The sequence below is a fragment of the Balaenoptera physalus genome (assembly GCF_965194825.1).
Source record: "Balaenoptera physalus genome assembly, chromosome: X".
NCBI classification, from domain to species: domain Eukaryota; kingdom Metazoa; phylum Chordata; class Mammalia; order Artiodactyla; family Balaenopteridae; genus Balaenoptera; species Balaenoptera physalus.
In genome coordinates, this window is record NC_138903.1 from 82,588,927 (window position 1) to 82,732,455 (window position 143,529).

At 44.5% G+C, this 143,529-nt stretch overlaps 3 protein-coding genes and 5 pseudogenes across 8 annotated transcripts; 1 reads left to right on the forward strand and 7 right to left on the reverse strand.

Moving 5' to 3' along the window:
• Positions 1-24,013: 24,013 nt before the first annotated feature.
• On the reverse strand, positions 24,014-28,128 carry LOC309652364 (uncharacterized protein CXorf49 homolog pseudogene; annotated as a pseudogene). The gene is made up of 5 exons: positions 25,836-28,128; positions 25,230-25,306; positions 24,870-24,962; positions 24,291-24,332; positions 24,014-24,186 (listed from the first exon to the last, which is right to left on the reverse strand). The product of its transcript is annotated as an uncharacterized protein CXorf49 homolog pseudogene (transcript).
• Positions 28,129-40,129: 12,001 nt separating this feature from the next.
• On the reverse strand, positions 40,130-42,244 carry LOC309652366 (uncharacterized protein CXorf49 homolog). Its single transcript, XM_082446095.1, has 5 exons — positions 41,952-42,244; positions 41,346-41,422; positions 41,033-41,078; positions 40,407-40,448; positions 40,130-40,302 (listed from the first exon to the last, which is right to left on the reverse strand). The coding sequence occupies exons 1-4, from the start codon at positions 42,106-42,108 to the stop codon at positions 40,408-40,410; spliced, it is 321 nt and encodes a 106-aa protein (XP_082302221.1). The 5' UTR covers positions 42,109-42,244; the 3' UTR covers positions 40,130-40,302; position 40,407.
• A 538-nt stretch (positions 42,245-42,782) lies between these two features.
• Positions 42,783-44,296, reverse strand: LOC309652365 (uncharacterized protein CXorf49 homolog pseudogene; annotated as a pseudogene). The gene has a single exon. The product of its transcript is annotated as an uncharacterized protein CXorf49 homolog pseudogene (transcript).
• Positions 44,297-56,298: 12,002 nt separating this feature from the next.
• On the reverse strand, positions 56,299-58,331 carry LOC309652389 (uncharacterized protein CXorf49 homolog). The gene is made up of 5 exons (XM_082446123.1): positions 58,121-58,331; positions 57,515-57,591; positions 57,202-57,247; positions 56,576-56,617; positions 56,299-56,471 (listed from the first exon to the last, which is right to left on the reverse strand). The coding sequence occupies exons 1-4, from the start codon at positions 58,275-58,277 to the stop codon at positions 56,577-56,579; spliced, it is 321 nt and encodes a 106-aa protein (XP_082302249.1). The 5' UTR covers positions 58,278-58,331; the 3' UTR covers positions 56,299-56,471; position 56,576.
• A 91-nt stretch (positions 58,332-58,422) lies between these two features.
• LOC309652388 (uncharacterized protein CXorf49 homolog pseudogene) lies at positions 58,423-60,453 on the reverse strand (annotated as a pseudogene). Its single transcript has one exon. The product of its transcript is annotated as an uncharacterized protein CXorf49 homolog pseudogene (transcript).
• An 8,083-nt stretch (positions 60,454-68,536) lies between these two features.
• On the reverse strand, positions 68,537-76,427 carry LOC309653046 (uncharacterized protein CXorf49 homolog pseudogene; annotated as a pseudogene). The gene is made up of 5 exons: positions 74,278-76,427; positions 73,672-73,748; positions 73,312-73,404; positions 72,733-72,774; positions 68,537-72,628 (listed from the first exon to the last, which is right to left on the reverse strand). The product of its transcript is annotated as an uncharacterized protein CXorf49 homolog pseudogene (transcript).
• Positions 76,428-88,511: 12,084 nt separating this feature from the next.
• LOC309652168 (uncharacterized protein CXorf49 homolog) lies at positions 88,512-102,020 on the reverse strand. The gene is made up of 5 exons (XM_082445684.1): positions 91,320-102,020; positions 90,334-90,490; positions 89,728-89,804; positions 88,789-88,830; positions 88,512-88,684 (listed from the first exon to the last, which is right to left on the reverse strand). Exons 1-5 carry the CDS (start codon positions 92,565-92,567, stop codon positions 88,589-88,591), a joined length of 1,620 nt encoding a protein of 539 aa, XP_082301810.1. The 5' UTR covers positions 92,568-102,020; the 3' UTR covers positions 88,512-88,588.
• Positions 102,021-103,507: 1,487 nt separating this feature from the next.
• On the forward strand, positions 103,508-107,614 carry LOC309652418 (uncharacterized protein CXorf49 homolog pseudogene; annotated as a pseudogene). The gene is made up of 5 exons: positions 103,508-105,792; positions 106,322-106,398; positions 106,666-106,758; positions 107,296-107,337; positions 107,442-107,614. The product of its transcript is annotated as an uncharacterized protein CXorf49 homolog pseudogene (transcript).
• Positions 107,615-143,529: the final 35,915 nt, after the last annotated feature.

Here is a 143,529-nt window from a genome sequence, read left to right on the forward strand (position 1 = left end):
GGAAATAAAGAAATCTTTGGGTAATTAAGAACTAAAGGCAGTTGTTTTTCCAGTATAGTACAACTGTTAAGATTCTGGACTCTAGATCCAGACTCTTGGAGTTTAATATACTGGCTCCTGACCTTGGGCAACTTAAACTCTGCACCTCATCTTCTTTATCTGTAAAATGTGGATAATAATGTATTGTAGTGTTTAAGAGGGCAGATACTGGAGCCAGACTGGCCAGATTTGAATACTGGTTAGGCAACTCTTGTGAATCTGGGAAAATTATTTTAACTCTGTGAGCCTTAGTTTCCTTATTTTTAAATGGAATAACAATAGTATTTACCTGATAGAATTAGTGAAAATCAAATGCATTAGTTTATATAAAGTGCAAAGATCAGTGTCTGGTACACAGTAAGTTCTGTGTTTGTGTTAGCTAATATCATGTTATTATTAAAATATTTGAAAAATCAGAGCAACTATGAGTCATTTCATAATTTCACAGTCACTGGCACCTTCTGTATGTGTACCTGGCTATGTAAAGAACTAAGAAATAAGACACAGAAAAATTATAAATTAAAAATTTTTGTCCAAAAGACTACTGAAACAATCAGACTGGTATTACTTATATCACAATACATTTTTAGGTACTTCTTTTGTACTTTATCTTATTTATTTGCAGTATATACACTTTTTATATTTGTATTGGCATGCACAGGCCATTGGTTTCGAGTCAGAATGGTGTTTAGGATGTGCTCTGTTACAAACTTGATGATCCTAGACAAGTCACTGAAAGTTGTCACACTTTCCTCATCTAGCAAAGGGTAATAGTCACTCGACACAATTGATTTCACTGAGAAATTTTGAGGAACATGATAGTGAATGCTTTGGAAAAGTAATATGGGATGGGGGCTTCCCTGGTGGCGCAGTGGTTGAGAATCTGCCTGCCAATGCAGGGGACACGGGTTCGAGCCCTGGTCTGGGAAGATCCCACATGCCGCGGAGCAGCTGGGCCCGTGAGCCACAACTACTGAGCCTGCACGTCTGGATCCTGTGCTCCACAACAAGAGAGGCCACGATGGTGAGAGGCCTGCACACCGCGATGAAGAGTGGCCCCCGCTTGCCGCAACTGGAGAAAGCCCTCGCACAGAAACAAAGACCCAACACAGCCAAAAATTTAAAAAAATAAATTAATTAATTAATTTAAAAAAAAAAAAGTAATATGGGATGATGATGATGATGATGATGCTGATGATGTAGTATCAGCACATGGTACCAAATCCTTAAACTCTAATGAACAAAACTGAATGGCATAATATTTAAAATTATTCTAATTTGATATAGTTCTGTCTATTAAAAATAAGAAAGACAATGTAAACAAATCATTAAATTAATTAGTATAAACCAGCTATTATAAAATTATATCTACTGTAACTCAGTTCATAGGGAAAGTATTTTAATATATATTCTTATATTTAGTCACATTTTACTTTTAATTATGCATTCTGAAAATAAGCATGATGCAGTATTCAGTAAAGTTTTATGCTACCAATTTCAAATGAGAAAACATATGCAAAAAGATTAAAATTGTTTTTCAAATTAGGTAATTGTCTACTTACATTAAGCACATCTCTCCCTTTTAAATATTGTAAAAGAATGTAATTTAATAGTGTTCCATTGCACTGAACTTGGAGTCAAGTCCTAGATCTTAAAAAGATTGATGAGATGATTTCTAAAGTCCTTTGTGTCAAAATATGGTACTCAACTAGTGTCAAGATAAATCAGGTCCCAAAGGATTGAGGCCCAGTGCATAGGTAGATGCACTGGACTAAGGCAGGCCACCTGGAGAAGTCCTGTAATTAGTGTTTGGGAAGAATTCAAAACAGATATAAAGGAGGGACCTTCAAGATGGTGGAGGAGTAAGACATGGAGATCACCTTCCTCCCCACAAATACATCAAAAATACATCTACATGTGGAACAACCCCTACAGAACACCTATTGAACTCTGGCAGAAGACCTCAGACATCCCAAAAGGCAAGAAACTCCCCCATGTACCTGGGTAGGGCAAAAGAAAGAAGAAGAAAACAGAGACAAAAGAATAGGGATGGGACATGCACTTCTGGGAGGGAGCTGTGAAGGAGAAAAAGTTTCTACACAATAGTAAGCCCCCTCACTGGTGGAGACAGGGGGTGGGCAGGGGGGGGAAGATTTGGAGCCGTGGAGGAGAGTGCAACAACAGTGGTGCAGAGAGATACCCGAACATATGATCAGTGCCGACCAGCACTCACCAGCCTGAGAGGATTTTCTGCTCACCCACCTGGGCAAGTGGGGGCTGGGAGCTGAGGCTCGAGCTTCGGAGATCAGATCCCAGGGAGAGGACTGGGGTTGGCTGTATGAAGACAGCCTGAAGGGGCTGGTGCACCACAGCTAATCAGGAGGGAGTCCAAGAAAAACTCTGGACCTGTCTAAGAGGCAAAAGACAATTGTTATGGGGTGCGCAAGGAGAGGGGATTCAGAGCACCACCTAAACAAGTTCCAGAGATGGGCGTGAGCCACAACTATCAGTGCAGACACGAGACACGGGCATGCGATGCTAAGGCTACTACTGCAGCCACCAAGAAGCTTGTGTGGAAACACAAGTCACTATCCACACCACCCCTCCCAGGAGCCTGTGCAACCCACCACTGCCAGGGTCCCATGATCCAGGAAAAAATTCCCAGGGAGAATACATGGTGTTCCTCAGGCTGTTGCATTGTCATGTCAGCCTCTGCCATGGCAGGCTTGCCCCGCATTCCGTACCCTTCTGTCCCCAGACCTGAGTGAGCCGGAGGCCCCTAATCAGTTGCTGCTTTAACCCCATCCTGTCTAGACAGGGAACAGACGCCTTCAGGAAACCTACATTCAGCGGGGGTGGGGCAAATCCAAAGCGGAACCCCAGGAGCCATGTGAACAAAGAAGAGAAAGGGAAATTTCTCCCAGCAGCCTCAGGAGCAGCATATTAAATCTTCACAATCAGCTTGATGTACCCTGCATCTAAGGAATACCTGAATAGATAACAAATCATCCCAAAATTGAAGTGGTGGACTTTGGGAGCAACTTTAGACTTGGGGTTTGCTTTCTGCATCTAATATATTTCTGGTTTTATGTTTATCTTAGTTTATAATTTAGAGCTTATTATCATTGGTAGATTTGATTATTCATTTGGTTGCTCTCTTCCTTTTATTTTGTTAATATTTTTTTTCCTTTTTCTCTTTTCATCAGTGTGTATGTATATGCTTCTTTGTGTGATTTTTGTCCGTATAACTTTCTTTTTACATTTTGTCCTATGGTTCTGTCCGGTTTTTTTGTTTTTTGTTTTTTTTCGTATACTTTTTAGTGCTTGTTATCATTGGAGGATTTGTTTTTTGATTTGGTTGCTGTCTTCTTTCTTTCTTTATTTCTTTTAATTACTTCTTTATTTTTAATAATTTTTTTTTATTTTAATAATATTTGTTTTATTTCACTTTTTTCTTTCTTTCTTTTTACTTCTCACTTTTCTTCTGAGCCATGTGGCTGATAGGGTCTTGGTGCTCCAGCCGGGTGTCAGGCCTGAGTCTCTGAGGTGAGAGAGCCAAGGTCAGGACATTAGTCCACCAGAGACCTCCCATCCCCACGTAATATCAAACAGAGAAAGCTCTCCCAGAGATCTCCATCTCAAGACTAAGACCCAGCTCCACTCAATGACCACCAAGCTACAGTGCTACACACCCTATGCCAAACAACTAGCAAGACAGGAACACAACACCACCCACTAGCAGAGAGGCTGCCTAAAATCATAATAAGTTCACAGACACGCCAAAAGACACCACCGGATGGGGTCCTACACACCAGAAAGAAATGATCCAACCTCATGCACCAGAACACAGGCACCAGTCCCCTCCACCAGGAAGCCTACACAACCCACTGAACCAACCTTACCCATTGGGAGCAGACACCAAAAACAATGGGAACTACTAACCTGCAGCCTGCAAAAAGGAGACCCCAAACAAAGTAAGTTAAGCAAAATGAAAAGACAGAGAAATACACAGCAGATGAAGGAGCAAGGTAAAAACACACCAGACCTAAAAAATGAAGACGAAATAGGTAGTCTACCTGAAAAGGAATTCAGCACAATGATAGCAGAGATGATCAAAAATCTCAGAAATAGAATGAAGAAAATACAAGAAACGTTTAACAAGGATCTAGAAGAACTAAAGAGCAAACAAACAATGATGAACAACATAATAAATGAAATTAAATATTCTTTAGAAGGAACCAAGGGCAGAATAACTGAGGCAGAAGAATGGATAGTGACCTGGAAGATAAAATGGTGGAAAACTACTGCAGAGCAGAATAAAGAAAAAAGAATGAAAAGAATTGAGGACATTCTCAGAGACCTTGGGAACAACATTAAATGCACCAACATTTGAATCACAGGAGTCCCAGAAGAAGAAGAGAAAAAAAAAAAAAAGGGTCTGAGAAAATATTTCAAGAGATTATACTTGAAAACTTCCCTAACAAGGGAAAGGAAATAATCAAGTCCAGGAAGCACAGAGAGTTCCATACAGGATAAATCCAAGGAGAAACATGCCAAGACACATATTAACCAAACTATAAAAATTAAATACATAGAAAAAATATTAAAAGCAGCAAGTGAAAAGCAACAAAACATACAAGGGACTCCCCAGAGGACTAACAGCTGACCTTTCAGCAGAAACTCTGCAAGCCAGAAGGGAGGGGCAGGACATATTTAAAGTGATGAAAGAGAAAAACCTAAAAGTAAGATTACACTACCTAGCAAGGATCTCACTTAGATTCAATATAAAAATTAAAATATTTAAAGACAGGCAAAAGTTAACAGAATTCAACAAAACCAAACCAGCTTTAAAACAAATGCTAAAGGAAATTCTCTAGTCAGGAAACACAGGAGAATGAAAGACCTACAATAACAAACCCCAAACAATTAAGAAAACGGTAATAGGAACCTACATATAAATAATGACCTTAAATGTAAATGGATTAAATCCTCCAAACAAAAGACATAGATTGGCTGAATGGGTACAAAAAAAAAATACCCGTATATATGCTATCTACGAGAGGCCCACTTCAGACCTAGGGACATATACAGACTGAAAGTGAGGGGATAGAAAAAGATATTCCATGCAAATGGAAATGAAGAAAAAAGAGGGAGTAGCAATTCTCATACCAGACAAAATAGACTTTAAAATAAAGACTATTACAAGACACAAAGAAGGACACTACAAAATGATCAAGGGATCAATCCAAGAAGAAGATATAACATTGTAAGTATTTATGCACCCAACATAGGAGCACCTCAATACGTAAGGCAAATGCTAACATCCATAAAATGGGAAATTGACAGTAACACAAAAATAGAGGGGGATTTTAACACCCTATTACACCAATGGACAGATCATCAAAAATGAAAATAAATAAGGAAACAGAAGCTTTAAATGACACATTAAACAAGATGAACTTAATTGATATTTATAGGACATTCCATTCAAAAACAACAGAATACACTCTCTTCTCAAGTGCTCATGGAACATTCTCCAGGATAGATCATACCTTGGGTCACAAATCAAGCCTTGGTAAGTTTAATAAAATTGAAATCGTATCAAGTATCTTTTCCAACCACAACGCTATGAGACTGGATATCAAATACAGGAAAAAAATCTGTAAAAAACACAGATACATGGAAGCTAAACAATATGCTACTAAATAACCAAGAGATCACTGAAGAAATCAAAGAGGAAATCAAAAAATACCTTGAAACCAATGACAATGAAAACAAGATGACCCAAAACCTATGGGATGCAGCAAAAGGAATTCTCAGAGGGAAGTTTATAGCAGTATAATAATACCTCATGAAACAAGAAAATTCTCAAATAAACAAACTAAACTTACACCTAAAACAATTAGAGAAAGAAGAACAAAAAAACCCCCAAAGTTAGCAGAAGGAAAGAAATCATAAAGATCAGGTCAGGAATAAATGAAAAAGAAATGAAGGAAAAAAATAGCAAAGATCAATAAAACTAAAACCTGGTTCTTTGAGAAGAAAAACAAAATTGATAAGCCATTACCCAGACTCATCAAGAAAAAAAAGGGAAAAGACTCAAATCAACAGAATTAGAAATGAAAAAGGAGAAATAACAACTGACACTGCAGAAATACAAAGGATCATGAGATATTACTACAAGGAACTATATGCCAATAAAATCGACAACCTGGAAGAAATGGACATGTTCTTAGAAAAGCACTTCCTTCCGAGACTGAACCTGGAAGAAATAAAAAATATAAACAGACCAATCACAAGCAATGAAATTGAAACTGATTAAAAGTCTTCCAACAAACAAAAGCCCAGGACGAGATGGCTTCACAGGCAAATTCTATCAAACATTTAGAGAAGAGCTAACACCTATCCTTCTCAAACTCTTCCAAAATATAGCAGAGGGAGGAACACTCCTAAACTCATTCTATGAGGCCACCATCACCCTGATAACAAAACCAGACAAAGATGTCACAAAAAAAGAAAACTACAGGCCACTATCACTGATTAACTTAGATGCAAAAATCCTCAACAAAATACTAGCAAACAGAATCCAACAGCACATTAAAAGGATCATACACCATGATCAAGAGGGGTTTATCCCAGGAATGCAAGGATTCTTCAATATATGCAAATCAATCAATGTGATACACCATATTAACAAATAGAAGAATAAAAACTATATGATCATATCAATAGATTCAGAAAAAGCTTTCAAAGAAATTCAACACCGATTTATGATAAAAACCTTCCAGAAAGTAGGTATAGAGGGAACTTACTTCAACATAACAAAGGCAATATATGACAAACCCACAGCCAACATCATTCTCAATGGTGAAAAACTGAAACCATTTCTTCTAAGATCAGGAACAAGACAAGGTTGCCCACTCTCACCACTATTATTCAACATAGTTTTGGAAGTTTTAGCCACAGCAAACAGAGAAGAAAAAGATATAAAATGAATCCAAATTGGAAAAGAGGAAGTAAAAACTGTCACTGTTTGTACATGCCATGACACTATACATAGAGAATTCTAACGATACTACCAGAAAACTACTAGAGCTAATCAATGAATTAGGGAAAGTAGCAGGATACAAAATTTATGCACAGAAATCTCCTGTATTCCTATACGCTAATGATGAAAAATCTGAAAGGGAAATTAAGGAAACACTCCCATTTACCATTGCAACAAAAAGAATAAAATACCTAGGAATAAACCTACCAAAGGAGACAAAAGACCTGTATGCAGAAAATTATAAGACACTGATGAAAGAAATTAAAGATGATACAAATAGATGGAGAGATATACCATGTTCTTGGATTGGAAGAATCAACATTGTGAAAATGACTCTACTACCCAAAGCAATCTACAGATTCAATGCAATCCCTATCAAACTACCAATGGCATTTTTCACAGAACTAGAACAAAAAAATTCACAATTTGTACAGAAACAGAAAAGACCCTGAATAGCCAAAGCAATCTTGAGAAAGAAAAACGGAGCTGGAGGAATCAGGCTCCTGGATTTCACACTATACCACAAAGCTACAGTAATCAAGAGTGTATGGTACTGGCAGAAAAACAGAAATATAGATCAATGGAACAGGATAGAGAGCCCAGAGATAAACCCATGCACATATGGTCACCTTATTTTTGATAAAAGAGGCAAGAATATACAATGGAGAAAAGACAGCCTGCTCAATAACTGGTGCTGGGAAAACTGGACAGCTACATGTAAAAGAATGAAATTAGAACACTCCCTAACATCATACATGAAAATAAACTCAAAATGGATTAAAGACCTAACAGTAAGGCCAGCACTATAAAACTCTTAGAGGAAAACATAGGAAAAACACTCTATAAGTCACAGCAGGATGCTTTTTGACCCACCTCCTAGAGAAATGGAAATAAAAACAAAAATAAACAAATGGGACCTAAGGAAACTTAAAAGCCTTTGCACAGCAAAGGAAACCATAAACAAGATGAAAAGACAACCCTCTAAATGGGAGAAAATATTTTCAAATGAATCATCTGACAAAAGATTAATCTCCCAAATTTACAAGCAGCTCATGCAGCTCAATATCAGAAAAACAAACAACCCAATCCAAAAATGGGGAGAAGACCTAAATAGAGAGTTCTCCAATCCATAAATGGGCAGAAGTCCTAAACAGAGAGTTCTCCAAAGAAGATATACAGATTGCCAACAAACACATGAAAGGATGCTCAACATCACTAATCATTAGAGAAATGCAAATCAAAACTACAATGAGGTATCACCTCACACCATTCAGAATGGCCATCATCAGAAATCCACAAACAATAAAATGCTGGAGAGGGTGTGAAGAAAAGGGAACCCTCTTGCACCATTGGTGGGAATGTAAATTGATATAGTCACTATGGAGAATAGTATAGAGGTTCCTTAAAAAACTAAAAATAGAACTACCATATGACCCAGCAATCCCACTATTGGGCATATACCCTGAGAAAACCATAATTCAAAAAGAGTCATGTGACCACAATGTTCACTGCAGCTCTATTTACAATAGCCAGGACATAGAAGCAACTTAAGTGTCCATCAACATATGAATGGATAAAGAAAATGTGGCACATATATACAATGGAATATTACTCAGCCATAAAAAGAAATGAAATTAAGTTTTTTGTAGTGAGGTGGATGGACCTAGAATCTGTCATACAGAGTGAAGTAAGTCAGAAAGATGAAAACAAATACCATATGCTAACACATATGTATGGAATCTAAAAAGAATAAATAAAATTGTTCTGAAGAACCTAGGGGCAGGACAGGAATAAAGACGCAGATGTAGAGAATGGACTTGAGGACACGGGGAGGGAGAATGGTAAGCTGGGACAAAGTGCAACAGTGGCATGGACATATATACACTACCAAATGTAAAATAGATAGCTAGTGGGAAGCAGCCACATAGCACATGGAGATCATCTCGGTGCTTTGTGACCACCTATAGTGGTGAGATAGGGAGGGTGGGAGGGAGATGCAAGAGGGAGGAGGTATGGTGATATATGTATATGTATAGCTTTTTCACTTTGTTATAAAGCAGAAAGTAAAACACCATTGTAAAGTAATTATACTCCAATAAAGATGTTAAAAAAAAAACACCTTTCGCATTACAACCCAGAAAAAAAAAAAAAAAAAGAAGGACTGTCAATAAGCTTTGAGGGCCCTGATGAAGTTGGAGGCCATGAATTTGGAGAGGTATCAGTCTTTAGGGTTACGGAATTTTATTCACCACCTATAAGCTGTATGCATGCAGAAATGAAGCTTATTATTAAAAAACGTTATATTTTCTTGTTAATCTACTGTTCTTTCAGAGTTTTAGGACAGAGCAGGGAGTAATACAAATATTATTTTTTCTTTTTGTTTATTTTTATTGAAATATATTTGATGTACAATATTTTATAAGTTACAGGTGTACAATAGTGATTCATAATTTTTAAAGGTTATACTCCATTTATAGTTATTATCAAGTATCATTTTAAATGTAGCCCACAGACTGTACTTCAATGTTTATTTTGGACGGCAGAGTGCATATTTTTATGGGAAATCCCCAAATGCCTCCTGCCATTGCCCGTTTTCCTCCTCTTGCCTTGTAAACCAATGTAGAGAAAGCTAATGGAAAAGGAAAATCTTCTGTATTGTTTCATTAGTCTTAGGACATGTTTGAACCCACATTGAACGACAATGATGTCATTGAGGCAGCTGATGTGATTTTACAATATGTCAGGATAATATCCGTGTTATTCTCACAGTTTGGAATTTATTTATACTTTTTCAGTAGAAATGTTTATTGTTAATTTCTGACTCTCAGTCTCCACTCTCTCTGTGGGTAAAATTATTTCAAATTGAAATTTGGAATATACTCGGCTCAGCAAGAGTTTTTAAAAGTGGAAATTATCACTTTTCTTTTGAAAATTGAATTTCTAATGAAAGAGTTAGAGATAGGATTTTTTTGGATGGAGACATTTTTGATAGGTAATGTAATGAAATATCCAGTCTGAGTGTTGGAGCCTAATCTTAGCTTTTAATTTGGATTTAATTTGTATTAAAATAGCCAGTAGATGAGAAAATCATATTAATAAAAATGGACTAATTTTATCCAAGATAATTTGATAATGTTCCTTACATTTCTTCAGCTTTGTGATATCACACATATAAACCTTGACAAAGGCCTTTTAAAAATAATTTTGGTGCTCTCATTTCACTAGATGAATACATTTATAATTCTCAGTTCAATGTTTATTTCAACAGTTTTAGGAGATTTTTTTTAAACCATTTAAAAATTTTTTCATAGTGTAATTTTTTAATGACAAAAGTACTAAATATTCACTGACCCAGATTGTACAGTGTGATCTTGTGCATATTAACCTCTCTGATCTCATCTCCTACTACTCTGCTCCTGATTCAGTTTGTTCCAGCCACACTGGCCTTCTGACTATTCATTAACCACGTTAGATATACATCCATCTCAAGGGCTTTGTACTTGCTTTTCTCTCTGCCTGGAATGCTCTTGCCCAAGAAATCTTCATGGCTCTTTCTCTCATTTCCTTCAGGTGATTTTCAATTATTGCCTTCTCAAGGAGATCTTTGTCCACCTCATTTAAAATAGCAAAATCACTGATCTCCTGCCAGCAATTTCTCTTCCCCTTCTTGGATATTTTTCTCCATAATATTTATCATCATATGAAGTAGCATGCATTGTAATCATATGTTTAAGTAAATATGGGCCACAAATTATCTGTTTATGTTATTGTTATATTTCCAGCATCTAAAACAGTGTCTAAAATACAAAAGCTGCTCAAGATATACTAGTTTGATAAATGAATAATTGTAGAAAATATGAAAAAATGCAGAAGAACAAAGCGAAGAAAAGAAGACATTCATAATCTCACAACCTGGAAATAATCATAGCTGTCATTTGTGTGCATGCTTATGTGCACCTCCACAAACATACATACACATATGCCTATAATACTAGATATAGTAGTAGTGGTAAATTTAATAGTAAGAGACGTAGTAAGAAAAAAGTGGCATTCAGGCAGGTAACCAGGCATTTGACTCTATAGCTACAGTTTCTGTGAGTAAGGCATTCAGGAATAGCTTAGGTGAATGAGTGATGGCTCAATGTCTCTACTGAGCCTGCAATCAAGATGCCAACCAGCCTGCAGTCATCTGAAGTCTTGACCAAGACTTGAGGTCCCACTTCCAAGATGGCTCACTCACATCTTGGCAAGTTAATGCTGGCTGTTGGCAGGAGGCCTCAGTTCCTTGCCATGTTGGCCTCTCCATGAAGCTGGTTCAGTGTTCTTTAAAAAATATCAGTTATTCTTTCCCGGAGTGAGTCATTCAGGAGAGAGAGAAAGGAGGAAGTAACAGTGACTTTTGTTACCTGGTCTCAGAAGTTACACACCATCACTTCTACTTAATTCCATTTATTACAAGTGAGTAACAAAGTACAGCTCACAGTCAAGGGAAGGGAAATTAGGCTCTACCTTTTGAAGGAAAGTGTATCAAATTTGTGGACATCTTTTTAAGCCACCACACTGACCAAAATAAGTTATAAATAAAAGGAACATAGTTAACAGTGAGATTAGGGATCATTCCCAACTCAATAACAAATTGCAAGCAATACTTGCCAAATGTAATACAGATTAAACCAAATTATACTAACCTTCTGGGAATTTAAAAACAGTTGTCATTCCCAAAATAGAGGAGAACTTTTGTGGAAAGTACGTGGAAGGAATTCTGAAGGAAAAAAAAACACATTAACATCATTCTATTTAGAGGAAATTTTGGAATTCTGGATAGATCACAGGGACAATGAAGAATTCCCCCTATAGAGTCCTTGTTCCAACCAGAAGGCAATAGCACTCCAAGGCTATGGAAGTAGTGCTATAGGGAAACTGTAAACATGTCTTTCCTTTCTCTGGTGTTTTATGACAAGTATTCCTAAAAGGATTATAGACTTGCTTTGATATACGTGATAATCCCTAAAGTGAAAGGACAAAGGGGTATAAGAGAAATAAAATAGTTTCATCAGAGATCTTTTCATGGTGAAGGTAAATGGCAGCAAAACAAAGGCAAGTTTTTATGAGGAAAATATGTAGCCATATCAAAAAAATGCTCACAAATCAAGGTAAATATATGTAATCCAACTTTTTAAAATGTTGGCCAGCTCATCTAAAAGGGAGGATTCAAAATTAATAACAAAGGATAACTCCAGTGGGGAAAATATCTATTCCTCAAAGTGATAATGCTGGCCCCAGATGCCAGAGTTTCCATAAGCTTGGAAAGAATGCATAAGAGAGTTCCCTGATTACAGACATCCAAAAGACTCAGATCTTGTCAGCTACTACTCCCTTCTACTCCAGACAATTGAATGGCTAAACAGATTATGTAAGCCATCAACTCAGCTCTGCAGTTTAAATATTTAAATGGTCTGTAGACAAACAGGAAGGAGATCAAATAGAAATCAGCAAAACTCATTGGGGGCAAAGGCAGGTAGAAATGTTCCACTCAAAGATGAGTGAAAAAATAGGATCAATAAAAATTTCTGCAACAAAAAAGAAGGAAAGGTATACAACATGCAAACTTGGATGAAGAGCAAACTTTGGAAGAAAATTTGCATGAGGAACTAGAGGCAAATTTAGATAATAATTGAACTGTCAAAGTAAAGAAACATGGATTTCAAATACATAAACAATGAAAGAAGAAAATAAAAATGGATTAAAATAATGGAGTGGTGGGGCTTCGCTGGTGGTGCAGTGGTTAAGAATCCACCTGCTAAGGCAGGGGACATGAGTTCGATCCCTGATCCGGGAAGATCCCACATGCCACAGAGCAACTAAGCCCATGCGCCACAACTACTGAGCCTGCATTCTAGAGCCCACAAGCCACAACTACTGAAGCCCGTGTGCCTAGAGCCCGTGCTCCACGACAAAGAGAAGCCACCACAATGAGAAGCCCGCACACCACAGCAAAGAGTAGCCCCCGCTTGCTGCAACTAGAGAAAGCCCGTGCACAGCAATGAAGACCCAATGCAGCCAAAAATTAATTAATTAATTAATTAAAAAAATAAAATAAAATAATGGAGTGGTCCTAGCTGAGGGACCAAAAAAAAAAAAAAATTAATGAGAAAAAAAATGGCACAGTAAAATTTGAATTTACTTTGAGGAAGCAAGCAAAGAAACATAACTATAGAAAACAGAAGCAAGGACACAGCACATAAACATAAATTGATCATCTAGGATTCAGGAGGGCATAAAAAAGAAAAAAATTCAGTTTTTATTGAATAAACCATCTAAAATTCTCATTTCTTCATCCTGGTGCTGTTTTTTTGCCGTTTTTAATTATTTGGTAATATCCCCAGATTGTATAAAATAAAAAAGAATTAGAAATGAAAAAAAAGAAAAATTAAGGTGGTAAGAAGGAAGGCAACAGAGATGAAAGATAGAAATGACCACTTTAACATATGGTTGATCAGTGTTCTTGTGTGTAAAAGAATAGGATAATGACAGAGAAAAGTTCTAAAAATAAGATATGCTATTGGTTTGAATAACCATCTGATTCTTCAAATAAAGGGTATCATTATATATTTATCATGTATCAGATAAAAATAATAAAAAATAGTTTTACATGTTTGCATGAAATTATTTAAATACAGGATTCAGTTTTAAATGTAAAATTTCACAAAGAAAAATTTGAATATAAAAGGCCAAATCAAAATTAGGAGTTTTGGGATTAACAGATACATACCACTATACATAAAATAGATAAAAAACAAGGATTTACTCTATAGCACAAGGAACTTTATTCAATATCTTGTAATTACCTCTGATGAAAAAGAATCTGAAATTTTATATATATATATATATTTAAAACCGAATCACAAAAAATGAAAAGTGGTAGAATAAGGATGTGTGGAGAATAAATAAATAAATAAATAAATAGCCAAAAGAAAATTGAATAAATTCCACAAGAGTAAAATACAATAAAAGTAAAAATCAACAACAAATACACAGACCCATCTCCAATTACCTACTTAGAAATTGAAAAAAATTAATATTCTTTCATTTATTCCATAAATATTTACTGAACACCTAACATATACCAAGCAGTCTTCTAGGCATTAGGAAAACAGCAGTAAACAAAACAGGCAAAAAGGTGAACCTTCAATGAGCTTATATTCAGTTGAAGCAAGGGAGACAATACAAATTTAAATAAGTAAAATATATACTATGTTAAATAATTATGTTTTATAGAGAAAGGTAAAGCAGGGAAGAGCAGGAGGTAACAGCAGTGGGTGTGTGTGGGGAGAAATGAGTATACAATTATAAATAGAGTGGGGAGAGAAGGCCTCCCAGAGATAACTTGAAGGTAAGGGAGAGGGCCATGTGGCTATCTGGGAAAAAAGAACATTTCAAGAAGAAGGAAAAGCTAGAGCAAATGCCCTGAAGTAGGAATGTGCCGGCTTTGCTCAAAAAAAATGGAGGAGGCCAGAAAGGCTGGAACAGAGTGATTCTGACAGAGAGTAGTGGATGAGGTCAGAGAGGTAGTAGGGAGACGGCATCAGATTCATGTAGGGAAGAAATTTTTAGATTTTAAGGACTTTGAATTTTATTCTACATGAGATAAGTCATTGGAAGGATTTGAATAGATGAGTAACATGATTTGACTTACCTTTTTGAAGGATTATTTTGACTGTTGTATTGAGACTGTGATATTCTGCGAGTGAGAAGTAGGGAGAGCTGTTATAAGGGTATTAGAATGATCCAGGCAAGAGGTGATGATGACTTAGACCAGGGTGTGCAATGGAAGTGATGAGAACTGATGAGATTGTGGATATATTTTTAAAGCAGAACCATTTCTCGATTGATTGGTGGAGCAGTGTGAGAAAAAAAGAGAGGAATCAAGATTGATTCCGTTTTTAGCAGGAAGAATTTACAGGGATGAACTTGAGATTCACTGAAATGATGAAGATTTTAGCGGGAGCCTTGACTCAGTGAATTTGAAGAATACCAGAAGTTGTTTTGGGTCATGTTAAAGTTTGAGATTTCATTAGACATCCAAGTGAAAATGTCAAGAAGAGATTCTTAGAGCTGGACATAGAGCCTTGAATTCAGGAGTAAGGGCCAGATTGGAGGTACCTATTTGAGACCTGTCAATGCATAGATGGCATTTTAAGCCATGCAACTGAATAAGAGTATAGATAGAAAATAGATATTTACAGGTCTTGGAGATGAGGAGGAACCAATAAAAGAGTCAAGGAAGGAATGGCCAGTGAGGTAGAACAACTGGGAGATGGGATTTTAGACACTAATCTAAGTAATGCTTGGATCAAAAATTTATAATTGAGATTATACACTATCTGGAAATGATAAGCATTAAGAACACTCCATATTAAAATTTGAAGAAATGGGTTATAGTAAGAGCTAGAGTAAAATTCAGGCTCTAAATTTCCCTAATTAGAAAACAGTAAAGAATAAAAATGAATAAACTATATAACTCAGGAATCTATAAAAAAAATCCCTTAATAATATAAAATACAAGATTAAGAGCTAATGAAATGAAGCAGGACCCAGTGGGGTCCTCCTGGGTATAAAGTCTTTCCGTGTCCCCAGTTTCTTGTTTGTAGGAAAGAGACTTCATTCAGCTTCCTTGACCTTCCCTGAGTTCCAAAGAGCAGATTAAGTCAAAGAACAGTAGCTATAAAGTTCAGATCAGAAATAAATGAAAAAGAAATGAAGGAAATGATAGCAAATATCAATAAAACTAAAAGCTGGTTCTTTGAGAAGATAAACAAAATTGATAAACCATTAGCCAGACTCATCAAGAAAAAAAGGGAGAAGACTCAAATCAATAGAATTAGAAATGAAAAAGGAGAAGTAACCACTGACACTGCAGAAATACAAACGATCATGAGAGATTACTACAAGCAACTCTATGCCAATAAAATGGACAACCTGGAAGAAATGGACAAATTCTTAGAAATGCAAAACATGCCGAGACTAAACAAGGAAGAAATAGAAAATATGAACAGACTAATCACAAGCACTGAAATTGAAACTGTGATTAAAAATCTCCCAACAAACAAAAGCCCAGGACCAGATGGCTTCACAGGCGAATTCTATCAAACATTTAGAGAAGAGCTAACACATATCCTTCTGAAACTATTCCCAAATATAGCAGAGGGAGGAACACTCCCCAACTCATTCTACGAGGCCACCATCACCCTGGACCAAAACCAGACAAAGATGTAACAAAGAAAGAAAACTACAAGCCAATATCACTGATGAACATAGATGCAAAAATCCTCAACAAAATACTAGCAAACAGAATCCAACAACACATTAAAAGGATCATACACCATGATCAAGTGGGGTTTATTCCAGGAATGCAAGGATTCTTCAATATACGCAAATCAATCAACGTGATACACCATATTAACAAATTGAAGGAGAAAAACCATATGATCATCTCAATAGATGCAGAGAAAGCTTTTGACAAAATTCAACACCCATTTATGATAAAAGCCCTGCAGAAAGTAGGCATAGAGGGAACTTTCCTCAACATAATAAAGGCCATATATGACAAACCCACAGCCAACATTGTCCTCAATGGTGAAAAACTGAAACCATTTCCACTAAGATCAGGAAGAAGAGAAGGTTGCCCACTCTCACCACTATTATTCAACATAGTTTTGGAAGTCCTAGCCATGGCAATCAGAGAAGAAAAAGAAATAAAAGGAATCCAAATTGGAAAAGAAGAAGTAAAGCTGTCACTGTTTGCAGATGACATGATACTATACATAGAGAATCCTAAAGATGCTACCAGAAAACTACTAGAGCTAATCAACGAATTTGGTAAAGTAGCAGGATACAAAATTAATGCACAGAAATCTCTTGCATTCCGAGACACTAATGATGAAAAATCTGAAAGTGAAATTAAGAAAACACTCCCATTTACCATCGCAACAAAAAGAATAAAATATCTAGGAATAAACCTACCTAAGGAGACAAAAGACCTGTATGCAGAAAATTATAAGACACTGATGAAAGAAATTAAAGATAATACAAATAGATGGAGAGATATACCATGTTCTTGGATTGGAAGAATCAACATTGTAAAAAATGACTCTACTACCCAAAGCAATCTACAGATTCAATGCAATCCCTTTCAAACTACCAATGGCATTTTTCACAGAACTAGAACAAAAAATTTCACAATTTGTATGGAAACACAAAAGACCCCGAATAGCCAAAGCAATCTTGAGAACGAAAAATGGAGCTGGAGGAATCAGGCTCCCTGACTTCAAACTATGTTACAAAGCTACAGTAATCAAGACAGTATGGTACTGGCACAAAAACAGAAATATAGATCAAGGGAACAGGATAGAAAGCCCAGAGATAAATCCACACACATATGGTCACCTTATCTTTGATAAAGGAGGCAAGAATATACAGCGGAGAAAAGACAGCCTCTTCAATAAGTGGTCCTGGGAAAACTGGACAGGTACAAGTAAAAGTATAAAATTAGAACACTCCTTAACACCATACACAAAAATAAACTCAAAATGGATTAAAGACCTAAATGTAAGGCCAGACACTATCAAACTCTTAGAGAAAAACATAGGCGGAACACTCTATGACATAAATCACAGCAAGATCCTTTTTGACTCAGCTCCTAGAGAAATGGAAATAAAAACAAAAATAAACAAATGGGACCTAATGAAACTTAAAAGCTTTTGCACAGCAAAGGAAACCGTAAACAAGACCAAAAGACAACCCTCAGAATGGGAGAAAATATTTGCAAATAAAGCAACTGACATAGGATTAATCTCCAAAATTAACAAGCAGGTCATGCAGCTCAATAAGAAAAAAACAAACAACCCAATCCAAAAATGGGCAGAAGACCTAAATAGACATTTCTCCAAAGAAGATATACAGATTGCCAAGAAACACATGAAAGAATGCTCAACGTCATTAATCATTAGAGAAATGCAAATCAAAACTACAATGAGATATGATCTCACACCGGTCAGAATGGCCATCATCAAAAAATCTAGAAACAATAAATGCTGGAGAGGCTGTGGAGAAAAGGGAACACTCTTGCACTGTTGGTGGGTATGTAAATTGATACAGCCAGTATGGAGAACAGTATGGAGGTTCCTTAAAAAACTTAAAATAGAACTACCATACGACCCAGCAATCCCACTACTGGGCATATACCCTGATAAAACCATAATTCAAAAAGAGTCATGTACCAAAATGTTCATTGCAGCTCTATTTACAATAGCCAGGACATGGAAGCAACCTAAGTGTCCATCATCAGATGAATGGATAAAGAAGATGTGGCACATATGTATAATGGAATATTACTCAGCCATAAAAAGAAACGAAATTGAGTTATTTGTAGTGAGGTGGATGGAGTTAGAGTCTGTCATACAGAGTGAAGTAAGTCAGAAAGAGAAAAACAAATACAGTATGCTAACACATATATATGGATTCTAAGGAAAAAAAAAAAGGTCATGAAGAACCTAGTGGCAAGATGGGAATAAAGACACAGACCTACTAGAGAATGGACTTGAGGACATGGGGAGGGGGAAGGGTAAGATGTGACAAAGTGAGAGAGTGTCATGGACATATATACACTACCAAACATAAAATAGATAGCTAGTGGGAAGCAGCCACATAGCACAGGGAGATCAGCTCGGTGCTTTGTGACCACCTAGAGGGGTGAGATGGGGAGGGTGGGAGGGAGGGAGATGCAAGAGGGAAGAGATATGGGAACATATGTATATGTATAACTGATTCACTTTGTTATAAAGCAGAAACTAACACACCATTGTAAAGCAATTATACTCCAATAAAGATGTTAGAAAAAAAAAGAGAAGCTGCTAATCAGGGAAGGGAGGGGATGCAGAAATAAGGGAGGAGCAGTCAAGAAACAATAGTGCAGCTATTGGTCATGTTCCTTCATCTGGGACATAGACCTCTGCCTTTTCATTTTGTCTGTCTTTCTGTGACTGTGGTTTTCGTTCCATGGGCTGCAGGATTGTAGTTCTCGCTTCCGCTGTCTGCCCTCTGGTGGATGAGGCTATCTAAGAGGCTTGTGCAAGCTTCCTGATGTGAGGGAGTGGTGGTGGGTAGAGCTCAGTAAAACTTTAATCCAGTTGTCTGCTGATGGGTGGGGCTGTGTTCCCTCCTTGTTGGTTGTTTGGCCTGAGGCGACCCAGCACTGGAGCCTACAGGCTCTTTGGTGGGGCTAATGGTGGACTCTGGGAGGGCTTATGCCAATGAGTACTTCCCATAACTTCTGCTGCTAGTGTCCTTATCCCCGCGGTGTGCCACAGCCACCCCCAGCTCTGCAGGAGACCCTCGGACACTAGCAGGTAGGACTGGTTCAGTTTCCTATGGGGACACTACTCCTTCCCCCTGAGTCCTGTTGCACACACTACTTTGTGTGTGCCCTCCAAGCGTGGAGTCTCTGTTTCCCCCAGTCCTGGTGAAGTCCTGCAATCAATTCCCGCTGGCCTTCAAAGTCCGGTTCTCTGGGGATTTCTCCTCCCGTTGCTGGACCCCCAGGTTGGGAAGCCTGATGTGGGGCTCAGAATCTTCACTGCAGTGGGCAGGCTTCTTTTTTAAAAAATAATTTTATTTATTTATTTATTTTTGGCTGTGTTGGGTCTTTGTTGCTGCACGCGGGCTTTCTCTAATTGCGGCAAGCAGGGACTACTCTTCGTTGCGGTGCACGGGTTTCTCATCGTGGTAGTTTCTCTTGTTGCGGAGCACAGGCTCTAGGTGCACGGGCTTCAGTAGTTGTGGCTTGCAGGCCCTAGAGTGCAGGCTCAGTAGTTGTGGCGCACAGGCTCAGCTGCTCCACAGCATGTGGGATCTTCACGGACCAGGGCTCGAACCCGTGTCCCCTGCATTGGCAGGCAGATTCTTAACCACTGTGCCACCAGGGAAGCCCTGCAGTGGGCAGACTTCTGTGGTATAATTGTTCTCCAGTTTGTGAGTCACCCACCCAGCAGTTATGTGATTTGATTTTATCATGATTGCACCCCTCCTACTGTCTCATTGTGGCTCCTCCTTTGTCTTTGGATGTGGGATATCTTTTTTGGTGAGTTCCAGTGTCTTTTTGTCGATGATTGTTCAGCAGTTAGTTGTGATTCCGGTGTTCTCACAGGAGGGAGGAGCGCACATCCTTCTACTCCGCTGTCTTGAACCAATCTCCTCCATTGACATTTAAAGTGGTTTTTTTTAGGTATGTACTTATTGCTATTTTGTTATTTGTTTTCTGGTTGTTTTTGTAGTTCTTCTCCATTGCTTTCTTCTTTTAGTGTCTCTCTTGTGGTTTGATGATTTTCTTCAGTGTTATGTTTGTGTTCCTTTCTCTATAGTTTTGGTATATCTATAGTAGGTCTTTGATTTGTGGTTCCCATGGAGTTCATTTATGTTGACCTATATCTATTTGATTTAAACCGATAGTCATTTAAGTTCAAACACATTCTGAAAGCTCTACATTTTTTACTCACCTCCCAACATTTTGTGTTTTTGATGTCATATTTCACATCTTCATGTCTATCATTTAACTGTTTATTGTAGTTAGAGTTGATTTTACAATTTTTGTCTTTTAACCTTTGTACTAGCTTATTTAACTGGTAAATACCCAGCCTTTATGATATAATTGCTTCACCAGTATATTTTCCCCATCTTTTAATTTCTTATTTCCTGTTGTAGCCATTGTTTTTTTTTTTTTTACTTCAAGAAGACCTTTTAACACTTCTTGTAAGGTTGGTTTAGTATTGATGAACTCTTTTAATTTTTGCTTGTCTGAGAAGCCTTTATCTCTCCTTCAATTCTGAATGATAACCTTGCTGGGTAAAGTATCCTAGGTTGTGGGGTTTTCCCCCTCAGCACTTTAAATCTTATCATGCCACTGCCTTCTGACCTGCAAAGTTTATGCAGAAAAATTAGCTGATAGGCTTATGGGAGTTCCTTTGTATCTGACTCTTGTTTTTCTCTTGCTACCTTTAGAATTCTCTCTTTAACTTTTGCCCTTTTAACTATATGTCTTGATGTGGGTGTGTATGGGTTCATTTTGTTTGGGACTCTCTGTGCTTCCTCTGTGTTTCTTTCTTCAGATTAGGGAAGTTTACAGCCATAATTTCATCAAATACATTTTCAACCCCTTACTCTCTCTCTTCTCCTCTGGGACCCCTATAATGCAAATGTGAGTATGCTTGATGTTGTCCCACAGGTCCCTTAAACTATTCTCATTTAAAAAAAATTTTTTTTGCTCTTATGATAGAGTGATTTCCATTATTCTACTTTCCAGACTGCTTATGTTTCCTTCTCTGTCACCTAATCTGCTGTTAATTCCCTCTAGTGTATTTGTAATTTCAGTTATTATATTCGGCTCTGACTGGTCCTTTTTATATTTTCTAGTTCTTTGTTAAAAATTCTCACTGTGTTCATCTATTCTTTTCCCCAGTTCAGTTAGCATTCATATTACTACTGCTTTGAAGTCTTCATCAGTTAAATTATTTATCAGTTTCCTTAGGGTTTTTTCCAGCATTTTTTCTTGTCTTTAATTTGTAACATGTTCCCCTGTCTACTCATTTTCTAAAAACTTTCTCTGTCTCTATGAAATAAGGTGAGACAGTTATCTATCCCAGTCTTGAGGGTGTGTTCTTGTGTGGGACATTCCCTGTTCAGTCTGCATGTGCCCAGTGGCTCTGGAGGGAGAGCTAGATATGAAGTGAGCATGGGCTGCATCTTCCCCTAGGGTCTGGTGGCAGTCACTGCCCGGGTGGGAAACAGGTCTGGAGTTGAAGGGGCTAGAGCCAGAACTAGGTGTGAGCTGGGGCTTCTTCTATGCTCAATGGCCATCACTGCCCTTTCAGGTGTGGGGTTGGGTCCTGAGGGGCTAGAGTAAGAGCCCTGAGGAAGTTGGGTTTCTCCCCGGTGTGATGGCAGTCTCCACATTGGTCTGGGATACAGCCAGGTCCTGAGGGCTTGGGGCAGTATTTCTGTGCTGGTTTCACTTTTTCCCCAGTGTGCACACAGTGGTTACAGGCTGGAGGGAATGGGCTCTGAGCCAGAAGGGTTCAGGCTGGAGGGGTTGGTGCCATACCACTGAGCTGGTCCCACACCCTCCATAGTGTGCACTGGGAAGCGAGTTCCTGTGATGGTGGTCTCTTCACTCTCCCCAGAGTGTCTGCAGGGACACATGACCTGGAATGACTTTCTCTACTGGTCAGAGGCAGGTCCAAGGTCTGAACTAGCTCTGTTTCCTCGAAGTGCACACACACTCATTGGTAAAGGCCTCAGCTCAGTGGAGAGCAGTGCTGGAACACAAGGGGCTAGAAAATAAGCCTGGTACAGGCTGCGGGGGGCACTGGGTACATCCTAGGAATCCAGCCAGAGGCCTGGGCAGCAATCAAGCCCACCTTCTCCAGGGAGGGGTTTGAGTGGAAGGATTAAGTCCCACGAACGTTCTTTTCTGACCCTGAGGTCTGTGACTGTCCCATCCCACATGTGGTCTGTCCACCTGAGCTCATGCCATGAACTCTGGAAGCGAGTCAGGGTGAGAATATGGGGGAAGGGTGGACCCAAGTGCTTCCCATTGTCCAGGTGCAGTCACTCCTTACTTCCCATCCTCACTGCGCCCATCCTGCCCCTGTCCCGGGTAGCTCATGTTGGGTGGTCTCATATATGGGTCCCCTGATTCTAAGATGAGCTACTCTGAGGAGCCACCCTTCCCAATCTCATTCCATCCACACCCACAGTAGCTGTCAGACATCATAGGATCACAGAGTAGGATCGAGAGCCTCCTCCAGCGAATCCAACATTTTGAGCATCCCGACACCCTGTCGTGGGGTTTGGTGACTTCTGCATCATCCCCCTCCTATGTTTTGGGAATTTAACAACAACCCTTGAACAAAACAGATGCGACCCTTGCTTTTGCTCATTCAGTGCCTTACAGAACCCGGACCAGCCTCTACTCCCTTTACTCCCTGAATCACATCTTTCTCCCTCAAGGGAGATTATCCCTGATTACTTTTATTCACACACAGGGACACACAGTCACCAACCTGGAATGTCCTATCTACCATCATACCCCCTTGTGTGTAGTAAAACACCGGTCTTTCGGGAAGGGTGTCAGGCAGAACCACCCTCGCCTCACTCAAACACAGATCTGTCCCTCTGAGTCTCAGGCTGGTACAGCCCTGGGTCCCGGCTGAGGGAAGGAAGTGCTCCCCAACCTCCAGTGAGGGGGAAATCGAACATGGAGTTCAGACTCAATCTCGTGTGTCCTAAAGAGGCAGTCTGGGAGATTGAGCTGGGACACGGAAATATCATTTCCAGGAAAATCTGTGTCATGGGGCGGGTGGAAGAGTATTTGACGGGGACCATGCAAGAACACAGACCTACTAACCACACTTGCCATAGAACCTGACGGGCCAATTTCCACTCAAGGGTATAGAGACGACCAGGCTGGAGGAGGGTGGTCAGCTGGCTAGGGCAGGGAGGATGTGAAAGCTTCCAGATTGGAGCTCTGGAAGGGGGTCATGAGTTCCTGCTGATGGGGAGGGGGAATGGCAGAGATGAATGGGAACCGCCAGACCCCAAAGGAGGAGGGGGGTTTGGAGAGAACCAGAAGAGGGCCTTCGGGGGTAAAGGGAGGACGTGCCAATGTGGCCTGGCAGAGCCCACACAGGACCCAGACCTGGGACACTCCGCTGGCTTGACTGCAGGGATGGTAGCAGAGGCTGGCCCAGAGTCCCCACCACAGGATGCCAGAGATACTGTTCTGGAAAAGGCTCTGACGTGGAGCAGCACCCCGCCCCGGCCCCCTACCCCTACCCCTACCCCTCCAGAGAGAAGGCAGAACACAGAACACAGAATATGAGAGGTGCTTTAATTGGAAACTGCTGTGAAACTGGGGCGGGGCGGGGGCAAAACAAGGGGGAGAGGAAGCCCTAGCTGAGGCAGAACAGGAGGGAACGAGCTTGGCCACAGCTCCCGGGCCCCAAAGGTACCAGCTGCTCCTCTTGCAGGAAGACGCTGGGCTCAACCTGTGAAACAGCGGAGTCAGGGAAGAGCCTCAAGCCAGGGCCAGCCCCCAGCCCTGCTCAACAGCCAGGACTGTGGGAAGGGGTACGGTGTGTGTAACGCTCACTTCAAAGGGTCTGGAACTTGTCAGCCAGGTACTGCATGGCGGCTGCAACAGGGACAGGCATTAGCAGGCGCTCCAGACAGAGGGATATAGAAGCCCGTCCCCCTATCCCCGTGAGGAACCGCCTAGCCCTGCAACCTGAAACCCCCTCCAGACCCGATGCAAAGAGCTCTGGGCCTGATCACTCCCCACCACCCAAATTGAATGTGGAACCGGTTCCTAAAGGGAAACAAAATGTGCCAGCAGCTCTCGTGCTGTGGGCCGTGCCACAACCAGTCAGAACTCGTCACACAAACAAACAAACAATCCAACAAGAACCTTAGAAGCCACACCAAGCAGCAGTTCAAGGAAAAAATCAACGAGGCATCTCTAAAAGTCCTATCAGAAGGAGATTCCCTAGGACTGGTCTGGTTGGCAAAGTGTGCATGCAGTCCAGACAGTACTTTGCTACTTGTACACACGCCCAGCTGTACATGCACAGCCGGCTCCAGGGCCAGGCCTGCTAGGTTCTCCTCCCCACCGGGATGTTGGTCCCTGCGAGGCCGACTGCACCTGCAGCCCATCCCCACCCCAGGTGCCCACCTGGGTTCTGCACTAAGACACCGCTCTCCGTCCCTGGTTCCTCATACCAAGTTGCTCCTTAAGGTCGTCTATTTCTCTCTGTAGCACGAGACACTAGGCCAGCAGACACAGGAGGAAGAGAAATGATTAGTATACTCTGGCCTCCTCTCTCCTCCACCTTCTCCTCTCTCCAGGGCCCTCCATCCCAAAGCCGGGTGGCTAGACTGGCAAGGGCTCCTCAGTGGAAAGGAGGTGGGCTCCCTCCGTGGGGTACGCGATGGGGGCAGGGGAGGGGGGGCCCCACACATGTCAGTTGAACTTGGACCCAGATCCCGCCCTCGAGTTTGGGCCTGCATTTCCAGGAGCCAGAGGAAGCATTACCCAAGGACAGCCCGGCGTTCCCAGTGGCTGCTGCTGCCTTTCCGGTCTTGGGGGATGGTCAAGTGGCTCCCGGTCACCTGAGAGGGAAAGCACACACAATCCAGCTTCCCAGGCTCCCAGTGAGGTGGAAAGGGCCAAGCGGGGTCTAACGTGAGGTGAGGCAGCACCACCCTCCGCTGGCAACAAGCCGCCCCTGCTCTGCCCAGCAGCCCGAACCTTTTCTCTGGGCCTGCCTCCCCTGTTCCCCGGGGGCAGCCATTTCGCCACCGCGGTCCCCAAAGACTGTGGCTCTGGATGCGACCCTCCCAGAGCTGCAGCCACAGCCAGCACGTGGGAGAGCAATGTGGGCGAACGGGACTTAACAGAAAAGGCTGTTCCCCTGCAAGTCTACACCCGGAGGAGCTGTTTGGGGCACTGCCACCGATCACCCCGGCCGCACAAACCCCACACAGAGGATGATGTGGCTCAAGGCCAGCCCTGCCAGCACCCCGTCTCCTGTGGGAGAAGCTGCCTGGGAGCAAGGCTGTGCCCCCAGCAGAGACAGAGCCAGAGGTTTCTGTCCTCAACCCCTCTCCCCTCCCCTCATATCAAACCCACGACACTCACCTGAGGGGACAGGCCCCCTGGGCATGACTTCTCCTGGGTTCAGGGCCAAGGGCTCTGAGTTTCCTGGATCTTGGGGGCCTCTGGTGTTGAGGTCGCCACTGCTGGCTTTTCCACGATGCATGCGTGGAAAAGATGTGCCTGGCCTGTAAGCTGGCATCTGAAACAAGAATTTCTCACCGATTTGGACTAAGGGTGTGTGTGTGTGTGTGTGTGTGTGTGTGTGTGTGTGTGTGTGTGTGTGTGTGTGTGTGTGTGTGTGTGTGTGTGTGAGAGAGAGAGAGAGAGAGAGAGAGAGAGAGAGAGAGAGAGGGAGAGAGGGAGAGGGAGAGAGAGATAGAGAGAGAGAGAGAGAGAGAGAGAGAGAGGGAGGGAGGGAGAGAGAGAGAGAGAGAGAGAGAGTGAGAGTGAGAGAGTGAGTGAGTTGTGTGATTCGGGGCCGGGGTGAGGCAGGGAATTGGGAAGGGAATTGAAAGGCTGATCTCATTAGCACTTTCTCCCTCAGTCAGCCCCAGGCCAGCAGGCAGAGCTGATCTAGGGACAACAGTGGGGCACTGAGAAAGCCCAGGTCCCCTGCAAGGAAGGTCTGGGGAACAGCTAGGAAGTAGGATTCAGGAAGCTGGTGAGTCTAAATACTGAGGCTTTTCGGGGAAGCTTTTAAGGGATCCCCCGACCCAATTCAGTTACCAGCCCTCCCTTCCATCCCAGCCCCAGTCTCGCAGAGGAGGCTGGAAACAGGCCAAGGGTGGAGAACCGGGCCCAGCACACCCGAAGTGCTACCTTAATGTTTGTCCCTAGCAAAAGGAGCCCGATCTGGCATCCTAATGACCCAGTGACCGAGGGGCACCCAATGACGACCCCTGAGGGATGGACAGAGGCAGCATGGGTGAAGACGTGTGTCCTGGGGGCGGTTGGAGCGGGGGTGGGGGAAGAGTGGGGAGAGAGGAGGAGCATGGCCTACTCACCTGGCCCTTTGCGGCTGGGTCTCTATTTGGGTCCTTATCTTCTCCCGCCACCGCCTCAGACTCCCCTGCCCGCCTGGCCACGGATTTCTTCCCAGCGCCGGTGTGCTTGGACTGTTCGGTTCCCCAAGGGACCAAGGTATACCTCTTGGATCTCCCAAGCAGCGGAATAGCAGAGATTGGGGGCAAGGTGGCCGGTTCCAGGGCAGTTGCCGAGATTCGCTCTCCCCCGGAAGGGAAGGTTGTCCCCAGGGCAAGTTTGGAGGCTCCCCTGAGGGATTTCTTCTCCTGGGCCCCCTTCTTCCTAGGAGTGACCCGCGGCAGGCCACCTGCAGCAGCAGCAGCAGCAGCTCCCGGGTAGCTGGACCTGCTGCCCCCCTTCCCCCAGAGCACGCTCCGCATTTTCTTAGGGGAAGAGATGCCCTGCTCTCCCACGTCCTGCGTTTCCACAACCGAAGTGAGTCCTCGCGGAGCCGAGGACAGGGAAGAGCCTGGCACGTGAAGGAAATTCTCCCTGACTTGGAAATTCGAGTGTCTGGGAGTGTCCCCGGGATCCTCGGGTGTGCTGGGCTCGGCCTGGCCTCCTCCTCTGGGGTAAGTGCTCACCGTCATCAGCTCTGTCTCACTGAACTCATCTGAGAACTCGGGGTCGGACAGCAGCCAGGCCAGGCCTTCCTCGGGGAGCCGCTGGCGATCCGCAGCCACGTTCAACCTACGCTTAGGGCCTCTCTCAGGGTTCCCCCAGGCCCGGCCCGCTTCGGGCCCACCGAGGTGGAGAGGGCGGGCCGGAGCCGGCGGCGCTTCCCCACAGCTCTGGTCGGGCGCTCCTCGACCGCCGGGACCCGCCTCGAGGCCGGCCCACACGGCGGACACTTCGAAGGCGGCGCAGCTCTCCAGGGACGGGTGTCTGCGGACGCCCAGCACGTCCCACTCGGCCAGATGCAGCAAGATGGCCGCCGCAGACTCCTCGTCCAGGTCCACGAGGTCCCTCGTGTCGTCAGCTGGGGAGCCAGGTCGGCCTTCGGGGCCCCACGGCACCGGCCCTCCCGCTTCCAGCATCTCCCGCTCCGACTGGAAGCCCTCGGGGTCCGGGAAGCCGCCCCCGCCCTCGCCGCTCCGCGGCTCCCCGGGCTCGGGGCCTGGGTCGGGTCCCCACGGGACTGCGGGGCCGGCCGGGCCGACGCCGGCCCGCTCCCCGCCCTCTGGGCCGAAACCCGTTCCCCACACAGACACCTCATCGGGGGAGCTCATGTCGCGACCCTGGCGGCGCCGGAACCGGGGCGACGGTCGATGGCCCGAGTCGCGGTCGCGGTCGCGGTCGCGGTCGCGGTCACGGCGGGTGAGGCGGGCGGCGCTCAGAGAGCAGCGGCAGCCACCTCACGCGCCGCACGAACTCGCCTCAAACGAGACGACGCGCGGCTTCCCGCGCGCCTCCCACGCCCGCGCCGCGGCCTCCTCATTGGTCCGGGCCCCGCCAACCAGCGGGCGCCTTGTTCGCCTGCCGTCTCGAGGCCTAACCAATGGGGTCGAGGGCCTCTGGTTTGCCCCCAGGCCTGTGGGCGGTCCGGGCAGTGGGCTGGCGAAGGGGATGGTGGGAGTGCCTCCCTCTGTCAAGCCTCTCGGCCCGCCTCCTCCTGTCCCGCCCCCCCTTTCCGGTTAGAGTCACAGCTCTGAGCCTCCGTCTCCCATCCACACAGGGGGTCGGGGAGTGAGGGCGCTGGGCTCCACGGGTGGTGAGGATGAAACGTCAGGATGGAGGCGCTGGACGCCTAGCACGCGCCGAAAGCATTTGCCAGCCTCCCTTCCACCGCAAGCCTTACGACCCAACAGGAGAATGGGCACAGGAGTCCCGCAGTCGGTGATCAGGGGTCGGCCAGAGAGCAAAGGGATCGTATTTTCGTTCTGTAAGGTCTCTGTCTCAACTGCTCCATCAAATGTGGCTCAGCAAACGTTATTGGCAGGCGGGTTTGGCGGACAGACTGGGGTTGGCGGACAGACTGGGGTTGGCCTCGCTCCATCAGCCCTTCCCCCGCTCTGAGGCAAATTCAAAGAAGAGGAAATCGCAGTGGCCAGTTACACCCCAAGAGATGCTCCCCACCGCTGATCCTGGAGATGTGAGCTAAAACCACGAATCGGGTTTCACACACTAGGTTGACAACCTTCAAAGAGCTTAACCATTCCGAGGGTGGGAGAGGTTAGGAGCACACCCCTGTGGCGGTGGTGCAAGAGATCCATTTGGGAGGTAATCTGGCAGAATCCATTGAAAGCAACTTAGTGCCAGCACGGACTCTGTGCCTGGCACTCTTCTAAGCGCTGGGCATAAATAGTAATGCATCCGCGTGACACGCCTAGAACTATAGTACCAACTATTACTGGCCTCTTACCGGTGAGGAAACAGGCACTGAGAGGTTCAGCCACTGACCCAAGGTCATTCGGCTGGTGGGGATCAGCGGCAGGATTGAAACCAATCAGTCTGACTCCAGAGTCCTTGCTTTGAGCCCAAGATCTTAAAACTGGAAGGAAAAATAAAAGCTATTTCCTCTATGTTCCAGCAAGTCCGCTGCCTGGTACTTCTTCCGGAGACACGCTGGTACCTGTAGTGTACAAGAACACAGGCACAAGGGGTGTTGGTGATGGGAAAAACTGGGAACACTCCAAATTCCCATCAGTAAGGAAATGGATGAATGCAACGTGGCTTAGCATCCAGTAGCATAAAGCGTGGCAGTCCAAAGGAATGCATCAGGCCATTCTCACAGCTTTCGAAAGCATCCGCCTGACTTCAAACTGTAAGTTGCAGAACGATGGCTTTGGATTCACACTTGTAAATTAAAGCACTTGCGTGCGTGGGCACACACACACACCAGTCAATCCTATGTAATATATGAGAATTCATTCAAGTATATGTACAAGTATGTTTTAAAGTTTTGAAGGACGCACAACCAAGGCCTACCAGTTGTGATGGCGGTGGGTGTGGATAGCCAGGTGTCTCTCAATTTTTCTTGGAACTGTCAGTTCTCAGCTTCCCTGAGCTGAGCAGTACTGATGTCTGGGGAGTGGTCCCTCTCTTGGTTTCTATATGGCCCATGGATGTTAGAATTTCCCTTGTCTGCCACCCAACTCCTACTCTGACACCCCTCCATTCCTCCCATACCTTCCTTCTGCTCTTTCCCTTTCATACTCCTCTGCCTTCAGTCACCTCTCTCTCCTGCATCCTGCTCTGGCTGACCTCCTGGAGAGTCCTGGGATGTCTGAACCCCTCTTGTCTGTGGAACTCAGAGGCCCAGTTTTCTGGGTCTGCACCTGAGAAGCTGGCCATGCTGGAGAAGTTACAGAGCAGGGGAGATTGGGTGCACTGTAAATCTGCAATCCTCCTCCTCGAGCCTGCCCCCGATGGTGCCTGCCTGTTTGTGGATACCGCCCTCTTCCACTTCTCCCAGTGACTTTTTAAGTCATGGTGTGCTATTTCAAATACGTTAAAATGAATAAGGAAGGATATAGCAAAATCTCCTGCATCCACCAGCATCCTATGAAACATTACCAGTGGATCCAGTGGAAGCCTCCGTCTTCCCTCTCACCATTTCCACTCCCTTCCTCCCCCCCCCCCATAGAGAGACTCCCAGAACTTCTTCTCACCTTCTCCACTCTCTTCGTCCCTGTGGCTCTCCTACCTGCTCTTCCCCTGCATCCCATACATCTCCAATGATGTCACTAATCTCTGCTGTACCCCCCTACACTCACCAGGATCCAATACTGGTTTTGACTTACTCTCTTGGCCTGGGGTGGGAGCCAGTGTCAGAGGTTCCTCTTGGCCTTCCCAAGGTGATAGCTCTTACTCCACAGACCAATGACCCAATGTGCAGGTCATTGCTCCAACTGCCAAGTGTATCACTTAGAATTATCAGCCTGGGGACTGGAGAAATGACCACTATGTTGGTCCAGGGACCCAGTCAGCTCACCGTGAACTGATATCTATCCCCAACTCCTTTTACTGCCAGAACCTCATAAGCCCCACTCTAACAGGGCCCCATCATGACACTTTGGGCTTCCGGGATCAATGTCAGCTCAGAACCTGTGGCCAGTAGTCCTAGACATGTCTGTGTCCAGTGCCAGTGTGCAGTCACCCAAGCATCTAAGAAAACTGCTATAAACATTTGCATACAGATTTTTTGCGAATGTAAGTTTTCATTTCTCTTGGGTAAATATCTAGGAGTTAACTTGCTGGATTGAATCGTTAGTGTATTTTTAACTGTTTCCAGAGCGTCTGTACCATTTTTTGCATTCTCACCAACAATGCAGGGGAGTTCTAGCTGTTCCTCAGTCTCTCTAGCACTTGGTATTGTCTGTATTTTGTTTTTATTTCAGCCATGCTTATAGCTATGTTGTGGTATTTCATTGTGGCTTTAGTTATTTCCCTAATGACTAATGAGGTCAAACATCTTCTCAATAGCTTACTGGCCATCCAGTAAGCACAATGTCAGTTCGATTTTTTTTTTTGCTCATTATTTATTGGGTTGTTTGATTTCTTATTACTGAATATCGAATGTTCTTTATCTCTTTCGGATACAAGTTCTTTACCATGTGTGCTTTGCAAATATTGTTTCCCAGTCTGTGGCTTATGCTTTCAAAAACAAAGAAACAGACAACACAATTTAAAAATGGGCAAAGGAATTGATTAGATATTTCTCCAAAGAAGACACATAAATGGCCTACAGGTATATGAAAAATGCTCAACATCACTAGTCATCAGAGAAATGCAATTCAAAACCACAATGAGTTATCACCTCAAAACTGTTAAGATGGCCAGTATTAAAAAGAAAAAAAAAAAACAAAACTTAAAATAGCAAGTGTTGGCAAGGAAGTGAAGAAAATGAATCCCTTGTGCATTGCTGGGGGGAGTGTAAAATGGTGCACCCACCATGGAAAACAGTATGGAAGTTCCTAAAAAAATAAAAATAGAACTCCCATATGATCCAGCATTCCCACTTCCGTATATTTACATTTACATTACAAACTAATTGAAATCAGGATCTTGCATAGATTATTGCACTCCCATGTTCATTGCACCGTTGTTCACAATAGCCAAGAGATGAAAACAACCTAAATATCTATCAACAGGTGAATGGATAAAAGGTAGTATATATAATGTATACATATAACAGAATATTATTCAGCCTTTAAAAAGAAGGAAATCTTGCTATACGCTGTAGTATGGATGAACTTTGAGGATATTATACTAAGTGAGGTAAGCCACTCACAAAGGACAAATACTGCATGTTTCCACTTACATGGGGTATCTAAAGTAGTCAAACTCTTAGAAGCAGGAAGTAGAATCCTGGTTGCCAAGGGCTTGGGGGAGGGGGAAATGGGGAGTTGTTGTTCAATGAGTATAGATTTGCAGTCGTGCAAGATGAAGAATTCTGGAGATCTGATTACAACAATGTTCACATAGTTAACAACATTGTACACTAAAAAATTTGTTAATAAGGTCGGTTTCATATTATGTGTTTTTGCAATAAAAATAAATTAAAAAATAAAATGCCTTATTCAGTGGCTTTTCATATATTCCCAGTTGTGCATCTATCACAATCAATTTTAGGATACTTTTGTTAGCCCAAGAAGATGCCCTGTATCCCTTAGCCATCACCCCCTACCCCCCAACCCACCCCAGCCCTATAGGCAAGTAATAAACTACTTTCTGTCTCTATGATTTGCCTAGTTAGGAAATTTTGTATAAATGGAACCACACAATATATAGTACGTTGTGTCTGGCTTCTTTCACTTAATATAATGTTTTTGAGGTTCACTCATGTTGTAGCATGTATCAGTACTTCAGTTATTTTTATTGCCAAATAATATTCCATGGTATGGCTATACCACATTTTATTTATACATTCTTCAGTTTATGGGCATTTGGGTTATGTTTAGTTTGGGAATATTATGGATAATATTCCCAAACTAAACGCTGTTACGAATATTCATATACATTTTGAGTTCATGAGTTTTTTTGTGAACATATGTTTTCAGTTCTCTTAGGTAGATCCCTAGGAATGGACATTCTGGATCATATGGTAACTCTATGTTTAACTTTTTAAGAAAATACCAGAATATTTTCCAAAGAGATTCAACTATTTTACATTATCACCAGAAGTGTATGAGGATTCAAATTTCTCCAAATCCAAATATTTGTTAATATCTGTATTTTGGATTATAGCCATCCTATTGTTTTTGCAACATGGTATCTCATTATGGTTTTGATTTGTATTTCCCTACTGACTAGTGGTTCTGAGCATCCTTTCATATGCTTATTAACCACTTCTATACCTTCTTTGGTGAAATGTCTATACAAATCTTTTACCCAATTTTTTAATGGGGTCATTTTCTTATTTATTTATTATTCTTATTCTTTATTCTGGATACAAGTTCTTTGTTAGATCTGTGACTTTCAAATATTTTCTCCCAGTCTGCACCTTGTCTTTTCATTTTCTGAATAGTGCCTTCTGAAGCATAAATGTTTTAAATTTTGATGAAGTCCAATTTATCAAGTTTTTCTTTTATGGATCATGCTTTTGGTGTTATATCTAAGAGATCATTGCCTAACTCATGTTTACAAAGATTTTTCTCCTAGGGTTTCTTTTAACAGATTTATAGTTGTAGGTTTTACTTTTAAGTCTCTGATCCATTTTGCATTAAGTTTTGTGTGTGCTGTGAAGTCAGGTTCTAAGTTTGTATTTTTGCATGATATCCAGTTGTACCAGCACCACGTGTTGAAAAGGCTATCCTTTCCCCATTGAATTGAAAATCATTGACCATAAATATAAGGAGAGTTCGTTATTTCTGAACTCTCAATTCTGTTCCATTGATCTATCTCTATGTCAGTACTACACTAACTTGATTATCTGTATTTTTATAGTAAATAGTTTACTATTATAGTAAACTATTACTATAATACTACTAATACTATAGTAGTATAGTATACTATAGTAGTATTATAGTAATAGTTTATAGTTTTGAAATCAGAAAGTGGACGTCTTCCAGGTTTGTTCTTTTTCAAAGTAGTTTTGGATATTCTGTTTTGTTTTGTTTTGTTTTGTTTTTCATTTCCATATGAATTTTTGGATCAGCCTGTGAATTTTTACAAAGAAAGCCTGCTGAAATGTCGATAGAGATTGAATTGAATCTATATATCAATTTGGGGAGAATTACCATATAAATATTGAGTCTTACAACCATGAACATGCAATGCCTTTCCATTTATTTAGATCATCTTTAATTTCTCTCAACAAACATCAATTTGTGTTTCTCAGTGCATAAGTATTACATTTGGTTTGTTAAATATATGCCTAAGCATTTTATTCTTTTTGATGCTATTGTAACTAGAATTAAGTGTTCCTTAATTTCATTTTTGGATTATTTGCTACATGTATATAGCAATAAAATTTGTTTTATGTATTAATCTTGTATTCTGTGATCTGTTGAACTTCCTTATTAGTTCTACCATTAGAACCATTTTTGTGGATTCCTTAGGATTTTCTGCATATGAAATCATGTCATCTGAGAATAAAAAAATTTCCTTTTTTATTTCCTATCTGGATGACTTTTAGTTCTTCTTCTTCCCTGTTTGAACTGGCTCAAACTTCCAGTGCAATAATGAATAAAAGTAGTGAGCATGTCTTTGTTGCTGACTTTAGGGGAAAAGTATGCAGTCTTTCACTACTAAATATGATGTTAGCTGTAGGTTTTTCATAGATATTCTTTATCATGCTGAAGAAATTTCTTTCTGTTCCTATAGTTTTTTATTGTTTTTATCATGAAAGGTGGTCGAATTTTGTCACATGCTGTTTCTGTGTCAGTTAATATGATAATGTTTCAGTGCTTTCTTCTTTTAGAATAGTGTATTACATAAATTGATTTTTAGATGTTAAACCAACCTTGTATTTCTAGAATAAATCCCACTTGGTTATGGTATATAATCCTTTTTATATGTTTCTGAATTCAGTTTGTTAATATTTTCTTGAGGGTTATTTCATCTATATTCATGAGAAAGATTGGTATGCAATTTTCTTTATTTTGGATGTCTTTGTGTGTTTTGGGCATCAGGGTAATTGTGCTGGTCTCAGCCAATCGATAGTGATACTGTCAGCTAGAAATACCTGGAGGCACTCACCTGGACTCCAAGGCGAGCCCCCACAGATATTTCCCCTTTCAGAACCAATGTTGTGGTTGAACTAGCCCTTGTGGTTCTTATTATAATTGCAAGATGCACCTCAGCAATAACCTTTAGGAAACTTTGAAAGGAGGAAGTTTATTACTCACAAGTCCTGGAGGGTACATGGCATGCCTTGGACCACACAGAAAGGTTGTGGGTGGAGAAAGAGAGCTGGGACCTGGGGTTATGTTTTTATCGGGGTCAAGAGTGAGGGGCCTAGGGTTTCTCAGATTCACTCTTTATTGATGAATTTAAAACAGAATGGGAATTAGAGTACAAGAAGGGAAAAACAAGCAGCCAAAGGGTCAGTTATCTAAGTCAATCAGAGATCTCTAAAACAAAGGAAACTTCAGGGGTGTGGTGGCCTGGCTCTTTACCTAGTCGTGTAGCTGGCAATTTGTTCTTTTTGATATAGCTGTCTTTGAAGTGGTGCCTCAGCAATCAGAAGCTTAATGTCAGGCACTTGCATTACAATTAAAAAAAAAAAAAAACTGTCAGAGGCTCACACTACAGTAATATTGGCCTACTAGAGCTATTTTGAAAGTGTTCATTCCTCTTCTATTTTCTGGAAGAATTTCTGGAGTGTTGCTATTATTTCCGTCTGAAATGTTTGATAGCATTCAGCAGTGATGCCATCTGGACAGGCGCATCATTGTGGGAAGATTTTTAATTATTAATTTAATTGACTGTCTATTATTGAGTCTGTTTTGAAGTTTGTGTCTCTCTACAAATTTTTTCATTGCATATATGTGTCTAATTTGTTGGTATAAATTTTTTCATACTATTTTCTTATAACTTTTAAAATTCAATAGGCTCAATGGTGATGTCTCCTTTTTCAGTCCTGATTTTAGTGATTCCTTAGGAATCTCTTTTTTTTTCCTTGGTCAGTCTGCCTAAGGTTTGTGATTTGTTATCTTTTGGTTTCATTGTGTTGTCCAAAAAAATTAATCAATAGTCAATCTAAGAAAAATGGAAATTTTTCTTTGAGCCAACCTGAGGACTATAACATAGGAGACAATCTTCAGAAAACTCTGAGGACTGTTCCACCCATTGGAGGTAAAACAGTTATATAAGTTTTTGAGACAAAGTAGCATATTAATAGTTTACATAGTCCAACAAGGCGAGTAGTGGGTATTAATGACCCATTACAGGATTGAGAAAGGAAAGTTACTCTTCAGGAGTTACCTTGCTGGTTCCAGGAGGAAATTTCTTTTCTTTCTTTCTTTGTTTTTTGTTTTTTTTTTTTTTCTTTTTTTTCTGGCGTGTGGGCATTCCTGTATCTTTTAAGGGGATCTAGTTAATGTATAATGTGATGCACAAATCACACTAAAGGGGAGGGGGTAGTGGCTCAAATGGGCAGAGAGAATTTTACGTTTAAAATTTTTCTTGTCCTGCCTGAAAATAATTTTATTTCATTAATTCCACTTTTGATCATTAATCTTTCAATAGAAAGCATTAGGTGATCAAGTATTTGGGTCCCTAAATGTTAGGGTTGTTCTTTACCTGCCTTGGGTCCATCATGTCCCTCGATGCTGGGTCCTAATAGCCCGGTTCTTTCTTTCCTTTTAGGGGGTGGTACTAGTAAGATGTCTGGCAAGGAATAACGGTCAATTCCAAGTTGTCCAATAGGACTTGCACCAATTTTACCTTGCATGTGCATTGTGCATGTCCATTATTTTATAGAGAACTATAGATGTGATCAGTAGTTCCCAGTTGTTTAGATATCGTTATCTTAGTAGGAACAGGTGATACACAGCGCAAAAAACAAGAAACTAAAACTTTATAAGTTACACAAACTGTAATCAAAGTTGGCAATAGGAGGAACAATATCATTAGTAAAGATGTAAGCCAATATCCTCTTGAACCAAACCATTTTCCTAGCATTTCCCTTAAACTGGGAAGAGGATAATTCAGAGTGGAAATCTGATTTTTCAGACGCACCATAAGGGGGGGTTGCATTACAAGACTCATCAGGTATAAAAACACAACATTCACTGTGTATTATAGCATAAGCTCCCCCTTGAGAGGTGTTAGAATATTGAGGGCCATGCAATTCTGTAGGACTGCTTTTCTCATCATGGAAATTTCTGAACTGAGCAAACAAATGGCTTGGTTACTATCATTTAAGGATTGCTGGGTGAATTTTGTTAAAGCCTCTATATGAGTAATGATATCTTCTATTCCAAGTGAAGGAATAAATATTGCCGCCAAATAATCATACCATTGGAAAACTGATTGAACCCAACATGCCAACATTGAAAGCAGAATGACAGCAGCTGTTTTCAAGGCTACCTGTAGGTGACATTGAGCCTAAAGGAAACCAATTGTACACCATCCTAACCAATCTGGGGAGATCCAAGGCCATAAATTTGTTCCATAAACCTATTGGGTCCTGTTAGGAGCTATCCCACCATTTTAACATCTAGTGAAAACCGTCTTTCAGACCTTGAAACATACACCCAAAGGTTATCAAACATTAGATAGGATTAATTTGGGATTTAAAAACATTGACTAATGTGGATCTGATGCCATCGTTCTGCAACTTGCAGCTTGAAGTCAGGCGGATGCTTTCGAAAGCTGTGAGAATGGCCTGATGCATTCCTTTGGACTGCCACGCTTTATGCTACTGGATGCTAAGCCACGTTGCATTCATCCATTTCCTTACTGATGGGAATTTGGAGTGTTCCCAGTTTTTCCCATCACCAACACCCTTGTGCCTGTGTTCTTGTACACTACAGGTACCAGCGTGTCTCCGGAAGAAGTACCAGGCAGCGGACTTGCCGGAACGTAGAGGAAATAGCTTTTATTTTTCCTTCCAGTTTTAAGATCTTGGGCTCAAAGCAAGGACTCTGGAGTCCCAGAGCAGGGATTAGGATTTGGACATCTTTGGGCATGATTACTCTGCCCACCACACCCAGCTCCCTCTCCAGAGCTCACCTACACCTACCTTCTTTGTTTGTATCAGTTCCCCCCAAGAGTCAGAGAGAGCAGTTGGCCTGTGGTTGGGCTGGTGCTGGTGCGGAGCGGGTCAGGTGGGGAGGGGGCATCTTCCCAGTAATTGGGCAGGGAGCAGAAGCAGGCAGGATGGGGTCTAGGGCTCTCCAGGCCAGCCGCCACTGTCTCCCAGGCTGGAGAAGGGGCTTGAGGGGAAAGGCAAATGGGGTGAACTGAATGAGGGTGGGGTTCTGACCTCCTCCTACACACGGGGGCCAGATGTATGACCTGCCACTATTTCCCTCTGGAACTGGAAAGCTCAGGGCCAAGCCACAGCCTGTGATATACATGTTTCCAGCAACATTTTTCTGTGGTAGTTGGTCAGAACACGGAACAGAGAGATTGTGTGCTCAGTGGAGGGAAGGGAGGCAGGGAAAATGCATCACCAAGGGTTGAGGTCACGCCCTCCCATGTCACCTCCCTTTCAACAAGCTTCTCTATTTCCTCACACTGGTGACCACAGCCCCGAGACCCCCTCTGCCGACAGGCGGTGCTGGTGCTGGTGCTGGACTTCTCCCCGGGCACAAGTTGCCTGCACGTCTCGGTGAGCAGAAACCTCAGCTGGAAGGTCTCTGCCAAACTTAGTTACGCAGACAGCAGCGAGATGTGCTACACCGCCAAGCAATAACCAGTGGATCAGGTTCAGGGTCAAAGCTGTAAACTAAGCAGTCAAGCCCACCTTCTCCAGGGAGGGGTTTGAGTGGAAGGATTAAGTCCCACGAACGTTCTTTTCTGACCCTGAGGTCTGTGACTGTCCCATCCCACATGTGGTCTGTCCACCTGAGCTCATGCCATGAACTCTGGAAGCGAGTCAGGGTGAGAATATGGGGGAAGGGTGGACCCAAGTGCTTCCCATTGTCCAGGTGCAGTCACTCCTTACTTCCCATCCTCACTGCGCCCATCCTGCCCCTGTCCCGGGTAGCTCATGTTGGGTGGTCTCATATATGGGTCCCCTGATTCTAAGATGAGCTACTCTGAGGAGCCACCCTTCCCAATCTCATTCCATCCACACCCACAGTAGCTGTCAGACATCATAGGATCACAGAGTAGGATCGAGAGCCTCCTCCAGCGAATCCAACATTTTGAGCATCCCGACACCCTGTCGTGGGGTTTGGTGACTTCTGCATCATCCCCCTCCTATGTTTTGGGAATTTAACAACAACCCTTGAACAAAACAGATGCGACCCTTGCTTTTGCTCATTCAGTGCCTTACAGAACCCGGACCAGCCTCTACTCCCTTTACTCCCTGAATCACATCTTTCTCCCTCAAGGGAGATTATCCCTGATTACTTTTATTCACACACAGGGACACACAGTCACCAACCTGGAATGTCCTATCTACCATCATACCCCCTTGTGTGTAGTAAAACACCGGTCTTTCGGGAAGGGTGTCAGGCAGAACCACCCTCGCCTCACTCAAACACAGATCTGTCCCTCTGAGTCTCAGGCTGGTACAGCCCTGGGTCCCGGCTGAGGGAAGGAAGTGCTCCCCAACCTCCAGTGAGGGGGAAATCGAACATGGAGTTCAGACTCAATCTCGTGTGTCCTAAAGAGGCAGTCTGGGAGATTGAGCTGGGACACGGAAATATCATTTCCAGGAAAATCTGTGTCATGGGGCGGGTGGAAGAGTATTTGACGGGGACCATGCAAGAACACAGACCTACTAACCACACTTGCCATAGAACCTGACGGGCCAATTTCCACTCAAGGGTATAGAGACGACCAGGCTGGAGGAGGGTGGTCAGCTGGCTAGGGCAGGGAGGATGTGAAAGCTTCCAGATTGGAGCTCTGGAAGGGGGTCATGAGTTCCTGCTGATGGGGAGGGGGAATGGCAGAGATGAATGGGAACCGCCAGACCCCAAAGGAGGAGGGGGGTTTGGAGAGAACCAGAAGAGGGCCTTCGGGGGTAAAGGGAGGACGTGCCAATGTGGCCTGGCAGAGCCCACACAGGACCCAGACCTGGGACACTCCGCTGGCTTGACTGCAGGGATGGTAGCAGAGGCTGGCCCAGAGTCCCCACCACAGGATGCCAGAGATACTGTTCTGGAAAAGGCTCTGACGTGGAGCAGCACCCCGCCCCGGCCCCCTACCCCTACCCCTACCCCTCCAGAGAGAAGGCAGAACACAGAACACAGAATATGAGAGGTGCTTTAATTGGAAACTGCTGTGAAACTGGGGCGGGGCGGGGGCAAAACAAGGGGGAGAGGAAGCCCTAGCTGAGGCAGAACAGGAGGGAACGAGCTTGGCCACAGCTCCCGGGCCCCAAAGGTACCAGCTGCTCCTCTTGCAGGAAGACGCTGGGCTCAACCTGTGAAACAGCGGAGTCAGGGAAGAGCCTCAAGCCAGGGCCAGCCCCCAGCCCTGCTCAACAGCCAGGACTGTGGGAAGGGGTACGGTGTGTGTAACGCTCACTTCAAAGGGTCTGGAACTTGTCAGCCAGGTACTGCATGGCGGCTGCAACAGGGACAGGCATTAGCAGGCGCTCCAGACAGAGGGATATAGAAGCCCGTCCCCCTATCCCCGTGAGGAACCGCCTAGCCCTGCAACCTGAAACCCCCTCCAGACCCGATGCAAAGAGCTCTGGGCCTGATCACTCCCCACCACCCAAATTGAATGTGGAACCGGTTCCTAAAGGGAAACAAAATGTGCCAGCAGCTCTCGTGCTGTGGGCCGTGCCACAACCAGTCAGAACTCGTCACACAAACAAACAAACAATCCAACAAGAACCTTAGAAGCCACACCAAGCAGCAGTTCAAGGAAAAAATCAACGAGGCATCTCTAAAAGTCCTATCAGAAGGAGATTCCCTAGGACTGGTCTGGTTGGCAAAGTGTGCATGCAGTCCAGACAGTACTTTGCTACTTGTACACACGCCCAGCTGTACATGCACAGCCGGCTCCAGGGCCAGGCCTGCTAGGTTCTCCTCCCCACCGGGATGTTGGTCCCTGCGAGGCCGACTGCACCTGCAGCCCATCCCCACCCCAGGTGCCCACCTGGGTTCTGCACTAAGACACCGCTCTCCGTCCCTGGTTCCTCATACCAAGTTGCTCCTTAAGGTCGTCTATTTCTCTCTGTAGCACGAGACACTAGGCCAGCAGACACAGGAGGAAGAGAAATGATTAGTATACTCTGGCCTCCTCTCTCCTCCACCTTCTCCTCTCTCCAGGGCCCTCCATCCCAAAGCCGGGTGGCTAGACTGGCAAGGGCTCCTCAGTGGAAAGGAGGTGGGCTCCCTCCGTGGGGTACGCGATGGGGGCAGGGGAGGGGGGGCCCCACACATGTCAGTTGAACTTGGACCCAGATCCCGCCCTCGAGTTTGGGCCTGCATTTCCAGGAGCCAGAGGAAGCATTACCCAAGGACAGCCCGGCGTTCCCAGTGGCTGCTGCTGCCTTTCCGGTCTTGGGGGATGGTCAAGTGGCTCCCGGTCACCTGAGAGGGAAAGCACACACAATCCAGCTTCCCAGGCTCCCAGTGAGGTGGAAAGGGCCAAGCGGGGTCTAACGTGAGGTGAGGCAGCACCACCCTCCGCTGGCAACAAGCCGCCCCTGCTCTGCCCAGCAGCCCGAACCTTCTCTCTGGGCCTGCCTCCCCTGTTCCCCGGGGGCAGCCATTTCGCCACCGCGGTCCCCAAAGACTGTGGCTCTGGATGCGACCCTCCCAGAGCTGCAGCCACAGCCAGCACGTGGGAGAGCAATGTGGGCGAACGGGACTTAACAGAAAAGGCTGTTCCCCTGCAAGTCTACACCCGGAGGAGCTGTTTGGGGCACTGCCACCGATCACCCCGGCCGCACAAACCCCACACAGAGGATGATGTGGCTCAAGGCCAGCCCTGCCAGCACCCCGTCTCCTGTGGGAGAAGCTGCCTGGGAGCAAGGCTGTGCCCCCAGCAGAGACAGAGCCAGAGGTTTCTGTCCTCAACCCCTCTCCCCTCCCCTCATATCAAACCCACGACACTCACCTGAGGGGACAGGCCCCCTGGGCATGACTTCTTCTGGGTTCAGGGCCAAGGGCTCTGAGTTTCCTGGATCTTGGGGGCCTCTGGTGTTGAGGTCGCCACTGCTGGCTTTTCCACGATGCATGCGTGGAAAAGATGTGCCTGGCCTGTAAGCTGGCATCTGAAACAAGAATTTCTCACCGATTTGGACTAAGGCGGTGTGTGTGTGTGTGTGTGTGTGTGTGTGTGTGTGTGTGTGTGTGTGTGTGTGTGTCTGTGTGTGTGTGTGTGTGTGTGTGTGTGTGTGTGTGTGTGTCTGTGTGAGAGAGAGAGAGAGAGAGAGAGAGAGGGAGAGAGGGAGAGAGAGAGAGAGAGAGAGAGAGAGAGGGAGAGGGAGGGAGGCAGAGAGAGAGAGAGAGAGAGAGAGAGAGAGAGAGAGAGAGGGAGAGGGAGAGAGAGAGAGAGAGAGAGAGAGTGAGAGTGAGAGAGTGAGTGAGTTGTGTGATTCGGGGCCGGGGTGAGGCAGGGAATTGGGAAGGGAATTGAAAGGCTGATCTCATTAGCACTTTCTCCCTCAGTCAGCCCCAGGCCAGCAGGCAGAGCTGATCTAGGGACAACAGTGGGGCACTGAGAAAGCCCAGGTCCCCTGCAAGGAAGGTCTGGGGAACAGCTAGGAAGTAGGATTCAGGAAGCTGGTGAGTCTAAATACTGAGGCTTTTCGGGGAAGCTTTTAAGGGATCCCCCGACCCAATTCAGTTACCAGCCCTCCCTTCCATCCCAGCCCCAGTCTCGCAGAGGAGGCTGGAAACAGGCCAAGGGTGGAGAACCGGGCCCAGCACACCTGAAGTGCTACCTTAATGTTTGTCCCTAGCAAAAGGAGCCCGATCTGGCATCCTAATGACCCAGTGACCGAGGGGCACCCAATGACGACCCCTGAGGGATGGACAGAGGCAGCATGGGTGAAGACGTGTGTCCTGGGGGCGGTTGGAGCGGGGGTGGGGGAAGAGTGGGGAGAGAGGAGGAGCATGGCCTACTCACCTGGCCCTTTGCGGCTGGGTCTCTATTTGGGTCCTTATCTTCTCCCGCCACCGCCTCAGACTCCCCTGCCCGCCTGGCCACGGATTTCTTCCCAGCGCCGGTGTGCTTGGACTGTTCGGTTCCCCAAGGGACCAAGGTATACCTCTTGGATCTCCCAAGCAGCGGAATAGCAGAGATTGGGGGCAAGGTGGCCGGTTCCAGGGCAGTTGCCGAGATTCGCTCTCCCCCGGAAGGGAAGGTTGTCCCCAGGGCAAGTTTGGAGGCTCCCCTGAGGGATTTCTTCTCCTGGGCCCCCTTCTTCCTAGGAGTGACCCGCGGCAGGCCACCTGCAGCAGCAGCAGCAGCAGCTCCCGGGTAGCTGGACCTGCTGCCCCCCTTCCCCCAGAGCACGCTCCGCATTTTCTTAGGGGAAGAGATGCCCTGCTCTCCCACGTCCTGCGTTTCCACAACCGAAGTGAGTCCTCGCGGAGCCGAGGACAGGGAAGAGCCTGGCACGTGAAGGAAATTCTCCCTGACTTGGAAATTCGAGTGTCTGGGAGTGTCCCCGGGATCCTCGGGTGTGCTGGGCTCGGCCTGGCCTCCTCCTCTGGGGTAAGTGCTCACCGTCATCAGCTCTGTCTCACTGAACTCATCTGAGAACTCGGGGTCGGACAGCAGCCAGGCCAGGCCTTCCTCGGGGAGCCGCTGGCGATCCGCAGCCACGTTCAACCTACGCTTAGGGCCTCTCTCAGGGTTCCCCCAGGCCCGGCCCGCTTCGGGCCCACCGAGGTGGAGAGGGCGGGCCGGAGCCGGCGGCGCTTCCCCACAGCTCTGGTCGGGCGCTCCTCGACCGCCGGGACCCGCCTCGAGGCCGGCCCACACGGCGGACACTTCGAAGGCGGCGCAGCTCTCCAGGGACGGGTGTCTGCGGACGCCCAGCACGTCCCACTCGGCCAGATGCAGCAAGATGGCCGCCGCAGACTCCTCGTCCAGGTCCACGAGGTCCCTCGTGTCGTCAGCTGGGGAGCCAGGTCGGCCTTCGGGGCCCCACGGCACCGGCCCTCCCGCTTCCAGCATCTCCCGCTCCGACTGGAAGCCCTCGGGGTCCGGGAAGCCGCCCCCGCCCTCGCCGCTCCGCGGCTCCCCGGGCTCGGGGCCTGGGTCGGGTCCCCACGGGACTGCGGGGCCGGCCGGGCCGACGCCGGCCCGCTCCCCGCCCTCTGGGCCGAAACCCGTTCCCCACACAGACACCTCATCGGGGGAGCTCATGTCGCGACCCTGGCGGCGCCGGAACCGGGGCGACGGTCGATGGCCCGAGTCGCGGTCGCGGTCGCGGTCGCGGTCGCGGTCACGGCGGGTGAGGCGGGCGGCGCTCAGAGAGCAGCGGCAGCCACCTCACGCGCCGCACGAACTCGCCTCAAACGAGACGACGCGCGGCTTCCCGCGCGCCTCCCACGCCCGCGCCGCGGCCTCCTCATTGGTCCGGGCCCCGCCAACCAGCGGGCGCCTTGTTCGCCTGCCGTCTCGAGGCCTAACCAATGGGGTCGAGGGCCTCTGGTTTGCCCCCAGGCCTGTGGGCGGTCCGGGCAGTGGGCTGGCGAAGGGGATGGTGGGAGTGCCTCCCTCTGTCAAGCCTCTCGGCCCGCCTCCTCCTGTCCCGCCCCCCCTTTCCGGTTAGAGTCACAGCTCTGAGCCTCCGTCTCCCATCCACACAGGGGGTCGGGGAGTGAGGGCGCTGGGCTCCACGGGTGGTGAGGATGAAACGTCAGGATGGAGGCGCTGGACGCCTAGCACGCGCCGAAAGCATTTGCCAGCCTCCCTTCCACCGCAAGCCTTACGACCCAACAGGAGAATGGGCACAGGAGTCCCGCAGTCGGTGATCAGGGGTCGGCCAGAGAGCAAAGGGATCGTATTTTCGTTCTGTAAGGTCTCTGTCTCAACTGCTCCATCAAATGTGGCTCAGCAAACGTTATTGGCAGGCGGGTTTGGCGGACAGACTGGGGTTGGCGGACAGACTGGGGTTGGCCTCGCTCCATCAGCCCTTCCCCCGCTCTGAGGCAAATTCAAAGAAGAGGAAATCGCAGTGGCCAGTTACACCCCAAGAGATGCTCCCCACCGCTGATCCTGGAGATGTGAGCTAAAACCACGAATCGGGTTTCACACACTAGGTTGACAACCTTCAAAGAGCTTAACCATTCCGAGGGTGGGAGAGGTTAGGAGCACACCCCTGTGGCGGTGGTGCAAGAGATCCATTTGGGAGGTAATCTGGCAGAATCCATTGAAAGCAACTTAGTGCCAGCACGGACTCTGTGCCTGGCACTCTTCTAAGCGCTGGGCATAAATAGTAATGCATCCGCGTGACACGCCTAGAACTATAGTACCAACTATTACTGGCCTCTTACCGGTGAGGAAACAGGCACTGAGAGGTTCAGCCACTGACCCAAGGTCATTCGGCTGGTGGGGATCAGCGGCAGGATTGAAACCAATCAGTCTGACTCCAGAGTCCTTGCTTTGAGCCCAAGATCTTAAAACTGGAAGGAAAAATAAAAGCTATTTCCTCTATGTTCCAGCAAGTCCGCTGCCTGGTACTTCTTCCGGAGACACGCTGGTACCTGTAGTGTACAAGAACACAGGCACAAGGGGTGTTGGTGATGGGAAAAACTGGGAACACTCCAAATTCCCATCAGTAAGGAAATGGATGAATGCAACGTGGCTTAGCATCCAGTAGCATAAAGCGTGGCAGTCCAAAGGAATGCATCAGGCCATTCTCACAGCTTTCGAAAGCATCCGCCTGACTTCAAACTGTAAGTTGCAGAACGATGGCTTTGGATTCACACTTGTAAATTAAAGCACTTGCGTGCGTGGGCACACACACACACCAGTCAATCCTATGTAATATATGAGAATTCATTCAAGTATATGTACAAGTATGTTTTAAAGTTTTGAAGGACGCACAACCAAGGCCTACCAGTTGTGATGGCGGTGGGTGTGGATAGCCAGGTGTCTCTCAATTTTTCTTGGAACTGTCAGTTCTCAGCTTCCCTGAGCTGAGCAGTACTGATGTCTGGGGAGTGGTCCCTCTCTTGGTTTCTATATGGCCCATGGATGTTAGAATTTCCCTTGTCTGCCACCCAACTCCTACTCTGACACCCCTCCATTCCTCCCATACCTTCCTTCTGCTCTTTCCCTTTCATACTCCTCTGCCTTCAGTCACCTCTCTCTCCTGCATCCTGCTCTGGCTGACCTCCTGGAGAGTCCTGGGATGTCTGAACCCCTCTTGTCTGTGGAACTCAGAGGCCCAGTTTTCTGGGTCTGCACCTGAGAAGCTGGCCATGCTGGAGAAGTTACAGAGCAGGGGAGATTGGGTGCACTGTAAATCTGCAATCCTCCTCCTCGAGCCTGCCCCCGATGGTGCCTGCCTGTTTGTGGATACCGCCCTCTTCCACTTCTCCCAGTGACTTTTTAAGTCATGGTGTGCTATTTCAAATACGTTAAAATGAATAAGGAAGGATATAGCAAAATCTCCTGCATCCACCAGCATCCTATGAAACATTACCAGTGGATCCAGTGGAAGCCTCCGTCTTCCCTCTCACCATTTCCACTCCCTTCCTCCCCCCCCCCCCATAGAGAGACTCCCAGAACTTCTTCTCACCTTCTCCACTCTCTTCGTCCCTGTGGCTCTCCTACCTGCTCTTCCCCTGCATCCCATACATCTCCAATGATGTCACTAATCTCTGCTGTACCCCCCTACACTCACCAGGATCCAATACTGGTTTTGACTTACTCTCTTGGCCTGGGGTGGGAGCCAGTGTCAGAGGTTCCTCTTGGCCTTCCCAAGGTGATAGCTCTTACTCCACAGACCAATGACCCAATGTGCAGGTCATTGCTCCAACTGCCAAGTGTATCACTTAGAATTATCAGCCTGGGGACTGGAGAAATGACCACTATGTTGGTCCAGGGACCCAGTCAGCTCACCGTGAACTGATATCTATCCCCAACTCCTTTTACTGCCAGAACCTCATAAGCCCCACTCTAACAGGGCCCCATCATGACACTTTGGGCTTCCGGGATCAATGTCAGCTCAGAACCTGTGGCCAGTAGTCCTAGACATGTCTGTGTCCAGTGCCAGTGTGCAGTCACCCAAGCATCTAAGAAAACTGCTATAAACATTTGCATACAGATTTTTTGCGAATGTAAGTTTTCATTTCTCTTGGGTAAATATCTAGGAGTTAACTTGCTGGATTGAATCGTTAGTGTATTTTTAACTGTTTCCAGAGCGTCTGTACCATTTTTTGCATTCTCACCAACAATGCAGGGGAGTTCTAGCTGTTCCTCAGTCTCTCTAGCACTTGGTATTGTCTGTATTTTGTTTTTATTTCAGCCATGCTTATAGCTATGTTGTGGTATTTCATTGTGGCTTTAGTTATTTCCCTAATGACTAATGAGGTCAAACATCTTCTCAATAGCTTACTGGCCATCCAGTAAGCACAATGTCAGTTCGATTTTTTTTTTTGCTCATTATTTATTGGGTTGTTTGATTTCTTATTACTGAATATCGAATGTTCTTTATCTCTTTCGGATACAAGTTCTTTACCATGTGTGCTTTGCAAATATTGTTTCCCAGTCTGTGGCTTATGCTTTCAAAAACAAAGAAACAGACAACACAATTTAAAAATGGGCAAAGGAATTGATTAGATATTTCTCCAAAGAAGACACATAAATGGCCTACAGGTATATGAAAAATGCTCAACATCACTAGTCATCAGAGAAATGCAATTCAAAACCACAATGAGTTATCACCTCAAAACTGTTAAGATGGCCAGTATTAAAAAGAAAAAAAAAAAACAAAACTTAAAATAGCAAGTGTTGGCAAGGAAGTGAAGAAAATGAATCCCTTGTGCATTGCTGGGGGGAGTGTAAAATGGTGCACCCACCATGGAAAACAGTATGGAAGTTCCTAAAAAAATAAAAATAGAACTCCCATATGATCCAGCATTCCCACTTCCGTATATTTACATTTACATTACAAACTAATTGAAATCAGGATCTTGCATAGATTATTGCACTCCCATGTTCATTGCACCGTTGTTCACAATAGCCAAGAGATGAAAACAACCTAAATATCTATCAACAGGTGAATGGATAAAAGGTAGTATATATAATGTATACATATAACAGAATATTATTCAGCCTTTAAAAAGAAGGAAATCTTGCTATACGCTGTAGTATGGATGAACTTTGAGGATATTATACTAAGTGAGGTAAGCCACTCACAAAGGACAAATACTGCATGTTTCCACTTACATGGGGTATCTAAAGTAGTCAAACTCTTAGAAGCAGGAAGTAGAATCCTGGTTGCCAAGGGCTTGGGGGAGGGGGAAATGGGGAGTTGTTGTTCAATGAGTATAGATTTGCAGTCGTGCAAGATGAAGAATTCTGGAGATCTGATTACAACAATGTTCACATAGTTAACAACATTGTACACTAAAAAATTTGTTAATAAGGTCGGTTTCATATTATGTGTTTTTGCAATAAAAATAAATTAAAAAATAAAATGCCTTATTCAGTGGCTTTTCATATATTCCCAGTTGTGCATCTATCACAATCAATTTTAGGATACTTTTGTTAGCCCAAGAAGATGCCCTGTATCCCTTAGCCATCACCCCCTACCCCCCAACCCACCCCAGCCCTATAGGCAAGTAATAAACTACTTTCTGTCTCTATGATTTGCCTAGTTAGGAAATTTTGTATAAATGGAACCACACAATATATAGTACGTTGTGTCTGGCTTCTTTCACTTAATATAATGTTTTTGAGGTTCACTCATGTTGTAGCATGTATCAGTACTTCAGTTATTTTTATTGCCAAATAATATTCCATGGTATGGCTATACCACATTTTATTTATACATTCTTCAGTTTATGGGCATTTGGGTTATGTTTAGTTTGGGAATATTATGGATAATATTCCCAAACTAAACGCTGTTACGAATATTCATATACATTTTGAGTTCATGAGTTTTTTTGTGAACATATGTTTTCAGTTCTCTTAGGTAGATCCCTAGGAATGGACATTCTGGATCATATGGTAACTCTATGTTTAACTTTTTAAGAAAATACCAGAATATTTTCCAAAGAGATTCAACTATTTTACATTATCACCAGAAGTGTATGAGGATTCAAATTTCTCCAAATCCAAATATTTGTTAATATCTGTATTTTGGATTATAGCCATCCTATTGTTTTTGCAACATGGTATCTCATTATGGTTTTGATTTGTATTTCCCTACTGACTAGTGGTTCTGAGCATCCTTTCATATGCTTATTAACCACTTCTATACCTTCTTTGGTGAAATGTCTATACAAATCTTTTACCCAATTTTTTAATGGGGTCATTTTCTTATTTATTTATTATTCTTATTCTTTATTCTGGATACAAGTTCTTTGTTAGATCTGTGACTTTCAAATATTTTCTCCCAGTCTGCACCTTGTCTTTTCATTTTCTGAATAGTGCCTTCTGAAGCATAAATGTTTTAAATTTTGATGAAGTCCAATTTATCAAGTTTTTCTTTTATGGATCATGCTTTTGGTGTTATATCTAAGAGATCATTGCCTAACTCATGTTTACAAAGATTTTTCTCCTAGGGTTTCTTTTAACAGATTTATAGTTGTAGGTTTTACTTTTAAGTCTCTGATCCATTTTGCATTAAGTTTTGTGTGTGCTGTGAAGTCAGGTTCTAAGTTTGTATTTTTGCATGATATCCAGTTGTACCAGCACCACGTGTTGAAAAGGCTATCCTTTCCCCATTGAATTGAAAATCATTGACCATAAATATAAGGAGAGTTCGTTATTTCTGAACTCTCAATTCTGTTCCATTGATCTATCTCTATGTCAGTACTACACTAACTTGATTATCTGTATTTTTATAGTAAATAGTTTACTATTATAGTAAACTATTACTATAATACTACTAATACTATAGTAGTATAGTATACTATAGTAGTATTATAGTAATAGTTTATAGTTTTGAAATCAGAAAGTGGACGTCTTCCAGGTTTGTTCTTTTTCAAAGTAGTTTTGGATATTCTGTTTTGTTTTGTTTTGTTTTGTTTTTCATTTCCATATGAATTTTTGGATCAGCCTGTGAATTTTTACAAAGAAAGCCTGCTGAAATGTCGATAGAGATTGAATTGAATCTATATATCAATTTGGGGAGAATTACCATATAAATATTGAGTCTTACAACCATGAACATGCAATGCCTTTCCATTTATTTAGATCATCTTTAATTTCTCTCAACAAACATCAATTTGTGTTTCTCAGTGCATAAGTATTACATTTGGTTTGTTAAATATATGCCTAAGCATTTTATTCTTTTTGATGCTATTGTAACTAGAATTAAGTGTTCCTTAATTTCATTTTTGGATTATTTGCTACATGTATATAGCAATAAAATTTGTTTTATGTATTAATCTTGTATTCTGTGATCTGTTGAACTTCCTTATTAGTTCTACCATTAGAACCATTTTTGTGGATTCCTTAGGATTTTCTGCATATGAAATCATGTCATCTGAGAATAAAAAAATTTCCTTTTTTATTTCCTATCTGGATGACTTTTAGTTCTTCTTCTTCCCTGTTTGAACTGGCTCAAACTTCCAGTGCAATAATGAATAAAAGTAGTGAGCATGTCTTTGTTGCTGACTTTAGGGGAAAAGTATGCAGTCTTTCACTACTAAATATGATGTTAGCTGTAGGTTTTTCATAGATATTCTTTATCATGCTGAAGAAATTTCTTTCTGTTCCTATAGTTTTTTATTGTTTTTATCATGAAAGGTGGTCGAATTTTGTCACATGCTGTTTCTGTGTCAGTTAATATGATAATGTTTCAGTGCTTTCTTCTTTTAGAATAGTGTATTACATAAATTGATTTTTAGATGTTAAACCAACCTTGTATTTCTAGAATAAATCCCACTTGGTTATGGTATATAATCCTTTTTATATGTTTCTGAATTCAGTTTGTTAATATTTTCTTGAGGGTTATTTCATCTATATTCATGAGAAAGATTGGTATGCAATTTTCTTTATTTTGGATGTCTTTGTGTGTTTTGGGCATCAGGGTAATTGTGCTGGTCTCAGCCAATCGATAGTGATACTGTCAGCTAGAAATACCTGGAGGCACTCACCTGGACTCCAAGGCGAGCCCCCACAGATATTTCCCCTTTCAGAACCAATGTTGTGGTTGAACTAGCCCTTGTGGTTCTTATTATAATTGCAAGATGCACCTCAGCAATAACCTTTAGGAAACTTTGAAAGGAGGAAGTTTATTACTCACAAGTCCTGGAGGGTACATGGCATGCCTTGGACCACACAGAAAGGTTGTGGGTGGAGAAAGAGAGCTGGGACCTGGGGTTATGTTTTTATCGGGGTCAAGAGTGAGGGGCCTAGGGTTTCTCAGATTCACTCTTTATTGATGAATTTAAAACAGAATGGGAATTAGAGTACAAGAAGGGAAAAACAAGCAGCCAAAGGGTCAGTTATCTAAGTCAATCAGAGATCTCTAAAACAAAGGAAACTTCAGGGGTGTGGTGGCCTGGCTCTTTACCTAGTCGTGTAGCTGGCAATTTGTTCTTTTTGATATAGCTGTCTTTGAAGTGGTGCCTCAGCAATCAGAAGCTTAATGTCAGGCACTTGCATTACAATTAAAAAAAAAAAAAAACTGTCAGAGGCTCACACTACAGTAATATTGGCCTACTAGAGCTATTTTGAAAGTGTTCATTCCTCTTCTATTTTCTGGAAGAATTTCTGGAGTGTTGCTATTATTTCCGTCTGAAATGTTTGATAGCATTCAGCAGTGATGCCATCTGGACAGGCGCATCATTGTGGGAAGATTTTTAATTATTAATTTAATTGACTGTCTATTATTGAGTCTGTTTTGAAGTTTGTGTCTCTCTACAAATTTTTTCATTGCATATATGTGTCTAATTTGTTGGTATAAATTTTTTCATACTATTTTCTTATAACTTTTAAAATTCAATAGGCTCAATGGTGATGTCTCCTTTTTCAGTCCTGATTTTAGTGATTCCTTAGGAATCTCTTTTTTTTTCCTTGGTCAGTCTGCCTAAGGTTTGTGATTTGTTATCTTTTGGTTTCATTGTGTTGTCCAAAAAAATTAATCAATAGTCAATCTAAGAAAAATGGAAATTTTTCTTTGAGCCAACCTGAGGACTATAACATAGGAGACAATCTTCAGAAAACTCTGAGGACTGTTCCACCCATTGGAGGTAAAACAGTTATATAAGTTTTTGAGACAAAGTAGCATATTAATAGTTTACATAGTCCAACAAGGCGAGTAGTGGGTATTAATGACCCATTACAGGATTGAGAAAGGAAAGTTACTCTTCAGGAGTTACCTTGCTGGTTCCAGGAGGAAATTTCTTTTCTTTCTTTCTTTGTTTTTTGTTTTTTTTTTTTTTCTTTTTTTTCTGGCGTGTGGGCATTCCTGTATCTTTTAAGGGGATCTAGTTAATGTATAATGTGATGCACAAATCACACTAAAGGGGAGGGGGTAGTGGCTCAAATGGGCAGAGAGAATTTTACGTTTAAAATTTTTCTTGTCCTGCCTGAAAATAATTTTATTTCATTAATTCCACTTTTGATCATTAATCTTTCAATAGAAAGCATTAGGTGATCAAGTATTTGGGTCCCTAAATGTTAGGGTTGTTCTTTACCTGCCTTGGGTCCATCATGTCCCTCGATGCTGGGTCCTAATAGCCCGGTTCTTTCTTTCCTTTTAGGGGGTGGTACTAGTAAGATGTCTGGCAAGGAATAACGGTCAATTCCAAGTTGTCCAATAGGACTTGCACCAATTTTACCTTGCATGTGCATTGTGCATGTCCATTATTTTATAGAGAACTATAGATGTGATCAGTAGTTCCCAGTTGTTTAGATATCGTTATCTTAGTAGGAACAGGTGATACACAGCGCAAAAAACAAGAAACTAAAACTTTATAAGTTACACAAACTGTAATCAAAGTTGGCAATAGGAGGAACAATATCATTAGTAAAGATGTAAGCCAATATCCTCTTGAACCAAACCATTTTCCTAGCATTTCCCTTAAACTGGGAAGAGGATCATTCAGAGTGGAAATCTGATTTTTCAGACGCACCATAAGGGGGGGTTGCATTACAAGACTCATCAGGTATAAAAACACAACATTCACTGTGTATTATAGCATAAGCTCCCCCTTGAGAGGTGTTAGAATATTGAGGGCCATGCAATTCTGTAGGACTGCTTTTCTCATCATGGAAATTTCTGAACTGAGCAAACAAATGGCTTGGTTACTATCATTTAAGGATTGCTGGGTGAATTTTGTTAAAGCCTCTATATGAGTAATGATATCTTCTATTCCAAGTGAAGGAATAAATATTGCCGCCAAATAATCATACCATTGGAAAACTGATTGAACCCAACATGCCAACATTGAAAGCAGAATGACAGCAGCTGTTTTCAAGGCTACCTGTAGGTGACATTGAGCCTAAAGGAAACCAATTGTACACCATCCTAACCAATCTGGGGAGATCCAAGGCCATAAATTTGTTCCATAAACCTATTGGGTCCTGTTAGGAGCTATCCCACCATTTTAACATCTAGTGAAAACCGTCTTTCAGACCTTGAAACATACACCCAAAGGTTATCAAACATTAGATAGGATTAATTTGGGATTTAAAAACATTGACTAATGTGGATCTGATGCCATCGTTCTGCAACTTGCAGCTTGAAGTCAGGCGGATGCTTTCGAAAGCTGTGAGAATGGCCTGATGCATTCCTTTGGACTGCCACGCTTTATGCTACTGGATGCTAAGCCACGTTGCATTCATCCATTTCCTTACTGATGGGAATTTGGAGTGTTCCCAGTTTTTCCCATCACCAACACCCTTGTGCCTGTGTTCTTGTACACTACAGGTACCAGCGTGTCTCCGGAAGAAGTACCAGGCAGCGGACTTGCCGGAACGTAGAGGAAATAGCTTTTATTTTTCCTTCCAGTTTTAAGATCTTGGGCTCAAAGCAAGGACTCTGGAGTCCCAGAGCAGGGATTAGGATTTGGACATCTTTGGGCATGATTACTCTGCCCACCACACCCAGCTCCCTCTCCAGAGCTCACCTACACCTACCTTCTTTGTTTGTATCAGTTCCCCCCAAGAGTCAGAGAGAGCAGTTGGCCTGTGGTTGGGCTGGTGCTGGTGCGGAGCGGGTCAGGTGGGGAGGGGGCATCTTCCCAGTAATTGGGCAGGGAGCAGAAGCAGGCAGGATGGGGTCTAGGGCTCTCCAGGCCAGCCGCCACTGTCTCCCAGGCTGGAGAAGGGGCTTGAGGGGAAAGGCAAATGGGGTGAACTGAATGAGGGTGGGGTTCTGACCTCCTCCTACACACGGGGGCCAGATGTATGACCTGCCACTATTTCCCTCTGGAACTGGAAAGCTCAGGGCCAAGCCACAGCCTGTGATATACATGTTTCCAGCAACATTTTTCTGTGGTAGTTGGTCAGAACACGGAACAGAGAGATTGTGTGCTCAGTGGAGGGAAGGGAGGCAGGGAAAATGCATCACCAAGGGTTGAGGTCACGCCCTCCCATGTCACCTCCCTTTCAACAAGCTTCTCTATTTCCTCACACTGGTGACCACAGCCCCGAGACCCCCTCTGCCGACAGGCGGTGCTGGTGCTGGTGCTGGACTTCTCCCCGGGCACAAGTTGCCTGCACGTCTCGGTGAGCAGAAACCTCAGCTGGAAGGTCTCTGCCAAACTTAGTTACGCAGACAGCAGCGAGATGTGCTACACCGCCAAGCAATAACCAGTGGATCAGGTTCAGGGTCAAAGCTGTAAACTAAGCAGTCAAGCCCACCTTCTCCAGGGAGGGGTTTGAGTGGAAGGATTAAGTCCCACGAACGTTCTTTTCTGACCCTGAGGTCTGTGACTGTCCCATCCCACATGTGGTCTGTCCACCTGAGCTCATGCCATGAACTCTGGAAGCGAGTCAGGGTGAGAATATGGGGGAAGGGTGGACCCAAGTGCTTCCCATTGTCCAGGTGCAGTCACTCCTTACTTCCCATCCTCACTGCGCCCATCCTGCCCCTGTCCCGGGTAGCTCATGTTGGGTGGTCTCATATATGGGTCCCCTGATTCTAAGATGAGCTACTCTGAGGAGCCACCCTTCCCAATCTCATTCCATCCACACCCACAGTAGCTGTCAGACATCATAGGATCACAGAGTAGGATCGAGAGCCTCCTCCAGCGAATCCAACATTTTGAGCATCCCGACACCCTGTCGTGGGGTTTGGTGACTTCTGCATCATCCCCCTCCTATGTTTTGGGAATTTAACAACAACCCTTGAACAAAACAGATGCGACCCTTGCTTTTGCTCATTCAGTGCCTTACAGAACCCGGACCAGCCTCTACTCCCTTTACTCCCTGAATCACATCTTTCTCCCTCAAGGGAGATTATCCCTGATTACTTTTATTCACACACAGGGACACACAGTCACCAACCTGGAATGTCCTATCTACCATCATACCCCCTTGTGTGTAGTAAAACACCGGTCTTTCGGGAAGGGTGTCAGGCAGAACAACCCTCGCCTCACTCAAACACAGATCTGTCCCTCTGAGTCTCAGGCTGGTACAGCCCTGGGTCCCGGCTGAGGGAAGGAAGTGCTCCCCAACCTCCAGTGAGGGGGAAATCGAACATGGAGTTCAGACTCAATCTCGTGTGTCCTAAAGAGGCAGTCTGGGAGATTGAGCTGGGACACGGAAATATCATTTCCAGGAAAATCTGTGTCATGGGGCGGGTGGAAGAGTATTTGACGGGGACCATGCAAGAACACAGACCTACTAACCACACTTGCCATAGAACCTGACGGGCCAATTTCCACTCAAGGGTATAGAGACGACCAGGCTGGAGGAGGGTGGTCAGCTGGCTAGGGCAGGGAGGATGTGAAAGCTTCCAGATTGGAGCTCTGGAAGGGGGTCATGAGTTCCTGCTGATGGGGAGGGGGAATGGCAGAGATGAATGGGAACCGCCAGACCCCAAAGGAGGAGGGGGGTTTGGAGAGAACCAGAAGAGGGCCTTCGGGGGTAAAGGGAGGACGTGCCAATGTGGCCTGGCAGAGCCCACACAGGACCCAGACCTGGGACACTCCGCTGGCTTGACTGCAGGGATGGTAGCAGAGGCTGGCCCAGAGTCCCCACCACAGGATGCCAGAGATACTGTTCTGGAAAAGGCTCTGACGTGGAGCAGCACCCCGCCCCGGCCCCCTACCCCTACCCCTACCCCTCCAGAGAGAAGGCAGAACACAGAACACAGAATATGAGAGGTGCTTTAATTGGAAACTGCTGTGAAACTGGGGCGGGGCGGGGGCAAAACAAGGGGGAGAGGAAGCCCTAGCTGAGGCAGAACAGGAGGGAACGAGCTTGGCCACAGCTCCCGGGCCCCAAAGGTACCAGCTGCTCCTCTTGCAGGAAGACGCTGGGCTCAACCTGTGAAACAGCGGAGTCAGGGAAGAGCCTCAAGCCAGGGCCAGCCCCCAGCCCTGCTCAACAGCCAGGACTGTGGGAAGGGGTACGGTGTGTGTAACGCTCACTTCAAAGGGTCTGGAACTTGTCAGCCAGGTACTGCATGGCGGCTGCAACAGGGACAGGCATTAGCAGGCGCTCCAGACAGAGGGATATAGAAGCCCGTCCCCCTATCCCCGTGAGGAACCGCCTAGCCCTGCAACCTGAAACCCCCTCCAGACCCGATGCAAAGAGCTCTGGGCCTGATCACTCCCCACCACCCAAATTGAATGTGGAACCGGTTCCTAAAGGGAAACAAAATGTGCCAGCAGCTCTCGTGCTGTGGGCCGTGCTACAACCAGTCAGAACTCGTCACACAAACAAACAAACAATCCAACAAGAACCTTAGAAGCCACACCAAGCAGCAGTTCAAGGAAAAAATCAACGAGGCATCTCTAAAAGTCCTATCAGAAGGAGATTCCCTAGGACTGGTCTGGTTGGCAAAGTGTGCATGCAGTCCAGACAGTACTTTGCTACTTGTACACACGCCCAGCTGTACATGCACAGCCGGCTCCAGGGCCAGGCCTGCTAGGTTCTCCTCCCCACCGGGATGTTGGTCCCTGCGAGGCCGACTGCACCTGCAGCCCATCCCCACCCCAGGTGCCCACCTGGGTTCTGCACTAAGACACCGCTCTCCGTCCCTGGTTCCTCATACCAAGTTGCTCCTTAAGGTCGTCTATTTCTCTCTGTAGCACGAGACACTAGGCCAGCAGACACAGGAGGAAGAGAAATGATTAGTATACTCTGGCCTCCTCTCTCCTCCACCTTCTCCTCTCTCCAGGGCCCTCCATCCCAAAGCCGGGTGGCTAGACTGGCAAGGGCTCCTCAGTGGAAAGGAGGTGGGCTCCCTCCGTGGGGTACGCGATGGGGGCAGGGGAGGGGGGGCCCCACACATGTCAGTTGAACTTGGACCCAGATCCCGCCCTCGAGTTTGGGCCTGCATTTCCAGGAGCCAGAGGAAGCATTACCCAAGGACAGCCCGGCGTTCCCAGTGGCTGCTGCTGCCTTTCCGGTCTTGGGGGATGGTCAAGTGGCTCCCGGTCACCTGAGAGGGAAAGCACACACAATCCAGCTTCCCAGGCTCCCAGTGAGGTGGAAAGGGCCAAGCGGGGTCTAACGTGAGGTGAGGCAGCACCACCCTCCGCTGGCAACAAGCCGCCCCTGCTCTGCCCAGCAGCCCGAACCTTCTCTCTGGGCCTGCCTCCCCTGTTCCCCGGGGGCAGCCATTTCGCCACCGCGGTCCCCAAAGACTGTGGCTCTGGATGCGACCCTCCCAGAGCTGCAGCCACAGCCAGCACGTGGGAGAGCAATGTGGGCGAACGGGACTTAACAGAAAAGGCTGTTCCCCTGCAAGTCTACACCCGGAGGAGCTGTTTGGGGCACTGCCACCGATCACCCCGGCCGCACAAACCCCACACAGAGGATGATGTGGCTCAAGGCCAGCCCTGCCAGCACCCCGTCTCCTGTGGGAGAAGCTGCCTGGGAGCAAGGCTGTGCCCCCAGCAGAGACAGAGCCAGAGGTTTCTGTCCTCAACCCCTCTCCCCTCCCCTCATATCAAACCCACGACACTCACCTGAGGGGACAGGCCCCCTGGGCATGACTTCTCCTGGGTTCAGGGCCAAGGGCTCTGAGTTTCCTGGATCTTGGGGGCCTCTGGTGTTGAGGTCGCCACTGCTGGCTTTTCCACGATGCATGCGTGGAAAAGATGTGCCTGGCCTGTAAGCTGGCATCTGAAACAAGAATTTCTCACCGATTTGGACTAAGGCGGTGTGTGTGTGTGTGTGTGTGTGTGTGTGTGTGTGTGTGTGTGTGTGTGTGTGTGTGTGTGTGTGTGTGTGTGTGTGTGTGTGTCTGTGTGAGAGAGAGAGAGAGAGAGAGAGAGAGGGAGAGAGGGAGAGAGAGAGAGAGAGAGAGAGAGAGAGAGAGGGAGAGGGAGGGAGGCAGAGAGAGAGAGAGAGAGAGAGAGAGAGAGAGAGAGAGGGAGAGGGAGAGAGAGAGAGAGAGAGAGAGAGTGAGAGTGAGAGAGTGAGTGAGTTGTGTGATTCGGGGCCGGGGTGAGGCAGGGAATTGGGAAGGGAATTGAAAGGCTGATCTCATTAGCACTTTCTCCCTCAGTCAGCCCCAGGCCAGCAGGCAGAGCTGATCTAGGGACAACAGTGGGGCACTGAGAAAGCCCAGGTCCCCTGCAAGGAAGGTCTGGGGAACAGCTAGGAAGTAGGATTCAGGAAGCTGGTGAGTCTAAATACTGAGGCTTTTCGGGGAAGCTTTTAAGGGATCCCCCGACCCAATTCAGTTACCAGCCCTCCCTTCCATCCCAGCCCCAGTCTCGCAGAGGAGGCTGGAAACAGGCCAAGGGTGGAGAACCGGGCCCAGCACACCCGAAGTGCTACCTTAATGTTTGTCCCTAGCAAAAGGAGCCCGATCTGGCATCCTAATGACCCAGTGACCGAGGGGCACCCAATGACGACCCCTGAGGGATGGACAGAGGCAGCATGGGTGAAGACGTGTGTCCTGGGGGCGGTTGGAGCGGGGGTGGGGGAAGAGTGGGGAGAGAGGAGGAGCATGGCCTACTCACCTGGCCCTTTGCGGCTGGGTCTCTATTTGGGTCCTTATCTTCTCCCGCCACCGCCTCAGACTCCCCTGCCCGCCTGGCCACGGATTTCTTCCCAGCGCCGGTGTGCTTGGACTGTTCGGTTCCCCAAGGGACCAAGGTATACCTCTTGGATCTCCCAAGCAGCGGAATAGCAGAGATTGGGGGCAAGGTGGCCGGTTCCAGGGCAGTTGCCGAGATTCGCTCTCCCCCGGAAGGGAAGGTTGTCCCCAGGGCAAGTTTGGAGGCTCCCCTGAGGGATTTCTTCTCCTGGGCCCCCTTCTTCCTAGGAGTGACCCGCGGCAGGCCACCTGCAGCAGCAGCAGCAGCAGCTCCCGGGTAGCTGGACCTGCTGCCCCCCTTCCCCCAGAGCACGCTCCGCATTTTCTTAGGGGAAGAGATGCCCTGCTCTCCCACGTCCTGCGTTTCCACAACCGAAGTGAGTCCTCGCGGAGCCGAGGACAGGGAAGAGCCTGGCACGTGAAGGAAATTCTCCCTGACTTGGAAATTCGAGTGTCTGGGAGTGTCCCCGGGATCCTCGGGTGTGCTGGGCTCGGCCTGGCCTCCTCCTCTGGGGTAAGTGCTCACCGTCATCAGCTCTGTCTCACTGAACTCATCTGAGAACTCGGGGTCGGACAGCAGCCAGGCCAGGCCTTCCTCGGGGAGCCGCTGGCGATCCGCAGCCACGTTCAACCTACGCTTAGGGCCTCTCTCAGGGTTCCCCCAGGCCCGGCCCGCTTCGGGCCCACCGAGGTGGAGAGGGCGGGCCGGAGCCGGCGGCGCTTCCCCACAGCTCTGGTCGGGCGCTCCTCGACCGCCGGGACCCGCCTCGAGGCCGGCCCACACGGCGGACACTTCGAAGGCGGCGCAGCTCTCCAGGGACGGGTGTCTGCGGACGCCCAGCACGTCCCACTCGGCCAGATGCAGCAAGATGGCCGCCGCAGACTCCTCGTCCAGGTCCACGAGGTCCCTCGTGTCGTCAGCTGGGGAGCCAGGTCGGCCTTCGGGGCCCCACGGCACCGGCCCTCCCGCTTCCAGCATCTCCCGCTCCGACTGGAAGCCCTCGGGGTCCGGGAAGCCGCCCCCGCCCTCGCCGCTCCGCGGCTCCCCGGGCTCGGGGCCTGGGTCGGGTCCCCACGGGACTGCGGGGCCGGCCGGGCCGACGCCGGCCCGCTCCCCGCCCTCTGGGCCGAAACCCGTTCCCCACACAGACACCTCATCGGGGGAGCTCATGTCGCGACCCTGGCGGCGCCGGAACCGGGGCGACGGTCGATGGCCCGAGTCGCGGTCGCGGTCGCGGTCGCGGTCGCGGTCACGGCGGGTGAGGCGGGCGGCGCTCAGAGAGCAGCGGCAGCCACCTCACGCGCCGCACGAACTCGCCTCAAACGAGACGACGCGCGGCTTCCCGCGCGCCTCCCACGCCCGCGCCGCGGCCTCCTCATTGGTCCGGGCCCCGCCAACCAGCGGGCGCCTTGTTCGCCTGCCGTCTCGAGGCCTAACCAATGGGGTCGAGGGCCTCTGGTTTGCCCCCAGGCCTGTGGGCGGTCCGGGCAGTGGGCTGGCGAAGGGGATGGTGGGAGTGCCTCCCTCTGTCAAGCCTCTCGGCCCGCCTCCTCCTGTCCCGCCCCCCCTTTCCGGTTAGAGTCACAGCTCTGAGCCTCCGTCTCCCATCCACACAGGGGGTCGGGGAGTGAGGGCGCTGGGCTCCACGGGTGGTGAGGATGAAACGTCAGGATGGAGGCGCTGGACGCCTAGCACGCGCCGAAAGCATTTGCCAGCCTCCCTTCCACCGCAAGCCTTACGACCCAACAGGAGAATGGGCACAGGAGTCCCGCAGTCGGTGATCAGGGGTCGGCCAGAGAGCAAAGGGATCGTATTTTCGTTCTGTAAGGTCTCTGTCTCAACTGCTCCATCAAATGTGGCTCAGCAAACGTTATTGGCAGGCGGGTTTGGCGGACAGACTGGGGTTGGCGGACAGACTGGGGTTGGCCTCGCTCCATCAGCCCTTCCCCCGCTCTGAGGCAAATTCAAAGAAGAGGAAATCGCAGTGGCCAGTTACACCCCAAGAGATGCTCCCCACCGCTGATCCTGGAGATGTGAGCTAAAACCACGAATCGGGTTTCACACACTAGGTTGACAACCTTCAAAGAGCTTAACCATTCCGAGGGTGGGAGAGGTTAGGAGCACACCCCTGTGGCGGTGGTGCAAGAGATCCATTTGGGAGGTAATCTGGCAGAATCCATTGAAAGCAACTTAGTGCCAGCACGGACTCTGTGCCTGGCACTCTTCTAAGCGCTGGGCATAAATAGTAATGCATCCGCGTGACACGCCTAGAACTATAGTACCAACTATTACTGGCCTCTTACCGGTGAGGAAACAGGCACTGAGAGGTTCAGCCACTGACCCAAGGTCATTCGGCTGGTGGGGATCAGCGGCAGGATTGAAACCAATCAGTCTGACTCCAGAGTCCTTGCTTTGAGCCCAAGATCTTAAAACTGGAAGGAAAAATAAAAGCTATTTCCTCTATGTTCCAGCAAGTCCGCTGCCTGGTACTTCTTCCGGAGACACGCTGGTACCTGTAGTGTACAAGAACACAGGCACAAGGGGTGTTGGTGATGGGAAAAACTGGGAACACTCCAAATTCCCATCAGTAAGGAAATGGATGAATGCAACGTGGCTTAGCATCCAGTAGCATAAAGCGTGGCAGTCCAAAGGAATGCATCAGGCCATTCTCACAGCTTTCGAAAGCATCCGCCTGACTTCAAACTGTAAGTTGCAGAACGATGGCTTTGGATTCACACTTGTAAATTAAAGCACTTGCGTGCGTGGGCACACACACACACCAGTCAATCCTATGTAATATATGAGAATTCATTCAAGTATATGTACAAGTATGTTTTAAAGTTTTGAAGGACGCACAACCAAGGCCTACCAGTTGTGATGGCGGTGGGTGTGGATAGCCAGGTGTCTCTCAATTTTTCTTGGAACTGTCAGTTCTCAGCTTCCCTGAGCTGAGCAGTACTGATGTCTGGGGAGTGGTCCCTCTCTTGGTTTCTATATGGCCCATGGATGTTAGAATTTCCCTTGTCTGCCACCCAACTCCTACTCTGACACCCCTCCATTCCTCCCATACCTTCCTTCTGCTCTTTCCCTTTCATACTCCTCTGCCTTCAGTCACCTCTCTCTCCTGCATCCTGCTCTGGCTGACCTCCTGGAGAGTCCTGGGATGTCTGAACCCCTCTTGTCTGTGGAACTCAGAGGCCCAGTTTTCTGGGTCTGCACCTGAGAAGCTGGCCATGCTGGAGAAGTTACAGAGCAGGGGAGATTGGGTGCACTGTAAATCTGCAATCCTCCTCCTCGAGCCTGCCCCCGATGGTGCCTGCCTGTTTGTGGATACCGCCCTCTTCCACTTCTCCCAGTGACTTTTTAAGTCATGGTGTGCTATTTCAAATACGTTAAAATGAATAAGGAAGGATATAGCAAAATCTCCTGCATCCACCAGCATCCTATGAAACATTACCAGTGGATCCAGTGGAAGCCTCCGTCTTCCCTCTCACCATTTCCACTCCCTTCCTCCCCCCCCCCCCATAGAGAGACTCCCAGAACTTCTTCTCACCTTCTCCACTCTCTTCGTCCCTGTGGCTCTCCTACCTGCTCTTCCCCTGCATCCCATACATCTCCAATGATGTCACTAATCTCTGCTGTACCCCCCTACACTCACCAGGATCCAATACTGGTTTTGACTTACTCTCTTGGCCTGGGGTGGGAGCCAGTGTCAGAGGTTCCTCTTGGCCTTCCCAAGGTGATAGCTCTTACTCCACAGACCAATGACCCAATGTGCAGGTCATTGCTCCAACTGCCAAGTGTATCACTTAGAATTATCAGCCTGGGGACTGGAGAAATGACCACTATGTTGGTCCAGGGACCCAGTCAGCTCACCGTGAACTGATATCTATCCCCAACTCCTTTTACTGCCAGAACCTCATAAGCCCCACTCTAACAGGGCCCCATCATGACACTTTGGGCTTCCGGGATCAATGTCAGCTCAGAACCTGTGGCCAGTAGTCCTAGACATGTCTGTGTCCAGTGCCAGTGTGCAGTCACCCAAGCATCTAAGAAAACTGCTATAAACATTTGCATACAGATTTTTTGCGAATGTAAGTTTTCATTTCTCTTGGGTAAATATCTAGGAGTTAACTTGCTGGATTGAATCGTTAGTGTATTTTTAACTGTTTCCAGAGCGTCTGTACCATTTTTTGCATTCTCACCAACAATGCAGGGGAGTTCTAGCTGTTCCTCAGTCTCTCTAGCACTTGGTATTGTCTGTATTTTGTTTTTATTTCAGCCATGCTTATAGCTATGTTGTGGTATTTCATTGTGGCTTTAGTTATTTCCCTAATGACTAATGAGGTCAAACATCTTCTCAATAGCTTACTGGCCATCCAGTAAGCACAATGTCAGTTCGATTTTTTTTTTTGCTCATTATTTATTGGGTTGTTTGATTTCTTATTACTGAATATCGAATGTTCTTTATCTCTTTCGGATACAAGTTCTTTACCATGTGTGCTTTGCAAATATTGTTTCCCAGTCTGTGGCTTATGCTTTCAAAAACAAAGAAACAGACAACACAATTTAAAAATGGGCAAAGGAATTGATTAGATATTTCTCCAAAGAAGACACATAAATGGCCTACAGGTATATGAAAAATGCTCAACATCACTAGTCATCAGAGAAATGCAATTCAAAACCACAATGAGTTATCACCTCAAAACTGTTAAGATGGCCAGTATTAAAAAGAAAAAAAAAAAACAAAACTTAAAATAGCAAGTGTTGGCAAGGAAGTGAAGAAAATGAATCCCTTGTGCATTGCTGGGGGGAGTGTAAAATGGTGCACCCACCATGGAAAACAGTATGGAAGTTCCTAAAAAAATAAAAATAGAACTCCCATATGATCCAGCATTCCCACTTCCGTATATTTACATTTACATTACAAACTAATTGAAATCAGGATCTTGCATAGATTATTGCACTCCCATGTTCATTGCACCGTTGTTCACAATAGCCAAGAGATGAAAACAACCTAAATATCTATCAACAGGTGAATGGATAAAAGGTAGTATATATAATGTATACATATAACAGAATATTATTCAGCCTTTAAAAAGAAGGAAATCTTGCTATACGCTGTAGTATGGATGAACTTTGAGGATATTATACTAAGTGAGGTAAGCCACTCACAAAGGACAAATACTGCATGTTTCCACTTACATGGGGTATCTAAAGTAGTCAAACTCTTAGAAGCAGGAAGTAGAATCCTGGTTGCCAAGGGCTTGGGGGAGGGGGAAATGGGGAGTTGTTGTTCAATGAGTATAGATTTGCAGTCGTGCAAGATGAAGAATTCTGGAGATCTGATTACAACAATGTTCACATAGTTAACAACATTGTACACTAAAAAATTTGTTAATAAGGTCGGTTTCATATTATGTGTTTTTGCAATAAAAATAAATTAAAAAATAAAATGCCTTATTCAGTGGCTTTTCATATATTCCCAGTTGTGCATCTATCACAATCAATTTTAGGATACTTTTGTTAGCCCAAGAAGATGCCCTGTATCCCTTAGCCATCACCCCCTACCCCCCAACCCACCCCAGCCCTATAGGCAAGTAATAAACTACTTTCTGTCTCTATGATTTGCCTAGTTAGGAAATTTTGTATAAATGGAACCACACAATATATAGTACGTTGTGTCTGGCTTCTTTCACTTAATATAATGTTTTTGAGGTTCACTCATGTTGTAGCATGTATCAGTACTTCAGTTATTTTTATTGCCAAATAATATTCCATGGTATGGCTATACCACATTTTATTTATACATTCTTCAGTTTATGGGCATTTGGGTTATGTTTAGTTTGGGAATATTATGGATAATATTCCCAAACTAAACGCTGTTACGAATATTCATATACATTTTGAGTTCATGAGTTTTTTTGTGAACATATGTTTTCAGTTCTCTTAGGTAGATCCCTAGGAATGGACATTCTGGATCATATGGTAACTCTATGTTTAACTTTTTAAGAAAATACCAGAATATTTTCCAAAGAGATTCAACTATTTTACATTATCACCAGAAGTGTATGAGGATTCAAATTTCTCCAAATCCAAATATTTGTTAATATCTGTATTTTGGATTATAGCCATCCTATTGTTTTTGCAACATGGTATCTCATTATGGTTTTGATTTGTATTTCCCTACTGACTAGTGGTTCTGAGCATCCTTTCATATGCTTATTAACCACTTCTATACCTTCTTTGGTGAAATGTCTATACAAATCTTTTACCCAATTTTTTAATGGGGTCATTTTCTTATTTATTTATTATTCTTATTCTTTATTCTGGATACAAGTTCTTTGTTAGATCTGTGACTTTCAAATATTTTCTCCCAGTCTGCACCTTGTCTTTTCATTTTCTGAATAGTGCCTTCTGAAGCATAAATGTTTTAAATTTTGATGAAGTCCAATTTATCAAGTTTTTCTTTTATGGATCATGCTTTTGGTGTTATATCTAAGAGATCATTGCCTAACTCATGTTTACAAAGATTTTTCTCCTAGGGTTTCTTTTAACAGATTTATAGTTGTAGGTTTTACTTTTAAGTCTCTGATCCATTTTGCATTAAGTTTTGTGTGTGCTGTGAAGTCAGGTTCTAAGTTTGTATTTTTGCATGATATCCAGTTGTACCAGCACCACGTGTTGAAAAGGCTATCCTTTCCCCATTGAATTGAAAATCATTGACCATAAATATAAGGAGAGTTCGTTATTTCTGAACTCTCAATTCTGTTCCATTGATCTATCTCTATGTCAGTACTACACTAACTTGATTATCTGTATTTTTATAGTAAATAGTTTACTATTATAGTAAACTATTACTATAATACTACTAATACTATAGTAGTATAGTATACTATAGTAGTATTATAGTAATAGTTTATAGTTTTGAAATCAGAAAGTGGACGTCTTCCAGGTTTGTTCTTTTTCAAAGTAGTTTTGGATATTCTGTTTTGTTTTGTTTTGTTTTGTTTTTCATTTCCATATGAATTTTTGGATCAGCCTGTGAATTTTTACAAAGAAAGCCTGCTGAAATGTCGATAGAGATTGAATTGAATCTATATATCAATTTGGGGAGAATTACCATATAAATATTGAGTCTTACAACCATGAACATGCAATGCCTTTCCATTTATTTAGATCATCTTTAATTTCTCTCAACAAACATCAATTTGTGTTTCTCAGTGCATAAGTATTACATTTGGTTTGTTAAATATATGCCTAAGCATTTTATTCTTTTTGATGCTATTGTAACTAGAATTAAGTGTTCCTTAATTTCATTTTTGGATTATTTGCTACATGTATATAGCAATAAAATTTGTTTTATGTATTAATCTTGTATTCTGTGATCTGTTGAACTTCCTTATTAGTTCTACCATTAGAACCATTTTTGTGGATTCCTTAGGATTTTCTGCATATGAAATCATGTCATCTGAGAATAAAAAAATTTCCTTTTTTATTTCCTATCTGGATGACTTTTAGTTCTTCTTCTTCCCTGTTTGAACTGGCTCAAACTTCCAGTGCAATAATGAATAAAAGTAGTGAGCATGTCTTTGTTGCTGACTTTAGGGGAAAAGTATGCAGTCTTTCACTACTAAATATGATGTTAGCTGTAGGTTTTTCATAGATATTCTTTATCATGCTGAAGAAATTTCTTTCTGTTCCTATAGTTTTTTATTGTTTTTATCATGAAAGGTGGTCGAATTTTGTCACATGCTGTTTCTGTGTCAGTTAATATGATAATGTTTCAGTGCTTTCTTCTTTTAGAATAGTGTATTACATAAATTGATTTTTAGATGTTAAACCAACCTTGTATTTCTAGAATAAATCCCACTTGGTTATGGTATATAATCCTTTTTATATGTTTCTGAATTCAGTTTGTTAATATTTTCTTGAGGGTTATTTCATCTATATTCATGAGAAAGATTGGTATGCAATTTTCTTTATTTTGGATGTCTTTGTGTGTTTTGGGCATCAGGGTAATTGTGCTGGTCTCAGCCAATCGATAGTGATACTGTCAGCTAGAAATACCTGGAGGCACTCACCTGGACTCCAAGGCGAGCCCCCACAGATATTTCCCCTTTCAGAACCAATGTTGTGGTTGAACTAGCCCTTGTGGTTCTTATTATAATTGCAAGATGCACCTCAGCAATAACCTTTAGGAAACTTTGAAAGGAGGAAGTTTATTACTCACAAGTCCTGGAGGGTACATGGCATGCCTTGGACCACACAGAAAGGTTGTGGGTGGAGAAAGAGAGCTGGGACCTGGGGTTATGTTTTTATCGGGGTCAAGAGTGAGGGGCCTAGGGTTTCTCAGATTCACTCTTTATTGATGAATTTAAAACAGAATGGGAATTAGAGTACAAGAAGGGAAAAACAAGCAGCCAAAGGGTCAGTTATCTAAGTCAATCAGAGATCTCTAAAACAAAGGAAACTTCAGGGGTGTGGTGGCCTGGCTCTTTACCTAGTCGTGTAGCTGGCAATTTGTTCTTTTTGATATAGCTGTCTTTGAAGTGGTGCCTCAGCAATCAGAAGCTTAATGTCAGGCACTTGCATTACAATTAAAAAAAAAAAAAAACTGTCAGAGGCTCACACTACAGTAATATTGGCCTACTAGAGCTATTTTGAAAGTGTTCATTCCTCTTCTATTTTCTGGAAGAATTTCTGGAGTGTTGCTATTATTTCCGTCTGAAATGTTTGATAGCATTCAGCAGTGATGCCATCTGGACAGGCGCATCATTGTGGGAAGATTTTTAATTATTAATTTAATTGACTGTCTATTATTGAGTCTGTTTTGAAGTTTGTGTCTCTCTACAAATTTTTTCATTGCATATATGTGTCTAATTTGTTGGTATAAATTTTTTCATACTATTTTCTTATAACTTTTAAAATTCAATAGGCTCAATGGTGATGTCTCCTTTTTCAGTCCTGATTTTAGTGATTCCTTAGGAATCTCTTTTTTTTTCCTTGGTCAGTCTGCCTAAGGTTTGTGATTTGTTATCTTTTGGTTTCATTGTGTTGTCCAAAAAAATTAATCAATAGTCAATCTAAGAAAAATGGAAATTTTTCTTTGAGCCAACCTGAGGACTATAACATAGGAGACAATCTTCAGAAAACTCTGAGGACTGTTCCACCCATTGGAGGTAAAACAGTTATATAAGTTTTTGAGACAAAGTAGCATATTAATAGTTTACATAGTCCAACAAGGCGAGTAGTGGGTATTAATGACCCATTACAGGATTGAGAAAGGAAAGTTACTCTTCAGGAGTTACCTTGCTGGTTCCAGGAGGAAATTTCTTTTCTTTCTTTCTTTGTTTTTTGTTTTTTTTTTTTTTCTTTTTTTTCTGGCGTGTGGGCATTCCTGTATCTTTTAAGGGGATCTAGTTAATGTATAATGTGATGCACAAATCACACTAAAGGGGAGGGGGTAGTGGCTCAAATGGGCAGAGAGAATTTTACGTTTAAAATTTTTCTTGTCCTGCCTGAAAATAATTTTATTTCATTAATTCCACTTTTGATCATTAATCTTTCAATAGAAAGCATTAGGTGATCAAGTATTTGGGTCCCTAAATGTTAGGGTTGTTCTTTACCTGCCTTGGGTCCATCATGTCCCTCGATGCTGGGTCCTAATAGCCCGGTTCTTTCTTTCCTTTTAGGGGGTGGTACTAGTAAGATGTCTGGCAAGGAATAACGGTCAATTCCAAGTTGTCCAATAGGACTTGCACCAATTTTACCTTGCATGTGCATTGTGCATGTCCATTATTTTATAGAGAACTATAGATGTGATCAGTAGTTCCCAGTTGTTTAGATATCGTTATCTTAGTAGGAACAGGTGATACACAGCGCAAAAAACAAGAAACTAAAACTTTATAAGTTACACAAACTGTAATCAAAGTTGGCAATAGGAGGAACAATATCATTAGTAAAGATGTAAGCCAATATCCTCTTGAACCAAACCATTTTCCTAGCATTTCCCTTAAACTGGGAAGAGGATCATTCAGAGTGGAAATCTGATTTTTCAGACGCACCATAAGGGGGGGTTGCATTACAAGACTCATCAGGTATAAAAACACAACATTCACTGTGTATTATAGCATAAGCTCCCCCTTGAGAGGTGTTAGAATATTGAGGGCCATGCAATTCTGTAGGACTGCTTTTCTCATCATGGAAATTTCTGAACTGAGCAAACAAATGGCTTGGTTACTATCATTTAAGGATTGCTGGGTGAATTTTGTTAAAGCCTCTATATGAGTAATGATATCTTCTATTCCAAGTGAAGGAATAAATATTGCCGCCAAATAATCATACCATTGGAAAACTGATTGAACCCAACATGCCAACATTGAAAGCAGAATGACAGCAGCTGTTTTCAAGGCTACCTGTAGGTGACATTGAGCCTAAAGGAAACCAATTGTACACCATCCTAACCAATCTGGGGAGATCCAAGGCCATAAATTTGTTCCATAAACCTATTGGGTCCTGTTAGGAGCTATCCCACCATTTTAACATCTAGTGAAAACCGTCTTTCAGACCTTGAAACATACACCCAAAGGTTATCAAACATTAGATAGGATTAATTTGGGATTTAAAAACATTGACTAATGTGGATCTGATGCCATCGTTCTGCAACTTGCAGCTTGAAGTCAGGCGGATGCTTTCGAAAGCTGTGAGAATGGCCTGATGCATTCCTTTGGACTGCCACGCTTTATGCTACTGGATGCTAAGCCACGTTGCATTCATCCATTTCCTTACTGATGGGAATTTGGAGTGTTCCCAGTTTTTCCCATCACCAACACCCTTGTGCCTGTGTTCTTGTACACTACAGGTACCAGCGTGTCTCCGGAAGAAGTACCAGGCAGCGGACTTGCCGGAACGTAGAGGAAATAGCTTTTATTTTTCCTTCCAGTTTTAAGATCTTGGGCTCAAAGCAAGGACTCTGGAGTCCCAGAGCAGGGATTAGGATTTGGACATCTTTGGGCATGATTACTCTGCCCACCACACCCAGCTCCCTCTCCAGAGCTCACCTACACCTACCTTCTTTGTTTGTATCAGTTCCCCCCAAGAGTCAGAGAGAGCAGTTGGCCTGTGGTTGGGCTGGTGCTGGTGCGGAGCGGGTCAGGTGGGGAGGGGGCATCTTCCCAGTAATTGGGCAGGGAGCAGAAGCAGGCAGGATGGGGTCTAGGGCTCTCCAGGCCAGCCGCCACTGTCTCCCAGGCTGGAGAAGGGGCTTGAGGGGAAAGGCAAATGGGGTGAACTGAATGAGGGTGGGGTTCTGACCTCCTCCTACACACGGGGGCCAGATGTATGACCTGCCACTATTTCCCTCTGGAACTGGAAAGCTCAGGGCCAAGCCACAGCCTGTGATATACATGTTTCCAGCAACATTTTTCTGTGGTAGTTGGTCAGAACACGGAACAGAGAGATTGTGTGCTCAGTGGAGGGAAGGGAGGCAGGGAAAATGCATCACCAAGGGTTGAGGTCACGCCCTCCCATGTCACCTCCCTTTCAACAAGCTTCTCTATTTCCTCACACTGGTGACCACAGCCCCGAGACCCCCTCTGCCGACAGGCGGTGCTGGTGCTGGTGCTGGACTTCTCCCCGGGCACAAGTTGCCTGCACGTCTCGGTGAGCAGAAACCTCAGCTGGAAGGTCTCTGCCAAACTTAGTTACGCAGACAGCAGCGAGATGTGCTACACCGCCAAGCAATAACCAGTGGATCAGGTTCAGGGTCAAAGCTGTAAACTAAGCAGTCAAGCCCACCTTCTCCAGGGAGGGGTTTGAGTGGAAGGATTAAGTCCCACGAACGTTCTTTTCTGACCCTGAGGTCTGTGACTGTCCCATCCCACATGTGGTCTGTCCACCTGAGCTCATGCCATGAACTCTGGAAGCGAGTCAGGGTGAGAATATGGGGGAAGGGTGGACCCAAGTGCTTCCCATTGTCCAGGTGCAGTCACTCCTTACTTCCCATCCTCACTGCGCCCATCCTGCCCCTGTCCCGGGTAGCTCATGTTGGGTGGTCTCATATATGGGTCCCCTGATTCTAAGATGAGCTACTCTGAGGAGCCACCCTTCCCAATCTCATTCCATCCACACCCACAGTAGCTGTCAGACATCATAGGATCACAGAGTAGGATCGAGAGCCTCCTCCAGCGAATCCAACATTTTGAGCATCCCGACACCCTGTCGTGGGGTTTGGTGACTTCTGCATCATCCCCCTCCTATGTTTTGGGAATTTAACAACAACCCTTGAACAAAACAGATGCGACCCTTGCTTTTGCTCATTCAGTGCCTTACAGAACCCGGACCAGCCTCTACTCCCTTTACTCCCTGAATCACATCTTTCTCCCTCAAGGGAGATTATCCCTGATTACTTTTATTCACACACAGGGACACACAGTCACCAACCTGGAATGTCCTATCTACCATCATACCCCCTTGTGTGTAGTAAAACACCGGTCTTTCGGGAAGGGTGTCAGGCAGAACCACCCTCGCCTCACTCAAACACAGATCTGTCCCTCTGAGTCTCAGGCTGGTACAGCCCTGGGTCCCGGCTGAGGGAAGGAAGTGCTCCCCAACCTCCAGTGAGGGGGAAATCGAACATGGAGTTCAGACTCAATCTCGTGTGTCCTAAAGAGGCAGTCTGGGAGATTGAGCTGGGACACGGAAATATCATTTCCAGGAAAATCTGTGTCATGGGGCGGGTGGAAGAGTATTTGACGGGGACCATGCAAGAACACAGACCTACTAACCACACTTGCCATAGAACCTGACGGGCCAATTTCCACTCAAGGGTATAGAGACGACCAGGCTGGAGGAGGGTGGTCAGCTGGCTAGGGCAGGGAGGATGTGAAAGCTTCCAGATTGGAGCTCTGGAAGGGGGTCATGAGTTCCTGCTGATGGGGAGGGGGAATGGCAGAGATGAATGGGAACCGCCAGACCCCAAAGGAGGAGGGGGGTTTGGAGAGAACCAGAAGAGGGCCTTCGGGGGTAAAGGGAGGACGTGCCAATGTGGCCTGGCAGAGCCCACACAGGACCCAGACCTGGGACACTCCGCTGGCTTGACTGCAGGGATGGTAGCAGAGGCTGGCCCAGAGTCCCCACCACAGGATGCCAGAGATACTGTTCTGGAAAAGGCTCTGACGTGGAGCAGCACCCCGCCCCGGCCCCCTACCCCTACCCCTACCCCTCCAGAGAGAAGGCAGAACACAGAACACAGAATATGAGAGGTGCTTTAATTGGAAACTGCTGTGAAACTGGGGCGGGGCGGGGGCAAAACAAGGGGGAGAGGAAGCCCTAGCTGAGGCAGAACAGGAGGGAACGAGCTTGGCCACAGCTCCCGGGCCCCAAAGGTACCAGCTGCTCCTCTTGCAGGAAGACGCTGGGCTCAACCTGTGAAACAGCGGAGTCAGGGAAGAGCCTCAAGCCAGGGCCAGCCCCCAGCCCTGCTCAACAGCCAGGACTGTGGGAAGGGGTACGGTGTGTGTAACGCTCACTTCAAAGGGTCTGGAACTTGTCAGCCAGGTACTGCATGGCGGCTGCAACAGGGACAGGCATTAGCAGGCGCTCCAGACAGAGGGATATAGAAGCCCGTCCCCCTATCCCCGTGAGGAACCGCCTAGCCCTGCAACCTGAAACCCCCTCCAGACCCGATGCAAAGAGCTCTGGGCCTGATCACTCCCCACCACCCAAATTGAATGTGGAACCGGTTCCTAAAGGGAAACAAAATGTGCCAGCAGCTCTCGTGCTGTGGGCCGTGCTACAACCAGTCAGAACTCGTCACACAAACAAACAAACAATCCAACAAGAACCTTAGAAGCCACACCAAGCAGCAGTTCAAGGAAAAAATCAACGAGGCATCTCTAAAAGTCCTATCAGAAGGAGATTCCCTAGGACTGGTCTGGTTGGCAAAGTGTGCATGCAGTCCAGACAGTACTTTGCTACTTGTACACACGCCCAGCTGTACATGCACAGCCGGCTCCAGGGCCAGGCCTGCTAGGTTCTCCTCCCCACCGGGATGTTGGTCCCTGCGAGGCCGACTGCACCTGCAGCCCATCCCCACCCCAGGTGCCCACCTGGGTTCTGCACTAAGACACCGCTCTCCGTCCCTGGTTCCTCATACCAAGTTGCTCCTTAAGGTCGTCTATTTCTCTCTGTAGCACGAGACACTAGGCCAGCAGACACAGGAGGAAGAGAAATGATTAGTATACTCTGGCCTCCTCTCTCCTCCACCTTCTCCTCTCTCCAGGGCCCTCCATCCCAAAGCCGGGTGGCTAGACTGGCAAGGGCTCCTCAGTGGAAAGGAGGTGGGCTCCCTCCGTGGGGTACGCGATGGGGGCAGGGGAGGGGGGGCCCCACACATGTCAGTTGAACTTGGACCCAGATCCCGCCCTCGAGTTTGGGCCTGCATTTCCAGGAGCCAGAGGAAGCATTACCCAAGGACAGCCCGGCGTTCCCAGTGGCTGCTGCTGCCTTTCCGGTCTTGGGGGATGGTCAAGTGGCTCCCGGTCACCTGAGAGGGAAAGCACACACAATCCAGCTTCCCAGGCTCCCAGTGAGGTGGAAAGGGCCAAGCGGGGTCTAACGTGAGGTGAGGCAGCACCACCCTCCGCTGGCAACAAGCCGCCCCTGCTCTGCCCAGCAGCCCGAACCTTCTCTCTGGGCCTGCCTCCCCTGTTCCCCGGGGGCAGCCATTTCGCCACCGCGGTCCCCAAAGACTGTGGCTCTGGATGCGACCCTCCCAGAGCTGCAGCCACAGCCAGCACGTGGGAGAGCAATGTGGGCGAACGGGACTTAACAGAAAAGGCTGTTCCCCTGCAAGTCTACACCCGGAGGAGCTGTTTGGGGCACTGCCACCGATCACCCCGGCCGCACAAACCCCACACAGAGGATGATGTGGCTCAAGGCCAGCCCTGCCAGCACCCCGTCTCCTGTGGGAGAAGCTGCCTGGGAGCAAGGCTGTGCCCCCAGCAGAGACAGAGCCAGAGGTTTCTGTCCTCAACCCCTCTCCCCTCCCCTCATATCAAACCCACGACACTCACCTGAGGGGACAGGCCCCCTGGGCATGACTTCTCCTGGGTTCAGGGCCAAGGGCTCTGAGTTTCCTGGATCTTGGGGGCCTCTGGTGTTGAGGTCGCCACTGCTGGCTTTTCCACGATGCATGCGTGGAAAAGATGTGCCTGGCCTGTAAGCTGGCATCTGAAACAAGAATTTCTCACCGATTTGGACTAAGGGTGTGTGTGTGTGTGTGTGTGTGTGTGAGAGAGAGAGAGAGAGAGAGAGAGAGAGAGAGAGGGAGAGAGGGAGAGGGAGAGAGAGATAGAGAGAGAGAGAGAGAGAGAGAGAGGGAGGGAGGGAGAGAGAGAGAGAGAGAGAGAGAGTGAGAGTGAGAGAGTGAGTGAGTTGTGTGATTCGGGGCCGGGGTGAGGCAGGGAATTGGGAAGGGAATTGAAAGGCTGATCTCATTAGCACTTTCTCCCTCAGTCAGCCCCAGGCCAGCAGGCAGAGCTGATCTAGGGACAACAGTGGGGCACTGAGAAAGCCCAGGTCCCCTGCAAGGAAGGTCTGGGGAACAGCTAGGAAGTAGGATTCAGGAAGCTGGTGAGTCTAAATACTGAGGCTTTTCGGGGAAGCTTTTAAGGGATCCCCCGACCCAATTCAGTTACCAGCCCTCCCTTCCATCCCAGCCCCAGTCTCGCAGAGGAGGCTGGAAACAGGCCAAGGGTGGAGAACCGGGCCCAGCACACCCGAAGTGCTACCTTAATGTTTGTCCCTAGCAAAAGGAGCCCGATCTGGCATCCTAATGACCCAGTGACCGAGGGGCACCCAATGACGACCCCTGAGGGATGGACAGAGGCAGCATGGGTGAAGACGTGTGTCCTGGGGGCGGTTGGAGCGGGGGTGGGGGAAGAGTGGGGAGAGAGGAGGAGCATGGCCTACTCACCTGGCCCTTTGCGGCTGGGTCTCTATTTGGGTCCTTATCTTCTCCCGCCACCGCCTCAGACTCCCCTGCCCGCCTGGCCACGGATTTCTTCCCAGCGCCGGTGTGCTTGGACTGTTCGGTTCCCCAAGGGACCAAGGTATACCTCTTGGATCTCCCAAGCAGCGGAATAGCAGAGATTGGGGGCAAGGTGGCCGGTTCCAGGGCAGTTGCCGAGATTCGCTCTCCCCCGGAAGGGAAGGTTGTCCCCAGGGCAAGTTTGGAGGCTCCCCTGAGGGATTTCTTCTCCTGGGCCCCCTTCTTCCTAGGAGTGACCCGCGGCAGGCCACCTGCAGCAGCAGCAGCAGCAGCTCCCGGGTAGCTGGACCTGCTGCCCCCCTTCCCCCAGAGCACGCTCCGCATTTTCTTAGGGGAAGAGATGCCCTGCTCTCCCACGTCCTGCGTTTCCACAACCGAAGTGAGTCCTCGCGGAGCCGAGGACAGGGAAGAGCCTGGCACGTGAAGGAAATTCTCCCTGACTTGGAAATTCGAGTGTCTGGGAGTGTCCCCGGGATCCTCGGGTGTGCTGGGCTCGGCCTGGCCTCCTCCTCTGGGGTAAGTGCTCACCGTCATCAGCTCTGTCTCACTGAACTCATCTGAGAACTCGGGGTCGGACAGCAGCCAGGCCAGGCCTTCCTCGGGGAGCCGCTGGCGATCCGCAGCCACGTTCAACCTACGCTTAGGGCCTCTCTCAGGGTTCCCCCAGGCCCGGCCCGCTTCGGGCCCACCGAGGTGGAGAGGGCGGGCCGGAGCCGGCGGCGCTTCCCCACAGCTCTGGTCGGGCGCTCCTCGACCGCCGGGACCCGCCTCGAGGCCGGCCCACACGGCGGACACTTCGAAGGCGGCGCAGCTCTCCAGGGACGGGTGTCTGCGGACGCCCAGCACGTCCCACTCGGCCAGATGCAGCAAGATGGCCGCCGCAGACTCCTCGTCCAGGTCCACGAGGTCCCTCGTGTCGTCAGCTGGGGAGCCAGGTCGGCCTTCGGGGCCCCACGGCACCGGCCCTCCCGCTTCCAGCATCTCCCGCTCCGACTGGAAGCCCTCGGGGTCCGGGAAGCCGCCCCCGCCCTCGCCGCTCCGCGGCTCCCCGGGCTCGGGGCCTGGGTCGGGTCCCCACGGGACTGCGGGGCCGGCCGGGCCGACGCCGGCCCGCTCCCCGCCCTCTGGGCCGAAACCCGTTCCCCACACAGACACCTCATCGGGGGAGCTCATGTCGCGACCCTGGCGGCGCCGGAACCGGGGCGACGGTCGATGGCCCGAGTCGCGGTCGCGGTCGCGGTCGCGGTCGCGGTCACGGCGGGTGAGGCGGGCGGCGCTCAGAGAGCAGCGGCAGCCACCTCACGCGCCGCACGAACTCGCCTCAAACGAGACGACGCGCGGCTTCCCGCGCGCCTCCCACGCCCGCGCCGCGGCCTCCTCATTGGTCCGGGCCCCGCCAACCAGCGGGCGCCTTGTTCGCCTGCCGTCTCGAGGCCTAACCAATGGGGTCGAGGGCCTCTGGTTTGCCCCCAGGCCTGTGGGCGGTCCGGGCAGTGGGCTGGCGAAGGGGATGGTGGGAGTGCCTCCCTCTGTCAAGCCTCTCGGCCCGCCTCCTCCTGTCCCGCCCCCCCTTTCCGGTTAGAGTCACAGCTCTGAGCCTCCGTCTCCCATCCACACAGGGGGTCGGGGAGTGAGGGCGCTGGGCTCCACGGGTGGTGAGGATGAAACGTCAGGATGGAGGCGCTGGACGCCTAGCACGCGCCGAAAGCATTTGCCAGCCTCCCTTCCACCGCAAGCCTTACGACCCAACAGGAGAATGGGCACAGGAGTCCCGCAGTCGGTGATCAGGGGTCGGCCAGAGAGCAAAGGGATCGTATTTTCGTTCTGTAAGGTCTCTGTCTCAACTGCTCCATCAAATGTGGCTCAGCAAACGTTATTGGCAGGCGGGTTTGGCGGACAGACTGGGGTTGGCGGACAGACTGGGGTTGGCCTCGCTCCATCAGCCCTTCCCCCGCTCTGAGGCAAATTCAAAGAAGAGGAAATCGCAGTGGCCAGTTACACCCCAAGAGATGCTCCCCACCGCTGATCCTGGAGATGTGAGCTAAAACCACGAATCGGGTTTCACACACTAGGTTGACAACCTTCAAAGAGCTTAACCATTCCGAGGGTGGGAGAGGTTAGGAGCACACCCCTGTGGCGGTGGTGCAAGAGATCCATTTGGGAGGTAATCTGGCAGAATCCATTGAAAGCAACTTAGTGCCAGCACGGACTCTGTGCCTGGCACTCTTCTAAGCGCTGGGCATAAATAGTAATGCATCCGCGTGACACGCCTAGAACTATAGTACCAACTATTACTGGCCTCTTACCGGTGAGGAAACAGGCACTGAGAGGTTCAGCCACTGACCCAAGGTCATTCGGCTGGTGGGGATCAGCGGCAGGATTGAAACCAATCAGTCTGACTCCAGAGTCCTTGCTTTGAGCCCAAGATCTTAAAACTGGAAGGAAAAATAAAAGCTATTTCCTCTATGTTCCAGCAAGTCCGCTGCCTGGTACTTCTTCCGGAGACACGCTGGTACCTGTAGTGTACAAGAACACAGGCACAAGGGGTGTTGGTGATGGGAAAAACTGGGAACACTCCAAATTCCCATCAGTAAGGAAATGGATGAATGCAACGTGGCTTAGCATCCAGTAGCATAAAGCGTGGCAGTCCAAAGGAATGCATCAGGCCATTCTCACAGCTTTCGAAAGCATCCGCCTGACTTCAAACTGTAAGTTGCAGAACGATGGCTTTGGATTCACACTTGTAAATTAAAGCACTTGCGTGCGTGGGCACACACACACACCAGTCAATCCTATGTAATATATGAGAATTCATTCAAGTATATGTACAAGTATGTTTTAAAGTTTTGAAGGACGCACAACCAAGGCCTACCAGTTGTGATGGCGGTGGGTGTGGATAGCCAGGTGTCTCTCAATTTTTCTTGGAACTGTCAGTTCTCAGCTTCCCTGAGCTGAGCAGTACTGATGTCTGGGGAGTGGTCCCTCTCTTGGTTTCTATATGGCCCATGGATGTTAGAATTTCCCTTGTCTGCCACCCAACTCCTACTCTGACACCCCTCCATTCCTCCCATACCTTCCTTCTGCTCTTTCCCTTTCATACTCCTCTGCCTTCAGTCACCTCTCTCTCCTGCATCCTGCTCTGGCTGACCTCCTGGAGAGTCCTGGGATGTCTGAACCCCTCTTGTCTGTGGAACTCAGAGGCCCAGTTTTCTGGGTCTGCACCTGAGAAGCTGGCCATGCTGGAGAAGTTACAGAGCAGGGGAGATTGGGTGCACTGTAAATCTGCAATCCTCCTCCTCGAGCCTGCCCCCGATGGTGCCTGCCTGTTTGTGGATACCGCCCTCTTCCACTTCTCCCAGTGACTTTTTAAGTCATGGTGTGCTATTTCAAATACGTTAAAATGAATAAGGAAGGATATAGCAAAATCTCCTGCATCCACCAGCATCCTATGAAACATTACCAGTGGATCCAGTGGAAGCCTCCGTCTTCCCTCTCACCATTTCCACTCCCTTCCTCCCCCCCGCCCCATAGAGAGACTCCCAGAACTTCTTCTCACCTTCTCCACTCTCTTCGTCCCTGTGGCTCTCCTACCTGCTCTTCCCCTGCATCCCATACATCTCCAATGATGTCACTAATCTCTGCTGTACCCCCCTACACTCACCAGGATCCAATACTGGTTTTGACTTACTCTCTTGGCCTGGGGTGGGAGCCAGTGTCAGAGGTTCCTCTTGGCCTTCCCAAGGTGATAGCTCTTACTCCACAGACCAATGACCCAATGTGCAGGTCATTGCTCCAACTGCCAAGTGTATCACTTAGAATTATCAGCCTGGGGACTGGAGAAATGACCACTATGTTGGTCCAGGGACCCAGTCAGCTCACCGTGAACTGATATCTATCCCCAACTCCTTTTACTGCCAGAACCTCATAAGCCCCACTCTAACAGGGCCCCATCATGACACTTTGGGCTTCCGGGATCAATGTCAGCTCAGAACCTGTGGCCAGTAGTCCTAGACATGTCTGTGTCCAGTGCCAGTGTGCAGTCACCCAAGCATCTAAGAAAACTGCTATAAACATTTGCATACAGATTTTTTGCGAATGTAAGTTTTCATTTCTCTTGGGTAAATATCTAGGAGTTAACTTGCTGGATTGAATCGTTAGTGTATTTTTAACTGTTTCCAGAGCGTCTGTACCATTTTTTGCATTCTCACCAACAATGCAGGGGAGTTCTAGCTGTTCCTCAGTCTCTCTAGCACTTGGTATTGTCTGTATTTTGTTTTTATTTCAGCCATGCTTATAGCTATGTTGTGGTATTTCATTGTGGCTTTAGTTATTTCCCTAATGACTAATGAGGTCAAACATCTTCTCAATAGCTTACTGGCCATCCAGTAAGCACAATGTCAGTTCGATTTTTTTTTTTGCTCATTATTTATTGGGTTGTTTGATTTCTTATTACTGAATATCGAATGTTCTTTATCTCTTTCGGATACAAGTTCTTTACCATGTGTGCTTTGCAAATATTGTTTCCCAGTCTGTGGCTTATGCTTTCAAAAACAAAGAAACAGACAACACAATTTAAAAATGGGCAAAGGAATTGATTAGATATTTCTCCAAAGAAGACACATAAATGGCCTACAGGTATATGAAAAATGCTCAACATCACTAGTCATCAGAGAAATGCAATTCAAAACCACAATGAGTTATCACCTCAAAACTGTTAAGATGGCCAGTATTAAAAAGAAAAAAAAAAACAAAACTTAAAATAGCAAGTGTTGGCAAGGAAGTGAAGAAAATGAATCCCTTGTGCATTGCTGGGGGGAGTGTAAAATGGTGCACCCACCATGGAAAACAGTATGGAAGTTCCTAAAAAAATAAAAATAGAACTCCCATATGATCCAGCATTCCCACTTCCGTATATTTACATTTACATTACAAACTAATTGAAATCAGGATCTTGCATAGATTATTGCACTCCCATGTTCATTGCACCGTTGTTCACAATAGCCAAGAGATGAAAACAACCTAAATATCTATCAACAGGTGAATGGATAAAAGGTAGTATATATAATGTATACATATAACAGAATATTATTCAGCCTTTAAAAAGAAGGAAATCTTGCTATACGCTGTAGTATGGATGAACTTTGAGGATATTATACTAAGTGAGGTAAGCCACTCACAAAGGACAAATACTGCATGTTTCCACTTACATGGGGTATCTAAAGTAGTCAAACTCTTAGAAGCAGGAAGTAGAATCCTGGTTGCCAAGGGCTTGGGGGAGGGGGAAATGGGGAGTTGTTGTTCAATGAGTATAGATTTGCAGTCGTGCAAGATGAAGAATTCTGGAGATCTGATTACAACAATGTTCACATAGTTAACAACATTGTACACTAAAAAATTTGTTAATAAGGTCGGTTTCATATTATGTGTTTTTGCAATAAAAATAAATTAAAAAATAAAATGCCTTATTCAGTGGCTTTTCATATATTCCCAGTTGTGCATCTATCACAATCAATTTTAGGATACTTTTGTTAGCCCAAGAAGATGCCCTGTATCCCTTAGCCATCACCCCCTACCCCCCAACCCACCCCAGCCCTATAGGCAAGTAATAAACTACTTTCTGTCTCTATGATTTGCCTAGTTAGGAAATTTTGTATAAATGGAACCACACAATATATAGTACGTTGTGTCTGGCTTCTTTCACTTAATATAATGTTTTTGAGGTTCACTCATGTTGTAGCATGTATCAGTACTTCAGTTATTTTTATTGCCAAATAATATTCCATGGTATGGCTATACCACATTTTATTTATACATTCTTCAGTTTATGGGCATTTGGGTTATGTTTAGTTTGGGAATATTATGGATAATATTCCCAAACTAAACGCTGTTACGAATATTCATATACATTTTGAGTTCATGAGTTTTTTTGTGAACATATGTTTTCAGTTCTCTTAGGTAGATCCCTAGGAATGGACATTCTGGATCATATGGTAACTCTATGTTTAACTTTTTAAGAAAATACCAGAATATTTTCCAAAGAGATTCAACTATTTTACATTATCACCAGAAGTGTATGAGGATTCAAATTTCTCCAAATCCAAATATTTGTTAATATCTGTATTTTGGATTATAGCCATCCTATTGTTTTTGCAACATGGTATCTCATTATGGTTTTGATTTGTATTTCCCTACTGACTAGTGGTTCTGAGCATCCTTTCATATGCTTATTAACCACTTCTATACCTTCTTTGGTGAAATGTCTATACAAATCTTTTACCCAATTTTTTAATGGGGTCATTTTCTTATTTATTTATTATTCTTATTCTTTATTCTGGATACAAGTTCTTTGTTAGATCTGTGACTTTCAAATATTTTCTCCCAGTCTGCACCTTGTCTTTTCATTTTCTGAATAGTGCCTTCTGAAGCATAAATGTTTTAAATTTTGATGAAGTCCAATTTATCAAGTTTTTCTTTTATGGATCATGCTTTTGGTGTTATATCTAAGAGATCATTGCCTAACTCATGTTTACAAAGATTTTTCTCCTAGGGTTTCTTTTAACAGATTTATAGTTGTAGGTTTTACTTTTAAGTCTCTGATCCATTTTGCATTAAGTTTTGTGTGTGCTGTGAAGTCAGGTTCTAAGTTTGTATTTTTGCATGATATCCAGTTGTACCAGCACCACGTGTTGAAAAGGCTATCCTTTCCCCATTGAATTGAAAATCATTGACCATAAATATAAGGAGAGTTCGTTATTTCTGAACTCTCAATTCTGTTCCATTGATCTATCTCTATGTCAGTACTACACTAACTTGATTATCTGTATTTTTATAGTAAATAGTTTACTATTATAGTAAACTATTACTATAATACTACTAATACTATAGTAGTATAGTATACTATAGTAGTATTATAGTAATAGTTTATAGTTTTGAAATCAGAAAGTGGACGTCTTCCAGGTTTGTTCTTTTTCAAAGTAGTTTTGGATATTCTGTTTTGTTTTGTTTTGTTTTGTTTTTCATTTCCATATGAATTTTTGGATCAGCCTGTGAATTTTTACAAAGAAAGCCTGCTGAAATGTCGATAGAGATTGAATTGAATCTATATATCAATTTGGGGAGAATTACCATATAAATATTGAGTCTTACAACCATGAACATGCAATGCCTTTCCATTTATTTAGATCATCTTTAATTTCTCTCAACAAACATCAATTTGTGTTTCTCAGTGCATAAGTATTACATTTGGTTTGTTAAATATATGCCTAAGCATTTTATTCTTTTTGATGCTATTGTAACTAGAATTAAGTGTTCCTTAATTTCATTTTTGGATTATTTGCTACATGTATATAGCAATAAAATTTGTTTTATGTATTAATCTTGTATTCTGTGATCTGTTGAACTTCCTTATTAGTTCTACCATTAGAACCATTTTTGTGGATTCCTTAGGATTTTCTGCATATGAAATCATGTCATCTGAGAATAAAAAAATTTCCTTTTTTATTTCCTATCTGGATGACTTTTAGTTCTTCTTCTTCCCTGTTTGAACTGGCTCAAACTTCCAGTGCAATAATGAATAAAAGTAGTGAGCATGTCTTTGTTGCTGACTTTAGGGGAAAAGTATGCAGTCTTTCACTACTAAATATGATGTTAGCTGTAGGTTTTTCATAGATATTCTTTATCATGCTGAAGAAATTTCTTTCTGTTCCTATAGTTTTTTATTGTTTTTATCATGAAAGGTGGTCGAATTTTGTCACATGCTGTTTCTGTGTCAGTTAATATGATAATGTTTCAGTGCTTTCTTCTTTTAGAATAGTGTATTACATAAATTGATTTTTAGATGTTAAACCAACCTTGTATTTCTAGAATAAATCCCACTTGGTTATGGTATATAATCCTTTTTATATGTTTCTGAATTCAGTTTGTTAATATTTTCTTGAGGGTTATTTCATCTATATTCATGAGAAAGATTGGTATGCAATTTTCTTTATTTTGGATGTCTTTGTGTGTTTTGGGCATCAGGGTAATTGTGCTGGTCTCAGCCAATCGATAGTGATACTGTCAGCTAGAAATACCTGGAGGCACTCACCTGGACTCCAAGGCGAGCCCCCACAGATATTTCCCCTTTCAGAACCAATGTTGTGGTTGAACTAGCCCTTGTGGTTCTTATTATAATTGCAAGATGCACCTCAGCAATAACCTTTAGGAAACTTTGAAAGGAGGAAGTTTATTACTCACAAGTCCTGGAGGGTACATGGCATGCCTTGGACCACACAGAAAGGTTGTGGGTGGAGAAAGAGAGCTGGGACCTGGGGTTATGTTTTTATCGGGGTCAAGAGTGAGGGGCCTAGGGTTTCTCAGATTCACTCTTTATTGATGAATTTAAAACAGAATGGGAATTAGAGTACAAGAAGGGAAAAACAAGCAGCCAAAGGGTCAGTTATCTAAGTCAATCAGAGATCTCTAAAACAAAGGAAACTTCAGGGGTGTGGTGGCCTGGCTCTTTACCTAGTCGTGTAGCTGGCAATTTGTTCTTTTTGATATAGCTGTCTTTGAAGTGGTGCCTCAGCAATCAGAAGCTTAATGTCAGGCACTTGCATTACAATTAAAAAAAAAAAAAAACTGTCAGAGGCTCACACTACAGTAATATTGGCCTACTAGAGCTATTTTGAAAGTGTTCATTCCTCTTCTATTTTCTGGAAGAATTTCTGGAGTGTTGCTATTATTTCCGTCTGAAATGTTTGATAGCATTCAGCAGTGATGCCATCTGGACAGGCGCATCATTGTGGGAAGATTTTTAATTATTAATTTAATTGACTGTCTATTATTGAGTCTGTTTTGAAGTTTGTGTCTCTCTACAAATTTTTTCATTGCATATATGTGTCTAATTTGTTGGTATAAATTTTTTCATACTATTTTCTTATAACTTTTAAAATTCAATAGGCTCAATGGTGATGTCTCCTTTTTCAGTCCTGATTTTAGTGATTCCTTAGGAATCTCTTTTTTTTTCCTTGGTCAGTCTGCCTAAGGTTTGTGATTTGTTATCTTTTGGTTTCATTGTGTTGTCCAAAAAAATTAATCAATAGTCAATCTAAGAAAAATGGAAATTTTTCTTTGAGCCAACCTGAGGACTATAACATAGGAGACAATCTTCAGAAAACTCTGAGGACTGTTCCACCCATTGGAGGTAAAACAGTTATATAAGTTTTTGAGACAAAGTAGCATATTAATAGTTTACATAGTCCAACAAGGCGAGTAGTGGGTATTAATGACCCATTACAGGATTGAGAAAGGAAAGTTACTCTTCAGGAGTTACCTTGCTGGTTCCAGGAGGAAATTTCTTTTCTTTCTTTCTTTGTTTTTTGTTTTTTTTTTTTTTCTTTTTTTTCTGGCGTGTGGGCATTCCTGTATCTTTTAAGGGGATCTAGTTAATGTATAATGTGATGCACAAATCACACTAAAGGGGAGGGGGTAGTGGCTCAAATGGGCAGAGAGAATTTTACGTTTAAAATTTTTCTTGTCCTGCCTGAAAATAATTTTATTTCATTAATTCCACTTTTGATCATTAATCTTTCAATAGAAAGCATTAGGTGATCAAGTATTTGGGTCCCTAAATGTTAGGGTTGTTCTTTACCTGCCTTGGGTCCATCATGTCCCTCGATGCTGGGTCCTAATAGCCCGGTTCTTTCTTTCCTTTTAGGGGGTGGTACTAGTAAGATGTCTGGCAAGGAATAACGGTCAATTCCAAGTTGTCCAATAGGACTTGCACCAATTTTACCTTGCATGTGCATTGTGCATGTCCATTATTTTATAGAGAACTATAGATGTGATCAGTAGTTCCCAGTTGTTTAGATATCGTTATCTTAGTAGGAACAGGTGATACACAGCGCAAAAAACAAGAAACTAAAACTTTATAAGTTACACAAACTGTAATCAAAGTTGGCAATAGGAGGAACAATATCATTAGTAAAGATGTAAGCCAATATCCTCTTGAACCAAACCATTTTCCTAGCATTTCCCTTAAACTGGGAAGAGGATCATTCAGAGTGGAAATCTGATTTTTCAGACGCACCATAAGGGGGGGTTGCATTACAAGACTCATCAGGTATAAAAACACAACATTCACTGTGTATTATAGCATAAGCTCCCCCTTGAGAGGTGTTAGAATATTGAGGGCCATGCAATTCTGTAGGACTGCTTTTCTCATCATGGAAATTTCTGAACTGAGCAAACAAATGGCTTGGTTACTATCATTTAAGGATTGCTGGGTGAATTTTGTTAAAGCCTCTATATGAGTAATGATATCTTCTATTCCAAGTGAAGGAATAAATATTGCCGCCAAATAATCATACCATTGGAAAACTGATTGAACCCAACATGCCAACATTGAAAGCAGAATGACAGCAGCTGTTTTCAAGGCTACCTGTAGGTGACATTGAGCCTAAAGGAAACCAATTGTACACCATCCTAGCCAATCTGGGGAGATCCAAGGCCATAAATTTGTTCCATAAACCTATTGGGTCCTGTTAGGAGCTATCCCACCATTTTAACATCTAGTGAAAACCGTCTTTCAGACCTTGAAACATACACCCAAAGGTTATCAAACATTAGATAGGATTAATTTGGGATTTAAAAACATTGACTAATGTGGATCTGATGCCATCGTTCTGCAACTTGCAGCTTGAAGTCAGGCGGATGCTTTCGAAAGCTGTGAGAATGGCCTGATGCATTCCTTTGGACTGCCACGCTTTATGCTACTGGATGCTAAGCCACGTTGCATTCATCCATTTCCTTACTGATGGGAATTTGGAGTGTTCCCAGTTTTTCCCATCACCAACACCCTTGTGCCTGTGTTCTTGTACACTACAGGTACCAGCGTGTCTCCGGAAGAAGTACCAGGCAGCGGACTTGCCGGAACGTAGAGGAAATAGCTTTTATTTTTCCTTCCAGTTTTAAGATCTTGGGCTCAAAGCAAGGACTCTGGAGTCCCAGAGCAGGGATTAGGATTTGGACATCTTTGGGCATGATTACTCTGCCCACCACACCCAGCTCCCTCTCCAGAGCTCACCTACACCTACCTTCTTTGTTTGTATCAGTTCCCCCCAAGAGTCAGAGAGAGCAGTTGGCCTGTGGTTGGGCTGGTGCTGGTGCGGAGCGGGTCAGGTGGGGAGGGGGCATCTTCCCAGTAATTGGGCAGGGAGCAGAAGCAGGCAGGATGGGGTCTAGGGCTCTCCAGGCCAGCCGCCACTGTCTCCCAGGCTGGAGAAGGGGCTTGAGGGGAAAGGCAAATGGGGTGAACTGAATGAGGGTGGGGTTCTGACCTCCTCCTACACACGGGGGCCAGATGTATGACCTGCCACTATTTCCCTCTGGAACTGGAAAGCTCAGGGCCAAGCCACAGCCTGTGATATACATGTTTCCAGCAACATTTTTCTGTGGTAGTTGGTCAGAACACGGAACAGAGAGATTGTGTGCTCAGTGGAGGGAAGGGAGGCAGGGAAAATGCATCACCAAGGGTTGAGGTCACGCCCTCCCATGTCACCTCCCTTTCAACAAGCTTCTCTATTTCCTCACACTGGTGACCACAGCCCCGAGACCCCCTCTGCCGACAGGCGGTGCTGGTGCTGGTGCTGGACTTCTCCCCGGGCACAAGTTGCCTGCACGTCTCGGTGAGCAGAAACCTCAGCTGGAAGGTCTCTGCCAAACTTAGTTACGCAGACAGCAGCGAGATGTGCTACACCGCCAAGCAATAACCAGTGGATCAGGTTCAGGGTCAAAGCTGTAAACTAAGCAGTCAAGCCCACCTTCTCCAGGGAGGGGTTTGAGTGGAAGGATTAAGTCCCACGAACGTTCTTTTCTGACCCTGAGGTCTGTGACTGTCCCATCCCACATGTGGTCTGTCCACCTGAGCTCATGCCATGAACTCTGGAAGCGAGTCAGGGTGAGAATATGGGGGAAGGGTGGACCCAAGTGCTTCCCATTGTCCAGGTGCAGTCACTCCTTACTTCCCATCCTCACTGCGCCCATCCTGCCCCTGTCCCGGGTAGCTCATGTTGGGTGGTCTCATATATGGGTCCCCTGATTCTAAGATGAGCTACTCTGAGGAGCCACCCTTCCCAATCTCATTCCATCCACACCCACAGTAGCTGTCAGACATCATAGGATCACAGAGTAGGATCGAGAGCCTCCTCCAGCGAATCCAACATTTTGAGCATCCCGACACCCTGTCGTGGGGTTTGGTGACTTCTGCATCATCCCCCTCCTATGTTTTGGGAATTTAACAACAACCCTTGAACAAAACAGATGCGACCCTTGCTTTTGCTCATTCAGTGCCTTACAGAACCCGGACCAGCCTCTACTCCCTTTACTCCCTGAATCACATCTTTCTCCCTCAAGGGAGATTATCCCTGATTACTTTTATTCACACACAGGGACACACAGTCACCAACCTGGAATGTCCTATCTACCATCATACCCCCTTGTGTGTAGTAAAACACCGGTCTTTCGGGAAGGGTGTCAGGCAGAACCACCCTCGCCTCACTCAAACACAGATCTGTCCCTCTGAGTCTCAGGCTGGTACAGCCCTGGGTCCCGGCTGAGGGAAGGAAGTGCTCCCCAACCTCCAGTGAGGGGGAAATCGAACATGGAGTTCAGACTCAATCTCGTGTGTCCTAAAGAGGCAGTCTGGGAGATTGAGCTGGGACACGGAAATATCATTTCCAGGAAAATCTGTGTCATGGGGCGGGTGGAAGAGTATTTGACGGGGACCATGCAAGAACACAGACCTACTAACCACACTTGCCATAGAACCTGACGGGCCAATTTCCACTCAAGGGTATAGAGACGACCAGGCTGGAGGAGGGTGGTCAGCTGGCTAGGGCAGGGAGGATGTGAAAGCTTCCAGATTGGAGCTCTGGAAGGGGGTCATGAGTTCCTGCTGATGGGGAGGGGGAATGGCAGAGATGAATGGGAACCGCCAGACCCCAAAGGAGGAGGGGGGTTTGGAGAGAACCAGAAGAGGGCCTTCGGGGGTAAAGGGAGGACGTGCCAATGTGGCCTGGCAGAGCCCACACAGGACCCAGACCTGGGACACTCCACTGGCTTGACTGCAGGGATGGTAGCAGAGGCTGGCCCAGAGTCCCCACCACAGGATGCCAGAGATACTGTTCTGGAAAAGGCTCTGACGTGGAGCAGCACCCCGCCCCGGCCCCCTACCCCTACCCCTACCCCTCCAGAGAGAAGGCAGAACACAGAACACAGAATATGAGAGGTGCTTTAATTGGAAACTGCTGTGAAACTGGGGCGGGGCGGGGGCAAAACAAGGGGGAGAGGAAGCCCTAGCTGAGGCAGAACAGGAGGGAACGAGCTTGGCCACAGCTCCCGGGCCCCAAAGGTACCAGCTGCTCCTCTTGCAGGAAGACGCTGGGCTCAACCTGTGAAACAGCGGAGTCAGGGAAGAGCCTCAAGCCAGGGCCAGCCCCCAGCCCTGCTCAACAGCCAGGACTGTGGGAAGGGGTACGGTGTGTGTAACGCTCACTTCAAAGGGTCTGGAACTTGTCAGCCAGGTACTGCATGGCGGCTGCAACAGGGACAGGCATTAGCAGGCGCTCCAGACAGAGGGATATAGAAGCCCGTCCCCCTATCCCCGTGAGGAACCGCCTAGCCCTGCAACCTGAAACCCCCTCCAGACCCGATGCAAAGAGCTCTGGGCCTGATCACTCCCCACCACCCAAATTGAATGTGGAACCGGTTCCTAAAGGGAAACAAAATGTGCCAGCAGCTCTCGTGCTGTGGGCCGTGCCACAACCAGTCAGAACTCGTCACACAAACAAACAAACAATCCAACAAGAACCTTAGAAGCCACACCAAGCAGCAGTTCAAGGAAAAAATCAACGAGGCATCTCTAAAAGTCCTATCAGAAGGAGATTCCCTAGGACTGGTCTGGTTGGCAAAGTGTGCATGCAGTCCAGACAGTACTTTGCTACTTGTACACACGCCCAGCTGTACATGCACAGCCGGCTCCAGGGCCAGGCCTGCTAGGTTCTCCTCCCCACCGGGATGTTGGTCCCTGCGAGGCCGACTGCACCTGCAGCCCATCCCCACCCCAGGTGCCCACCTGGGTTCTGCACTAAGACACCGCTCTCCGTCCCTGGTTCCTCATACCAAGTTGCTCCTTAAGGTCGTCTATTTCTCTCTGTAGCACGAGACACTAGGCCAGCAGACACAGGAGGAAGAGAAATGATTAGTATACTCTGGCCTCCTCTCTCCTCCACCTTCTCCTCTCTCCAGGGCCCTCCATCCCAAAGCCGGGTGGCTAGACTGGCAAGGGCTCCTCAGTGGAAAGGAGGTGGGCTCCCTCCGTGGGGTACGCGATGGGGGCAGGGGAGGGGGGGCCCCACACATGTCAGTTGAACTTGGACCCAGATCCCGCCCTCGAGTTTGGGCCTGCATTTCCAGGAGCCAGAGGAAGCATTACCCAAGGACAGCCCGGCGTTCCCAGTGGCTGCTGCTGCCTTTCCGGTCTTGGGGGATGGTCAAGTGGCTCCCGGTCACCTGAGAGGGAAAGCACACACAATCCAGCTTCCCAGGCTCCCAGTGAGGTGGAAAGGGCCAAGCGGGGTCTAACGTGAGGTGAGGCAGCACCACCCTCCGCTGGCAACAAGCCGCCCCTGCTCTGCCCAGCAGCCCGAACCTTCTCTCTGGGCCTGCCTCCCCTGTTCCCCGGGGGCAGCCATTTCGCCACCGCGGTCCCCAAAGACTGTGGCTCTGGATGCGACCCTCCCAGAGCTGCAGCCACAGCCAGCACGTGGGAGAGCAATGTGGGCGAACGGGACTTAACAGAAAAGGCTGTTCCCCTGCAAGTCTACACCCGGAGGAGCTGTTTGGGGCACTGCCACCGATCACCCCGGCCGCACAAACCCCACACAGAGGATGATGTGGCTCAAGGCCAGCCCTGCCAGCACCCCGTCTCCTGTGGGAGAAGCTGCCTGGGAGCAAGGCTGTGCCCCCAGCAGAGACAGAGCCAGAGGTTTCTGTCCTCAACCCCTCTCCCCTCCCCTCATATCAAACCCACGACACTCACCTGAGGGGACAGGCCCCCTGGGCATGACTTCTTCTGGGTTCAGGGCCAAGGGCTCTGAGTTTCCTGGATCTTGGGGGCCTCTGGTGTTGAGGTCGCCACTGCTGGCTTTTCCACGATGCATGCGTGGAAAAGATGTGCCTGGCCTGTAAGCTGGCATCTGAAACAAGAATTTCTCACCGATTTGGACTAAGGGGGTGTGTGTGTGTGTGTGTGTGTGTGTGTGTGTGTGTGTGTGTGTGTGTGTGTGTGTGTGTGTGTGTGTGTGTGTGTGTGTGTGTGAGAGAGAGAGAGAGAGAGAGAGAGAGGGAGAGAGGGAGAGAGAGAGAGAGAGAGAGAGAGAGGGAGAGGGAGGGAGGCAGAGAGAGAGAGAGAGAGAGAGAGAGAGAGAGAGGGAGAGGGAGAGAGAGAGAGAGAGAGAGAGAGTGAGAGTGAGAGAGTGAGTGAGTTGTGTGATTCGGGGCCGGGGTGAGGCAGGGAATTGGGAAGGGAATTGAAAGGCTGATCTCATTAGCACTTTCTCCCTCAGTCAGCCCCAGGCCAGCAGGCAGAGCTGATCTAGGGACAACAGTGGGGCACTGAGAAAGCCCAGGTCCCCTGCAAGGAAGGTCTGGGGAACAGCTAGGAAGTAGGATTCAGGAAGCTGGTGAGTCTAAATACTGAGGCTTTTCGGGGAAGCTTTTAAGGGATCCCCCGACCCAATTCAGTTACCAGCCCTCCCTTCCATCCCAGCCCCAGTCTCGCAGAGGAGGCTGGAAACAGGCCAAGGGTGGAGAACCGGGCCCAGCACACCCGAAGTGCTACCTTAATGTTTGTCCCTAGCAAAAGGAGCCCGATCTGGCATCCTAATGACCCAGTGACCGAGGGGCACCCAATGACGACCCCTGAGGGATGGACAGAGGCAGCATGGGTGAAGACGTGTGTCCTGGGGGCGGTTGGAGCGGGGGTGGGGGAAGAGTGGGGAGAGAGGAGGAGCATGGCCTACTCACCTGGCCCTTTGCGGCTGGGTCTCTATTTGGGTCCTTATCTTCTCCCGCCACCGCCTCAGACTCCCCTGCCCGCCTGGCCACGGATTTCTTCCCAGCGCCGGTGTGCTTGGACTGTTCGGTTCCCCAAGGGACCAAGGTATACCTCTTGGATCTCCCAAGCAGCGGAATAGCAGAGATTGGGGGCAAGGTGGCCGGTTCCAGGGCAGTTGCCGAGATTCGCTCTCCCCCGGAAGGGAAGGTTGTCCCCAGGGCAAGTTTGGAGGCTCCCCTGAGGGATTTCTTCTCCTGGGCCCCCTTCTTCCTAGGAGTGACCCGCGGCAGGCCACCTGCAGCAGCAGCAGCAGCAGCTCCCGGGTAGCTGGACCTGCTGCCCCCCTTCCCCCAGAGCACGCTCCGCATTTTCTTAGGGGAAGAGATGCCCTGCTCTCCCACGTCCTGCGTTTCCACAACCGAAGTGAGTCCTCGCGGAGCCGAGGACAGGGAAGAGCCTGGCACGTGAAGGAAATTCTCCCTGACTTGGAAATTCGAGTGTCTGGGAGTGTCCCCGGGATCCTCGGGTGTGCTGGGCTCGGCCTGGCCTCCTCCTCTGGGGTAAGTGCTCACCGTCATCAGCTCTGTCTCACTGAACTCATCTGAGAACTCGGGGTCGGACAGCAGCCAGGCCAGGCCTTCCTCGGGGAGCCGCTGGCGATCCGCAGCCACGTTCAACCTACGCTTAGGGCCTCTCTCAGGGTTCCCCCAGGCCCGGCCCGCTTCGGGCCCACCGAGGTGGAGAGGGCGGGCCGGAGCCGGCGGCGCTTCCCCACAGCTCTGGTCGGGCGCTCCTCGACCGCCGGGACCCGCCTCGAGGCCGGCCCACACGGCGGACACTTCGAAGGCGGCGCAGCTCTCCAGGGACGGGTGTCTGCGGACGCCCAGCACGTCCCACTCGGCCAGATGCAGCAAGATGGCCGCCGCAGACTCCTCGTCCAGGTCCACGAGGTCCCTCGTGTCGTCAGCTGGGGAGCCAGGTCGGCCTTCGGGGCCCCACGGCACCGGCCCTCCCGCTTCCAGCATCTCCCGCTCCGACTGGAAGCCCTCGGGGTCCGGGAAGCCGCCCCCGCCCTCGCCGCTCCGCGGCTCCCCGGGCTCGGGGCCTGGGTCGGGTCCCCACGGGACTGCGGGGCCGGCCGGGCCGACGCCGGCCCGCTCCCCGCCCTCTGGGCCGAAACCCGTTCCCCACACAGACACCTCATCGGGGGAGCTCATGTCGCGACCCTGGCGGCGCCGGAACCGGGGCGACGGTCGATGGCCCGAGTCGCGGTCGCGGTCGCGGTCGCGGTCACGGCGGGTGAGGCGGGCGGCGCTCAGAGAGCAGCGGCAGCCACCTCACGCGCCGCACGAACTCGCCTCAAACGAGACGACGCGCGGCTTCCCGCGCGCCTCCCACGCCCGCGCCGCGGCCTCCTCATTGGTCCGGGCCCCGCCAACCAGCGGGCGCCTTGTTCGCCTGCCGTCTCGAGGCCTAACCAATGGGGTCGAGGGCCTCTGGTTTGCCCCCAGGCCTGTGGGCGGTCCGGGCAGTGGGCTGGCGAAGGGGATGGTGGGAGTGCCTCCCTCTGTCAAGCCTCTCGGCCCGCCTCCTCCTGTCCCGCCCCCCCTTTCCGGTTAGAGTCACAGCTCTGAGCCTCCGTCTCCCATCCACACAGGGGGTCGGGGAGTGAGGGCGCTGGGCTCCACGGGTGGTGAGGATGAAACGTCAGGATGGAGGCGCTGGACGCCTAGCACGCGCCGAAAGCATTTGCCAGCCTCCCTTCCACCGCAAGCCTTACGACCCAACAGGAGAATGGGCACAGGAGTCCCGCAGTCGGTGATCAGGGGTCGGCCAGAGAGCAAAGGGATCGTATTTTCGTTCTGTAAGGTCTCTGTCTCAACTGCTCCATCAAATGTGGCTCAGCAAACGTTATTGGCAGGCGGGTTTGGCGGACAGACTGGGGTTGGCGGACAGACTGGGGTTGGCCTCGCTCCATCAGCCCTTCCCCCGCTCTGAGGCAAATTCAAAGAAGAGGAAATCGCAGTGGCCAGTTACACCCCAAGAGATGCTCCCCACCGCTGATCCTGGAGATGTGAGCTAAAACCACGAATCGGGTTTCACACACTAGGTTGACAACCTTCAAAGAGCTTAACCATTCCGAGGGTGGGAGAGGTTAGGAGCACACCCCTGTGGCGGTGGTGCAAGAGATCCATTTGGGAGGTAATCTGGCAGAATCCATTGAAAGCAACTTAGTGCCAGCACGGACTCTGTGCCTGGCACTCTTCTAAGCGCTGGGCATAAATAGTAATGCATCCGCGTGACACGCCTAGAACTATAGTACCAACTATTACTGGCCTCTTACCGGTGAGGAAACAGGCACTGAGAGGTTCAGCCACTGACCCAAGGTCATTCGGCTGGTGGGGATCAGCGGCAGGATTGAAACCAATCAGTCTGACTCCAGAGTCCTTGCTTTGAGCCCAAGATCTTAAAACTGGAAGGAAAAATAAAAGCTATTTCCTCTATGTTCCAGCAAGTCCGCTGCCTGGTACTTCTTCCGGAGACACGCTGGTACCTGTAGTGTACAAGAACACAGGCACAAGGGGTGTTGGTGATGGGAAAAACTGGGAACACTCCAAATTCCCATCAGTAAGGAAATGGATGAATGCAACGTGGCTTAGCATCCAGTAGCATAAAGCGTGGCAGTCCAAAGGAATGCATCAGGCCATTCTCACAGCTTTCGAAAGCATCCGCCTGACTTCAAACTGTAAGTTGCAGAACGATGGCTTTGGATTCACACTTGTAAATTAAAGCACTTGCGTGCGTGGGCACACACACACACCAGTCAATCCTATGTAATATATGAGAATTCATTCAAGTATATGTACAAGTATGTTTTAAAGTTTTGAAGGACGCACAACCAAGGCCTACCAGTTGTGATGGCGGTGGGTGTGGATAGCCAGGTGTCTCTCAATTTTTCTTGGAACTGTCAGTTCTCAGCTTCCCTGAGCTGAGCAGTACTGATGTCTGGGGAGTGGTCCCTCTCTTGGTTTCTATATGGCCCATGGATGTTAGAATTTCCCTTGTCTGCCACCCAACTCCTACTCTGACACCCCTCCATTCCTCCCATACCTTCCTTCTGCTCTTTCCCTTTCATACTCCTCTGCCTTCAGTCACCTCTCTCTCCTGCATCCTGCTCTGGCTGACCTCCTGGAGAGTCCTGGGATGTCTGAACCCCTCTTGTCTGTGGAACTCAGAGGCCCAGTTTTCTGGGTCTGCACCTGAGAAGCTGGCCATGCTGGAGAAGTTACAGAGCAGGGGAGATTGGGTGCACTGTAAATCTGCAATCCTCCTCCTCGAGCCTGCCCCCGATGGTGCCTGCCTGTTTGTGGATACCGCCCTCTTCCACTTCTCCCAGTGACTTTTTAAGTCATGGTGTGCTATTTCAAATACGTTAAAATGAATAAGGAAGGATATAGCAAAATCTCCTGCATCCACCAGCATCCTATGAAACATTACCAGTGGATCCAGTGGAAGCCTCCGTCTTCCCTCTCACCATTTCCACTCCCTTCCTCCCCCCCCCCCATAGAGAGACTCCCAGAACTTCTTCTCACCTTCTCCACTCTCTTCGTCCCTGTGGCTCTCCTACCTGCTCTTCCCCTGCATCCCATACGTCTCCAATGATGTCACTAATCTCTGCTGTACCCCCCTACACTCACCAGGATCCAATACTGGTTTTGACTTACTCTCTTGGCCTGGGGTGGGAGCCAGTGTCAGAGGTTCCTCTTGGCCTTCCCAAGGTGATAGCTCTTACTCCACAGACCAATGACCCAATGTGCAGGTCATTGCTCCAACTGCCAAGTGTATCACTTAGAATTATCAGCCTGGGGACTGGAGAAATGACCACTATGTTGGTCCAGGGACCCAGTCAGCTCACCGTGAACTGATATCTATCCCCAACTCCTTTTACTGCCAGAACCTCATAAGCCCCACTCTAACAGGGCCCCATCATGACACTTTGGGCTTCCGGGATCAATGTCAGCTCAGAACCTGTGGCCAGTAGTCCTAGACATGTCTGTGTCCAGTGCCAGTGTGCAGTCACCCAAGCATCTAAGAAAACTGCTATAAACATTTGCATACAGATTTTTTGCGAATGTAAGTTTTCATTTCTCTTGGGTAAATATCTAGGAGTTAACTTGCTGGATTGAATCGTTAGTGTATTTTTAACTGTTTCCAGAGCGTCTGTACCATTTTTTGCATTCTCACCAACAATGCAGGGGAGTTCTAGCTGTTCCTCAGTCTCTCTAGCACTTGGTATTGTCTGTATTTTGTTTTTATTTCAGCCATGCTTATAGCTATGTTGTGGTATTTCATTGTGGCTTTAGTTATTTCCCTAATGACTAATGAGGTCAAACATCTTCTCAATAGCTTACTGGCCATCCAGTAAGCACAATGTCAGTTCGATTTTTTTTTTTGCTCATTATTTATTGCGTTGTTTGATTTCTTATTACTGAATATCGAATGTTCTTTATCTCTTTCGGATACAAGTTCTTTACCATGTGTGCTTTGCAAATATTGTTTCCCAGTCTGTGGCTTATGCTTTCAAAAACAAAGAAACAGACAACACAATTTAAAAATGGGCAAAGGAATTGATTAGATATTTCTCCAAAGAAGACACATAAATGGCCTACAGGTATATGAAAAATGCTCAACATCACTAGTCATCAGAGAAATGCAATTCAAAACCACAATGAGTTATCACCTCAAAACTGTTAAGATGGCCAGTATTAAAAAGAAAAAAAAAAACAAAACTTAAAATAGCAAGTGTTGGCAAGGAAGTGAAGAAAATGAATCCCTTGTGCATTGCTGGGGGGAGTGTAAAATGGTGCACCCACCATGGAAAACAGTATGGAAGTTCCTAAAAAAATAAAAATAGAACTCCCATATGATCCAGCATTCCCACTTCCGTATATTTACATTTACATTACAAACTAATTGAAATCAGGATCTTGCATAGATTATTGCACTCCCATGTTCATTGCACCGTTGTTCACAATAGCCAAGAGATGAAAACAACCTAAATATCTATCAACAGGTGAATGGATAAAAGGTAGTATATATAATGTATACATATAACAGAATATTATTCAGCCTTTAAAAAGAAGGAAATCTTGCTATACGCTGTAGTATGGATGAACTTTGAGGATATTATACTAAGTGAGGTAAGCCACTCACAAAGGACAAATACTGCATGTTTCCACTTACATGGGGTATCTAAAGTAGTCAAACTCTTAGAAGCAGGAAGTAGAATCCTGGTTGCCAAGGGCTTGGGGGAGGGGGAAATGGGGAGTTGTTGTTCAATGAGTATAGATTTGCAGTCATGCAAGATGAAGAATTCTGGAGATCTGATTACAACAATGTTCACATAGTTAACAACATTGTACACTAAAAAATTTGTTAATAAGGTCGGTTTCATATTATGTGTTTTTGCAATAAAAATAAATTAAAAAATAAAATGCCTTATTCAGTGGCTTTTCATATATTCCCAGTTGTGCATCTATCACAATCAATTTTAGGATACTTTTGTTAGCCCAAGAAGATGCCCTGTATCCCTTAGCCATCACCCCCTACCCCCCAACCCACCCCAGCCCTATAGGCAAGTAATAAACTACTTTCTGTCTCTATGATTTGCCTAGTTAGGAAATTTTGTATAAATGGAACCACACAATATATAGTACGTTGTGTCTGGCTTCTTTCACTTAATATAATGTTTTTGAGGTTCACTCATGTTGTAGCATGTATCAGTACTTCAGTTATTTTTATTGCCAAATAATATTCCATGGTATGGCTATACCACATTTTATTTATACATTCTTCAGTTTATGGGCATTTGGGTTATGTTTAGTTTGGGAATATTATGGATAATATTCCCAAACTAAACGCTGTTACGAATATTCATATACATTTTGAGTTCATGAGTTTTTTTGTGAACATATGTTTTCAGTTCTCTTAGGTAGATCCCTAGGAATGGACATTCTGGATCATATGGTAACTCTATGTTTAACTTTTTAAGAAAATACCAGAATATTTTCCAAAGAGATTCAACTATTTTACATTATCACCAGAAGTGTATGAGGATTCAAATTTCTCCAAATCCAAATATTTGTTAATATCTGTATTTTGGATTATAGCCATCCTATTGTTTTTGCAACATGGTATCTCATTATGGTTTTGATTTGTATTTCCCTACTGACTAGTGGTTCTGAGCATCCTTTCATATGCTTATTAACCACTTCTATACCTTCTTTGGTGAAATGTCTATACAAATCTTTTACCCAATTTTTTAATGGGGTCATTTTCTTATTTATTTATTATTCTTATTCTTTATTCTGGATACAAGTTCTTTGTTAGATCTGTGACTTTCAAATATTTTCTCCCAGTCTGCACCTTGTCTTTTCATTTTCTGAATAGTGCCTTCTGAAGCATAAATGTTTTAAATTTTGATGAAGTCCAATTTATCAAGTTTTTCTTTTATGGATCATGCTTTTGGTGTTATATCTAAGAGATCATTGCCTAACTCATGTTTACAAAGATTTTTCTCCTAGGGTTTCTTTTAACAGATTTATAGTTGTAGGTTTTACTTTTAAGTCTCTGATCCATTTTGCATTAAGTTTTGTGTGTGCTGTGAAGTCAGGTTCTAAGTTTGTATTTTTGCATGATATCCAGTTGTACCAGCACCACGTGTTGAAAAGGCTATCCTTTCCCCATTGAATTGAAAATCATTGACCATAAATATAAGGAGAGTTCGTTATTTCTGAACTCTCAATTCTGTTCCATTGATCTATCTCTATGTCAGTACTACACTAACTTGATTATCTGTATTTTTATAGTAAATAGTTTACTATTATAGTAAACTATTACTATAATACTACTAATACTATAGTAGTATAGTATACTATAGTAGTATTATAGTAATAGTTTATAGTTTTGAAATCAGAAAGTGGACGTCTTCCAGGTTTGTTCTTTTTCAAAGTAGTTTTGGATATTCTGTTTTGTTTTGTTTTGTTTTGTTTTTCATTTCCATATGAATTTTTGGATCAGCCTGTGAATTTTTACAAAGAAAGCCTGCTGAAATGTCGATAGAGATTGAATTGAATCTATATATCAATTTGGGGAGAATTACCATATAAATATTGAGTCTTACAACCATGAACATGCAATGCCTTTCCATTTATTTAGATCATCTTTAATTTCTCTCAACAAACATCAATTTGTGTTTCTCAGTGCATAAGTATTACATTTGGTTTGTTAAATATATGCCTAAGCATTTTATTCTTTTTGATGCTATTGTAACTAGAATTAAGTGTTCCTTAATTTCATTTTTGGATTATTTGCTACATGTATATAGCAATAAAATTTGTTTTATGTATTAATCTTGTATTCTGTGATCTGTTGAACTTCCTTATTAGTTCTACCATTAGAACCATTTTTGTGGATTCCTTAGGATTTTCTGCATATGAAATCATGTCATCTGAGAATAAAAAAATTTCCTTTTTTATTTCCTATCTGGATGACTTTTAGTTCTTCTTCTTCCCTGTTTGAACTGGCTCAAACTTCCAGTGCAATAATGAATAAAAGTAGTGAGCATGTCTTTGTTGCTGACTTTAGGGGAAAAGTATGCAGTCTTTCACTACTAAATATGATGTTAGCTGTAGGTTTTTCATAGATATTCTTTATCATGCTGAAGAAATTTCTTTCTGTTCCTATAGTTTTTTATTGTTTTTATCATGAAAGGTGGTCGAATTTTGTCACATGCTGTTTCTGTGTCAGTTAATATGATAATGTTTCAGTGCTTTCTTCTTTTAGAATAGTGTATTACATAAATTGATTTTTAGATGTTAAACCAACCTTGTATTTCTAGAATAAATCCCACTTGGTTATGGTATATAATCCTTTTTATATGTTTCTGAATTCAGTTTGTTAATATTTTCTTGAGGGTTATTTCATCTATATTCATGAGAAAGATTGGTATGCAATTTTCTTTATTTTGGATGTCTTTGTGTGTTTTGGGCATCAGGGTAATTGTGCTGGTCTCAGCCAATCGATAGTGATACTGTCAGCTAGAAATACCTGGAGGCACTCACCTGGACTCCAAGGCGAGCCCCCACAGATATTTCCCCTTTCAGAACCAATGTTGTGGTTGAACTAGCCCTTGTGGTTCTTATTATAATTGCAAGATGCACCTCAGCAATAACCTTTAGGAAACTTTGAAAGGAGGAAGTTTATTACTCACAAGTCCTGGAGGGTACATGGCATGCCTTGGACCACACAGAAAGGTTGTGGGTGGAGAAAGAGAGCTGGGACCTGGGGTTATGTTTTTATCGGGGTCAAGAGTGAGGGGCCTAGGGTTTCTCAGATTCACTCTTTATTGATGAATTTAAAACAGAATGGGAATTAGAGTACAAGAAGGGAAAAACAAGCAGCCAAAGGGTCAGTTATCTAAGTCAATCAGAGATCTCTAAAACAAAGGAAACTTCAGGGGTGTGGTGGCCTGGCTCTTTACCTAGTCGTGTAGCTGGCAATTTGTTCTTTTTGATATAGCTGTCTTTGAAGTGGTGCCTCAGCAATCAGAAGCTTAATGTCAGGCACTTGCATTACAATTAAAAAAAAAAACTGTCAGAGGCTCACACTACAGTAATATTGGCCTACTAGAGCTATTTTGAAAGTGTTCATTCCTCTTCTATTTTCTGGAAGAATTTCTGGAGTGTTGCTATTATTTCCGTCTGAAATGTTTGATAGCATTCAGCAGTGATGCCATCTGGACAGGCGCATCATTGTGGGAAGATTTTTAATTATTAATTTAATTGACTGTCTATTATTGAGTCTGTTTTGAAGTTTGTGTCTCTCTACAAATTTTTTCATTGCATATATGTGTCTAATTTGTTGGTATAAATTTTTTCATACTATTTTCTTATAACTTTTAAAATTCAATAGGCTCAATGGTGATGTCTCCTTTTTCAGTCCTGATTTTAGTGATTCCTTAGGAATCTCTTTTTTTTTCCTTGGTCAGTCTGCCTAAGGTTTGTGATTTGTTATCTTTTGGTTTCATTGTGTTGTCCAAAAAAATTAATCAATAGTCAATCTAAGAAAAATGGAAATTTTTCTTTGAGCCAACCTGAGGACTATAACATAGGAGACAATCTTCAGAAAACTCTGAGGACTGTTCCACCCATTGGAGGTAAAACCGTTATATAAGTTTTTGAGACAAAGTAGCATATTAATAGTTTACATAGTCCAACAAGGCGAGTAGTGGGTATTAATGACCCATTACAGGATTGAGAAAGGAAAGTTACTCTTCAGGAGTTACCTTGCTGGTTCCAGGAGGAAATTTCTTTTCTTTCTTTCTTTGTTTTTTGTTTTTTTTTTTTCTTTTTTTTCTGGCGTGTGGGCATTCCTGTATCTTTTAAGGGGATCTAGTTAATGTATAATGTGATGCACAAATCACACTAAAGGGGAGGGGGTAGTGGCTCAAATGGGCAGAGAGAATTTTACGTTTAAAATTTTTCTTGTCCTGCCTGAAAATAATTTTATTTCATTAATTCCACTTTTGATCATTAATCTTTCAATAGAAAGCATTAGGTGATCAAGTATTTGGGTCCCTAAATGTTAGGGTTGTTCTTTACCTGCCTTGGGTCCATCATGTCCCTCGATGCTGGGTCCTAGTAGCCCGGTTCTTTCTTTCCTTTTAGGGGGTGGTACTAGTAAGATGTCTGGCAAGGAATAACGGTCAATTCCAAGTTGTCCAATAGGACTTGCACCAATTTTACCTTGCATGTGCATTGTGCATGTCCATTATTTTATAGAGAACTATAGATGTGATCAATAGTTCCCAGTTGTTTAGATATCATTATCTTAGTAGGAACAGGTGATACACAGCGCAAAAAACAAGAAACTAAAACTTTATAAGTCACACAAACTGTAATCAAAGTTGGCAATAGGAGGAACAATATCATTAGTAAAGATGTAAGCCAATATCCTCTTGAACCAAACCATTTTCCTAGCATTTCCCTTAAACTGGGAAGAGGATCATTCAGAGTGGAAATCTGATTTTTCAGACGCACCATAAGGGGGGGTTGCATTACAAGACTCATCAGGTATAAAAACACAACATTCACTGTGTATTATAGCATAAGCTCCCCCTTGAGAGGTGTTAGAATATTGAGGGCCATGCAATTCTGTAGGACTGCTTTTCTCATCATGGAAATTTCTGAACTGAGCAAACAAATGGCTTGGTTACTATCATTTAAGGATTGCTGGGTGAATTTTGTTAAAGCCTCTATATGAGTAATGATATCTTCTATTCCAAGTGAAGGAATAAATATTGCCGCCAAATAATCATACCATTGGAAAACTGATTGAACCCAACATGCCAACATTGAAAGCAGAATGACAGCAGCTGTTTTCAAGGCTACCTGTAGGTGACATTGAGCCTAAAGGAAACCAATTGTACACCATCCTAACCAATCTGGGGAGATCCAAGGCCATAAATTTGTTCCATAAACCTATTGGGTCCTGTTAGGAGCTATCCCACCATTTTAACATCTAGTGAAAACCGTCTTTCAGACCTTGAAACATACACCCAAAGGTTATCAAACATTAGATAGGATTAATTTGGGATTTAAAAACATTGACTAATGTGAATCTGATGCCATCGTTCTGCAACTTGCAGCTTGAAGTCAGGCGGATGCTTTCGAAAGCTGTGAGAATGGCCTGATGCATTCCTTTGGACTGCCACGCTTTATGCTACTGGATGCTAAGCCACGTTGCATTCATCCATTTCCTTACTGATGGGAATTTGGAGTGTTCCCAGTTTTTCCCATCACCAACACCCTTGTGCCTGTGTTCTTGTACACTACAGGTACCAGCGTGTCTCCGGAAGAAGTACCAGGCAGCGGAATTGCCGGAACGTAGAGGAAATAGCTTTTATTTTTCCTTCCAGTTTTAAGATCTTGGGCTCAAAGCAAGGACTCTGGAGTCAGATTGATTGGTTTCAATCCTGCCGCTGATCCCCACGAGCCGAATGACCTTGGGTCAGTGGCTGAACCTCTCAGTGCCTGTTTCCTCACCGGTAAGAGGCCAGTAATAGTTGGTACTATAGTTCTAGGCGTGTCACGCGGATGCATTACTATTTATGCCCAGCGCTTAGAAGAGTGCCAGGCACAGAGTCCGTGCTGGCACTAAGTTGCTTTCAATGGATTCTGCCAGATTACCTCCCAAATGGATCTCTTGCACCACCGCCACAGGGGTGTGCTCCTAACCTCTCCCACCCTCGGAATGGTTAAGCTCTTTGAAGGTTGTCAACCTAGTGTGTGAAACCCGATTCGTGGTTTTAGCTCACATCTCCAGGATCAGCGGTGGGGAGCATCTCTTGGGGTGTAACTGGCCACTGCGATTTCCTCTTCTTTGAATTTGCCTCAGAGCGGGGGAAGGGCTGATGGAGCGAGGCCAACCCCAGTCTGTCCGCCAACCCCAGTCTGTCCGCCAAACCCGCCTGCCAATAACGTTTGCTGAGCCACATTTGATGGAGCAGTTGAGACAGAGACCTTACAGAACGAAAATACGATCCCTTTGCTCTCTGGCCGACCCCTGATCACCGACTGCGGGACTCCTGTGCCCATTCTCCTGTTGGGTCGTAAGGCTTGCGGTGGAAGGGAGGCTGGCAAATGCTTTCGGCGCGTGCTAGGCGTCCAGCGCCTCCATCCTGACGTTTCATCCTCACCACCCGTGGAGCCCAGCGCCCTCACTCCCCGACCCCCTGTGTGGATGGGAGACGGAGGCTCAGAGCTGTGACTCTAACCGGAAAGGGGGGGCGGGACAGGAGGAGGCGGGCCGAGAGGCTTGACAGAGGGAGGCACTCCCACCATCCCCTTCGCCAGCCCACTGCCCGGACCGCCCACAGGCCTGGGGGCAAACCAGAGGCCCTCGACCCCATTGGTTAGGCCTCGAGACGGCAGGCGAACAAGGCGCCCGCTGGTTGGCGGGGCCCGGACCAATGAGGAGGCCGCGGCGCGGGCGTGGGAGGCGCGCGGGAAGCCGCGCGTCGTCTCGTTTGAGGCGAGTTCGTGCGGCGCGTGAGGTGGCTGCCGCTGCTCTCTGAGCGCCGCCCGCCTCACCCGCCGTGACCGCGACCGCGACCGCGACCGCGACCGCGACTCGGGCCATCGACCGTCGCCCCGGTTCCGGCGCCGCCAGGGTCGCGACATGAGCTCCCCCGATGAGGTGTCTGTGTGGGGAACGGGTTTCGGCCCAGAGGGCGGGGAGCGGGCCGGCGTCGGCCCGGCCGGCCCCGCAGTCCCGTGGGGACCCGACCCAGGCCCCGAGCCCGGGGAGCCGCGGAGCGGCGAGGGCGGGGGCGGCTTCCCGGACCCCGAGGGCTTCCAGTCGGAGCGGGAGATGCTGGAAGCGGGAGGGCCGGTGCCGTGGGGCCCCGAAGGCCGACCTGGCTCCCCAGCTGACGACACGAGGGACCTCGTGGACCTGGACGAGGAGTCTGCGGCGGCCATCTTGCTGCATCTGGCCGAGTGGGACGTGCTGGGCGTCCGCAGACACCCGTCCCTGGAGAGCTGCGCCGCCTTCGAAGTGTCCGCCGTGTGGGCCGGCCTCGAGGCGGGTCCCGGCGGTCGAGGAGCGCCCGACCAGAGCTGTGGGGAAGCGCCGCCGGCTCCGGCCCGCCCTCTCCACCTCGGTGGGCCCGAAGCGGGCCGGGCCTGGGGGAACCCTGAGAGAGGCCCTAAGCGTAGGTTGAACGTGGCTGCGGATCGCCAGCGGCTCCCCGAGGAAGGCCTGGCCTGGCTGCTGTCCGACCCCGAGTTCTCAGATGAGTTCAGTGAGACAGAGCTGATGACGGTGAGCACTTACCCCAGAGGAGGAGGCCAGGCCGAGCCCAGCACACCCGAGGATCCCGGGGACACTCCCAGACACTCGAATTTCCAAGTCAGGGAGAATTTCCTTCACGTGCCAGGCTCTTCCCTGTCCTCGGCTCCGCGAGGACTCACTTCGGTTGTGGAAACGCAGGACGTGGGAGAGCAGGGCATCTCTTCCCCTAAGAAAATGCGGAGCGTGCTCTGGGGGAAGGGGGGCAGCAGGTCCAGCTACCCGGGAGCTGCTGCTGCTGCTGCTGCAGGTGGCCTGCCGCGGGTCACTCCTAGGAAGAAGGGGGCCCAGGAGAAGAAATCCCTCAGGGGAGCCTCCAAACTTGCCCTGGGGACAACCTTCCCTTCCGGGGGAGAGCGAATCTCGGCAACTGCCCTGGAACCGGCCACCTTGCCCCCAATCTCTGCTATTCCGCTGCTTGGGAGATCCAAGAGGTATACCTTGGTCCCTTGGGGAACCGAACAGTCCAAGCACACCGGCGCTGGGAAGAAATCCGTGGCCAGGCGGGCAGGGGAGTCTGAGGCGGTGGCGGGAGAAGATAAGGACCCAAATAGAGACCCAGCCGCAAAGGGCCAGGTGAGTAGGCCATGCTCCTCCTCTCTCCCCACTCTTCCCCCACCCCCGCTCCAACCGCCCCCAGGACACACGTCTTCACCCATGCTGCCTCTGTCCATCCCTCAGGGGTCGTCATTGGGTGCCCCTCGGTCACTGGGTCATTAGGATGCCAGATCGGGCTCCTTTTGCTAGGGACAAACATTAAGGTAGCACTTCGGGTGTGCTGGGCCCGGTTCTCCACCCTTGGCCTGTTTCCAGCCTCCTCTGCGAGACTGGGGCTGGGATGGAAGGGAGGGCTGGTAACTGAATTGGGTCGGGGGATCCCTTAAAAGCTTCCCCGAAAAGCCTCAGTATTTAGACTCACCAGCTTCCTGAATCCTACTTCCTAGCTGTTCCCCAGACCTTCCTTGCAGGGGACCTGGGCTTTCTCAGTGCCCCACTGTTGTCCCTAGATCAGCTCTGCCTGCTGGCCTGGGGCTGACTGAGGGAGAAAGTGCTAATGAGATCAGCCTTTCAATTCCCTTCCCAATTCCCTGCCTCACCCCGGCCCCGAATCACACAACTCACTCACTCTCTCACTCTCACTCTCTCTCTCTCTCTCTCTCTCTCCCTCCCTCCCTCTCTCTCTCTCTCTCTCTCTCTCTATCTCTCTCTCCCTCTCCCTCTCTCCCTCTCTCTCTCTCTCTCTCTCTCTCTCTCTCTCTCTCACACACACACACACACACACACACACACACACACACACACACACACACACACACACACACACACACACACACACACCCTTAGTCCAAATCGGTGAGAAATTCTTGTTTCAGATGCCAGCTTACAGGCCAGGCACATCTTTTCCACGCATGCATCGTGGAAAAGCCAGCAGTGGCGACCTCAACACCAGAGGCCCCCAAGATCCAGGAAACTCAGAGCCCTTGGCCCTGAACCCAGGAGAAGTCATGCCCAGGGGGCCTGTCCCCTCAGGTGAGTGTCGTGGGTTTGATATGAGGGGAGGGGAGAGGGGTTGAGGACAGAAACCTCTGGCTCTGTCTCTGCTGGGGGCACAGCCTTGCTCCCAGGCAGCTTCTCCCACAGGAGACGGGGTGCTGGCAGGGCTGGCCTTGAGCCACATCATCCTCTGTGTGGGGTTTGTGCGGCCGGGGTGATCGGTGGCAGTGCCCCAAACAGCTCCTCCGGGTGTAGACTTGCAGGGGAACAGCCTTTTCTGTTAAGTCCCGTTCGCCCACATTGCTCTCCCACGTGCTGGCTGTGGCTGCAGCTCTGGGAGGGTCGCATCCAGAGCCACAGTCTTTGGGGACCGCGGTGGCGAAATGGCTGCCCCCGGGGAACAGGGGAGGCAGGCCCAGAGAGAAGGTTCGGGCTGCTGGGCAGAGCAGGGGCGGCTTGTTGCCAGCGGAGGGTGGTGCTGCCTCACCTCACGTTAGACCCCGCTTGGCCCTTTCCACCTCACTGGGAGCCTGGGAAGCTGGATTGTGTGTGCTTTCCCTCTCAGGTGACCGGGAGCCACTTGACCATCCCCCAAGACCGGAAAGGCAGCAGCAGCCACTGGGAACGCCGGGCTGTCCTTGGGTAATGCTTCCTCTGGCTCCTGGAAATGCAGGCCCAAACTCGAGGGCGGGATCTGGGTCCAAGTTCAACTGACATGTGTGGGGCCCCCCCTCCCCTGCCCCCATCGCGTACCCCACGGAGGGAGCCCACCTCCTTTCCACTGAGGAGCCCTTGCCAGTCTAGCCACCCGGCTTTGGGATGGAGGGCCCTGGAGAGAGGAGAAGGTGGAGGAGAGAGGAGGCCAGAGTATACTAATCATTTCTCTTCCTCCTGTGTCTGCTGGCCTAGTGTCTCGTGCTACAGAGAGAAATAGACGACCTTAAGGAGCAACTTGGTATGAGGAACCAGGGACGGAGAGCGGTGTCTTAGTGCAGAACCCAGGTGGGCACCTGGGGTGGGGATGGGCTGCAGGTGCAGTCGGCCTCGCAGGGACCAACATCCCGGTGGGGAGGAGAACCTAGCAGGCCTGGCCCTGGAGCCGGCTGTGCATGTACAGCTGGGCGTGTGTACAAGTAGCAAAGTACTGTCTGGACTGCATGCACACTTTGCCAACCAGACCAGTCCTAGGGAATCTCCTTCTGATAGGACTTTTAGAGATGCCTCGTTGATTTTTTCCTTGAACTGCTGCTTGGTGTGGCTTCTAAGGTTCTTGTTGGATTGTTTGTTTGTTTGTGTGACGAGTTCTGACTGGTTGTGGCACGGCCCACAGCATGAGAGCTGCTGGCACATTTTGTTTCCCTTTAGGAACCGGTTCCACATTCAATTTGGGTGGTGGGGAGTGATCAGGCCCAGAGCTCTTTGCATCGGGTCTGGAGGGGGTTTCAGGTTGCAGGGCTAGGCGGTTCCTCACGGGGATAGGGGGACGGGCTTCTATATCCCTCTGTCTGGAGCGCCTGCTAATGCCTGTCCCTGTTGCAGCCGCCATGCAGTACCTGGCTGACAAGTTCCAGACCCTTTGAAGTGAGCGTTACACACACCGTACCCCTTCCCACAGTCCTGGCTGTTGAGCAGGGCTGGGGGCTGGCCCTGGCTTGAGGCTCTTCCCTGACTCCGCTGTTTCACAGGTTGAGCCCAGCGTCTTCCTGCAAGAGGAGCAGCTGGTACCTTTGGGGCCCGGGAGCTGTGGCCAAGCTCGTTCCCTCCTGTTCTGCCTCAGCTAGGGCTTCCTCTCCCCCTTGTTTTGCCCCCGCCCCGCCCCAGTTTCACAGCAGTTTCCAATTAAAGCACCTCTCATATTCTGTGTTCTGTGTTCTGCCTTCTCTCTTGGAGGGGTAGGGGTAGGGGTAGGGGGCCGGGGCGGGGTGCTGCTCCACGTCAGAGCCTTTTCCAGAACAGTATCTCTGGCATCCTGTGGTGGGGACTCTGGGCCAGCCTCTGCTACCATCCCTGCAGTCAAGCCAGCGGAGTGTCCCAGGTCTGGGTCCTGTGTGGGCTCTGCCAGGCCACATTGGCACGTCCTCCCTTTACCCCCGAAGGCCCTCTTCTGGTTCTCTCCAAACCCCCCTCCTCCTTTGGGGTCTGGCGGTTCCCATTCATCTCTGCCATTCCCCCTCCCCATCAGCAGGAACTCATGACCCCCTTCCAGAGCTCCAATCTGGAAGCTTTCACATCCTCCCTGCCCTAGCCAGCTGACCACCCTCCTCCAGCCTGGTCGTCTCTATACCCTTGAGTGGAAATTGGCCCGTCAGGTTCTATGGCAAGTGTGGTTAGTAGGTCTGTGTTCTTGCATGGTCCCCGTCAAATACTCTTCCACCCGCCCCATGACACAGATTTTCCTGGAAATGATATTTCCGTGTCCCAGCTCAATCTCCCAGACTGCCTCTTTAGGACACACGAGATTGAGTCTGAACTCCATGTTCGATTTCCCCCTCACTGGAGGTTGGGGAGCACTTCCTTCCCTCAGCCGGGACCCAGGGCTGTACCAGCCTGAGACTCAGAGGGACAGATCTGTGTTTGAGTGAGGCAAGGGTGGTTCTGCCTGACACCCTTCCCGAAAGACCGGTGTTTTACTACACACAAGGGGGTATGATGGTAGATAGGACATTCCAGGTTGGTGACTGTGTGTCCCTGTGTGTGAATAAAAGTAATCAGGGATAATCTCCCTTGAGGGAGAAAGATGTGATTCAGGGAGTAAAGGGAGTAGAGGCTGGTCCGGGTTCTGTAAGGCACTGAATGAGCAAAAGCAAGGGTCGGATCTGTTTTGTTCAAGGGTTGTTGTTAAATTCCCAAAACATAGGAGGGGGATGATGCAGAAGTCACCAAACCCCACGACAGGGTGTCGGGATGCTCAAAATGTTGGATTCGCTGGAGGAGGCTCTCGATCCTACTCTGTGATCCTATGATGTCTGACAGCTACTGTGGGTGTGGATGGAATGAGATTGGGAAGGGTGGCTCCTCAGAGTAGCTCATCTTAGAATCAGGGGACCCATATATGAGACCACCCAACATGAGCTACCCGGGACAGGGGCAGGATGGGCGCAGTGAGGATGGGAAGTAAGGAGTGACTGCACCTGGACAATGGGAAGCACTTGGGTCCACCCTTCCCCCATATTCTCACCCTGACTCGCTTCCAGAGTTCATGGCATGAGCTCAGGTGGACAGACCACATGTGGGATGGGACAGTCACAGACCTCAGGGTCAGAAAAGAACGTTCGTGGGACTTAATCCTTCCACTCAAACCCCTCCCTGGAGAAGGTGGGCTTGACTGCTTAGTTTACAGCTTTGACCCTGAACCTGATCCACTGGTTATTGCTTGGCGGTGTAGCACATCTCGCTGCTGTCTGCGTAACTAAGTTTGGCAGAGACCTTCCAGCTGAGGTTTCTGCTCACCGAGACGTGCAGGCAACTTGTGCCCGGGGAGAAGTCCAGCACCAGCACCAGCACCGCCTGTCGGCAGAGGGGGTCTCGGGGCTGTGGTCACCAGTGTGAGGAAATAGAGAAGCTTGTTGAAAGGGAGGTGACATGGGAGGGCGTGACCTCAACCCTTGGTGATGCATTTTCCCTGCCTCCCTTCCCTCCACTGAGCACACAATCTCTCTGTTCCGTGTTCTGACCAACTACCACAGAAAAATGTTGCTGGAAACATGTATATCACAGGCTGTGGCTTGGCCCTGAGCTTTCCAGTTCCAGAGGGAAATAGTGGCAGGTCATACATCTGGCCCCCGTGTGTAGGAGGAGGTCAGAACCCCACCCTCATTCAGTTCACCCCATTTGCCTTTCCCCTCAAGCCCCTTCTCCAGCCTGGGAGACAGTGGCGGCTGGCCTGGAGAGCCCTAGACCCCATCCTGCCTGCTTCTGCTCCCTGCCCAATTACTGGGAAGATGCCCCCTCCCCACCCGACCCGCTCCGCACCAGCACCAGCCCAACCACAGGCCAACTGCTCTCTCTGACTCTTGGGGGGAACTGATACAAACAAAGAAGGTAGGTGTAGGTGAGCTCTGGAGAGGGAGCTGGGTGTGGTGGGCAGAGTAATCATGCCCAAAGATGTCCAAATCCTAATCCCTGGTCTTGGCTTATATGTTACCTTGCATGGCAACAGGGGGTTAAACTTGCAGATGCAATAAAGGCTGCTACTCAGCTGAATTAAGGTGGGGAGACTCTCACCTGCATTGGCCGGGTCCAGCCAGGCACATTGGGGCTGCCTGGGTTGCCATGTGGGCTGTCCCTGCATGATTCCAGCGTGCAGCATTCAAATGACTGCAGTGTGCTTGGTGTCCCCTGTGCTTGTGCAGTGTTGAAGTCCTGGTAATACCACTCAGACTCAGGTGGAGGCCAGGCCGGTAGTTTTGGATCCTCCTCTGTCCAAGCCTCCTCCCTTGTCCTTTTGATGCACCCGCTGGCTTGACTTTTATAGTAATCATTCACTTTCTCTTAAAGGTTTTACAATTGCTATTTAATAAAATAACCCTTCCAAAGATATGAAAGACAAATTACATTGAATTAAATATAAATCAAACACACCACACATATGCACATTGTAGAGACCATAAGCCCTTAATTAGACAAATAATTATTAACTGATCACTCCATGTAACAATACTCAGTTGATGGAGAGGTACATTGCCCATCCAGAAGTCCCCTATGTGTCCCTTTCTGTGAAGGAATCCAAATGGATAAGTCTACATACTGCCTGATTCCATTTATTTCACATTCTTGAGAAGGCCAAACTATAAGGATAGAAAACAGATTGGTGGTTGCCTGGGTCTGGGGGTTGAGATAAGGCATTAAACTACCAAAGAGCATGAAGCAATTTTGGGGCTGATGAAAATGCTTTTTGTTTTGATTGTGGTGGTGGTTCTGTAACAGAATGTGTTTATAGAGGCTCATAGACCTTGTATGTAACTTATATCTCAATAATCCCATATTATTAAAAAAAATATAAAAAGTAGAATTCAACTGCAGGAATAAAAAACTGTAGAAAGAAACAAACAGATGGAGGCTAAGCAATATGTTACTAAACAACAAATGGATCACCGAGGAAAAGAGGAAAACAAAAAATACCTAGAGACAAATGAAAAGGAAGACACAACGATCCAAAACCTATGGGATGCAGCAAAAGCAGTTCTAAGAGGGAATTTTATAGCAATAAAATCTTACCTCAGGAAACATAAAAAATCTCAAAGAAACAACCTAAGGTTACCTAAAGCAACTAGAGAAAGAACAAAGAAAACCCGAAGTTAATAGAAGGAAAGAAATCATAAAGATCAGAGGAGAAATAAATAGAGATGAAGAAAACAATAGAAAAGATCAATGAAACTAAAAGTTGGTTCTTTGTAAAGATAAAAAAAATTGATAAACCTTTAGCCAGACTCATCAAGGAAAAAAGGGAGAGGACTCAATAAAATTAGAAATGAAAAAGGAGGCGTTACAACTGACACCACAGAAATACAAAGGATCATAAGAGACTACTACAAGCAACTATATGCCAATAAAATGGACAACCTAGAAGAAATGGACAAATTATTAGAAAGCTACAACCTTCCAAGACTGAAACAGGAAGAAATACAAAATAGGAACAGACCAATCACAAGTACTGAAATTGAAACTGGAAAAACTTCTAGCATACAAAAGCCCAGGACCAGATAGCTGGCTTCATGGGCAAATTCTAGCAAACATTTAGAGAAGAGTCAACACCTATCCTTCTGAAACGATTCCAAAAAATTGCAGAGGAAGGAACACTCTCATACTCATTCTACGAGACCACCATATCACCCTGATACCAAAAGCAGACAAAGATACCACAGAAGAAAAAAGAAAAGAAAAGAACATTACAGGCCAATATCACTGATAATCATAGGCACAAAAATCCTCAACAGAATACTAGGAAACTGAATCCAACACTACATTAAAAGGATCATACACCATGATCAAGTGGGATTTATCCCAGGGATGCAAGAATTTTTCAATATACACAAATCAGTGTGATACACCACATTAACAAATGGAAGAATAAAAACCATATGATCATCTCAATAGATGCAGAAAAAGCTTTTGACAAAATTCAACACCCATTTATGATAAAAACTCTCCAGAAAGTGGGCATTGAGGGAACCTATCTCAACATAATAAAAGCCATGTATGACAAACCCACAGCTAACATCATACTCAATTGTGAAAAGCTGAAAGCATTTCTTTTAAGATCAGGAACAAGACAAGGATGTCCACTCCCACCACTTTTATTCAACATAGTTTTGGAAGTCCTAGCCACAGCAATCAGAGAAGAAAAAGAAATAAGAGGAATCCAAATTGGAAAAGAAGAAGTAAAACTGTCACTGTTTACAGATGACATAATACTACACATAGAAAATCCTAAAGATGCTACCAGAAAACTACTACAGCTCATCAATGAATATGATAAAGTTACAGGATACAAAATTAATACACAGAAATCTCTTGCATTTCTATATGCTAACAATGAAAGATCAGAAAGAGAAATTAAACAAACAATCCCATTTACCATCACATCAAAAAGAATAAAATACCAAGGAATAAAACTACCTAAGGAGACAAAAGACCTGTACTCTGAAATCTATAGGACACTAATGAAAGAAATCGAAGGTGACACAAACAGATGGAAAGATATACCATGTTCTTGGATTGGAAGAATCAATATTGTCAAAATGACTATACTACCCAAGGCAATCTACTAATTCAGTGCAATCCCTATCAAACTACCAATGGTATTTTTCACAGAACTAGAACAAAAAAAATTTTTACTTGTACGGAAACACAAAAGACCCAAATAGCCAAAGCTATCATGAGAAAGAACAACAGAGCTGGAGGAATCAGGCTCTCTGACTTCAGACTATTCTACAACACTACAATAATCAAAGCAGTATGGTACTGGCACAGAAACAGAAATATAGATCAATGGAACAGGCTAGAAGGCCCAGAAATAAACCCATACACCTATGGTCAATTACTCTACAATAAAGAAGGCAAGAATATACAATGGAGAAAAGACAGCCTCTTCAATAAATGGTGCTGGGAAAACTGGACAGCTACATGTAAAAGAATGAAATTAGAACATTCTCTAACACCATACAAAAAAATAAACTCAAAATGGAGTAAAGACCTAAATATAACACCAGATACTATAAAACTCTTAGAGGAGAACACAGGCAGAACACTCTTTGACATAAAGCACAGCAATATGTTTTTGGATCCACCCCCTAGAGTAATGAAAATAAAAACAAATATAAACAAATGGGACCTAATTAAACTTAAAAGCTTTTGCACAGCAAAGGAAACCATAAACAAAGGGAGTAAAACCCACAGAATGGGAGAAAATATTTGCAAAGGAAGCAACCGACAAGGGATTAATCTCCAAAATATACAAACAGCTCATGCAGCTCATTATAAAAAAAAAACCAAATGACCCAATCAAAAAGATGGGCAGAAGATCTAAATAGAGATTTTTTTCAAAGAAGACATACGGATGGCCAAAAAGCATCACTAATTATTAGAGAAATGCAAATCAAAACTACAATGAGGTATCACCTCATATCCATCAGAATGGCCATCATCAAAAAGTCTACAAACAATAAATGCTGGAGAAGGTGTGGAGAAAAGGGAACCATCCTACAGTGTTGGTGGGAATGTAAATTGGTACAACCACTGTGGAGAACAGTATGGAGTTTCCTTAAAAAACTAAAAATAGAACTACCATAGGATCCAGCAATCCCACTCCTGGGCATATATCCAGAGAAAACCATAATTTGAAAAGATACATGCACCCCAATGTTCACTGCAGCACTATTTACAATAGGCAAGACATGGTAGCTACCTAAATGTCCACTGACAGAGGAGTGGATAAAGAATATGTGGTACAGTACTTCTCTGGTGGCACAGTGGTTAAGAACCCGCCTGTCAATGCAGGGGACACGGGTTCATTCCCTGCTCCGGGAAGACCCTACATGCCATGGAGCAACTAAGCCCGTGCACCACAACTACTGAGCCTGAGCTCTAGAGCCCGCAGGCCACGACTACTTAAGCCCGTGTGCCCTAGAGCCTGTGCTCCACAAGAGAAGCCACCACAATGAGAAGAGAATGTTCTAATTCTCTTCTAGCGAATTAGAACATTCTCTAATATTCTAATTCTAATGTGTCACACTGCAACAAAGAGTAGCCCCCGCTTGCCAAAACTAGAAAAAGCCCACGTGCCACAACAAAGACCCAACGCAACCAAAAAAAAACAATCATGTGGTACATATATACAATGGAATATTACTCAAGCGTAAAAAAGAATGAAATAATGCCATTTGCAGCAACATGGATGGACCTAGAGATTATCATACTAAGTGAAGTAAGTCAGACAAAGAAAGACAAATAACATATGATATCACTTATATGTGGAATCTAAAAAATGATACAAATGAACTTATTTACAAAACAGAAGCAGACTCACAGACTCCAAAAACCTACTTATGATTACCAAATGGAAATGTTGTGGTGGGGGGAATAAATTAGTAGTTTGAGGTTAACAGATACACACTACTATATGTAAAATAGATACATATAGTAACAAGGACCTACTGTACAGCATAGGGAACTCTACTCAGCATTCTGTAATAACCTATATGGAAAAAGAATCTGAAAAAGAATGGATATATGTATATGTATAACTGAATCACTGTCCCGTACACCTGAAACTAACACACCATTGTAAATTAACTATACTCCAATATAAAATAAAAATTAAATTACAAAATAATTTTTATATCTTAATTTTTTTAAACATCTTTATTGGAGTATAATTGCTTTACAATGGTGTGTTACTTTCTGCTTTATAACAAAGTGAATCAGTTATACATATACATATGTCCCCATATCTCTTCCCTCTTGCATCTCCCTCCCTCCCAACCTCCCTATCCCAGCCCTCTAGATAGTCACAAAGCACCGAGCTGGGGCTTCCCTGGTGGCGCAGTGGTTGAGAATCTGCTTGCCAATGCAGGGGACACGGGTCCGAGCCCTGGTATGGGAAGATCCCACATGCCACGGAGCAACTAGGCCCGTGCACCACAACTACTGAGCCTGCACATCTGGAGCCTGTGCTCCACAACAAGAGAGGCCGCAACAGTGAGAGGCCCGCGCACCGCGATGAAGAGTGGCCCCTGCTTGCCACAACTAGAGAAAGCCCTCAAACAGAAACGAAGACCCAACACAGCCAAAAATAAATAAATAAATAAATTTATAAAAAAAAAAAGCACCGAGCTGATCTCCCAGTGCTATGTGGCTCCTTCCCACTAGCTAACTATTTTATGTCTGGTACTGTATATATGTCCATGCCACTCTCTCACTTTGTCCCAGCTTACCCTTCTCCCTCCCCGTATCATCAAGTCCATTCTCTAGTAGGACTGTGTCTCTATTCCCGTCTTGCCCCCAGGTTCTTCATGACCATTTGTTTTGTTTTGTTTTTTTTAGATTCCATATATATGTGTTAGCATACGGTATTCGTTTTTCTCTTTCTGATTTATTTCACTCTCTATGACAGACTCTAGGTCCATACAGCTCACTACAATTAACTCAATTTCGTTTCTTTTTATGGCTGAGTAATATTCCATTTTATATATGTGCCACATCTTATTTATCCATTCATCTGTTGCTGGACACTTAGGTTGCTTCCATGTCCAGACTACTGTGAATAGAGCTGCAATGAACATTGTGGTACATGACTCTTTTTGAATTATGGTTTCCTTAGGGTATATGCCCAGTAGTGGGATTGCTGGGTCATATGGTAGTTCTACTTTTAGTTTTTTAAGGAACCTCCCTACTGTTCTCCATAGTGGCTGTATCAGTTTACATTCCCATCAACAGTGAAGGAGGGTTCCCTTTTCTCCACAACGTCTCCAACATTTATTGTTTCTAGATTTTTTTTTTAGCTCAATCATTTTTTTTTGTTTTGTTTGTTTGTTTTTTTATACTGCAGGTTCTTATTAGGCATCAATTTTATACACATCAGTGTATACATGTCAATCCCAATCGCCCAATTCAGCACACCACCATCCCCACCCCACCGCAGTTTTCCCCCCTTGGTGTCCATATGTCCATTCTCTACATCTGTGTCTCAACTTCTGCCCTGCAAACCGGCTCATCTGTACCATTTTTCTAGGTTCCACATACATGCATTAATATATGATATTTGTTTTTCTCTTTCTGACTTACTTCACTCTGTATGACAGTCTCTAGATCCATCCACTTCTCAACAAATGACTCAATTTCGTTCTTTTTTATGGCTGAGTAATATACCATTGTATATATGTACCACAACTTCTTTATCCATTCGTCTGTTGATGGGCATTTACGTTGCTTCCATGACCTGGCTATTGTAAATAGTGCTGCAATGAACATTCGGGTGCATGTGTCTTTTTGAATTACGGTTTTCTCTGGGTATATGCCCAGTAGTGGGATTGCTGGGTCATATGGTAATTCTATTTTTAGTTTTTTAAGGAACCTCCATATTGTTCTCCATAGTGGCTGTATCAATTTACATTCCCACCAACAGTGCAAGAGGGTTCCCTTTTCTCCACACCCTCTCCAGCATTTGTTGTTTGTAGATTTTCTGATGATGCCCATTCTAACAGGAGTGAGGTGATACCTCATTGTAGTTTTGATTTGCATTTCTCTAATAATTAGTGATGTTGAGCATCTTTTCATGTGCTTCGTGGCCGTCTGTATGTCTTCTTTGGAGAAATGTCTATTTAGGTCTTCGGCCCATTTTTGGATTGGGGTGTTTGTTTCTTTAATATTGAGCTGAATGAGCTGTTTATATATTTTGGAGATTAATCCTTTGTCCGTTGATTCGTTTGCAAATATTTTCTCCCATTCTGAGGGTTGTCTTTTCGTCTTGTTTATGGTTTCCTATGCTGTGCAAAAGCTTTTAAGTTTCATTAGGTCCCATTTGTTTATTTTTGTTTTTATTTCCATTACTCTAGGAGGTGGATCAAAAAAGATCTTGCTGTGATTTATGTCAAAGAGTGTTCTTCCTATGTTTTCCTCTAAGAGTTTTATAGTGTCCAGTCTTATATTTAGGTCTCTAATCCATTTTGAGTTTATTTTTGTGTATGGTGTTAGGGAGTATTCTAATTTCATTCTTTTACATGTAGCTGTCCAGTTTTCCCAGCACCACTTATTGAAGAGACTGTCTTTTCTCCATTGTATATCTTTGCCTCCTTTGTCATAGATAAGTTGACCATAGGTGCGTGGGTTAATCTCTGGGCTTTCTATCTTGTTCCATTGATCTATGTTTCTGCTTTTGTGCCAGTACCATATTGTCTTGATTACTGTAGCTTTGTAGTATAGTCTGAAGTCAGGGAGTCTGATTCCTCCAGCTCCATTTTTTTGCCTCCATTGTATATGTGTGCCACATCTTCTTTATCCATTCATCTGTTGATGGACACTTAGGTTGCTTCTATGTCCTGGCTATTGTGAATAGAGCTGCAATGAACCTGTGGTATATGACTCTTTTTGAATTATGGTTTTCTCAGGGTATATGTCCAGTGGTGGGATTGCTGGGTCGTATGGTAGTTCTATTTGTAGTTTTTTAAGGAACCTCCATACTGTTCTCCATAGTAGCTCTGTCAATTTACATTCCTACAAACAGTGCAAGAGGGTTCCCTTTTCTCCACACCATCTCCAGCATTTATTGTTTCTACATTTTTTGATGATGGCCATTCTGACTGGTGTGAGATGATATCGCATTGTAGTTTTGATTTACATTTCTCTACTGATTAATGATGTTGAGCATTCTTTCATGTGTCTGTTGGCAATCTTTATAACTTCTTTGGAAAAATGTCTATTTAGGTCTTCTGCCCATTTTTGGATTTGTTTGTTTGTTTTTTTGATATTGAGCTGCATGAGCTGCTTGTAAATTTTGGAGATTAATCCTTTGTCAGTTGCTTCATTTGCAAATATTTTCACCCATTCTTGTCCTTTCGTCTTGTTTATGGTTTCCTTTGCTGTGCAAAAGCTTTTAAGTTTCATTAGGTCACATTTGTTTATTTTTCTTTTTATTCCTATTTGTTTATTTTTCTCTTTATTTCCATTTCTCTAGGAGGTGGGTCAAAAAAGATCTTGCTGTGATTTATGTCATAGAATGTTCTGCCTATGTTCTCCTCTAAGAGTTTGATAGTGTCTGGCCTTATATTTAGGTCTTTAATCCATTTTGAGTTTATTTTTGTGTATGGTGCTATGGAGTGTTCTAATTTCATTCTTTTACATGTAGCTGTCCAGTTTTCCTAGCTCCACTTATTGAAGAGGCTGTCTTTTCTTCACTGTATATTCTTGCCTCCTTTGTCAAAGATAAGGTGACCATATGTGCGTGGGTTTATCTCTGGGCATTCTATCCTGATCCATTGATCTATATTTCTCTTTCTGTGCCAGTACCTTACTGTCTTGATTACTGGAGCTTTGTAGTATAGTCTGAAGTCAGGGAGCCTGATTCCTCCAGCTCCGTTTTTCTTTCTCAAGATAGCTTTGGCTATTCGGGGTCTTTTGTGTTTCCATACAAATTGTGAAAATTTTTTTTCTATTTCTCTGAAAAATGCCATTGGTAGTTTGATAGGTATTGCATTGAATCTGTAGATTGCTTTGTGTAGTATACTCATCTTCACAATGTTGATTCTTCCAGTCCAAGAACATGGTATATCTCTCCATCTATTTGTATCATCTTTAATTTCTTTCATCAGTGTCTTAGAGTTTTCTGCATACAGGTCTTTTGTCTCCTTAGGTAGGTTTATTCCTAGATATTTTATTCTTTTTGTTGCAATGGTAAATGGGAGTGTTTTCTTAATTTCACTTTCAGATTTTTCATCATTAGTATATAGGAATGCAAGAGATTTATGCGCATTAATTTTGTATCCTGCTACTTTACCAAATTCATTGATTAGCTGTAGAAGTTTTCTGGTAGCATCTTTAGGATTCTCTATGTATAGTATCACGTCATCTGCAAACAGTAACAGCTTTATTTCTTCTTTTCCGATTTGGATTCCTTTTATTTCTTTTACTTCTCTGATGGCTGTGGCTAAAACTTCCAAAACTATGTTGAATAATAATGGTGAGAGTGGGCAACCTTGTCTTCTTCCTGATCTTAGTGGAAATGTTTTCAGTTTTTCACCATTGAGGATTATGTTGACTGTGAGTTTGTCATATATGGCCTTTAATATGTTGAGGAAAGTTCCCTCTATGCCTACTTTCTGGAGGGTTTTAATCATAAATGGGTGTTGGATTTTGTCAAAAGCTTTCTCTGCATCTATTGAGATGATCATATGGTTTTTCTCCTTCAATTTGTTAATATGGTGTATCACGTTGATTGATTTGCATATATTGAAGAATCCTTGCATTCCTGGGATAAACCCCATTTGATCATGGTGTATGATCCTTTTAATGTGCTGTTGGATTCTGTTTGCTAGTATTTTGTTGAGGATTTTTCCATCTATGTTCATCAGTGATATTGGCCTGTAGTTTTCTTTCTTTGTGACATCTTTGTCTGGCTTCGGTATCAGGGTGATAGTGGCCTCGTAGAATGAGTTTGGGAGTGTTCCTCCCTCTGCTATATTTGGGAAGAGTTTGAGAAGGATAGGTGTTAGCTCTTCTCTAATGTTTGATAGGATTCACCTGTGAAGCCATCTGGTCCTGGGCTTTTGTTTGTTGGGAGATTTTTAATCACAGTTTCAATTTCAGTGCTTGTGATTGCTCTGTTCATATTTTCCATTTCTTTCTGGTTCAGTCTCAGAAGGTTGTGCATTTCTAAGAATTTGTCCATTTCTTCCATGTTGTCCATTTTGTTGGCATAGTGTTGCTTGTAGTAATCTCTCATGATCCTTTGTATTTCTGCAGGGTCAGTTGTTACTTCTCCTTTTTCATTTCTAATTCTATTGATTTGAATCTTCTCCTTTTTTTTCTTGATGAATCTGGCTAATGGTTTATCAATTTTGTTTATCTTCTCAAAGAACCAGCTTTTAGTCTTATTGATCTTTGCTATCATTTCCTTCATTTCTTTTTCATTTATTTCTGATCTGATCTTTATGATTTCTTTCCTTCTGCTAGCTTTGGGGTTTTTTTGTTCTTCTTTCTCTAATGCTTTAGGTGTAAGCTTAGGTTGTTTACTTGAGATGTTTCTTGTTTCTTAAGGTAGGATTTTACTGCTATAAACTTCCCTCTTAGAACTGCTTTTGCTGCATCCCATAGGTTTTGGGTCGTCGTGTTTTCATTGTTGTTTGTTTCTAAGTATTTTTTGATTTCCTCTTTGATTTCTTCAGTGATCTCTTGGTTATTAAGTAGTGTATTGTTTAGCCTCCATGCGTTTGTATTTTTTACAGGTTTTTTTCCTGTAATTGATATCTAGTCTCATAGCGTTGTGGTTGGAAAAGATACTTGATACGATTTCAATTTACTTAAATTTACCAAGGCTTGATTTGTGACCCAAGATGTGATCTATCCTGGAGAATGTTCCATGAGAACTTGAGAAAAATGTGTATTCTCTTGTTCTTGGATGGAATGTCCTATAAATAGCAATTAAGTCCATCTTATTTAATGTATCATTTAAAGCTTGTGTTTCCTTATTTATTTTCATTTTCAATGATCTGTCCATTGGTGAAAGTGAGGTGTTAAAGTCCCCTACTCTGATTCTGTTACTGTCAGTTTCCCCTTTCATGGCTGTTAGTATTTGCCTTATGTATTGAAGTGCTCCTATGTTGGGTGCATAAATATTTACAATTGTTATATCTTCTTCTTGGATTGATACCTTGATCATTATGTAGTGTCCTTCTTTGTCTCTTGTAATAGTGTTTGTTTTAAAGTCTATTTTGTCTGATATGAGAATTGCTACTGCAACTTTCTTTTGATTTCCATTTGCATGGAATATCTTTTTTCATCCCCTCACTTTCAGTCTGTATGTGTCCCTAGGTCTGAAATGGGTCTCTTGTAGACAGCACACATATGGGTCTTGTTTTTGGTTCCACTCAGCCAGTCTATGTCTTTTGGTTGGAGCATTTAATCCATTTATATTTAAGGTAATTATAGATATGTATGTTCCTATTCCCATTTTCTTAATTGTTTGGGTTTGTTATTATAGGTCTTTTCCTTCTCTTGTGTTTCCTGCCTAGAGAAGTTCCTTTAGCATTTGTTGTAGAGCTCATTTGGTGGTGCTGAATTCTCTTAGCTTTGGTTTGTCTGTAAAGGTTTTAATTTCTCCATCAAATCTGAATGAGATCCTTGCTGTGTAGAGCAATCTTGGTTGTAGGTTTTTCTCCTTCATCACTTTAAATATGTCCTGCCACTCCCTTCTGGCTTGCAGAGTTTCTGCTGAAATGTCAGCTGTTAACCTTATGGGGATTCCCTTGTGTGTTATTTGTTGTTTTTCCCTTGCTGCTTTCAATTTTTTTTTTTTTGTATTTAATTTGTCATTGTTTGATTAATATGTGTCTTGGTGTGTTTCTCCTTGGATTTATCCTGTATGGGACTCTCTGTGCTTCCTGGACTTGATTAACTATTTCCTTTCCCATATTAGGGAAGTTTTCAACTATAATCTCTTCAAATATTTTCTCAGTCCCTTTCTTTATCTCTTCTTCTTCTGGGACCCCTATAATTCGAATGTTGGTGCGTTTAATATTGTCCCAGAGGTCTCTGAGACTGTCCTCAATTCTTTTCATTCTTCTCATTTTCTTTATTCTGCTCTGCAGTAGTTATTTCCACTATTTCATCTTCCAGGTCACTTATTCGTTCTTCTGCCTCAGTTATTCTGCTATTGATCCCTTCTAGAGAATTTTTAATTTTATCTATTGTGTTCTTCATCACTGTTTCTTTGCTCTTTAGTTCTTCTAGGTCCTTGTGAAACGTTTCTTGTATTTTCTCCATTCTATTTCCAAGATTTTGGATCATTTTTACTATCATTATTCTGAATTATTTTTCAGGTAGACTGCCTATTTCTTCTTCATTTGTTATGTGTGGTGGGTTTTTGCCTTGCTCCTTCATCTGTTGTGTGTTTCTCTGTGTTCTCATTTTGCTTAACTTACTGTGTTTGGGGTGTCCTTTTCGCAGGCTGCAGGTTCATAGTTCTCGTTGTTTTTGGTGTCTGTCCCCAGTGGCTAAGGTTGGTTCAGTGGGTTGTGTAGGTTTCCTGGTAGAGGGGACTAGTGCTTGTGTTCTGATGGATGAGGCTGGATCTTGTGTTTCTGGTGGGCAGGTCCACGTCTGGTGGTGTGTTTTGGGGTGTCTGTGGCCTTATTATGATTTTAGGCAGCCTCTCTGCTAATGGACGGGGTTGTGTTCCTGTCTTGCTAGTTGTTTCGCTTAGGGTGTCCAGCACTGTAGCTTGCTGGTCATTGAATGGAGTTGGGTCTTGGCATTGGGATTGAGATCTCTGGGAAATTTTCGCCATTTGATATTACGTGGAGCTGGGAGGTCTCTTGTGGACCAGTGTCCTGAACTTGACTCTCCCACCTCAGGGGCACAGCCCTGATGCCTGGCTGGAGTACCAAGAGCCTGTCATCCACACGGCTCAGAATAAAAGGGAGAAAAGAAAGAAGGAAAGAAAGAAAGAAGAAGATAAAATAAAATATAATAAAACAAAGTAGAATAAAATAAAGTTATTAAAATAAAAAATAATTATTAAAAAAATTTTAAGCAATAAAAAAAGAAAGAAGAGAGCAACCAAACCAAAAAACAAATCCACCAATGATAACAAGTGCTAAAAACTATACTTAAAAAAAAAAAAAAACCCAGACAGAACCCTAGGACAAATGGTATAAGCAAAGCTATACATACAACATCATACACAGAAGCATACACATACACACTCACAAAAAGAGAAAAAGGGCAAAATATATATATATCGTTGCTCCCAAAATCCACCTCCTCAATTTGGGATGATTCGTTGTCTATTCAGGCATTCCACAGATGCAGGGTACATCAAGTTGATTGTGGAGATTTAATCCGCTCCTCCTGAGGCTGCTGGGAGAGATTTCCCTTTTTCTTCCTTGTTCGCACAGCTCCTGGGGTTCAGCTTTGGATTTGGCCCCACCTCTGCATGTAGGTTGCCTGAGGACGTCTATTCTTCACTCAGATAGGATGGGGTTAAAGGAGCAGCTGATTGGGGGGCTCTGGCTCACTCAGACCACGGGGAGGGAGGGGTGAAGAATGCAAGGCGAGCTTGCGGTGGCAGAGGCCAGTGTGACATTGCACCAGCCTGAGGCATGCCGTGTGTTCTCCCAGGGAAGTTGTCCCAGGGTCATGGGACCCTGGCAGTGGTGGGCTGCACCGGCTCCTGGGAGGGGTGCTGTGGATTGTGACCTGTGCTTGCACACAGGCTTCTTGGTGGCTCCAGCAGCAGCCTTATCGTCTCATGCCCATCTCTCCACACTCATAGCCACAGCTCGCGCCCATCTCTGGAGCTCCTTTAAGCGGCGCTCTTAATCCCCTGTCCTCACGCACCAGGAAACAAAGAGGCAAGAAAAAGTCTCTTGTCTCTTCGGCAGCTCCAGACCTTTTCCTGGGCTCCCTCCCAGCTAGCCATGGTGCACTAGCCCCCTTCAGTCTGTGTTCACGCAGCCAACCCCAGTCCTCTCCCTGGGATCCAACTGAAGCCCAAGCCTCAGCTCCCAGCCCCGCCCGCCCTGGCGGGTGAGCAGACAAGCCTCTCAGGCTGGTGAGTGCTGGTTGGCACCGCTCCTCTGTGTGGGTATCTCTCCGCTTTGCCCTCCGCACCCCTGTGGCTGCGCTCTCCTCCATGGCTCCGAAGCTTCCCCCCTCCGCCACCCGCAGTCTCCGCCCGTGAAGGGGCTTCCTAGTGTGTGGAAACCTTTCCTCCTTCACAGCTCCCTCCCACTGGTGCAGGTCTCGTCCCTATTCTTTTGTCTCTGTTTTTTCTTTTTTCTTTTGCCCTACCCAGGTACGTGGGGAGTTTCTTGCCTTTTGGGAGGTCAGAGGTCTTCTGCCAGCGTTCAGTAGGTGTTCTGTAGGAGCTGTTCTACATGTAGATGTATTTCTGATGTATTTGTGGGGAGGAAAGTGATCTCCATGTCTTACTCTTCCACCATCTTGAAGCTTCGCCCCAATAAATTTTTTTAGAAGTACATTATGAACAGATATTGACATTTAATATTTATTTTTTCTAAACATGGTTTTCTCCCGTAATCTGATAACGTGGAATGTTATATTACCTTATTTTCTGAAATTAAATCAAGTTTGTATTCCTGGGATGAATCCAGTCATGGCATATTATGTATTTTCCTTTTTTATATCCTGTAGGATTCAGTTTGCTAATATTCTGTTTCTGATTCTTGCTTCTATGCCATGAGTGTGTGATTGACCCATGATTTTCCTTTCTCAAACTGTCCTTAACAGGATTTAATATCAATGTTATTCCACGTAATATTCCTCAGGAAATGAGTTGGGAAGTATCCCACCTTTTCTATTTTTTCTAAGATTTTGTGTCAAGTTGAAAATACTTATGCTTAGGATGTTTATCAGAATTCAGTGGGGAAGCCTGGAGGTTTTTTTGTGAAAGGTGTTTTGACTATTGGTATAATTTCTTTATGCTTACCTGGAACAATTCAGGTTGGCTATTCTTTCTTGAGTCAGTTTTGGCAAGTTATTTTTTTCTAAAAAGTGGTCACCTTTTCCTAAGTTTTCAAATTGATTGGAATAAAATGGCCCATAATATCCTCTTTTTCCCCCAAATTTTATTTTTGAAAATACCTCTCCTACAGATAGTAGTTGCAAGAAAATTGCACAGACCACCCAAACATCCTTCACCTGGACTCACCCGTTACTAATATTTTGTCACATGTGTCATATTCTCTGTTTCTCTCTCTGTCTCTAACTGTTTTGTTGAATCATTGGAGTTACTTTAAGACATTGCAGTATATCTTCTCCAAATATTTCAGCATGTATCTCTTAAGAAAAAGATTAGTCTGCTACAAAATCTTAATGCAATTATCATACTCAGAAAATTTAACTTTGAGACAATACAATTACCTACTATATGATCCTCACTCAAACTGTCCGATTGTCCCAATATTGTTTTTGTACCTGATTTCTTAAATAAATCTTGTTTCCAAATAAAGTTCATGCAGTGCATTTGGTTGTCAAGTGTCTTTAGTGTCCTTTAGAGTATAACAATTTCCTAGACATTTTTTGGTCTTGCATGACATTGACATTTTTAAAGATCCAATCCAGGTGTTTTTCAGAAAGCTTCTCGAGTTGGGTTTGTCTGATTTCTGCTTCCTGATTCCATCAGGTTAAACATTTTGGCAGGAATATTACATAGGTGATGTCCTTCTCAGTGTGTGGCATCGGGATATTCTTTTTTTCCAGTTTTATTCAGATATATTTGACATACAACACTGTATAAATTTAAGGTGTACAGCATAATGATCTGACTTACATACAATATGAAAGTATTATCACAATAAGTTTAGTGAACACCCATTGTCTTATACAGGTACAAAATTAAAGAAAAAGAAAAAATTGTTCTTATGATGAGAACTCTTAGGATTTATTCTCTTAACCAGTTTCATATATAACATATGGCAGTGTTAATTATATTTATCATGTTGTACATTACATCCATAGTACTTATTTATCTTATAACTGAAAGTTTGTCCCTTTTGCCCACCTTCATCCAATTCCCCTCCGCCACCCGTAGCCTTTGGGAAGCGCAAATCTGATCTGTTTTTCTCCGAGTTTGTTTGTTTGTTTGTTTGTTTTTGAAGTATAGTTGACCTACAACACTATGTTAGTTCCTGTTACACGACACAGTGATTTAGTATTTCTATACATTTCAAAATGGTCAGCACGATAATTGTAGTTACAATATGTCACCATACAAAGATAGTACATAGCTATTGACTACATTCCCTACACTGTGCATATCTCTTTGTATCTATCTGATTATTTTAAGTTGCTGACCTCTTAAGTTCAAACGCATTTTAACGACCCCGCATTTTTACTCCCCTCCTCATGTTTACTGTTTTTGACATCATATTTTCCATCTTTTTGTTTGGTGTATTCCTTAACTACTTATTGCAGATATAGATGATTTTACTACTTTTGTCTTTTAACCTTCTGCTTTGTAAGTGATTGATGTACTACCTTTACTGTATATTTGCCTTTATCAGTGAGATTTTTCCTTTCATCATTTTCATGTTTCTAGTTGTGTCTTTTCTGTTTTGCTTAGAGAAGTCAGATTTGGTGGTAATGAACTCTTTTAGCTTTTTCTTGTCTGTAAAGCTTTTGATCTCTCCTTCAAATCTGAGGGAAAGCCTTGCCCGTAGAGTATTCTTGGATGCAGGTTTTCCCCTTTCACCACTTTTTTTTTTTTTTAAGATTTAATATTTTTAACTTTTGGCCACGTTGGGTCTTGTTGCTGTGCGTGGGCTTTCTCTAGTTGTGGCAAGTGGGGCTACTCTTCATTGCGGCACATGGGCTTCTCATTGTGGCGGCTTCTCTTGTTGCAGAGCAGGGGCTCTAGGGGCACAGGCTTCAGTAGTTGTGGCACACAGGTTCGGTAGTTGTGACACATGGGCTTAGTTGCTCCGCTGCATGTGGGACCTTCCCAGACCAGGGCTTGAACCCATGTCCCCTGCATTGGCAGGCAGATTCTTAACCACTGCACCACCAGGGAAGTCCATCCTTTCATCACTTTAAATGTATTGTGTCACTCCCTTCTGGCCTGCAGAGTTTCTGCTGAGAAGTCCCTTGTTTGTAACTTGTTGCTTTTCCCTTGCTGCTTTTAATACTCTCTCTTTTCTTTAATTTTTGCCATTTTTTTTACTGTGTGTCTTGGTGTGGTCCTCTTTCTGTTTGGGACTCTCCATGTTCCTGTACCTGGATGTCCATTTCCTTTCCCAGGTTAGGGGAGTGTTCAGCTACTATGTCTTCAAATATGTCTGCCCCTTTCTCTCTTTCTTCTCCTGCTGGGACCCCTAGAATCCCAATGTTTCTATGCTTGATGTTGTCCCAGAGGTCTCTTAAACTGTCCTCATTTCTTTTTATTCTTTTTTCTTTTTTCTGTTCAGCTTCAGTGATTTCTGCTACTGTCTTCCAGCTTGTTGATCCACTCCTCTGTATCATCCAACCTACCATTGAAGTATATTTTTCATTTCACTTATTGTACTCTTCATCTCTGTTTGGTTGTTCTTTATATGTCCTATGTTTCTCTTAAAACCTCCTAACTTCTCAATTTGTTCATCCAATCTTCTCCTGAGTTCTTTGATCATCTTTATGATCATTACCTTGAGTTCTCTATTGGGTAGATTGCCTATCTCCTCTTCACTTAGTTCTTCTGGGGTTTTATCTTGTTCCTTCATTCGGAACATGTTCCTCTGTCACCTCATTCTGCATAATTTGCTTTTTTATTCCTATGTATTTGGTAGGTTGATTATGTTTCCCAAACTTGGAGAAGTGCCTTTTTTTGTAGGAGACATCTTATGCGTCTCAGCAGCACACTACCCTCTGGTCACCAGAGCTATGTGCTTTAGGGGTGCCCCCTATGTGGGCCACATGGGTGCTTCTGTTGTGACAGGCTAACTGGTATAAGTGGTCTGGTAGTGGTGGCTGACCCCCAGTCTCACTGGTTGCTAGACCCTGCCTTGTGCAGAAGCTGCCATCCACTGGTGGGCAAGGTTGGGTCACATGGGGCCCTGAGGCTATTGCTGGCCCACTGGTGTGTGGAGCCATGTTCTGGAGTGGGTGAGTGCCAGGTCCAGGGTGTCTCAAAGCTGGTGTTTTCCTGCTGGTGAGTGGGGCTGGATCTTGGGGCAGCTGGCTGAGGCATCCAAGTTTCTTGGAGCTGGTCTGGGCCTGCTGGTGCACAAACCCTGGTCACAGGGTCTCTGACTGCAGTGCCCTGGTCGTCCCAGGGCTGAAACCAAGCAGGACCCTTTGGGGCTCCTGGGCATGGAAACTTTTCCATGTCTGCCACTCCTTGTTTGTAGGGAACAGACTCCAGCCTCCATGACCTTCCCTGAGTCCCAAAGGACAGATTCAAACAGTTGCTAATCAGGGAAGGGAGGGGATGCAGAGACAAGGGAGGAGCAGCCAAGAGACAATAGTGCAGCCTTGGGGCAGGGTCCTGGTTCCCCCTCAAGAAATATACATAACAATATCTTTGAGTTCTTGTGCATGAACTAAGGCCCCCCACCCAGGTAGAGGATGGTAACTTCAGGCTGAGCACAGGATTCAGTGAACATTATTTATTGAATATTTATTAAGTGCTGGGCACTGTTTTAAATACTACATGAATTATCTCATTTAATAATGAATCCTTGGATGCAATTTTACTGAAGTTAAGAGTAAAATAAGAATTTCCACTATAACTTTGCCTACTTGAGATTGTAGTTCTGGTCCAAGTGAATCTAATAAGACTTTTTTTTTTAAGTAAAAATATTAGAAAGAGAAGCAATGTCATTATTCACATATGATATGATCATCTACTTAGAAAATTTAAGAAATTCACCTGAAAAACTATCCCACCTAATAAAATTTAGTAAGAGGATGCAAATTTAAGATCAACATGCAGAAATTAATATCATGTCTATACAGTGGCACTACTCAATTGAAAAACTGAATGGAAAATAAAAATCTATGCAAAATTGTGATGAAATCCATGAAACTACCTAAGAATAAACCTAAGAAGGCATGTATGTGACCTTTATGAAGACACTTCTTAAACTTTATCAAGAGCATAAAATACACCTAAAATGCAAAGGAAATAAAAAGAACCTATGCTATCAGATGGGAAAACTCAATGTGATAAACATGTCAACTTTCATGAAAATTAATCTATAAAAAGTATTTTAATAGGATTTAACAAACTTTTTCTAGAATAATTCATTTGAATTGAGAAGAGAATACACAATAACAAATAATAAAATTGTTATAAAAAAAAGAATAAAAAGAACTTGTCCTTACAGACAGCCAACAGGCACATGAAAAGATGCTCAACACTGCTAATTATAAAGAAATGCAAATCAAAACCACAATGAGGTATCACCTCATACTGGTCAGAATGGTCATCATAAAAACATGTACAAACAATAAATGCTGGAGAAGGTGTGGAGAAAAGGGAACCCTCCTACACTGTTGGTGGGAATGTAAATTGGTACAGCCACTATAGAGAACAGTATGGAGGTTCCTTAAAAAACTAAAAATAGAGCTACCGTATGATCCAGCATTCCCAGTCCTGGGCTTATATCTGGAGAAAACTCTAATTCAAAATGATACACGCACCCCATGTTCATAGCAGCACTATTTACAATAGCCAAGACATGGAAGCAGCCTAAATGCCCATCGATGGATGAAAGGATGAAGCAGATGAGGTATATATATACAATGGAGTATTACTCAACCAGAAAAAAAGAATGAAATAATGCCATTTGCAGGAACATGGATGGATGTAGTGATTATCATATTAATTGAACTAAGTCCGACAAAGACAAATATCATATGATACCACTTATATGTGGAATCCAAAAAATGATATAAATGAACTTATTTACAAAACAGAAACAGACTCACAGACATAGAAAATAAACTTATGGTTACCAAAGGGGAAAGGGTGGGCGAGGGATAATTTGGGAGTCTGGGATTAACATATACACACTACTATATATAAAATAGGTAAACAGCAAGGACCTATTGTATAGCACAGGGAACTATATTCAATACCTTGTAATAACCTATAATGGAAAAGAATCTGTAAAAGAAAATATATATACACACACACACATAACTGAATTACTTTTCTGTATACCTGAAACTAACACAACTTTGTAAATCAACTATACTTCAATAAAAAAAAAAGTCAGTAGGTGAAGGAAGTTTATGTGCACATTTTATAATGGGCTATCAATAAATAGGTAACCTCTCAAAGATTTCAAAACATAACATAAGCTACCTATGTTATTAGTATAAAGGTTTACAGCAGCAGAAGAATTACAGCAGTGAAACAGAGAACAAATAAGAAAAAAGTTCATTAAAAACAGAAATCATAGCACAAGATAAGATAAAAAGACCACACATCTATAATATTTATATATATTAATAGAATAAACTCACCTATTAAAAGAACAAGATTCTTATAATCCGTAGACAAGAATACATGTAAAACAAAGTGACTCAGAATAGTTGGAAGTTAAGAATAGGCAAATACAGACAGACAAATCAACCAATTAAAAGTAGGGGCTGAACACTGAGAAAAACTTGAATTCCTGACAAGAATTATTACATGAGACAAAGAAGATGTATTAGTTTGCTAGGGCTGCCATAACAAAATACCATAGCCTGGGTGGCTTAAACAACAGAAAGTTATTTTCTCACAGTTCTGTAGGCTAGAAGTCCAAAATCAAGGTTTTGGCAGTTTTGCTTTCTTCTGAGGCATCTCTCCATTGCCCGCAGATGTCTGCCTTCTTGCTGCCTTCACATGGCCTTTTCTTCCTTTCTTTTCTTTTCTTTTTATTTTTTCAGATTGCTTCCTTCTTTATTTTTTTTTTAATTAAAAATTACTTTATTGCTGATAAATGCTCACCAACATCCGAGCCTTCAGTGAGTTGCCATCTTTTTGCAATAGTAACATCAAAGATCACTGGTCACCATAACAAATATCATCATAATGAAAAAGCTTGAAATATTGTGAGAATTACCAAAATGTGACACAGAGACCCTAAGTTAGCAAGCAAATGCTGTTGGAAAATGGTGCCAATAGACTTGCTTGATGCAGGGTTGTCACAAACATTCAATTTGTAAAAAATACAGTATCTGTGAAGCACCATAAAGCAAAGCACAATAAAACAAGGTGTGCCTGTAATTAAAGCCCTTATGTGTTTTTTTGGGTTTTGTGTCTTACACTTGTGTTCATATTTAAAACAAAATTCTTTCTCAATGTTTTTGTGAAACAGATCCCATTAGACCATCAAGTTGTTTTTTCCCTCTGAGAAGATCTCTTCACAACCATGGGCACCAAATAGCACTTCTTTTTAGTGAGTCTTAAAAATACATCATGAAAATTTTCAAACACATATTGTGAGTTGACCACTCTTGGCACACATGATGTCTCTCATTATCAGCATCAAAACATTATTGTCCTACACATGACTGGATGATTCCTCAACATTGATAAAACTCTGCCACGGAATATCATTGCCTAACTTTGTTGATCACTGAGCATGTTTGTTTTATTAATTATTACTTTACATTATCTCTACTGGGTTTTCTTCTCCCTGTAAACAGGCTTTAGTCTTCACTAGCTCTTTAAAAGTGCTATTATCAAGCCCACTTATAATGACTGCCCTTTGCCACATCTGGCCTTGTCTTTCTGCCATGCTTTCAATAGACTCTACTACAGTGAGCATGCATCACAATCGCCTGGAGGGCTTGTAGGAACACAGGCTATAGAATGCAACCCCCAGTTTCTGATTGGTAGGTTTGGAACGAGACTGAGAATTTACATTTCCTGTCAGGTTCCCAGGTGATGCTGATACCGCTGATCTGGGACCTCACTTTGAGGCTCCGGGCTCTACCAGTATGCCTTCTGCCTCCTATTGTTTGCCAATTTTCACAGCTAGAGCCACTTAACTTACACTTGTTGATTCTGCCCCACATACGTAGTAAGGAATACAGGCCTTTCATTGGTTCATTATGACATGATTTTACGGCAGATTTGATGTGGGTAGCAGAGCTGAGCCTTTCCTGAGATTTCTAGCTCCTGTACTTCATTCCTTCCTAGATTCCTTGCTGGACATGCTATTTCCTCCAGGGCTAGGACACTTTGATTTCCCTTGCTTAGTTCCTTCTGGAAGCTGAAAATGAGCAGGTAAGTTCACTTCCCACATCTGAGAATCTACCTGGTTGCCCTCTGGACATTTGTGACCCCATGCACACCTTGGTGGTATTGGTTTGGCTGCGCTGACTTCTTTCCATTGCTTGTTGTTAAGACTTTGAAGTTTGCCTTTTCCGTGCCAGTGAGTCTAGTGACCTGGGTCTGGCATTCCCAGGCCTGACTTCAAATACCCCAGGCTACCTTTTTCTCTGCTTTTCAAACATGGATTATTTATTCAGTTGAATAACATTGTTGCTATTTCTATGACTGCTGCCCATTCTTTCCCTCTCTTGATTTCTATATGTGTTTCCAGACCCCTCAACCCCAGGCTCCATCTACCTTATGCTCTGAGACTCAGTGCTGGCTTGGTCTTTTTCCTCTAAGAATGATTACTTTTCTGGTTAGATCATGCACCTTGGCTGGAAGGTTCTAATGTCACCTGCATGCATGACTTAGATCAAGTAAGTCAGCTGTATTTTTACATTTTTAAACCTGTGTCAAGGAGGTCTATGGGCTTGCTATGCAAAGTGTAGTCTGAGGATCAGTGGCTTTCAGCATGTTAGGGGCGCTTGTTAGAAATGCAGAGCCTCAGGCCCCACCTCAGATGTACTGAGTTAGAATCCATAAGAGCCCCAGGTGATTTTCATGCAGATTGTAAAGAAGTGATGTATGATATAGCATCTATAGGATGAACTGCTCCTACCTAAGGCTAACTGTGACTCAACCTTTCCAGTCACTTTTTCCAGCTTCCTTGTCACCACTGATGTAATTTTACAAACCTGTGTTGGGTGAGTTTCCCACTGACAATGTGAACTATGACAAACAACTCACTCAAATGGCCTTTTCTCTGTGTTCATGCAACCCTGGTGACTCTTCCTCTTCCAGTCCTAATCATATTAGGGCCCTACCCTTATGACTTCATTTAACCTTAATCACCTCTTTAAAGGCCCTATCTCCAAATACAGGGCTTCAGTGTATGAATTTGGCAGGCACCATTCAGCCCATAACAGAAAAACACCTTATACTAATAAAGGACAAAATCCACAGTGAAGATCTGCCAGGAATTTTAATGCAGCAATTAAAAAGCATAAAAAATCCATAACGATGGGAATTCCCTGGCAGTCCAGTGCAGTGGTTAGGACTCGGTGCTTTCACTGCTGTGGGCCCAGGTTCAATCTCAGGCCCAGGAAGTAAGATCCTGCAAGCCTCAGCACAGCATGGGGGGTGGGGAGTGCGGGGAGGGGGGAATTACAAAAACAAAAAAATCCATTAAGGAAAAACTATGTAAAATAGGAGAAATATATATAAACACAATAATAATATTAGACTTTAATCCCCTCAGTTCATGACAAATTCAAATAGTCCAAAACAAGCAAATGCAGGATCTAAATAACAATAAACTAGATAAATGTAAATAGAATTATGTAAAGCTTTATACCTTGAAAGCTGAGGCTATGCCTTCTTTTTTAATGTCCATTAAACATGAATACAAATAGAGTGCTAGTAGGCCACAAAGAAAACATCAACAAATTGCAACAGGTACAGATAGCACACACAACATTCTCTAATTAATATGTAATGAAACTAGAACTAGATAAGAAACAGAAAACAGCAGTCATCTGCATATCAAATAAATATACCCTTCTCAATATAATTTTTATACAAAGAGAAAATAAAGAGAAAAATCAATATCTACAAAATGTCAGAAGAAAATGTATGGTGTTGGATGTTTGATATAATTTGCGTATGACAGCATTTGGGCTTGGCACCATTTGAGGGGGATGCTGTCAGCTTTGTTGTGGTGACAAACTACCCCTTAATACTCCTTGTTTACATGCCAAATAAGTTATAGTTTCCTGTTGTGCTCCTGTGGAGGCTACCCTGTGTCTTCTCATTCAAGGACACAGTTGAGGTAGGAACTCTATGCATGATATACCCACTCTCATTACAAAGAAAGTCAGGAAAGATTGTGAAATCATGAGTTCTCTTAAATCTTTTGCTCAGATGTGACATGTATCATCTCTGCTCATATTTCATTAGCTCAGCCCAAAGGCAATGAGGTGGGGACAAATACTGTCTCCCACCAGAGGTTGGTGAGCACTATGTGTGGGTGGGGATGCCTAATCTTTTTTACACAGAAAGGGGTTGGGGACTGAATAATTCCACATGATGACATAGTTGGCCACTGGGGCATAGAGTTTTGATATAATTTTTCTCTTCTAATTCATCACAAGTCATCTTCAGTAATTTATTCTGGAAAATTACTCATGTCATCTAAAATATAAAGGTGTACCCAGTCCCATAATTTTAAATGTTTTCTGAATATGTAGGTAATCCCCTTTTTCATATTAATGTTTATATTTACATTGTCTCTACCTTTTTTCTTGGTCAAGTTTGGTGGTGGTTGTTGTTTTTAATTTTACTGCTCTATTCTGAAAAACATTTTTTAGTTTTATTTGTCAATGATACAAAATATTTTCTAACTCACAAATTTATGCTTTCAATCTTATTAACTCCTTTTCAGATTTTATTTTTCCGCACATTGTTGCTTTTTGCAACTTGTTCATTAAATCATCATTTAATTTTCAGTCTAGACTACTTAATATTAAAATAATATATAACCAATAATTGTCCTCTGAGTATGGCTTTAGCCACATCTTACAGGCTTCTAATTGTTGTCAATTTCTAAATATTCTGTTGATTTCCTCTTTGACTCCAAAGTTGTTTAATTGGGGTCTACAAATATTTATTCATGACATATCAAATATTAATATATTAATATTAATATATTATTACAAATAAATACATATTTTATTTATTGAGGGTTTTTTTGTGTGGCCCATATTTAAATAAACAATGATCATTACAAGCAGAATATAAATATATGTAAACAGTTATATATACATATATGTATATATATGTATGTATAACTCAATGTACCTTAAAACAGAGACTACCCAGTATTTTCTAATCAGAGAACGTCATTTTTTTCAGACATCCAAGGAGCATATATATTTTAAAAATAGATTTCAAAATGTAGAAATTTGACAAGCCATGTTCTCCAAACACGATGTAATATAAGAAATAAAAGATACAAATTAAAATACATTTTTATATATAAAAGTCTTAATTGTATTATTAAAATAGTGTACATCTTCAATTTTTGTCCTTAGATTACTGATCACATTCTAAGAGGAGTTTCCTGATATAATTTTGGTATTGCCAAAATATTTTTTCTTAAAGTTTTTTCTTTACCTCTTTCAATAAAATGTTGTTTGATGTGTAGAGATCTGTAACTGTTACATCACCTTGAGTAAGTGCATCTTTGTCATTATAAAATGTCATTCTTAATTCCATATGATATTTTGGACCTTGAAATCTTTTTCTTAAATTTCCACAGATGCATCTAGCTGTCTTCTTATTAGCATTTGCCTGTTATACCTTTTCTATCATTTCTCTTTTAAATTGTTTTCTTTTACCTATTGTTGAGTTTTCTTTATTTACCCAATCACAGAGTTTTGGTTAACTTCATTTTTTAAAAGACATTCACATGTATTGCCCTAAGTTAAAGATTTCTTCTATTCCTATATTTTGAATGAATATTTCTTTTCTAAGTTATTTTTTTCTTAGAAAATCATCTATTTCATAGGTATTTTCAAATTTATTAGATAATGTTTTATGTAGAATTATTTTATATATTTAAAATGCCACCTCCCTCCATGATTATATTCTCCTCATTTCTATTATACTGTGGCTGTTTTCATTTGACTTTACTTGCCATATTTTGTCTATTTTATTAACCCTTGAAAATCTAGCTCTTGGTTTAATCAAGTATATATAATTTTCTGTTTCACATTGATTTTTAATCTACATTAATTGATTATTCATGCTTTCCTTAGGTTTATTGTGCTGTTATTTTCTGATTTGTTTATGTGAATGTACAATATATTTGCTCTATGGTCATAAAAATCCTTATGTACAGCTTTTGTCAAATTTTAATATGTTCTCTACAAAATATCCACTGTATGCCAATTTTCTTACTCTATCTAAGCCTCAGTTACTTCATCTGTAAAATGTATATCTTCCCCAAGTAATTATTGTATAAATCATCTGTATTTTCATTTCTTTTTGACATCATAATTCTTTAGTTGAGTTTCTTTCTTTGATTCCAATTTTGTTATTTTTTGTTGTTTTCATTTACAAACTTCTCTCTCTGCTCACACCTGCCTGGGATTCTTAGAGATGCATTGTTGTTTTAACAGGGCACTCTTACCCAAGTTTAAAAATCACATCTGAAATAAATCACTCTTTTTTATTTGTTTGTTTCTTTACTGTGTTAAAAAAACATAACATTCAATTTACCATCTTAACAGTTTTTAAGTTTACAGTTTAAAAGTGTTAAGTATATTCACACTGTTGTACAATAGATCTCTAGAACTTTTTTATCTTGCAACAGTGAAACTCTATACCCACTAAACACTAATTCCTCCTGCTTCTTCTCCTTAGACCTTGGCAACTACCTTTCTACGTTTTGTTTCTAAGATTGTGACTACTTTAGATACTTCATATGAGTGGAATCATCAGTATTTGTCCTTTCATGACTAGCTTAGCATAAAGTTCTTAAGGTTTATCCATGCTGTAGCATGGGACAAGATTTCCTTCTTTATTAAGGCTGAATAATATTCCATTGTGTATGTGTGTGTCTGTATGTGTGTGTGTGTGTATATGTATATACACACACACACATGCATATATATATATATATATATATATATATATATATATATATATATACCACATTTTCTTTACCCAGTCATCTATCGATGGACATTTGAGTTTCCTCTGCCTCTTGGCTATTGTGAATAGTGATACAATGAGAATGGGTGTGGAAACATCTCTAAGATCCTGCTTTGAATTCTTATGGATATATACCCAGAAATGGGATTGTTAGGTTATAGGGTAATTCTGCTTTGAAGTTTTTGAGGAACATACTTAATATTTTCCATAAAGATGTTTAAGATGTAAGTGACTGCCTAGTATTGGTTCTCTCACCAGTAGGGAATCATTTTATCCTCCCATAGAAGAATATGAATTAGAAGTAGTTGTGCTCATAAAAAGATTTTATGAGACTTTGGGAAAAGTAGGACTTTGAGGCCTAATTGACATAACTGAAACATAGGATTGTCAGTAGAGCTATCCATCCCATCTCTTATTTGGATCTTTACACAGTACAGCTTTAGTACCTAAGTACTCAAGGTAGCCACTAGCAGAAAATGGATGTTCTACATGTGTTAACATTCTCAAAAAGGGTAAAAGGGCAATAACAGCAGAGCAAGACAAATGGACAATAAGAACAGAGCAGAAACATGTGAATGGGCTTCCTGCTAGATATAGATAAGACATGATCCTAAGTATACCCAGAAATTAGTTGAGTAGATTTTAGAGGGGTCAGAAATCCAATAATAGTAGGTGGCACCTGAAAATCTTTATGTGTTGGCCATAAATATTACTGTGTCCTCATACACACATAAGCTGAGTCTGAGATTCAGATAGTTCCTCTTATCCAAGGGGTCATGGCACCAGGTGGAAGATAACTGATATAGATTTATCTACATTATTTTTTTCTGAACTCAGTGAAGAATCAAGACAATGGACCTCTGTTTTCTACTTACGAAAATGTTGTAATACAAATATTTGATATTAATCATTGCTTTTTTTACTTTTTTTTCCCCTGTGGGATAAAGAGGTTGTAGGATATGCTGACTGTATTAGTTTGCTAGGGCTGCCATAAAAAAATACCACAGACTGAGTGGCTTCAACAATAAAAAAATATATTTCTCATAGTTCTGGAGGCTAAAACTCTTAGATCATAGTGTCAGCAGGGTTGGTTTCATTCCGAGGCCACTCTCCTTACCTTGCAGTTGAGAGCCTTCTTGCTGTGACCTCACATGGTCATCTCTGTGTGTGTGTCCTAATCTCCTTTATAATTACACCAATCATATCGGATTATGGTTCACCCATAAGACCCTATTTTAACCTAATTACCTCTTTAAGGGCACTATCTCCAAATGCAATCACTTTCTGTGGTAGTGGGTTAGGGCTTCAACATATGAATTTGTGGGGACACAATATAGCCCATAACAGTGATGTATAAAGTTTTTCTAGAACTATGGAAAACAGAGATGCTAAAGCAAAGAAAATACCAGATAGTATTGCCATGTTCAAAATTTTAATCAAATATATGTTTATTTCCAGTATCCAAATGTCAATATACTTATTATTAGCATAGAGAATGTTGTCTGTCTCTCAATGTACAGTTCTTTGAGCACTATCAGTTAAATATACAGAGGAATTCTTGGAATGTAAAGTAAATAGTCAGGAGTTTTTCATCTAAGTCTTAAGGTCATCAATTATTTAAAGCAAAGACAAAATGATAAAAAGTTATAATACACATCTTTTCAATAACATGCAATTAAATTATGTTTTAGTATCACTCTGTCCAAAGATAATGCTCCATGATTCTAAATAAGAAAAGCTGAGGAAGAAAGGCTTATTTGGACATGCTAGTTTTACATTTTAAGATTTAAGCATAATTGAATTTTTATGGTTGAAGATACAGTTATTAAAGCAGGTAAATCAAACTAAACTTAAGCCAATATAGGTGAGCTTATTCTCTTATATTGGAGGAATGAATAAAAATAGGGAAAAAATTATCAGGCTGAGCTAATCCAATATACAGGTTCATAATTTTGTCTTCCATGAAACCAATATTCTTTGAATAGCTATTTAATGTTATAAAATATAAATATTTACTTAGAGGTGTGAAATTGACATAGTATTAATAAAATGGTTTCCTTTAGTCTATATATTAAAAGGAACATATGTTCTGAATATAACATAACACTTTAACTTATTTGGAATTGTCTATCATGTCACAATTTTTTCATTCCTTATAACTAGATTGCATTTGTCATATACACTCACTAAGAATACAGGTAACTTATGTAGTTTGAGTTACAAATCTTGCTGAAAATATATTAAAAGTGCTCTCTCACTCTGTCTTATAAAACCTTTTCCAATTTCAGCTCTTCTCTCTTTAGTTTTCCTCTGCAATCTTCGAAACATGACAACTCTTTGGGAATTATTCTAAAGAACTTATACTTTAGATAAGGGAACAAATCATTCCGTATAAAGAAAATTTTGTCCATCATTACTCAATTACAGTATTTCTGCTGGCGGAGTCTACCAACATCAACTAACCTATCATAAGCTTAGTTGCGTGGCCTCTCATTATTCCAAACAAATTTTTAAAAACTTGTTTAATGAGCTATATCCTACATACAGAGGAATATGTAAAACACGTACAATGAAACTGCTACCAATGCCAAGGAATAGGACATTGCCAGCACCCTAGAGAACCCCCATGAATGCCTCCCAATTCACCGCCTTTCCTCTAGAGTATCCACTATCCTTACTACATGTATGTTTCCTTAAACACTATATAACTTAGTTTTGCCTATTTTATGAATTTTATATAAAAGGAATATTTGGTTGTATTCCATTACATCTTATTTCTTTTACTCAATATCATGTTTGTGAGATACATACATGTTGCCTAGTGTAGTTTTAATCTGTCCATTTTTATTGTTGTATATTATTTCAGTATCCAAATACAATACAATTTGCCCATTCTCTTCCTGATAAACCTGTGGGGATTTTTTTCCCGTTCAGAATTACTATGGATACAGCTGGTTAAACTCTAGGTGCATATCTCCTGGTGTTCATAGGCAAGAGCTTTCCTGAAGTATATAATTAATGTGGAATTGCTGTCAAAGGGTATGTGACTATCCAAGTTTACAATATAATGCTTAAATGTTTTCATTAAATGACTGCATCAACACACATTTCCACCAGCAATGCAGGAGTTCCTGTTGATACATTTTTTTCTTTAATACTTAGTATTAACTACTTTTAAAATGTTTGCCAATATAATGGATATAAAAAGGAGGATTTCATTGAAGTCTTAACTTGCAAGTCCTTGATTACTTATGAGATTCAGCATTTTTTTCATATGTTGAATGGACTTTTAAATTACTTCTGTGAAGTCACTGAGAGTGATGGTGAGAGTGGATAATCCTATTTCCACTTCCTGGTTCCTGGAGACCTGGCATCAAATATTAGTCATTGGTTCAATACAAATACTGTATACTGGAAGACAGCACCCTGACTCAAGCTGCCATACCTGAGCAAGGCACTCTAGCAGAACTTTAATAGGCCATCCCAACTTTATATCAGGCTAGCTTCTTCTGAGCAATGAGGTATATGGTGAAGCCAGGGAATCCCATTGTCATGAGCTCATTGTCACACCTCCTTTGCCATAAGATTGATCTTGTGGTCTGAGGTAATAACATGCTGAATACTGTGCGGATAGATTAGATAGTCTGTAAACCTTCAATGGTGATGGAGGAAAGGCAAATCCATATCTGGAGTAGGTGTCAATTTAAATAAAGGAGAATCACTAATTCATCTAGGGTGGATGGGCTCCAATATAATCAACGTGGTCTCTAGTTGCGGGCTAGTCTCTTGAAGAAATGGTGCCATATTTAGGGCTTAGCATTGAATTCTGGTAGATGAGGCACTCAGCAATAGCAATAGCTAGATGAACATTGAAGAGAGGGGAGCCCATGTTATTGAGCTATGCATAACATTTATTCTTGCTACCACACCCACACTGTTATGGTCAGCATTTGGAATCATAAAGGAGAAAGTCTGCCTGATATCCATAGGATGAATCATTCTGTTCATCTTGCATTTAAGAGTTAAATGCTGTCACCTGGTCTCTAACAGTCCATAATCCCATCATCCCTTTAGAACATCTCCTAGGGAGCTCAGTTCATTGGCAGTGTCTCCCACTGTCAACCTTAACCTATAGAGGACAACCACCATTGAGCTTCTTAAAGATGCAAGTGTCCACGTCACTAGTGTGAATCCCACTTATCTGGGCCTCTAACTTCTTCCTCAAAAGTTTTTCAAAGGACTTCTGTCATCTTTATATCATTTGCTCTATGCCATTATCTTTGTCCAAGCTTTAGGGAGCTATCCCAAAGGAGTTCTATGAAGAGCTCCAGGCACCTTTGTCAGAACATAGGATCCTGGGTCACATGTGACTACCCTCACCTCAATAAATTTTCCCTTATATAGATTTATATTCCACCACCTACTCCAATCTGATACTTCCATGATTCTTCTTCCGATACTCCTATGCTTCTTCTATCTCCTATTTTTTCTGGTGTATCTGTCTGATTCTGTAATTCTTTTAGTGTGTAAGTTATTTCTTCCCATCACAGGGATTTTATTTTAGCTCACGCTGTGCTGGAACCCAACCCTGGTTGTTGGTCTGGAGGCAGTGGGGAGAAGAGGGGCCAGATCTTAAGGAATACGAACATCATCTTGCAATGCACCTGGCTAAGGTGAGGTCTTTGCAGTCTTCAGCTAGGGGAGGCCACTCGTCTCTAACAAGGGGAAGAAGGCTGCTAATGTTGGTGCAGAAAGTTAGAGCAAAACTGAAGATTGAAGATTCTCAGGATTGTCCACTTAAGTATGACCATCTCCTGTTTCCAGGTCCAGTTTGCTCCTTTCATAGCCCTGGCTTTGCCATAGGAGATCATTCAGATGGTCACCTTTGCTGTCTGCCACCCTTCAATTAGATATTGAAAGTCAGCTGTGGTAGATGAATTTCCACTACTTGCCACCAAAGAGGCCATCTGTCTTTCACATCATGGCTTGAGTTGATATTTGGCTGGCCTGAACATGTCATTTTCTTTTTTCAAAACTTTCAAAAGAATTAACAACAGCTAGCCCACTTCACAGTTTTTATAATTATAATTACCATTACAGTCATACAATTTCTGTGCCATAGCAAAGCATAACCTAATGCTTTATAGTCCAACTGCCACTTATCCCAATCACAAACAGGTGGAAGTTCTAAGTAATAGTGGTACTATTGCTAATGGCTATTTCTGCCACTTACTAACAGCAATAGACCTCTTATTGACATACGATCAGTGAGTGATCCAGCTCTAAAACCCTATACCAGGGTTCTCCTTTTTAGGGCAATTCTTGGTACTAACTGTTATAACATGAATTCTCCCAAAAGCAGACCCTGAGATAAAGGGTTATATATGAGTAGTTTGGGAATATTCCCAGGGAGCAGTGGGAGATTCAAGGGTAATGAAAAATGAAAAAAAAAAGGATGAGTTATTGTTAGCCACTAATACAAGCAACTGATACATAGAAGCCATGAGATCTCTAAGATAATTGTGAAATACATCCCAGAACTATGTGCTCTGCAAAGAAAAAAAGAAGTATTTAGACATAGGCTTCTGTCAAGGATCAACTACTGGGCATTAACTCCCCCTCATTTCTGGGTTGCTCATTTATGGATACTAAGTAATTTCCTAAAGGATCCTGTGCTGTGGTACCAGATAAACCCAGGGATAAAGAACAAAGAGAAGTAAAGTGAGGCACAGTCAGGCTGAACCTGTATGAATCTGGTTAAACTGGATGCTGTATCAGTGGTTGGAATAAGCAATGAGGCCAAAAGGATTTTAAATGGTGCAAAATTGGTATCTAATACAATCATCCATTCAAGGATTTTGCCCATGTTACCACTCAGACTTACTCAATTTAAAAGTATAATCTCATAGCTGATTTAAATCTGATTAAGGGGGGTATGGTATATTTTATACACCCCAATATAGCTTATCTAAGCTTGAAAGCTGAGAGGTAGAATGAAGGAAAAGGACCAAGGTCTTTAATGTTTATTTAACTGAAGTTATAAAGTTCTATTTGCTGATCATTAATACTTATCTGGTTAACACCTGCTGGTCCTGGATGTCTTCAGTGTGTTCAGCATCCAAATGCTGATTCTCTGGTGGGACATATCGTTGAGCTATTTGAAAAGCCAGGCAAATCTTCTTCAATGCCTGCCAGAGAGATGTGGCTCTGGATAGAACCCTCCCAGTGCTTCCGCATAACCTTCTGCCACAGGCTGTACAGCCTATAGACTTCTGCTGATCAAAACCAGCCACCTACCACAGTATTACCTTTACCCACAAGGGATTCATGCATTTTTACTAAACTATGTTGCTTCACCAGTATTTCTTCTAGAATTGTTATTGCTTTCAAATATTTCAAAAATCTGAGAATGCTTTTAGAGTCAGAAATGACATAGTGAACCCAGCTTTATTTTTTCAAAATGGATAAGGAATTGAACCAGCATCATATATTGAAAAATTCATATTTTCCTAATGATCTTAAAAATAAACTCTGTCATATACCAACTCCCCATATGTGATTTGATCTCTCTTTATACTCTCAATTCAGTTCCATTGAAATGTCTATTTCTATACTAGTTTCACACTATTTTAAGTATTGTAGCACTATAATATGTTTTAACATCTGCTTGGTCAAGCCCTCCCTAATTATTGTCAATTTTCTTAGTTCTTTAAATTTTTGGTCACCTACTATGTGCTGGGAATTCTTAGAGATACTTGGTATACATATGTGTCCCTGTCATTATGGAACTTACATTTTAGTGGCTATTCTAATAGGCTCACATTACTATTCTTGTATATAAATTTGAAAATAATGTTGTCAAGTGTTCTCTCTCCCAAATCCTAGAACTAGCTTGACATAACTACAAATTTTATAGATTTAGAAAAATTGATATTATTGTAATATTTAATCTTCCTATCAAAGATCTGACTCTCCATTTATTGAGGTCTTTATTTTTATCCCTTAATAGGGTTTTAGATCTTTATACATACAGATTCCAG

What these genes read in the sequence shown, in the direction of transcription:
- LOC309652389 (XM_082446123.1), bottom strand. Translation starts at nt 58,277, where the DNA reads ATGCCAGCTTACAGGCCAGGCACATCTTTTCCACGCATGCATCGTGGA. An exon ending in GAACGCCGGGCTGTCCTTGG is followed by an intron (nt 57,248 to 57,514) that starts GTAATGCTTCCT and finishes CTGCTGGCCTAG; the next exon opens with TGTCTCGTGCTACAGAGAGA. An exon ending in CGACCTTAAGGAGCAACTTG is followed by an intron (nt 56,618 to 57,201) that starts GTATGAGGAACC and finishes TCCCTGTTGCAG; the next exon opens with CCGCCATGCAGTACCTGGCT.
- LOC309652168 (XM_082445684.1), bottom strand. Translation starts at nt 92,567, where the DNA reads ATGAGCTCCCCCGATGAGGTGTCTGTGTGGGGAACGGGTTTCGGCCCA. An exon ending in ACCCAGCCGCAAAGGGCCAG is followed by an intron (nt 90,491 to 91,319) that starts GTGAGTAGGCCA and finishes TTCTTGTTTCAG; the next exon opens with ATGCCAGCTTACAGGCCAGG. An exon ending in CAAGTTCCAGACCCTTTGAA is followed by an intron (nt 88,685 to 88,788) that starts GTGAGCGTTACA and finishes GCTGTTTCACAG; the next exon opens with GTTGAGCCCAGCGTCTTCCT.
- LOC309652366 (XM_082446095.1), bottom strand. Translation starts at nt 42,108, where the DNA reads ATGCCAGCTTACAGGCCAGGCACATCTTTTCCACGCATGCATCGTGGA. An exon ending in GAACGCCGGGCTGTCCTTGG is followed by an intron (nt 41,079 to 41,345) that starts GTAATGCTTCCT and finishes CTGCTGGCCTAG; the next exon opens with TGTCTCGTGCTACAGAGAGA. An exon ending in CGACCTTAAGGAGCAACTTG is followed by an intron (nt 40,449 to 41,032) that starts GTATGAGGAACC and finishes TCCCTGTTGCAG; the next exon opens with CCGCCATGCAGTACCTGGCT.